This window comes from Tasmannia lanceolata, unplaced genomic scaffold (assembly GCF_043159265.1).
Source record: "Tasmannia lanceolata isolate RefF3 unplaced genomic scaffold, GAP_Taslan_0.1 ptg000006l, whole genome shotgun sequence".
NCBI lineage: Eukaryota > Viridiplantae > Streptophyta > Magnoliopsida > Canellales > Winteraceae > Tasmannia > Tasmannia lanceolata.
Window position 1 is genome coordinate 47,723,144 of NW_027518683.1, and position 144,179 is coordinate 47,867,322.

General features: G+C 39.5%; 4 protein-coding genes, 1 long non-coding RNA gene and 1 pseudogene across 9 annotated transcripts in view; 3 read left to right on the forward strand and 3 right to left on the reverse strand.

Annotated features, from left to right (window-relative positions):
• Nucleotides 1-8,851: 8,851 nt before the first annotated feature.
• LOC143878658 (protein SLE3-like) lies at nucleotides 8,852-9,689 on the reverse strand. Its single transcript, XM_077380916.1, has 2 exons — nucleotides 9,467-9,689; nucleotides 8,852-9,357 (listed from the first exon to the last, which is right to left on the reverse strand). Exons 1-2 carry the CDS (start codon nucleotides 9,582-9,584, stop codon nucleotides 9,194-9,196), a joined length of 282 nt encoding a protein of 93 aa, XP_077237031.1. The 5' UTR covers nucleotides 9,585-9,689; the 3' UTR covers nucleotides 8,852-9,193.
• A 10,157-nt stretch (nucleotides 9,690-19,846) lies between these two features.
• On the reverse strand, nucleotides 19,847-61,380 carry LOC143878659 (uncharacterized). The gene is made up of 3 exons (XR_013251072.1): nucleotides 61,035-61,380; nucleotides 20,493-20,595; nucleotides 19,847-20,236 (listed from the first exon to the last, which is right to left on the reverse strand). It is a non-coding gene; the product is annotated as an uncharacterized LOC143878659 (long non-coding RNA).
• On the forward strand, nucleotides 39,362-60,678 carry LOC143878097 (uncharacterized). The gene is made up of 3 exons (XM_077380422.1): nucleotides 39,362-39,971; nucleotides 44,109-49,484; nucleotides 60,569-60,678. Exons 2-3 carry the CDS (start codon nucleotides 44,279-44,281, stop codon nucleotides 60,676-60,678), a joined length of 5,316 nt encoding a protein of 1,771 aa, XP_077236537.1. The 5' UTR covers nucleotides 39,362-39,971; nucleotides 44,109-44,278.
• An 11,412-nt stretch (nucleotides 61,381-72,792) lies between the features above and the next one.
• LOC143880416 (Tetratricopeptide repeat (TPR)-like superfamily protein) lies at nucleotides 72,793-89,584 on the forward strand. Its single transcript, XM_077383406.1, has 6 exons — nucleotides 72,793-74,646; nucleotides 77,571-77,755; nucleotides 77,859-78,029; nucleotides 86,018-86,218; nucleotides 88,258-88,509; nucleotides 88,921-89,584. The coding sequence occupies exons 1-6, from the start codon at nucleotides 73,149-73,151 to the stop codon at nucleotides 89,359-89,361; spliced, it is 2,748 nt and encodes a 915-aa protein (XP_077239521.1). The 5' UTR covers nucleotides 72,793-73,148; the 3' UTR covers nucleotides 89,362-89,584.
• A 20,172-nt stretch (nucleotides 89,585-109,756) lies between these two features.
• LOC143880417 (protein transport protein Sec61 subunit alpha-like) lies at nucleotides 109,757-124,443 on the forward strand. 4 transcript variants are annotated; one of them, XM_077383407.1, is made up of 4 exons: nucleotides 109,757-110,096; nucleotides 111,498-111,698; nucleotides 119,745-119,975; nucleotides 120,059-124,443. In XM_077383407.1, the coding sequence occupies exons 1-4, from the start codon at nucleotides 110,029-110,031 to the stop codon at nucleotides 120,210-120,212; spliced, it is 654 nt and encodes a 217-aa protein (XP_077239522.1). In that variant the 5' UTR covers nucleotides 109,757-110,028; the 3' UTR covers nucleotides 120,213-124,443. The 4 variants fall into 4 exon arrangements, with proteins under 4 accessions (XP_077239522.1, XP_077239524.1, XP_077239523.1 ...); XM_077383409.1 differs by having other exon boundaries at nucleotides 120,079-124,443; XM_077383408.1 differs by lacking the exons at nucleotides 119,745-119,975; nucleotides 120,059-124,443 and adding exons at nucleotides 114,813-115,043; nucleotides 115,127-115,454.
• Nucleotides 124,444-131,851: 7,408 nt separating this feature from the next.
• Nucleotides 131,852-144,179, reverse strand: part of LOC143880418 (uncharacterized) — a 20,903-nt pseudogene continuing 8,575 nt past the window's right edge. Inside the window, exons 5-9 of the transcript XR_013251685.1 lie at nucleotides 140,646-140,901; nucleotides 140,075-140,588; nucleotides 139,690-139,805; nucleotides 138,540-138,625; nucleotides 131,852-133,139 (exon numbers count right to left, since the gene is read on the reverse strand). The product of XR_013251685.1 is annotated as an uncharacterized LOC143880418 (transcript). The remainder of the gene's footprint in view (nucleotides 133,140-138,539; nucleotides 138,626-139,689; nucleotides 139,806-140,074; nucleotides 140,589-140,645; nucleotides 140,902-144,179) is intronic.

A 144,179-nucleotide genomic window follows, 5' to 3' on the forward strand; every position in this document is an offset into this window, starting at 1 on the left:
TGATGGAAGTGATACCCAATAGGGAGTCCGATGGAAACAATCGGAAGTCCGAGTCGGATTCCCGATTGGGTACCACTTCCATCACAAACTACTGGACTCCTATCGGTAGTCCGAAGGGTCATTCGGACTCCTGAACGAAGTGGTTCCAGTATGAAAAGAGTGGTTCCAATATCAAAAGAGCAGTTCCATTATGAAAAGAGTGGTTCCATTATCAAAAGAGTAGTTCTAGTATGAAAAGAGTGGCTTTTGCATTATGAAAAGTGGTTCCGATATCAAAAGAGTGGTTTCTAAGTCAGAAATAGTGGTTCTGTTTCCAAGACAGTGGTTCCAAGATTAAAAAAGGTGCTGCCAAAATCGAAATTGTGGTTCCAAAAGAAGAATTATAGTGGTTCCATGATCTAAAATACTGATACCATCACAGAAATATTTATCACTGTCCAACTCATGTACACCACCGGCCAAATATGGAAAGAGTGGTTCCAATATTATCCAAAGCAAAATGGAGGACAATGGACATACCAGAGCATATGTTTATTATCCAAAGCAAAATAAAGAGAACCAATGGAGTTTTTTTTCCTAATGGCAATGGCAATGGGTATGGAGTTTTACTGTTTGGAAGGCTTGGGGAAGAAGAAGATAAAAAGTGAAAAGGGTAGGTGAAATGGCATTGGGAACCGTGGTAAAAAGTGGAGGGAAAAGTAAGAAGGGTATTCTTGTCCTAAAACATATCTGACCGTACCTGACAGCCCCTCTCTCATGATTTTCAAAAGTCTGCCCTTGATTCATAATTTCAACAAAACTTTGCATTTTTTTTATAATCCTAAAAAAATATAGGAGCTTTACTTGTGGATGGGATCAATGTTAAAATCATGAGGTCTATCACTCTGAGCCATCGTTCTTGCGTCAGCCAACTTGTGTTACATTTTTTAGGGAAATGTATATTCACCCATTTTACCTTCCATGGGCTACACCCTGTAGGGTAAAAGGGTACATAAACTCACTAGAGAGGGCTGGTTCAAGGAAGAAAAGTGTGTGAATATACCATTGCTTTTTTTATTTATTTGATGTTGATAGCTGCGATTGGATTGTTAGAATTAGGGGTGTAAGTTTGGCCTGTGAGCCCTAACCCGCCCTGACCCTGAGCAGGGTTTGGGCTGGATTTTCCAACCCTGAGGGTGGGTTAGGGTTCATTTTTTAGGCCCTGACTCAGCGCCGGGTCAGGTTCAGGGTTGAGACCTCGGGTCAGCCCGACCCAGCTCGACCCGGCCCAACCCTAAGTTTTCTATTATAGAATTGAACCATCTGTGCTTATTTCTTTTGTTAAAGTTTTCTATTATCTTGGATTGATGTTTCTTTAGATTGTTATTATATTTCAGTGTACATGTGACACATGTGCTTAATGATTGGGACGGTTTATTTCATGATGCATCACATGAGCCTGACCCAATGGGTAATGTTGAATAGAGATCTCAATAGCAAGATTGAGGGATGCTAAAATCACTGCCATTGAGACATGCTAAAATCAAAGGCCTAAACACATCTTTAGGCATTTCTTTTTCATAATGCTCGATCAAAGGTCTAGAATCATCTGATGAGAGTAATAGGCCATATTGTGATGGCCAACTATATTCATGGCCTCGATCACGCAACTCGTGAGGGTGCGTCCATGTCACAAGAAAATATGGCGGTGAGGAATATGGCTCAAGACCGATGATTCAGGGATATGGCTCAATCTTCTACTTTCTTCCTTCTCTTTAAATCTCATCTCAGCTCACAATCTCAAATCTGAACTCGTTTTCTTCAAGAACGGCAGCGGTAGCGGCTCTAAATCAAGGCAACAGTGCCTAATCCTTTTTCTGTATCTTTTCCAGAGATTATACCAATCATTCATTTCCCTTCCATAAGTTTTATTCAGGTATTTTTCTGCACTTTATTGTAGATTTAAATTTTTTCTTTGCTCTGGCTGAAACCTTTTTCCGGGCTTCATCACTTCCACAGATTTTCTGTTCTCCCATTTTCTATTCACGAGTCTGCCTTTTGCATGCTAACATATATTTTAGATAAGGGAAATGATTTGAGCACAACTATGTTTTGATACATGCGCTCATGTATCTTGTCTTTTAGCATTTGATTGTCACATAAGTGCTTTTTAGGGACTGCAAAAACCGTTTTACAGCTCTTTACATATAAAAGACAAGAAACATGAGCCTCTTGTATCAAAACATGTTTGTGTTGAAATCATTTCCCTTTAGATAATCTTTTTGCATAATAGAGGCAGTGATATCATTTTCATTGAATTTTTCAATGATATTTGAAAATTAAAAGATGCATGTAATGCACATATAAGGTAACTGCCCATACTTATCTGGCTTTCCTTCCTTCCTTCCATATGTTGCTTCTATTTTCTCAATATGCATCAGCAAGAAATTTGCTTCCTAATATTAATGAAACAATCTATTTGGTCACTTCTCTTAATAGATTTTGTTTTTGGCATGAGCAATACGTTCTTCTATTTTCTCAATATGCATGATCTGTTTGAATGTATAAATACCCCACCTGCATCCACAATAACTTATAGCATGTACCAGCTCATGATAATTTAGATGGTCTTTCACTTATACAATGATAATGGGCTGGCAAACCTGAAACGTTGCTCCATTGTGAATGATTTCATGAGCTACAGGGTCATTGATGAATAAATGTAACCTCATAAGAATGTCTTCCATGCTGTATGAGTCATTGATTTCTTTGATCTCTACAACTCCCCCAAGTCTCCTAGCATCCCTCTGACCAGTAATTAAGCAAAAATTCTATCACTACACACTCCTTGATTGGAGGAGATTAAAAAAGTATTTGAGAGCCATCTACTATAAATCTGTTGTGAAATAAAATGACAAAATAGTTGAAGTTAAGTAACAAAAAGTTTATGATCATTATAGTATACATCCAAAGGATGGTTCTAAAAAGGATTACCCTGCGAAAAGACACAAAATTTATGGCGTTGTGTCTTACGGATTCAAAGAAATCCAACTTATCACAGGCAAGTAGGGAGTTTTCTTATATAATGGGTCTTTCAACACTATACACCAAGATTCTTTGATTTTAGAAAAAAACATGATTTAACTAAATTCAGTGCCCCTGTACCATTAAAAAGAAACTCCTCTAGTCGACTTGAAAACTGTTATGTCAGCCCAACTTGGCCCTAGATATGTGTAAGCCAAAAATCTAGACTCGTTCCAAGTCCAAAACTTGTTTCTGCTTGCACTTGAACTGGGAGCTACTAATGTTCCAGAGCAATACAAGACAGTATTTTCATATATTTATATTTTTTTGGAAGTATTAAACTGAAAAATATTCTCTACCATCAATAAATAGACAGAAGTACATGTTAAAAGCTAAGCATATCATAGTTACTCTTTCAAATAGATATTATTTTCTCTCAGTCCTTCACATCATTTTTCGTTTTGGATTTCGCTAGACAAGGCAATGTTTTCAACTAGAAACCTGTCACAACTTCTTCTAAAATTCTGTCATCGCTTGATGATATTAGTATAAAGGAAACTCAGGGATGCACAAATTACTAATGGTTTATGTAGAGAATAGTGAAGATTACGACTGCATTAGTTGTATTAAGAACTTCCAAGGATTATAGTTTTGGTCAGAGATAGGAATATAGAGAATTCAAGAAACTTCTAGAGGTGACGGGTTTTGGATGGAACCCATTGACTAAGACAGTGACTGCAGAGGAGTCGGTATGGGGCACATACATTCAGGTAACAATGTAATTCTAAATTTTTTGAATCATTAAATAATTAAATTTATGATATTAAAGGTAAACTAATTAAATGATAGATAGTTTCAGGAAAACCCAAAATGCTGCAAAATTTAAAAAGCAAAGATGCCCTCGTTGGGAAGAATTACAGCTCACATATGGTGATACCACTACTACCTGAGGGTTAGCCATCGGAAATGCTGAAGAAACACCAGAATCTGAGGACGACACTGATGTTTTTCGCAGAAGTCATGCTGATAATGATGAAGAAAATATTCCTGAAACCCAAAATGATGAATTCAATGCACCGATAATCCAAACTGACGATTGAGAGGAGAACCGTATGCGTAGACGTGATCGGACACCCTCCGCTCTTTGTAGGAGGAGGAGGAGTATAGAGTTTACTAAAGTTTGTAAGGCCGTCACAGAAGCCTCAAAAGCTAAGATAGTCTTCTACTCCACTGAAAGTTCATCCGTAGTGCCGAATTCAGAGGCAAATCCTCATTCTCTTGTCAAATGCATGGATATTTTAAATGCAATGGAATTAAGTGAAGAACACTGTGTGAAGGGGTCAAAGTTGCTACAAGATCCAGGGTGGATGATTGTTGTCATGACAACAACATCTGAGAGGAGGATGGCATTGTTGCACCTAGCGTGATGTTTTTTTAATGGATTAGTGTTATTGGGTTTCTTGCTTATGTTGAGATTGACTTAAGTAGTTGTTTTGTTTGCGTTATTCGATGGGCTTTATATCATTTATTAGATTCTAGTTTATGATTTGAAGTGTGGTAGTTTGTGGTTGAACACCCTTTTTCTTTAATTAATTATATCACTGTGGATTTGGATGATATCATACCTTTTTTAGCTGTTAATATTTTATGGGTGACTTTATTTCTTATATGTTGCACAGTTCAAATCGATAAAACATATCTTGCAAAAATGGATGACGATGAAGAAGATAAAATTTGTTTTCTCGCTATTATTGATCAATACATTCACTCTTACATTGGTAGACTGCCATATAGAGACGGAAAATTAACTAGTTCGGAGTGGGTAAGGGAGGTCCTCGGTGGTTATCCAGATAAGTGTTATGATATGTGGCGAATGAAGAAGCACGTATTTCGTAACTTATGTAACATTTTAGTGAGTAAGGGGTTTCTTAGTGATTCACGATATATGATAATAGATAAGCAAGTGGCCATATTTATGACGATTATGGGTCATCGCCATAGTAATCATATTGTAGCTGTAAGGTTCCAACATTCAGGCTCAACAGTAGCTCATCACTTTAAGAGGGTTTTAAATGCAATTTTAAAGTTAGGAAAAGAAATAATTGTACCTCCTAATTTGATACAATCCCAGAGGAAATTTGCTGAAACCCCAAATATTATCCATAGTTTAAGGTATTCAATTTTTCCTTTCTATTCAATTAACAATTAGGTTTAATTAAAAATGTTAGATTGTACCTTCTTATTTGTTATTTCTTCTTTATAATTACAAGGATTGCATCGGCGCTATTGACGTCACACACGTTACTACTCACGTACCTGCTAAGAAACAAATTCCATACCGAGGAAGGAAACAAAGTCCAATCCAAAACGTAATGTGTGCATGCTCATTTGATATAAAGTTCACCTTTGTTTATGTTGGGTGGGAAGGCACTGCCAATGATAGCAGGATATTTCTAGAGGCAATAACAAACGAAAGATTGAAGTTCCCACATCCCCCTGAAGGTATAATTCCTCAATCATTGATTATGATTAAATGTTTACATGTATATTATAATAATCTTACTTATATTTTTGATTTACCATCATATTAGATAAGTACTATGTCGTCGACTCAAGTTATACAAATATGATTGATTTTTTTACTCCATATCATGGTGAGACTTACCACTTTCAAGAGTACATGTGAACAAATCAAAATTCCACATCTGCAATAGAGTTGTCCATTTATCAACATTCATCTCTACATAATGTTATTGAGCAAGAATTTGGTGCACTAAAGTCTTGATTCCCAATCCTCAAGTCCATGCCTCCCTTCAAGCTTTCAACGCAACGACTTATAGTGCTCGCAACATGTATGCTTCACAACTTCATATGAAGTGAAAAGTAGATGGATAAAGAATTCACAACGTTCAGCAATGAAGATGTGATTATTGAGGGTGAAAACAGTGCCAGACGTCATGCATTTCCTTCAACTAGTACAAGTGAATCGCAAAGGTCAACACAAATGTCATTTACTTGGGGACTCTATTGCAAATAGAATGGCTAGAGCGCTACCATAGATTTAGGGAGCATTTTGTTATTTCTTACATCTCATTTGTTAATCGAATGCATGAAATCTTTGGATTTGAAATATTGGACACATTGGGGTTTATATGAGTTATGTTTTCAATTAATTCCTAAATTAAGACTATTTTATTCGTTTCATCAAAGTGTCTCTAAGGGATACCTTAGTTAAGGCATCTAAGGGATCGCTCAAAAAACACAGCGGGTCCACATTGTTTGGGTGATCCAAAGCATTCACTTGATGGGCACTGACATAGATAGGGTGTACCCAAAATATCAGCTCCATAGGATCATCCTAGCCCTTCGATTTGTGGAGGTTACAAATGGACTGGCAACATTTCATTATATCACTCATAAATTATTACCTAGAAATCAAATTTTTTTGTTCACAAGAGAACATGATTCTAATAAAAAAAAAATAGAAAAATTAATTCTTAGAAATGAATTAACAAACGTGATTCTCATCCTGGAATGACTCCAAATAATTAGAATTGATTCTGGTTTCCAGAATGAACCATCTAAGACTTCGATATATATAATCAACCCCTTGTTCTAAACTTGGATTCATCAATGCCAATCCCTTCCTCCGCCGCACGCTCGCCACCCAACTGGTCCAGACTGCTCATCCCTCCCTTTCGTCCCATCTCTTGATTCGTATGCAATAATTTTCGGTTACGTATTTATATGGTTACGAATAGTTGCTTGGGTATTAAGTTAAATTTTATGTTTCTTTTATTATAAATATATGTTATGTAAGCATTGTAAGGTACTTTGATTATTGAATGAAATTTGCGTTTAGGCTTGAGTTTTTTTGAGAACTTTTGTTTGCTTGGATTAGCACCTGCAGGAGTATTTTCTAATTTCGCTCTGAGAAACTCGACTTTGACGGGATCGAAGTAAATCGCATCCCCTTCGACAGGATCGAAGTTCTTTTGAGAACTTTTGGTTGCTTGGATTAGCATCTGCAGGAGTATTTTCTAGTTTCGCTCTGAGAAACTCGACTTCGACGGGATCGAAGTAAATCACATCCCTTTCGACAGTGATTGAAGTATTCTATTCCCTACAATGGTGTTCAAAGGGCCCATTTTTTATTTATTTTATCAATCTTGCATCCGCTGCTACGCAACGAAGAGCGTCCAGATTTTTGAACTTGCATCAAACTCGCTACTTCCAAGGAGCGTTCCAACTGCTTGTACATGTCTTCCTATCCGCCTTTCTATTAATGTGCAAGTCATTTTGTTTCTTTATGAAATTGAATGCTCCTTCTATAGATGAAAAATAAATAAAAAATTGAATGCTCCACTAACCACCCAACTGTACTTTTACTCAACTCCCTTCTGCTGTCATTTTTGTTATAAAATTCACATTCATTTGAATAGCAGATTGTTTATGATTGTCAAATAGTTATTGCTATGGCAATTGGTAAATTACATACCATAGTTATTGCTATGGCCATTTGTAAGCTACATAACTCTTTTGCTAAGTGTTACCACATTTGAATTCTCAATTTCTCTTGTTTTTCAGATATTGAACTCCTCTATTTCTGATCAGGGTCTTGCTGGGCAAGGAAGGCGGTTGAAGTCCTTATACCCAATGGAGGATATTGCAGTAATGGGTGTCTTATGTCTGGTAAGTGTGTTACTGAACGTTGGAAAGTTTGATTGCAGTGACATATGAAGTTCAAGGTGTCCCATGTCTTGGAAGTTGGAAGTGTGTTACTGAACGTTGGAAAGTTTAATTGAAGTGTCAGATGAAGTTCAAGGAAGCAACGGAAGCTCTAGTTTTATGTTGGAAGAAAAGATCTCAATGATCAATGTCTGCTATATATTTTATATTTCTCAAATTCCCTTCTATACAGAAGGTGCATATTTCAAATGCAGTCACTTATTATTCAGAGAATTTTTGTTGTTTATGGTGCAAGTCCTTATAGTCTTAAGTATTTTTCAAAAAGTATTTGTACGACTTACACCATAGAATGATCCCAACCGTCCATTTGAAGGGCTACAACATAATTACGTTGTGCCCCAGAAATCATTTCCATAGGATAGTCCGAACCCTCTGTGATCTATATATAGGTATACATAATATGGATTTTCTTCATAGATCGTTGGTTACAACCTATTTCTGTTGAGGCCCATCAAATGGACCATTTGGATCATCCTATGGAGTAGGCCGTAGAAAGGCATAGTCATCATTAGTTTGCCTTGCAGTGCTTTCCCAGCATCTTGTGAGATGTCAAATTTAAGGAGGCCTTAAGGGGCAGAACGCCATTTAATTGTAATAGATTATTTTCATAATAGGTGATTACTATAATCTGTTGCTATAATTCCAATCGGGTGAAAAGATAATCCCAACCGAACAGGGCCTTAAGATTATGGGAACCGATTGTGAATGCCCAATCGATTATTGGACCCATAATTGTAGAATTTCTGAGATTTCACTAAACTTGGGTTTATATAAAATCAAACCCAACCACTCAATGTAGCCCAATCAAATCAAATCTGAGGAGATTTGATCTTAATCTGATTTTGTTCTCTAATAATAATTACCCATAATTTTAGGTCCAATAATTGGTTTGGCACTCACAAGCGGTTGGCATAATATTAGGAAAACAAGGCTTAAATTCCATTCAGTATCCTACACTTCCATAATCCATTCACTAATCTGAAACTTCATCGATAAGCACAATAAGACCTACATTTCAATAAGCACAATAAGACCCACATTTCCTTAAGATCTATTCACTAATCCTACTAAAATTCATTGAGAAGTAGATAAACCCACATACACAAAGTCCCACTTCATAAAATTGATAAAGGGAGATCTGCATCAACTTCCATTTTCAGTGCAGTGAAAGAAACCACTACATATATATACATCCCAAATGTAGAGAGGCAGATCAGCATGAGTAAGGCGTCAACCATGCTAAGGATTGATTAATACCAACCTTTTCCACAACACCCCTAAGCTCCCCTTTCAAACCTACATAGACACAAACAAGTAAACCCAAACTCTTGCCCACTAATCCTACATTAGCACACCCACAAACAGAGCCCTCTCCACATCCTACCATCTAAAGATTTCAGAGCTTTACATTACACCACCATCTAAGACTGGATATATATAATCAACCCCTTGTTCTAAACTTGGATTCATCAATGTCAATCCCTTCCTCCGCCGCACGCTCGCCACCCGACTGGTCCAGACTGCTCATCCCTCCCTTTCGTCCCATCTCTTGATACCCTTCAGTCCCAATCTGCTCCTTCCTTGTCTGTCCTCCACGGCTCCTCCCTTCACATTCACAGACCAAAAACCTCTAATTTTATAACAAACCAAACGCTACTACAATTTTGAAAGTTAGAACAGGAGGAAAAATATGAAATGAGAAGACAAAACAAACCTTCAGCAAGATGTTCTTGTGCTTCAAGGCTCTTGCCTCCAGTTCCTCCGGGGACTACAGTCTCTCCTTGCTTTGCCCTCTGATCAAGCTCGGCCCTTTGTTTCTGTTCTGAAGACATTGTATTCAAAGTTCAAACAAACAAACACGCTCTTATAAACAGAGTTGCAATGGCTATTCTTTTATCTATTATAAGCTTCTCATTCTCTTTTTGTTTTTCTCAAGATTGGCAAGAGAGCATCTTTTATAGACTGGGGGTGGTGATGGACAACGAAGGGTCGTGCAGACACGAAGCGATCCACGTGGCGAGTGTTGAGAAGGGAGAGATAGAATGGAGACACGAAGGAGGTTATGAGAGTTTATATAAATTAGAGATTTTTCCCAAATGAGAGTTTATATAAATTAGAGATTTTTCCCAATTAGTCCTTGCTTTACAAAATTATTGCTAAACCATCCTCAAGGAAATAATATTTGCCAATTAGCCCATGCTTTTAGAAAATAATTTCCACCTAACCCCAAAAAAAACTTCAGTTACTTTTCTCTTTTAAAAGTTTTAAAAACAAAATTATCCACAACCTGTCCCTCGCCGAGGTCCACACTCCCACAACTCTCTCTCTCTCTCTCTCTCTCTCTCTCTCTCTCTCAAAGTGAAGCATTGGTGGGGCCAACAACCGAATTATTTGGGGAAAGTGATATATTCAACCCCTTTTGTTCATCGGCCACCTCATCTAATGTATTTATGACTATTCCTTTAACATTAAAAGGGTTGGGCCCAAGAAAGAAAAGAGCAAATATATCATTTCCCTCGTTTAGATTTTTGAACAAGGTAGGCCCATTGCATATGCATTCAATCAATTATGGGATGGGACAACTATTGCATGCACTCCAATTTAGATGATGGAATAAACTCTGATAGCATGATCGATCAAACATGAGAATAATTTGTCCTTGTTGTTCATTCATGCGATTGGAGTCAAAATAGAGTTGAGTAGATATAAGAATGCCATTAATCTTCCTACTTTCAACCTCAAGGAAGAGTAACTCTAATTTATTTCTCCAGCTTCTCTATCCCGGTTAGCTGGCTGAGTTCCGCATACTACAACTTAATTGGCTAAGTACTAGCTCAGACTTAAAGGTATGTGGTAGGGCATAAATACGGCGGGACAGTTAGATCTCACCACGTGTCACCCATGCGGCAGAGGAATCTAATCATGACTAGGAAAAACATTAATACGCGGTAAGACCACGTGATCTTGCCACGTGTCACCTCCCCGCCTCCAAAAACTTCATCATCACGATTATGGGCAAGATTACACAACAAAGCCATGCACGAAGTCAAACTAGGGGGCAACCCAATCCAACAAAAGAATGTTCATTCTGAAATGATAAAAAGGTCCACGTGGCGCCCCATGAAGATGATCTGCATGCAAGATCAAAGTATAAATACGCCATTAAGTCCTGAAGAAAAGGGGATCCATCGTAAGGAAAGGAACGACTCTAAAAAATGAGGCACCATTACAGGAAGCTCTAGTCCGTTATTAAGACCTCTCGACCCAAAGCGAAGGAGGAAAAAAGGTGATGGACGCCCTATTCCCCCCTACCCACTGCCTCCCACTCGCCCACCCAGATATCAGAGAGAACCCGCGCGTTGGTCATGGTAAACCTGATAATACCTCAGTCATTTCTTGTTGTTCATTATATTGTTGGTCCAGAATCTGACTTGGGTGTCGAAGTGGTTGTCCGGGACCCACCTCGGACCTCCCTGACCCCTCTGTTTGTGGTTGCAGACTCCAGCGGAGGCTCTCTACCCACCGCGCAATCGCACAGGATTGTGCCATCATATTGGCGCCATTCGTGGGACTCGTTTGAGTTTGAAAGCTTTACGACGATGAGAAACCACACCCAACAGCGAGAAATAGGAGTAATGACCAGGAGCCAAGCCCAACATGCACAAACCCATGTCTCTAATTCTCGGGAATAGAACTCGCAGGCCTTGGGCCAGCATCGGCCCGCCTCCAGCATACCACAGATGGTCCCTACCATGGAAATGTTCAACGCGCTTCCCCAGGAGCTCTTCCAATGGTTGCCTCCACCACCAAAGCCTCCAGTTTCGGAAATACCCATGGTAACACATGGCCGGACTGAAGCCTACGAGGAGGACAGCAGGGAATCGCCCGAGGAATGTCATCATCGGCGGAGGCGCGCACCGGTCCGAGCCGTCTCCCTTTCTAAAACTAGCCCTTTGCCTCTCCCAGCCGGGGAATGTCAACCAGATGTCGGAAAACAAGCTGCCCAAAGCCACGCCCTCCCTACCCGGACGAGTTGACTCCAAGAGTTACGCGGAGGAGGTGGCTACCTCGATGCAACTGCTAAGGGCTAGACCAACTGGCTGATCTGCAGAGACAGATCCGAGAAGTTAAGCGAGAAATGAAAAAACCTTATGCCCACGACATCCTGGACGAGTGGGAAAGAGAGACGGCATCCTCATTTACCGCGGAGGTCCTAAAAACCCCAGTGGAAACGGGGATAGATCTCTCCCGATTCGGTTGTTACGATGGGACCACAAACCCTCTAGAGTTCCTCCAAACTTTTAGGAGGGTAATCGCGCTCCGAGGCACGTTGGATGGATTTATGTGCAGAGCCTTTGCCTCCTTGTTGAGAAAAACCGCTAACGATTGGTACCTATGTCTGGAGCCGGACTCCATTGCTTCCTTCCACGAATTTGGAAGGGAATTTACGGCTAGGTTTGCCAACAATCGCCTCTGCCACGATCCGGCGGACGCCCTCTTGGCCCTCCGACAAGGAAGGAAAGAGACCCTGAGAGACTTTATGCTGAAATTTATTGCCGAGTTGGCTCGACTTTCCAACATCGACGTCCAGATAGCGGTTGCAGCTCTGAAGCACACTACCACCGACCAAAATCTCAAACTACACCTCACCCTCAAGCCACTGCAGGACCTATAGGAACTCGAATCCAAAACTAACAAGTTCATACGAGCGGAAGAAGCATGCGTACGGGAACAGAGCCGGGCCGGCCCGAGGAAAAAAAGAAAGAAGATGGTAGGGGGCGGAAAACTGCGGGCCGAAGAAAGACCGGCAAACCGGAACCCCATTCCCGTCTTTGAGAGGTTAGGAAACGCTCCCCTGAAGGTCCCCCTCTCCCATGTCCTGTTTGACATCAGAGATCAGGGTCTCTTAACCCCTCCTAAGAAAATGAGCACTGACCCGAAGAAGCGCTCCACCAGAAGGTTTTGCGATTTCCACAGGGACCACGGCCACGAAACTGACCATTGCTTCCATCTCAGACTCCAGTTAGAAAAACTGGCACAGGAAGGTCATTTAGATCAGTACCTTAAGAGCCCCTCGCAAATAGAGTGCTCCCAGCCCCAGAACAAAGCGCACCGCTCTCCCCCTGCCGATAGGTCAAGAGGTCGGCACCGGTCCCGCAGCGTACATCACTCCCAAGGCCGCCGCCACTGCTCACAGCACCACTGGTCCCCAAAAAGAGAAGAACCTCCTCGCCAGGCACCGGCCCCCGAGCAGCCACCCACTATTGCTGGAAGAATCAACATCATCGCGGGAGGGCCTGCAGCAGAGGGCCAACAACAACCGGTCGACGAGCGCACGCAGAGCGAGTATTCTCCCTGGAAATGCCTTCTAAAAAGGCCCGGACGGATCCTCTCCAAGAAGGCCAAGTCATCTCTTTCTCCATCGAGGACTACAACGGACTACAAGTTCCGCACGACGACGCGCTAGTTATCAGATTGATCATCGCCAACTTCGATGTAGGGAAGATCTTGGTAGACACAGGGAGCTCCGTCAATGTGTTGCACCTTGAAACCTTCAAAGAAATAAAATTGGGCGAGGGAAGGCTGGGGCCTATGGAGTACTCCATATAAGGGTTTTCTAGGGCGTCCGTACAGGTCAATGGCAAAATCGACTTACATGTCACCTTTGGGACATATCCCCTCCAAAAAACTATTATGACCACCTTTTTGGTCGTGGACATACCTTTCACTTACAGCGCCATCATAGGGCGGCCAACCCTGAGGACCTGGGAGCAGTAGTTTCTACCCCTCAACTCAAAATGAAGTTCCCCACTCTAACCGGGATAGGAGAAGTACACGGGCTGCAGATGATAGCAAGCTAGTGCTACGCAGCAAGCTTGAAAGGAAGCAACGCCCCAGCTGAAAATTTCACGATCGGAAGCGAAGACCCCCGAGAGCGAGCCCGCACGGTTAGAGGGGAGCAAATTGAAGAGCTAGACTCTGTCCCTATATCCGAGGACCAGCCAGAGAGAGAGGTCCGGATTGGCTCCCTACTAAGGGGCACCTTACGGGACCAAATGATTAGTTTCCGTAGAACCAACAAAGATGTATTCGTGTGGTCTGCTTCGGACATGCCCGCCATACCCGCAGAGATTGCGGTTCACCGGTTAAATGTAAATCCGACCCTCAAGCCCATCCAACAAAATAAGAGAAACTTCGCGGCAGAACGACGAACTCACATTAAAGCTGAAGTGGAAAAACTGCTACAAGCCGGATTTGTCAGAGAAATCCAGTATCCTGAGTGGCTGTCCAAAGTAGTCATGGTCAAGAAAGCCAATGGAGGTTGGCGGGCCTGCATAGACTTTACTGATTTGAACTGAGCCTGCCCGAAAGACCCCTATCCCCTACCACGCATAGACCAACTCATCGATGCCACTTCCGGACACAAACTCCTCACTTCCTAGACGCCTTCTCCGACTACAACCAGATAAAGATGCACGAGCCAGATATTCCAAAAACATCGTTCATCACTGACCCGGGCGTCTACTGTTATACTGTCATGCCCTTCGGGTTGAAAAATGCGGGGCCACGTACCAACGGCTCATGAATAAGCTCTTCCAGAAGTAGATAGGCAGAAAAGTGGAAGTATACGTGGATGACATATTGGTGAAAAGCCTGGAAGCCTGTAAGCACATCTCCGACCTCAAAGAAACCTTCGACACTCTGCGGTGAGCACGGATAAAACTCAACCCGGCAAAGTGTGCCTTTGGGGTGACCTCAGGGAAATTCTTAGGATTCATGGTTAGTCAAAGAGGTATCGAGGCCAACCCCTAAAAAATCCAACCCATCCTATACATGGAACCCCTGGCAACGGCAGTAGAGGTGCAGCGGTTCGCGGGACGGGTCGCCTCCCTCAGCCGCTTCATGTCCAGATTGGTCGAAAAATGCCAGCCATTCTTCAAGCAGCTAAAGAACGTACGGGAGTTCGAATGGACCCTGACCTGCCAAGAAGCTTTCGACTCCTTAAAACAATACCTCCAAACACCACCAGTGCTGACCAAGCCCGAGCCCGGGGAAGAGCTCTTCTTATATTTGGCTGTCAGTCCTACGGCGGTAAGTGCGATACTGGTTCAACAAAGAGACAAGCGGGAACATCCGGTGTACTATGTGAGCATATCCTCCATGGTGTGGAGGTCCGGTACCTAGACATAGAGAAGTTCACCATCGTCGTCGTCACCACAGCCCAGAAGCTCCGCCCCTACTTCCAAGCCCACCCTATAATACTCTTGACAGACCATCCATTGAGAAAAATCCTACAAAAGCCAGAGACCTCGGGAAGAATGGTAAGCTGGGCCGTCGAGTTGGGGGAATTTGACATACAATTTCGACCAAGGCCGGCCATCAAATCCCAGGTCCTCGCCGATTTTATAGAGGAATTTACCGCTCCCGCCACGGAACCAACAATGGTGGATGGAACCAGGGCCCCCGCCAAGCAATCGGTCGATAGAGACAAGTGCGATGGGCCCAGACCACCTGAGGATGACAATGAGATCATTGGATTCTGCACGTGAACGGTTTGGCGAGCAAAGGAAAGGAGGATGCGGAGCGGGAGTGGTCCTCCAGGGCCCGGATGAATTCGTAGCAGAATACGCCCTATGACTAGACTCCAAAGCCTCTAATAACGAGGCTGAATATGAGGCCTCATTGGCAGGGTTGAGCCTAGCCGCAGAACTGGGCGCAAAGAAATTAAAAGTCTACAGCACACCTTCATTTCCGAGGAAAGATAAACAAATGGAGGTGGAGATTGTTGAGTTGGTGATACAAAATCACCGGTTCTATTTCATTCTTGGAGTGGGTCCCACTTGGCCAATAACACCAATAACATCCGCCAATCAACGGCCGGCGAACACACGGAATTACCTAAGATCTTGCACTACAAGTACAAGATGGAGAAAATCATGCCAACAAACCACAACCACCAAAGGGAGCAAATTAACTCAAATAAATTATTGAACATGGTTTTTGCGTACCAAAGAAAAAATGGAGTAATAATGATAGAAGATTATCTTCTCTTAATTCTACGGCAATGATTGCCTTATGTTGTTCTTTGTCCCCAAATGATTTTGAAAAGATTTCTTCATGTGAAAATGCTAAAAGATATTAGGGCTAAACTTGAAAACTTGTACAATGAAAATGTTTGCTTAATGGCGCTCGCCGAGAAAATCGAGCAAACCAAAGAAAGCATATTTGATGATTTGGATGATTTGGAACCTTTGTCATATGATGAGTTGGTGATATTTTGTGAAAAGCTCCAAGAAAACCTAGATATGCAAATGTTGAAAAATAAAACTCTAGGAAAATCACTCTCCAATATGACAATGGAGATTGAAAATTTTAAAAAGGAATTTGATTCTATGTTGTCCAACAATGAAAATTTTATTCAAATAATTGATGTTTTTAAAAAGGAAAATGTAGAATTGATTAAAAAATTTACATCTTTGGAAGAAGAAAATGAAAAAGTAAGAATTGATTGAACTCATTAAATTAAAACTTTGAAAGAAGAAATGAATAAGATAAAATCTAAAAATGAAAAATTGGTTTTAGAAAATAAAAATCGACATGAAGTAAATCATAAATGTTGTCATCAATCTTCTTGTAATGATAGTGGTCCCTCTACATGTCCAATTACTTGTAACTTTTGTGGTAGAAGAGGACATTACAAATTTAAATGTAAATATAAATTTGTGAATAATGATAAGTTTGTGTGGATGAGAAAGGAGTCAATAAATAACACAAATCTTAATGGACCTAAGATGGTTTGGGTACCAAAAGCCCCAACTTGATTCTCTCTTATGCACATATTAGATTTAGGGGAATGTGCTTCAATGGATTTTTCTTTAAATAAGTAAAATGAGACACACGGTGCTTAAGTGTGCTTAATTTTTTGGTGATTATAAGTTTGTATTTTAGTTAGTTGTATCTTTGAAAGTAAGATCAAAATGAAGTAAAATACATCGTGCTTAATTGCTAAATTGGAATAAAATTGCCCCAAAGTGACAAATTCTTAACATATTAAAATCATTTCAACAATCAAATTCTTTGAAATCATCTTCTTAAAATATCCAAGGAACTTGAATGCTCAAAGTATAATAATAGTGAATACTTGATGAAAATTGTATAAATTGTAGAAGCAAGATAAAAAAAATCATTAGAGGCCTGTCTAAGCAAAGTCAAAGAAAATAAAATCATAGACATTATGCATGCACTTGAAAGTCTTCAAACCCATAAATGCAATTTGAACTCAAAATGAATAAAAATGGGTTAAAAAGAAGTAAGATCAAAGAGACTTGGATTCAAAAGCTTTAACTTGACTAAATTATATGCTTAAGATAAATAGTTGATATCATGAAAAATTCATTAACCAAGTCATAAGATAAATTGCCCAAGGCTTCACCCTCTAATGACATTTTATAAAAATTTTGGCTTGTTAAAAATTCCCTCTAAAGCTTAAATCCTACATTAGAGAAGGGGAGATGGTATTGAAGCTAGGTTCAATGCATAAAATATATATGATTTATCATAATTATCCATTGAACTAGTTATATTAAGCGTGTCTATAAGCTTTATATGATTATTCATATTTTACATGTTACTTATAGAAACCACAAACGTGGAAATCACTTGTTTGATGAATATTAAGATGATTTTGATATATACAAATAAGTGAGAATGAATTCATTGAAATAAGGGATGATTTGAACTCTTTAATCTCATAAACCCTTCAAAAATAAATTTTGAATTAATGATCGATGTGGTGTGCATTGATACATAGAAGTTATGTTGTGCTTAAATGATCATATTCTTTTGAAATACAAAATCCATATGCTTTAATGGTAAAATAATTTGAAAATATATTGTAGGAACAATGTGTTATCTTTGATTGATTTTCATGTATCTATGAATGTGTGCTTAAATAAGTCATATTCTTTTGGAAAAACAAAGACTTAGTGCTTAAACTAGCTAATATGTCTTAATATTTATAAGACTTAGATATGATGTGCTTAATTGAAGATCAATACTAGAAACATTGTTCTAAGTGCACATGCTCACACTAGAAACTTAAATATGCACTTGGTTTTGATAATTACTTATCCATAATAATTAAAAAAAAACCATTGAAAAATATGAAATGGGATTTGAATGCACTACATATTATGAAACAATAAAGTAAAAATTGGAAGAAAAATCGAAATTCATAAAAATTCCTAAAATATTGAAAATTGTGCCATAATAAAGAAGTTAAAAGTCATGTTTAAGCTCATCAAGTGAAAATCTAATTTTAGACATCTCTTATGGTCTAGGTAAGTACATATCTATGCACGTAGTTGCCCTAGTAACCCATTCACTACACAATTTTATTATGTACTTATTGGTCATTTTACATTCAATATGAAATCAAATATTGGTTAAAAGAAAATGTATTCCAAAAGCTTCAACTTAAATACCATTATATGACTAAGATGAACTTCCAAAATTTACAGTTGATATTATACAAAATTCATCTAAGTAGTCATAAAATGTTAAAATGGAATGCTTTAGTCGAAGGCTTTATCTTTTTAATGAATATATCCTAAAAATCCTTTGCTTATTCCCTAAAATCATATAGGCTTACATTAACACTAGTTGCAGACCCGTGCAACTACATTAACACTAGTTGCAGACCCGTGCGTTGCACAGGAATGGGAAACAAAGAAAAAGCAATACTGAATAAGAACCCAAGATAGTCTTTATTTCTCTTTCTAAAGATCTAAACACATGCTTCGAAAATTAGCACAAAAAGAAAACAATTATTCAATCCAAATGGGTTTGGGAAGAAGATTGTCCTGGGCATATCGTGACCTCTTCTCCTGTTCTCTGAAAGCAGTTTGACTTGAGTATACACCAGATGTTGGCATATGTTTTAAGACTTTGCAGTAACTTTATTTTGAACATTAATCAAATCTTGCGCTTTGGGTTGAAGTTTTAAAATCAAACAAAAAAGCCCATAGTAAAAATGACGACGATCTTGATTATGAAATTTGATTTCAAAAGGAGTACCTAACAAAAAAGCCATGGAATTGCCTGGGTGTGAATATGCTTTCATATGCTGCTTAAAAAACTATGGGCCCGTTTGGATGTCGAGAAGATTTTGATTTGGATTTCTCACATTTGTAGCCCTTTTTGCGTTGCGAATTGGATCCAGATCAAATCCTTGGATTTCCAAATCAGCGAATGACAGTGAAAAAAATGAGATTTCCAAATATGCTGTGGAAATAAGTAATTGGAAATCCACAGATCTGGCAGTTTCGTTCGCCTTCTTTGCTCGTAGACGTCTCCCATTTAGTAGGAAGGACCTCCTTCCCTCTGTCTCCCTCAACATGAGCTGGCAGATCTACTAATTTTGTATTTAAAACTCAATTCCAAATCGAAATACAAAATATAAGGTATCCAAGTGAGCCCTATGTGAATATGCAAATCGTCGATGAAAATAAAGATTACGCAAAAATATTCTGATGAGGAAGTAGGACAATAATTAATATAAGAAAAAGAAATTATGAAATTACAACAAAGATGAAAATGAACATTTAGTTATTAGGATCTACTGTGTGTGAGACCATCATATAGATGCTTCAACTGGAGATCTGTTCCCGTATGGACATGAAAACTTCACTTGGATATGCACGTATGTGCATGTTCCCATGTGGCTTTAAATATGAAAAGGCCAAAAAATCTAGGAAATGAAGCCCCAATATTTAGACATTCATTAAATCTGCAAAGTAGGAACAACCCACATGCATATTATCGTATTTGTTTTAGCCTACCCCCTTTTTTGAGGTAGGTATAAATTTATATCATGGATTTAAATAAATTATCAGAGAATGGTAGGAAGGAAAAAGTTAACTGCAAGAGAACAATAAAAAATGCAACAACAATCCAAAATCCAATAGTTTGCACAGGACATGAATAAAATCCAAGGTTCAAAGCCATAAAACCGTAGATCATGGATTGCCGAGAAAAGAAGAATCATAAAGAAATGTATAGAACAAAATGAAAAGAGAGAGATAAGAATTGGTGTGCTCAGAGATGTTACAAACTCTCTAATAATATAATTTGTAATAAGCTTTACAGCCTCTGGAACTAATCTTGAATGAATAAACAAAGAGCCTATTGAGTGTTTATCAGCTTATCTAGAACACTCAAAAGATAAAGAGAAATTATAGAAACAGATCGAATCATACCAATCTAGCCTACTTTTGTAATTATTCTAGATTACCTATCTAACCAACTTGCTTAATCTACCACCAAGATGACCTAACGGGGAGATCTCACATATTCTAATAAGTACACCAAAAAGTTCAATGTGACCCATATAATTGAATGATCCGAACCGTTGACTTGTCTGGCCCCAACTTAAATAAGTAATTCCCCAAAAATCATCATCATCGGTTGATCCCAACCCTCCGATCTGCAATGACAGGGGATGGAAAACAAAGAAAAACAAATGAAAAATTAAAGGAAAAATAGGACAAATTTAAAAAATGGGTTATAGAGGGAAAAATTATATTCCCCTTGTTGTCTCTAGAAATTACCAACCTCCCTCTCTTCTATAAAAGAGAGAACACCACCACTTTTCTCTTGAACACAGCCTATTCATTTCCAATCCACTAAATGTATAAGTGAGCCTATTCATTTGCAATGCAGTAATTTACAGTGAAGCTCACCCATTAGTTGAATGCCGCATGTGATGAAAGCGAATTGAGAATCCCTCCACGTGATCCCGGATCTCATCGTAGACGCAAATATCCAAGAGTGAGACTGCAAGGACTGATACGATGCAAGAGGAGCGAACAGATGAAAGAGAATAATGCATTAGAAGTAGAGGAGAGGAAACAACCAGGAAAAAAATATTAATCATGTAAATTCCAGCTAAAGAACCTTGAAACTTGACAGAAGATGAATAAAACATGGCTTTTATTTCTTACCAGAATTCACACGAAATTGCAGAACTCGACATTTTCTCATTTTTTAATTTCTCAATATCCGAAACCTTTTCCTTCTCAAGGTCCTTCCACAAAAGAAAAGAAGAACACACACACACACACACACACACACACACACACATATAAACCAATAATACAGATTATAAACGCTTAGGAACCCAACCCAAAACAAATCTGAAGAAAATTTTGTTAGTAATAGCCAAACTCGTGAATAAAAAACACCTTCTACCTTATCATTATGATGGTGGGAGGAGATCAAGAAATTCAAGCATAAAGATGACACCCAAATCATCAGGTTTATGATATCTCAGATTAGAGTGCTTCAGCCGTAGATGGAGGTTTGGGCGGTAGAAGACGTGGTTGGTGGGGCTAGCAGAGAAGCCCTAAATCGGTGTGAAGCAAGACAGAGGAGGAAGAATATATTTAGAAGGTATTTCAAACACGAAGTTTTTGAAACGAATAGTCTCAATGCGTTAATTGCGTTAAATATCCATTAATAAATATAAAATGCGTTTGAAATACTCTGCGTTTTGGAAACGGATTGCATCAATTACTATTTTGTAGGGATTTTTCAATTGATATTATTTATCATATTTGGAGAGAAAGGAGGTTTCCTAAACTATAGGGAGGGAAATAGTAATCGTTTTACAAAGATGGCTTTGAAAATTTTTGGAATCTCCATCCACACTATTTTTAGGAGGTTTAAGGGACCTTCCAACTTTTCCTTGAAATCAATTTTATTGCAGAAATAATGGAAAGAGCCGTTTTGTGAACCAATAGGATATGAAATTCTAAGTGGATATTATGATGGATATATATTTAGTATCCATTACTATTTTGTAGGGAGTTTTCAGTTGATATTATTTATCATATTTGGAGGGAAAGAAGGAGGTTCCAACATTATAGGGGAAAATAGTAATCGTTTTAGAAAGATAGGTTTGAATTGCAGAATTGCGTTATAGAGAACGGGTGACACGTGGCACAACCACGTTGTGCAACATTCTTTTTACAATCCGGATATGTTGAAGACAATCCGTTTCTAGACCCCCATACTTTAATGGTTCAAATTACAGGTATTGAAAAACCCGGATGAGCTTCTTTTTACAATCTTTAGATTATGAAATGTGGGAATTAATTGAAGATGGTTACATTGCTCCCACAGAGGAAAGAAGTGAGTGGTCGGCCTCTCAAAAGAAGAGAGCCGCATTGAATGCTAAAGGAGTGCACAATTTTTTGTGCTCTATCTCCCGACGAATTCAATCGGGTTTCTACTTGTAAAACGGCTAAGGATATATGGACCATCCTTGAAACCACTCATGAGGGGACTCCACAAGTCAAAAAGTCTAAAGTTAGTCTTCTTGGTAGTGACCTTGAAGCATTTAAAATGAGTGTAAATGAATCCATTTCCGAAATGTATTCTCGTTTTACTATTATTGTTAATGAGCTTGAAGGTTTAGGTAAAACATATACAAATTTGGAATTGGTGATGAGGCTTCTCCGGTGTCTTCCACTTAGTTGGGACTCCAAGGTCACGACGATCGAAGAATCGAAAGATCTTGACAATGTGAAGTTAGATGAGTTAGTTGGATCCCTCATTACACATGAAATAAAGATGAAGAGAAGGGGAACCAACAAGCCGAGGCTTCAAAGCTCAAGGAGAAAGACAAAGGAAAATCCATTGCCTTTACCGCCAAATCATCATCTTCTTCCTCAAGTTCCGATAGCGATGAATTGGAAGCTTTCAAGAAGTTTAAGAAAATGTGGAGGAAGAAGAAGGGAAGAAAAGATAAGAAGAAAAATGAAGAAAAGAAGAGTAAAGAAAAGAAGAAGGAGGAGGACCCAATAAGATGTTTTGAATATGGCAAACCTGGACACATAAAGTCGGAATGCCCTCTCCTCAAGAACAAAAAGAAGAAATATGGGAAGAAGAAGTTTAGAGCACATGTGACAAATTGGGACGGGCTTAGTGACAATAGTAGTTATTCATCAAGTAAGAGCTCCAAGGAAGAAAAATCAAACTTTTGTATCTCGGCCCATATTGATTTGACCGTATTTCCCATGGCCATCACCAAAGAGAATAAAAATGAGGTATGTTTCCATCCATCTTCTATTTCAAGTTCTAGTGATAATGAAATGTCTTATAATGAAGTTTGAGAAACCTTGGAGTGGCAAAAGTCTAAAAATAAAGTTTTAAAGAAAAATCTTTCTCAAAGTAAAAAAGAACTTGAAGTTTTAAATCAAGACTTTTCTTCTAGATTTGAAGCCCAAGCCAAAATGGAAAATGACTTAAAGCTTGAAAATGAGATCCTTAAGGGTCGCTTGAGTGTACTTGAGACTCATGTTTTGAGCTTTCAAAATATGGCAAGTTCATCCAAGTCTTTTGAAGATGAAAATTTTGAATTTTTAAAACAAATAAATCATCTTCAAAATGAAAATAAGAGGTTAAGGATGTGTCTATATGGTTTTATGAATGGAGACAAAATTATAGACATAATCCTAAAAAATGCTAGTTCAAGACCTCTTCACGTCTATCATAATCGAACTAGTCTTGTTAATCCCTTAGTTTGATGTCATTATTGTGGCCTTCATGGGCATTATCAATTTCAATGTGCATCTACACTAAGTAGGGATAGCCGTGGGACCAAGAAAGCTTGGACTCCCAAAGCCCCAACTTGATTTCATTTTGAAATTGGTCTAGTTTAGGGGCTTGTGCTAAATCTTGAATATCCTTCATAGTTTGTGATTTAGAGCCCAAGGTTCAAATGTATTCTTGGTTATTTGATTACCTGAGCATGTTTTGTTTTATATATATAAAAAAATCCCTCTTGTTTTGAGTGTTTGTCTTTAATAGGGGGAGTTATTTTCATAAAAAAGGAGAGCTTTAACTTGGTTTATTTTTTATATTTGAACAATCCCTCATCTATTGCATTTGTCAATCAAATAGGGGGAGTTGTATGTTTGCAAAATTTCCTTAATTTAGGGGGAGTTTATATGTTGCATATCTTTTCTCTTGTTATACTCTCTTGCACCATTTTTTGTTGATGCCATAGGGGGCGAGAATTGTTATGCTTATTGGAAAATCTCTTGTGAATGTCAGCATCAAAAAGGGGGAGAATGTAAGCCCAATGGTTCCCACCTTGGCATTACCTTCTTGTTTTGATGATTCCATACACAAGTGATTTTATATCACTAATTTGTGTTTTGGTTGTCTAAGTTGTAGATCTCATTAGTGTGCAATCAAGGAAGCTTGGATCAAGGCATTGAAGCTAAATTGGATTGATTTTGGTGTTCCCCAAAGCTAGGATGATCCAAGAAGCTTGGTGGACTTGAAGATATAGTGAAGATCAAGTCTTTTTGGGTTATACTGCTCACCTTTGTTTTAGAGATGTCAAAGGCACTCAACAATGTTTTAAAATGAACTTGAAAATGTATTTGAAAACTTAGGATTAAAGCCCAAAGACCATGGCCCAAGACCGTGATCTTTTATAAGTAAAAATAGAATTTTATACAGGGCTGATCGACCGCGGAAGCCGTGCTGGAAATCCAGCACTTGGCTTTCAATAGCGGGCCGGTCGATCGGGGAGTCCCGGGCAACCGCTGATATGTTTCTGTTTCGACAGAAACAATCTAGCATGGTTGGGGCGGACGACCACCGATGGCCGGTCGACTGCGATAGTGTTTTGAGCCGAATTTTAAATCAAACGAGGAGACCTTGCCGGGCGACCACCACTGGATCGGTCGACCGCGACGGTTTGAAATTTAAAATTAAAAAGGTTTGTCCGATAAGGGCGGATGATGGTCGTGGCTCGGTCGACCCCGCCGGTCTGGCAAAAGAGCCGTTGGGGACTGCGAGACTTGACTTTTTCAACCCAGATTATTACAGTTTTACCCCCAAACAGTCATTTTTTAAATGGGCTATATATACACTATCCAAACCTTTCTTAAACATCTTTTTGCAACATCTTGAACATCTATAAGTTCAAATCAAAGTTGTTTTTGTGCCTCTCTCATCTCTAAGCAAGGAAGTGGATTTAGGCTTATATTTGTACATCTTCATCCATCTTTTGTAACCCTCTTGAAGGGATTTTTGCTTTATTTCTTCAAAGAATATCTTTGTAACTTGGCGAGTGCGAAGGAATGTGTAACCATCCCAAGAGCGAGTGTTGGAGACACGGAGCTTTCTTCGGTTCTTGGCGAGTCTTGCGAGGCGAAGCTGAACCAAGTTTGTAATTGGGTTGATTCCCCTCCTTTAAGGGAATCCGTAGTGAATTCACCAAGAAGTCTTGGTGAAGTGGAGCAGGTCATTGAGTCACCGAACCACTATAAATCTCGGGTGCACACTTTCTATCTCTCTCTATCTCTTTATGCATTGGTGGTTTGTTTTCATTTGTGCTTAAAGTTTTAATTAGCCGTTGTTTTTAGCTTCCACACTTATTTTAGGCAAAAGTTTTTAAAACCTAATTCACCCCCCCTCTTGGGTTGCCATCACCCCTAGGATTTCAATAGCTTTCTTCCGTCTAATAGAGGATTTGCCAAAACGTGATAAAGAAGGCTTTTTAAAATTGTGGGATAGAGGAGGGCTGACACGTGGCACCACCACAGCTTAGAGGATTCCACTTTACTTATATCTATAGATAGATGGGGAAGTTGAAAAACAAATCTAGGTTCAATGTATGAAATTCACTTACTATATCTTAATATACCATTGAACTAGTTAAATCATGCTTGCCTATAAACTTTAATGTGATAGCTCATATAAGACATGCAAATTTTGATTGCTCTACACATGCAAATCAAATACCTTAATAAATGTTGAGGGTTTAAAAAAATTGAAATCTCAATTGTTAAACTATAAGCATTGTGTAAAAAGGGAAAACTTGAATTGTAATTGACTCTAAATCCCTTTAGAACTAAATCTTGAAAATCCATACTTACATTAAAAGCATAAACTCAAAATGGACAAATAGATGGACTAAAAGAAATGAATTCCAATGCCTTAACTGGATATTAATTCATAAGATGAAATTGAGTAGCCCAAGGTTAATGTAATAAAGAAGATTCTTCAAAATCCTTCGCTTATTGAAAGATCCCTTGAAACTAAGTTCAATGCATGAAACTCACATGACTTATTCTCATCAATCATTGAACTAGTTAGATCTGATATGTCCTTAACTTTGGTATGACATACAAACCTTAATGATCTTTAAGATGGAATTATATGTCATTAAGGCAATGGATGAAAAGAAAGTGCATTGGCTCATAAAGTTATATTTATCTTTGTATGAGCAATGTCACAAAATTGATAAAAACAAAAGGGGTATAAAATAAGAAAGTGAAATCATATGTAATAAACCCTATAAATGGCACTTGAACTGATAAGATAAATATCATCTAGCATTTAGGCATATGTGTGGACCCCGATCCGAGAGAGAGGTGGGGATGAGCCCCCAACGTCCTCTGGATCATTCACGTGTGAATGATAGCTCTACCAAGGAACTCTAAAAACAGATGCCACCCTCATAGTATAGCACGAGTGGCGATAAATGAGATACATCTTGATCCAAGGATAAATTCTCAAACCAAGACATACCTAAAACAAACTCAGAGTCGCCATCCAATAGGCTATGGAACCCCAAAAATAAATATGCTCTGTATACCATGGATAACCAGAAATATATATGGGCTCGTGCCTGATTACGAATGGAGAAGGTCCGAAGAGCACCCCCAATTCGTCCAAGTGCAAGCACTTGGTCTCTTATGCCATTTATTATTAACCTTGAAGAGTTTTGGGCAAAAATCATGTAGATTAGGAACAAATATCCCCGAGTGGACGTCTACCTAAACTGCATGACCCGGGGATAAAATAATAAGTATGCACAAAATAAATGGAAGAAGTGTCGCCTAATCATAGCTAGGTTATGAGTGACATGCCTAACTGGTGTCTAAGTCTGGTGAACAAACACATGCATGCTACAGTTAAAAGTATAAGGTCTGCATAGGAAAGTAAAAAAACACAACAGAATATACAACACAACTCGACATCACATACAATACAACAAGACAAATCCCTAAACTCTAAACGTAGTCCTCGACTCTTGGATGGTCGGATGTTCATCCAAGCCGCCTATGTATCCCCGCCTCCACGAGAATCAGAGTCACGTAGTTCTTCGCGCATATTCTAAACTATGATGCCTAAGACATCTAAACTTCTATCCTAGACTCGACCTAAAAGACCATACTAGTTTTTAAAGCTTCTTGTGCGATAATTTAAATTCCAGTGGATTGTGGATTTTAGGACACCCTATATGCCCTGATTAAATGTAGGTTAGCCCTAAGCTAATGCAGGTGGTTCATATAACCTATGTGTAACTAGGCAGTGTGTCCTAAGGAAAAAAATAATGGAATCACTAACGCATCCTAGACCTAGTCATCAGTCGGCGATGTGAATCGCCAACTGACCGGACGGAGGCGTAACAAATTCCTAACTCTAACACAAACACAAACAAAACACACAACACATCAAAGACAAACTCCTAACCTTAAAACTCTCTATCTAGGACAAACTCCTAACTCTAGAGGAAGATCTTTTCAAAAAAATAATATTTTGGAAGATTTTTGGTATTTTTAAAAGGGTTAAATGATTTATTTACAAAGTTTGGCTGGACTTGGGATGAAAATCCCAAGCTACATTACGTACCTTGTGGAAGAGGATCAAGCCAACGTAGTTCGAAAACAAACTTTCCTAACTACTACTAAAAAACTTTTTGACTTTTCTGATTTTCAAATGTTTTTGAGGTTTTAAAATGTTTTGAGTTTCAAATTTTTAATGTTTGTGAATTTCAAATTTCTGATGTTTTGAATTTTAAATGTTTTAACCTTTTTAGCCAAAAGGAACAAAATAAGAAAACACACTCTGTAATCCAAATCGCGGCTGAGTACAAACACCATAAGGTAAAACTCCCAAGGCTAAAAAAAGTTAAAAATTAAAAAGGTAAACTCGTGTCTCAACTATGAAAGCTAAATCCCAAATAGCAGGATCTAACAAGACTGAGCTAGTCTCTAAATGATATGACAAAGGATAAAATCCTAGACAAACACTACTAAAAGGGATACTAATAAGACCAAACACATCTAACAACTCTATAAAGGAGCAAAACACAAGTAACAACACTATGACTAACAACCTCTAAAAGGGTAATAAGTCCAAGCACAACTTCTAAATGAAGAGGAAAACTAAAAATACATGAGACAAAGCATGTCTCCTAAAGGGATACAACCTAGAAGGATGTTCTATAAATTAGGCCAGGCGTGCCTCCTATGAGACTACAATGGTTGCCTAAAGTGCAGACTCTAAATGACAAGGCATGTCTCCAAAGGAGAATCGCCTTATGAGACAATGCATGTCTCCTAATTGGGCTCTAGATGACTCTTTCATTGCCCTTGTCTTTAAAATGACAAGAAAATCTAATGAAAGGAAAAGAAAAATACAACTATGGTATTATTATCACTGAGCAAATCCCTTAAGGGATAGACTTCAAGTGAGTTTACACTACAATAAATGACATCGGAAATCTTTGTACTATCATAAAAAGCAAATGCCAACGTTCCATGTATGATCTCCAAAACAGAATGAATATCTTTTTCATAAAGAAAATCAAAAGTGAATACAATACAGGGCTGACACGAGCTACTTACATATGTGCTACCTTACAATATTATTATACAATGAATCCACAGTATGATAATAAACATCAAATACGTTGTGACATCTATGAGGTAAGTGATATCCTTTATCATGCATTCATTTCTACTTGTACATGACATACAAAGTACTGAATCAATACTACATATTTACCTCGTAAAATTTTCACCCAGATAACTCTAAACTTACAATGATCATTTAAAGCATCAAGGAAATACCATGTCTTTGCCAATTAATGAATATATGAGCAGTTTTCAGAAAAATGTTACTACCAACATATGACTGAATTACCATCATTTTAACTACTCAAGATATTTGGATGTCACTTTTCATATGAAAATTTTACATGTTTATCATAATTTTAGGCTAATTGTTCAATAATTTTCCTTTAAACTGAGTGAGGCCCTATACAAAATTACAGTCAACATTACATTCAGTTTTTACGAAAGTTTATACATAAGGTTCATACAGTTTACTAAGAAAATGAGACTCTTATAACTTCAAAGGAAAGTCTCAAACCATCAAATCATGCATTCGTGTTTTTTGAATAAATTGACTTATATAGACAAGTGACGATCAAGGACCCCATAATAGTTCAAAACTGTACTGCTTCTCTTTTCATTTTAGTGTAAGCCTTTGCACATATGAAATTCAATGAAACAAGTAAACTCTTCCACCTTCATAATTTCTTATTTGGTATAAGCTTAAAGAATTTAGCTCAAACAAAACCTAAAAAATAATTCCATCTCTACTCCTTTTAATTGTTCTTCCTTTTAAAAAAATATGATTATCTAGTTTAACAATTTGTACTCAAGGTCATCACCCTTGCTACTTTAAGCTTTCTGGAACAGCAAGATCAAAATTGGAATCCCAGAAATGTGCAATAATGGAACTTAAACTCCCTATTATATTACTAAAAGATTCGCATGCCCATCTAATTTAAACAGATAACCTTGGAAAGGAAAATAATTTCAAACAACAATCATTTATTCTGTTTTATGAGTCCTAAAAAAAATGAAACTAAGCATAAGACCAAGAATTGCACATAAACTTTCATAAAAAAGAGTGAACTCAGGCAAATCATGTGAGTGAATGAACTATATCTATATTGCTATTTCTTAAAGACCAATTGAGTTTTGCCAGAAAAATCGTAAATACGAACTGTTTCAACTATAAATTCTGATAACTCCCTTTTTTATGACATTAAAAAACTTCCTAAATTTCCAGAAAACTCTCAAATCCATAACATGTCATCATCTATGACTGCAAAGTCAGGCATACAGCAAGGCATGGTTATGCTTATACAAATGCATCTCTGAACAAAGAACATTTCAAAAATTACCACTCCTGAGTTATTTCACATTCAAGGAACCATAAAACTTACTTCCAATAAAAGGACATCTTAGATCAAAACAGTTGTACTTTACAGGTTCTATATTTATATCCACGAGGGTACAAAACGATTTAAGCTATTAATGAATTGACACTAGCTCCCAAGTATATAAATCATTATCAAAATATTGGGTCAGTCAAACAACCCCACAAGCATAACTTCATACAAGTGACAAAATGTGAGATTAAAGAACTTAGAACCATGTTAAAATCTGGAGTTCAGGCCAACAATAGGACAATATCCATGATAAAGGTACACGCTTTTTTTCTATTTTTGAAAGTAGTGACAAAGAAAAACAGAACTTTTTCTTAAAACAAATGTTTCTAATTTTTAAAATTGCACATCAAAGGATAAATAGAGCTTATGTATTCATGAGTCAAATGAGTCAGACAAATTATAACTTCTTGAGTCACCTAAAATACATGTACATAAAATATACTCATGAACAATTGTATTTTCAGTAACTAAGATCATCCAAGAACCGCAATTAACTTTGACAAATGCAACTTAATACCACGCATCCAGACATGATTATTCGGTAAAAACCTCAATAGATTACAATGTGACAAAAAAAATGTCTTCTTTTTGCCTAAAATGTACTCTTGTCATAAAACAAAAATCAAATTCATACAAGAAAGAAATGATATAGGCATGAAAGAAATTAATTATGAAGAAAATAAACTAGTGCAATAAAAATAACAAAATCATATCTGTTTTCTACCCAAAACTAATCATGACTAGTCACAAAATTATACTTATATCTACTCAAAACACCAAACCTCATTAAATAAGAAAGAAACAAGAGACAAAAAAATAGCCATTTCAACCTTAAATGTGAGAAATAAAGTGAAAATGATTGTTTAGAAAATAAAATTTCAGAGCCAGAAACTAGGAAATAACAAAGAAAAATTACTAAAAATGAAATTCCTAAGCAATCGAATGACACAAATTACAAGGAATCTACATCTGATTTCATATGAGACCTGGCCATGCATTATCAAAATTCCTACCAATGAAGAACAATTTCATATCACAACAAAATTATCCAAAATTCTAGCTATATACTATCGAATAACTTTCAGAGAAAATTAACACAAATTTTAACAGGATAATATGAATTGATTTAAGAGCGGAAAAATTACCTTTTCTTTCCTGTTCAGTTGATGGAAAATGTACAAATCTTGCTTGAAAATAGCCAAATCTTAAAAAAAATGAACGAACCTCTTCTTTTCACCTTTTCTACTCAGCTAATGTGAAATATATCATTGAGTCTTCAAATTTCATGGGATTTAACAACAGAGAAAGGACTGGATCTTGACATTATCATAGGAGAAATAGATTTTAAGTCAAGAACTGAATCAAAGAAGACAAATTTAGGGTTTACAGGTTTTGGTATGAGGTTTGATAAAGGCATAGAAAGAAGAGAATCGTGGTAGAGCATGATCCGAGTGGAGAAGAAAAATCGGTCGAAGTTTTGGCCGGGATCTCGCTGCTGATTTGGCCGAAAATGAAAAGGAATTGATTGGAGAAGATAGAGGTAGCGATTAGGATTTGAAGAAAAAGAGCTAGGGTTTCGAAAATTGGGGATTTGGTTTCTTAGCAAGGGTTTCTTCTCTTTCTCTTCTCTCTCATTAAAGAAATGAAAAACTTAGATTAGCAAAAAAGAGAGTTTAAGTTGGTATTTATAGGTAATTTGGGAATCGATATTGGCACTCCATTTTTGATGAGGCGCGCGGTTTGCATGAAAAATTTGATAAGCGCACGAACAATCGTGTCCTATTTGATCCCGGGTCAGCCTCTTCCAGGATAATTCACCCTTACACTACGCACAATGTCTCGGTTCGTTCGCTAGGCAAATAAGTTCGGATTTCAACAAAATTTTGGAGAAACCTTGGTGGGACCCTAACCTAGCTTATGGTGAAATTTGGGACCCTAACTCACTGATTTGATAGGGTTATTCACAAACATGGCGAACTAGGGTCCGGTCAAAATGGGGTGTCTACAATATGTTGAATGAGGTGGTTGATATGCACTATAATGGTCATGAGAGTTTATAACTCTCACTTATCAGGTTTTCTCACAATCAAGATGTGGATGTAAATATTTGGACAATGTACCTCATTGGTCATGATCTCTTGTGTCCATTATTATATTAGCTATCCATGACAAGCTATGGATTAGCCTTGCTCATATATATTTAAAATGATATACTCCATTGCATGAGCTATAGATGTTTCTCAGACATGGTGCTCTATATGGTCATCATTTTTATGTATGAACTATATATATATATATATGCCAATTAGGCTCAAATTATATATATATATATATATATATATATATATATATATATATTGTTATATAATTATCATCCCTGCCTGATATATAATTATCACCCCTGCCTGATTAGTATCTGCATGTGTAAGATGTCAAACATAAATATAAAAGCTATTCAATGGGTGTTCATGCCCTCTTTGAGGGAACGGTGCCATAACGATAATTAAAACACTTAATAGGTGGCCTTAGGTCAACATCTCAAACATGAACATGCATATATGTGATCTCCCTAGGTAGTTATGTATATTATATACTTCAGGGAGTAAAACTTGAAATGTTAAAAATATTATCACATTCAGGGGGAGCATGAGCTAAAAATGCATATCTATTGTGCTAAAGATGTTTATCATGAAGAGCCGCAATCAGTTGAATCTAATGTGCTATCTTACTAGTTGGGAAATCACTTTAAAAAACCATTTGAACTCACTAGTTGTAAAATTCAATGTCAAAGGGGGAGCTTCAAAGTTAAATCCATTTATCTATTATGTCTTATCATATGAGGTTATAATATATTTATATTTTATTCTTGATAAGTACCTATCATATGAGCATGAACTGAGAATCATTCTACAATGACATTTATAGGATTATTTTAAACTTGAAAATCTTTAATCCTATGGTTATGGGCTTATCACATGTTTATAAGGGCATATCAACACATCCATGATAAGTTTTGTCTCTAGAAACTTAACTACCCTATCATTCTAGATTTATATTTAGAGGAATGAATCAATATTGTTATCTTGACTCCTATGAATGCTTGTGATGAGTAACTCAACTTGTTTATCATATATTCATTATAAGTCTTTTAGTTAGGCCATGAAAACATCGAAAGTTCCTATGTATGACAAATTCATGGGGAAGAATTTAGTATAAAAATCATCTATTCTTGCTTATCATGAAATTTTTGAAATGGTATTCACTTCTTTCTCCATGATAAGATTCTATAAAGAATTCAAAAAAAAGTTGGGGGCTCATCATGCTACACTCTGACTTATCATTATTTCCACGATGAGAAGTATAAATTTTGTGCTATATATTTTATATCTAATGGTTCATATAGTAATCATTTAATATCATTTTAAATTTTGTGCTATAACTTGCAACATCCACCTTTTTGCTAATGCCAAAAGGGAGAGAATTTGTGAAATTGATTAGGTGTCCATATTGCATATGCATTTTATGTTACATATTGCTATTTTAGATCTATGCATATGTTGAGGGGGAGTGGTAAAACTGTATCTTGAGTATGTATGCCTCTATAGAGGTTACTCCTGCCTTCTAATCAATTTGATTTGTCATCATAAAAAAAGGGGAGATTGATAGCCCAAGGGCTCCCATGGGTTCACCCAATCACCATGTTTTGATGATCAACAAACACAAATTGATTAGTTCTTTTATGGACTAATGTGTTGCCTGGAGTGTTGTGCTATAGACAAGCCATTCACAAGTCAATCGATACAAGCATACAACCAACATGGCCAAAACCTTGAGGATGAACCATTCAACTATCAAAGGAGTAGGAACAAACTCGAATTATCATTCCTTGAAGGTACAATCAAAGTGGAGCTCAGATTCAGGCATCCCAAGCAAGTGAACAGTCAAAGGAACATCATTGAATGCCAAAGCTTAAGGATCAACATGCACAAAGGTCAAACAAGCTTGAACACATTGGCAGCATCATCCTTGGAAGATGTCAAAGCAAGAAGCTCAAGTTTGAAGATCCCAAAGCAAGCATTGCACATAAAATGAAGATCAAATGAAGACTATGAGAAAAGCCATTCAAGAGAATGCTTCGAATGGTAGAATGTATATCCCTCTCTATTAGGACTTATTCTTGATCAAGGCACACTTAAAAATACACCAAAATATTTTCAAAAGTGACCCAAAACCAAGTGGTCCCAAAGCCCAAGTGCTAAGTTAAGTTTCAAAATGGAAAGAATTGAAATTAACACTTGAAAAATGGATCCAGCACATAAATTCTATAATTACTGGTTCAAAATATTTTCAAATATTTTTGAAAATAATTTTAACAGAAATATCTTATTGTTTCCATTCAAATCGAGTATAAGAACGTCGAAATCTGATAAGAAACGAATAAGATATGAATTTTACAAGTTGGGAGTTGAAATCAGGAAATCTAAGTACGGAATTCCGAGGGATCCTACGGAATTCCGTAATTTCGTGCATGGAATTTCGTGGAACCCCACGAAGTTCCGTGAAGTGCGCTGGAACTTAAAAAATATAGCCGTTGGAGCTCTAAAAGTTGCATAGAATTACGGCTAGTTGTGATTTTTGGTTATATATATATATATATATATATATATATATATATATATATATATGGGTTTAAACTTGCAATTTAACTCAAGAAAAAAGGTTTTCCAACATATCTAAGGCCTATACAAATACTTACAAACCTTCTTTGCCTTGAACATCTCTCTCCACCTCATTTGTGCCTTGATCTTGATTAAACCCTTTTGAGAGTGGATAGCTTTACTTGTAATCTTCTTTGAGGGAATTTTTGTATGACCTTCAACTTGTAATCAAGCCTACATAGAAGCTATATATTCTTCTTATTTTTTCAAGATTCTAAAGAGGGTATTTGATTCGGCCCGCTAAGAAAGGTGAATCAAGCTTGTAAGATGGTTTTATGCTTCGGCCCTTGAGAAGGAGAAGCTTGCTTGTAAGAGAGTCTTACGCTTCGGCCAAAAAAAGGTGAAGCTTGTTGATTATAATTGGCTCATTGGTCCAGCCATTTGAAGGAGGATCGAGATAGTGGATACCCTTGAATACAACATCAAGAAGAGTGGACGTAGGCCTTGGATGTGAAGGCCAAACCACTTTAAATCTTGTGTGCAATCTTCTTCTCCCTCTTGATGCACTCTCTCTAGCCCTACTCTTTTACTTGTGTTTTATTTCTATTGAGATTATTCTTTCTTGATTGACCTGAATACCTTTTATTTGTGTTTATTGAAGATATCTCTTGGATTTGGCCAATCAATTAACTAGTGCTAATTTGGGTACTCAAATTATATTGATTAAGTTAATAAACTTAAAACTAGTGTTGAATGCTTATTAAGTACTAAGTGTTGCTAATTAATCTTCCATTATTTAAGCTATTAGAAATCTAAATAGCAAAAGTTTTTTTAAAATGTAAAATTTTATAAGACAACCAATTCACCCCTCTCTTGGTTTAACTGGGATTTCAAGAAGAATACACGATAAACAAGAGGAAGAAAACCCCTTTTTGCTTCACCACAAAAAGGCCTTCTAAGAGTTCCCTGTAACAACCCGGATTTTTAGAAATACATAACTCGGGGCATAGGAGAATATTAAATACTAAATTACATCATTTTTCTCAAAGACTTTCATTATTCCCAAGATCTCAAATACAACAACCATGTTTATAGGGTTTACAGAAATTAGGTCTAACTTATTACATCTTAATTCAAGACATAATTAAGACATATTTGACCTTTGGAACAATTCTGGATTCAACTCTAGCGTTCCTCATCTTTCATCTTTACTTCACCTGGAGGTTGGAACAATAAAACAAGAAAAAAGAGTGAGCTCAAATAGCCCAGTAGGGTATAAGCATGGAAAGAAAGAATAAGCACAACATACTTTCCAAACGTATAGAGAAAACTTACAGAACATGATATCAAGAAATATATATATATATATATATATAGACTTCATTAAGCATAGATGCTTTCATTCATAGCCATATCTCAGCCCATTCATAGCCGTACCTCGGCTCATAATCCTGTAGATTTATACTCTCTAAAGTCATCATTACCCACGTGCACATGGAGGACTATAACACGTCCACCCGTCACCATATCATAACTCAGTCCATATTCAGAATTAAGGTATTACAGGATAAACCCTAAACATAAACATATCTCACGGAAACAAGTTTCGAGGATACAAATAGAATTATAGCTTTATCAGTAAAATCATTTATCTGAAAGGAATGGGGTCTGAAAGAAAGGATCCTCCTTAGATTCTCATCAGTTGTGGATCTCAGAATGATAGAAACTCTTATGACAATTGCGAATAAGAGAATCAAAGAATAGAAAATACTTACATCCAATATAGCAAAAGAGAATCAAAGGGAAGAAAACCCTTACATCAAGTTTAGCAAAAAGAGAATCAAAAGATAGGGAACCTTACATTAAATATAGCAAAGAGGGAATCAGAAGATAGGGAACGGTGAACTGATGCAAAATATAATGATAAATTATTATTCAATGGAGGTTTAATTTATAAAATTGACTTAGCCAGGTGGATTAATAAGGCCTCATGATGCAAGCCTTAAAAATATTTGAACGGTGAACTGCTAGTATAGTAGCCGTGAAATAAACTTAAAGGTGAACTGCTAAGCATAGTAGCTATGAAATAAACTTTAATTAAGGAAAGGCGAACTGCTGAGCATAGTAGCCAAGAAGTAAACTAAATCAAAGAATGGTGAACTGCTAAGCATAGTAACCATAAAATAAATTGGACAGAAAGGACACTGTCATGAAGCATAAATTAGACAGAAAGGACACTATCTAGACAACATGGACACTGTTCTGAGATTATAATATATTAAAATTAGAATATATTAAATTTTTACAGGATATTTGCAGTTCAATCCACTCCAAGGTGTAAGCTCGAAAAACCTGTGATCGAAAAATTTTCAGGTGGGGGTTTTCCTTTCCTTTGATTCTCTTTTTGCTATGAGGGTTCCCTATCTTCTGATTCCCTCTTTGCTATATTTGATGTAAGGGTTCCCTATCTTTTGATTCTCTTTTGGCTAAACTTGATGTAAGGGTTTTCTTCCCTTTGATTCTCTTTTGCTATAATGTAATAACCGGTAAATATATATATATATACAAAATAAATAAATAAATAAAAATGGCCTCATAGGTGGGTAATCATCGGCCATTACTCATTTTCCCCCGAGTTAATCGGGCATGAGGACATCTGGCATAATGGGGCTTACGTGATTCGAACCCGACGCTGTGCGTGGATTGAATGGCTTCCTACCACTATGGACCCCGATCCGAGAGAGGCGGGGGACGAGCCCCCGAAAGTCTCTCTAGATCATCCATGTGAATGAAGAGCTCTCCAAGGAACTCTCGAAAGAAGTGCCTCTCACAGCATGAGTGGCGATGTAAAGTGAGATACCTCTCGATTCGGGGACTAGCCCGAATTCAAGACGTACCTTAAACAAAGAAGAGTTGACATCCAAGGAAGTAGGCCCTGGATCCCATATTATGCTCTGTTGAAATGGATAACCAGAGATATAAAAGAAGGTTCGTGCCTGGTTACGAATTTGGAAGGTCCGAAGAGCACCTCATCCGCCCAAGTGCAAACACCTGGTCTCTTATGCCATTTATTTATTGATTTTGAAGAGTTTTGGGCAAAAGTCATGTGAAATGAGAACATATATCTCCGAGAAGACGTCTACCTAATCATGCATGTCTCGGAGATGAATAATAAGCACACATAAAATAAATGAGAGAAGAATCACCTAAGAATAGCTAGGTTATGAGTGTCATACCTAATTGGTGTCTAAGTTCTGGTGTGCACACACATGCATGCTACAGCTAAAGGTATAAGGTCTGCACAAGAAAGTAAGAAAACACAACAAAACACACATCGCAACTTGACTCCACACACAACTCGACACGACGGACCCTAAGACTCTAATGCAATACTTGACTCGGATCAGGATAGCCATCCATCCCGGTTGCTCTACGTATCCCGACCTCGGGAAGAATCAGAGTCGACGTAGTTCGGTGGCCTATTCTAAACTACGATGCCTAACTATCTAAGACTGCTATCCTAGACTCGATCAACTAGACACAACTAATTTTTAAAGCTTTTTGTACGATTGTTAAAATTCAAGTGAATTGTAATTTTTAGGACTCCTTATATGCCCTAACTAATGCAAGTTGGTTAGCCTTAAGCCAATGAAGGTGGTTCTTATATCCTATGTGTAACTAGGCTGTGTGTCCTAAGGAAGACCATGGGTTAACTAAGTGTTTCCTAGTCTAGCCATCGGCTCGATTAAGTGTCTAACCGACCAGGACTTGAGGCCTCCTAACTCTAGGGACACTCACACGACAAGACACACAAAGCATCAACATAACCAGGACAAACTCCTAACTCTAAGACACCCCAAACTTATAGGATGGGCTCCTGACTCTAGTGGAAGATCTTTTTGAAAAGGTTTTGAAGAATTTTTGTATTTTTGGAAGGTTTGAAATGTTTATTTTTTTAAGGTTTGGCTGGACCTGGGATAAAGATCCCAAGCTGCACTACATACCTCACGGAAGAGGATCAAGCCAACGTAGTTCGGAAACAGACTCTCCTAACTACACTCCTAATGACTCAAGAATTTTTAAGGTTTTTGGTTTTTCAGATATTTTTTGAGTTTTTGACTCAAGAGGACAGAATCCTATCATCATAAGGGTATGACAGACTCCTGATATCCCACAAAGGTTGGACAACATCCTATACTTTGCGGGGAGGACTGGATGGAATCACATCTCTGTAAGGGTTGGACAACATCCTATACCTTGCAAGAGTGGATAAAAATCACATGACTTGATGAGAGGATGAACAGAATCCTAAACCCTATGATGATAGGATTGACTCCCGAACTTAAGGACCGACTCCTATGCTAAAGACTAACTCTCTAAACAAGGACTGACTCAAAACCAAAAGCTCTATAAAAGGGGAGAAAGATGCTAGTGAGACTAGGCTAGTCTCTTAAAAGAAAAATGACAACTAATGCTTATGAGACATGGCTTGTCTCCTATAGAAGAGAGGACTGTAGACACCCCATTTTGACCGGACCCAAGTTCGCTATGCTTGGGCGTGTAGACACCCCATTTTGCTCTGCCTTAAGAAATTAGGGTTTTTCCATCAGTTTTCCAATGTCCTTCCTTCCCGCGTCCGTTTGTTACATTTCTAAATATTTTTGGTCGTTTCCGTCATTTTTCGTATTTTTCCGTTGAGTATTGAGAAGGGTTATTCATGAGAATCCGAGCAAAAGAGAATGTGGGACCCGCTGGTGTGGGACCCGTTTGTGTGGGACCCGCTAGTGTGGGACCCGTTTGTGTGGGACCCGCTGGTGTGGGACCCGTTTGTGTGGGACCCGCTGATGTGGGACCCGCTTGTGTGGGACCCGCTGATGTGGGACCCGCTTGTGCGGAACCCACAAAGTGGGACTCACCATTAGCATGACTTAACTTTCTCTACCATTTCCACTAACTTCATTTTTCCCTTTAAAATAACATCATTATCTCCATTACCATTATATATTCCATTATTCCCACCACCATTCCCACCATTACCATTATATATTCCATTATCCCCACCACCATTCCCACCATTACCATTATATATTCCATTATCCCCACCACCATTCCCACCATTACCATTATATATTCCATTATTCCCACCACCATTCCCACCATTACCATTATATATTCCATTATTCTCCACCACACCCACCATTCTCATTATTTATTTCCACCTCTCCACTAAGTTTTTCACTATATAAAGAGAGGTGATGAGAAGGAAAAGGGAGAGAAAAAAAAAAAAGGAGAGAAGGAAGAGGGAAAAAAAAAAAGAAGAGAGGGAGAGAAAATAAGAGAGAAAGAGAGAGAGGAAAATATAAAAACAAAGAAGGAAGCGGAGCGGATCGCACGTCGGCCGGATTTTTGGATTTCTTCGGCTCTTGGATTCGGCGAGGAACTCATCACAGGTAGGTACACTGTTTTCGGAATTTTTTAGAATTATTTGGTATATTTTCGGATTTTTGCATGATTTTTAACAAAGAAAACTAAAAGATATACTAAACAGATTCCACAAATAATGAAATTTCGTGGGAAAATAATATGATAATGATACATTCTACCATGAATTTGTGAGAATTGTTGGATTTTGTTTGGTATATTATTTTATACATTCTTTGAAAATTATCAGATTTTGGGAGAATTGTTACTGATGTCAAATCACAGATACAATTCTCCAAATTTTTACAGTAGTCTTAAATTCTATACTTCTTGCTTCTGTAAAATTTTCAAGTGATTTTGATCTTGTTTCATATGAGCTGTAGTGTTAATTCATAATCTGGTTTGAAATTTAAAAAATCCGAAACTGATAGTAAATAGTTTTCTAAATTCATGGAAATCTTACAGCATGCTATTTTCACTTATATCTTACTAATGTAGAAATTTCATGGAATTTAGATTTCTATTTCTAGTAGTTTCTGTGTTATTTTTGCAATCTGGTCTTATTGTTGTTAAATCAAAATTAAATATGAGCTTAATGTACAAATCCACAAAATTCATCCCGTAAGCTGCATGGATACCCATCTTACTGCTGTAGAAATTTTGATTCATTTCGAATTCGTTTGCTACAGTTTCACTTGTAAAAACACTCATATGTTTAAAATTGATAAAATCCATTGAAAATCCGAAATTAATTGAAAATCATCTGAAAATTTCTAAAGAACCTTAAATCTCTGTCACATGTTAACTCATTAATCCATTGAAACAGAAATCTTAGGGTCTTTAGATTTCCCTCGAAAAATGGCCAGTGCATCCATAATCGTATCCCAATTGCAACCAATCTTTGACAATTTAGATATTTAAGCTATAACATGTTATTGGCTCCGAGGTTACTGTCCACGGAAATCCTGAGATCTGCCAGGCAATAAGATGCTATAACCTAAGTATTAAATTGCGCAAGGAAAGAGCGCACGATTCCCTCCCTTGGATGCCATTCTGGGCCGAAATTGGTGTACCCATAGGAGGCATGCTTTGCCTCATATAAAAGTCTTTGACTCATTTGTTTGTGTGATGTTGTTGTCAGTGGGTCTTTGACTTGTGTTTCCATCTCTTTTAGGGAGTCTTTGACTCGTCTATCCTTTAGTTGTTATCAGTGGAGTCTTTGACTCGTTTTTACACCGCTATTAGAGAGTCATTGACTCATTTGCTCATTTGTACCCTTCTTTAATATTTTTAGTTAGGAGTTTCTCCTTTAGAGTTGTTGATTACTTCGCTTTAATTAGAGGCTAACTCAGTCTTATTAGAGCTTTGCTTGCTTGGGATCTTGGATCGTTTTCTCTCTTCTTGGGACGCTATCTTTCTTGTTATGGTTCGTCTCTTTGAGACGTTAGTTGTTTGTTCGGGGTTTCCCCTTTTGGATTTAGGGCTTTGCCCTAGTTTGTGGTTGTTCTTGCGTGTTCCCTTTAAGATTGAAAACATCTAAAGGTCCTGAGCATTGGAAAAGCTTTAAAATCCAAAAACATTAGAAATTTAAAACTCAAAAACATTTGAAAACTTTAAAAATATCAAAAACATTTGAAAATATAAAAAAACCTTAAAAAATCTGAAGTGTGAGTGTTTCTTTTAGAAGCGTAGTTTGAGAGTTCGTTTTCGAACTACGTTGGCTTGATCCTCTTCCGAGGTACGTAGTGCAGCTTGGGATTTATATCCCAAGTCCAGCCAAACCTTTTTTGTAAATAATATCAAAAACTTTCTTCAAAAACCTTTAAAATCTTATTTTCAAAAGATCTTCCTCTAGAGTTAGGAGTTTCTCCTAGATAGAGAGTTTTAGAGTTAGGATTTTTCTTTTGATAGGTTGTTTGATTGTTTGTTTGTTGTGTGCTTGTTTTTAGAGTTAGGGGTCTGTCCTAGAGTTATAGGAGCGCCTCCGTCCGGTCAGTCGGCGATCCATATCGCCGAGTGATGACTAGAGTAGGATACGCTAGTCCACCCTTGGTTTTCCTTAGGAAATACAGCCTAGTCACACATAGGTTGTAAGAACCACCTGCATTAGCTTAGGGCTAATCTGCATTTAGTTAGGGCATATAGGGTGTCATAAAATCCACAATTCACTGAAATTTAAATAATCGTACAAGAAACTTTAATAACCGGTTCGGTCTTTTAGATCGAGTCTAGGATAGAAGTCTAGGTGTCTTAGGCATCCTAGCATAGAATAGGCGCGAAGAACTACGTTGCCTTGATTCTCGTGGAGGCGGGGATACGTAGGCTTCTTTGGATGAATACCAGGCCATCTGAGGACTCGGGCTAATCACTTTTAAAACTGTTGAAACAATCAAATCACTTAGGATTTTCCATGAAATTAGAATTTTAGGAGAACTTTCACTTAGATTGAATCCAAACCAATTAAGAAATCAAGATACACATCTAGGATTCACATTGAAATTAGATCATAGGATGCATGTCACATAGATAGCACATTAACAGAGAGTTGAATGAGCCATTAAAAATGAATTTAAAAGAGTTAACTTTTGGAATTGAAGACCGATTATCGGGCAGGAATGGTGCATGTGGTGGATAAATCCCCATACCTTCCATTCTTGTAACCAGGTAGCGAGTCTAGATTTCTGGTTAATTATAGGTCCTAGATCCCACATCTAGGTGGCGACTCTGTCAGTCTCTTTTGTGTGGAATTCGGATTGCCTTAGTGATCCCAAGTTCACATAAAAGATGAATTAAAATTAATAATAAAAGGCACACGCCAATCGCGTGGGTACGAGAGACCAAGAGATAGTGCGTGGCGGCTCTCGCGCCACCACGCCCCTCTCGCGGGATCGGGTCCCACAGACTGGCGACTCTGCTGGGGAAACCCCTAACTTCATTACAATTCCAAAGGATAACTCATTTGAATCTATTTCAACTGGCTCATGAAAACTCTATCTCTTTTATGCTTGTTAGATTAGTTTGTATGCTTTATTTTCTCATCACATTTACTCAAACTTAATCTAACAAAACCTGAAGGCATCATAGATTGCGCGAACTTATTGCACACACTTACATCACTTTCATCTAAACCCCTGCATCTCACATGCACACACGTCCTATTTTAGGAACCCGGAGTGTTATCTAGCATGGTTGACTGGGATTTCATCACCTGGTGCCTCTGTGCTAGAGAAGCATTCCACCCTTAGCCTAGTACCTTTATGGTACGTAAACGGATCTCTTGTTCACGTACTGATACGCCGGACACTGGTACAGTATATCGAACATGGATTCGCGCTAAGGGAACTCTTGGCCTTACCCCTAGATTAACCCACACATGCATGTAGTATACGAACACATGTGCATCACGTGTGTGAGCCTAGTTTAGGATATCTTACCCAATTGTGTGTGTGAGCCTAGTTTAGGATATCCTACCCATTTGTGTCTAGATTAGGCCGTAGTCCATCTTTCAATGGCTACGATCGGTCCTAGGTACACAAACAAAGTCATGAGTCGAGATCCTCTCTCCACTCCGCTAGATTAGGGTTAGGGTTGATGCCTTCAGGTAACACTGATAAAATGTGCGAAAATTAAAAAACTTTTCCTTTGGGGTTAGGATGTAAATCCCATTCATTTCCAAAGATCTCATAGGATTAGTCATTCATGATCCATCTGTTGAAAGCAATCTTATGCTATCTCATCTCATCTTGATCTCATCTTGTTGTTGATATCCATCATTCAGATTTTAGATCTGGTCCTTGACCCGACTTTTGTCATTCTTATGGCCATGGTCTATTATCTGAGCCATTGATTTTTCATTGATCAATGTTTACCTATCATATATCTTTTACCTCTGGATCATATCGAAATCATTGATGAAAAAGTTTGATCTCACCTGTATTCTTTGAGTGCATGATCGTTGCTGAGATCGAAACTTATTTTGATTAGGGATGTTTATCGTTCCTGACTCTTTCATTCCCAAAAGAAGAACGGTTATACCCTTAAGGAATAGATTGAGGATTCTTTCCAAATTAACATACCCGTTGATGTATTTCAAGATTACTCTTTTCTCTATTTGTTCAGAATCTTTATCTCATGATTATTGATCTAGTATGTTAACTTCCAATCAGGATTCTGAAAGATAGCAACCATCGCTTCAAAAAAGGGCACCCAAGCTAAACCTACCTGGTCTAGACCTACCTCAATATCTAGACTTGTTCGTCACTTTGATCCCACTGTGTCACCAACAGCACCTTTACCATCTTCACCAGAGTTGTCAGGTTCTTTTGAAGTCAACCAAATGGCTAATGATCCAGTGGACCCCATGATAACTATACAGGAAATGTTGAGAAATATGTGTCGAGATATAGCAGGGTTGAAAGATGAGGTGACTCATCTAAAAGACCAGAGTACTCAAAAGGTCTCTACTTCTAAAGATCCCGCCATTCAGCCTCCTCCGGCCACATCTCCTAACCTCACCAGACCAGTCATCTCTCCCGTAGAGATCGATCTAAAAGATGAGCAATATGCTGGGGAATACTTTGTCCCTCCGGTTAACAAGGAGAATGAGTTGTTCGATAAGTATGAGAAGATGGCTCGTGACATTGAGAGCATGAAGGTTCAAGCGTCCAAGGGATTCGATATTTCTGAATTTCTGATGTCCCCTAATGCCATATTCCCGCCTAAGTTCAAGGCACCAGACTATGACAAATATGATGGAACTGGGTGTCCGAGAAACCACGTCAGATGGTTCATCACTCTTTCCCAGCAGCATGGCTTAAGTCGAGAGCAGATGGCTCATTTGTTTCCTATGTCTCTTATAGGGGTAGCCAAAAGATGGTTTTTGAGGTTGAAACCAGAAGAGATTAGGACATTAGAAGAAATCTCTAACCGATTCGTAGAACAATTCTCCATGGAGGAAGGGATCGAGGTCACTAAAAGAGATCTGAAGCTGTTGAAGCAGAATCCTCAGGAGACATTCACATCTTTCATTAGGCGCTGGAGGCGCAAGTCTGCCCAACTGAGCCATAGAATGTCAGAGGAAGACCAGATAAAGTTGGTCCTCAAGAGCTTGTCCCCGCAGTACTTTCACTTCATGGCGCCGCAGCACTATCAGAATTTCGATCATTTGATTAAGACCGGCACCCAGATCGAGGATGCTATTGCTAAGGGCCTCCGAGCCAAAACGCTATCTGATGTCCGAGAGGGGAAGAGGCCTATGATCCAACCGAAGGAAGTACAAGCAGTCAGTTATACCAGACCAGTGACCAAGCCTGTTGATGAAGTTGTTAGACCAATGGTGACGAAGCAGTTCAGGCAGTTTGACCCATTACCATTTCCACTGCCCATGATACTTAAGAAGTTGATCAGAGACAAGAAGATCAGACTTCCGGATGTCAAACCTGTACCTAATCCGCTGCCCGGAAACTGGAGAAGGGATCAATACTGTGAATATCACAGGGGCCCGGGACACATGACTGAGAACTGTTTGGCCTTGAAGCACGCGATTCAGAACATGATCGATAAAGATGAGCTTGCAGTTGAAAGGCCGAATATCACTCAGAATCCTCTCCCCAACCACCGTGCTGTTGCTCCTCCCACTACAAACGCTATCTTTGTAGATGAGCCCATCCTTGATCCCTCTGCTCTCATTTGCGCTATTACATCTGATAAAACATATGTTTTGAACTTTGACGATGAAGAGCTCAGAGAATTCAGAGAAAAAGAACCTTATGTGCTGTCGTTTGACGATGCTGAACTCGCTGAGTCATCTTCAGCCCAGTCATATGCGCTTCAGAATGTTGGTCTGGAAGAAGCAAAGGAAGCCACCTATGTTCTAAGGATGGAGGACTTTGAAGAGGATGTCAGTAATGCACCTTATGTTTTCAGAACGGACGAAGACGAACTGCTATTGCTGGATGATCAGTGTAACGAGATGCGTCACATGACCCGAGGTGGGCGAGTGTTCAAACCACCAGAATTGAGTGTAGAAAACCCGGCAGGGGTTGCAAGAAACTCAGAAAATCAGAGGCAGAATAAAGTGAGCGCAGACGAAGAAGATGAGAGCCTGTTAAAGCAGCTGAAGAAGACTCAGGCTAATATCTCGGTATGGGGTTTACTAATGGCCTCATCGAAGCACAGAAAGCTAGTCCTTCAAGAGCTTAATGCAGCACAAGTTTCTGTTAATACCTCACCTGACGAGCTTGTCAGTCTCGTAGCCATGGCCAGAGCTGCGAAAACATTGTCATTCGCTGATGACGATTTACCTCCTGAGGGCCGAGACCATACTAAGCCTCTTAAAATCACAGTCTTCTGTAACAAGAAGAAGGTGCCAGAGGTGTTGGTTGACAACGGCTCTGCACTGAATGTTTGCCCATTAAGCACCGCAGCAACCCTGGGGTTCAGTCCTGAGAATTTTATTCCATCCGAGCAGGGTATTCTAGCATATGATGGCACTCGCCGAGATGTAATCGGGACTTTGGTCACTGAGATACAGATTGGCGGAGAAGACTTTGAGGTAGAATTTCAAGTCTTAGATATTAAGGCTTCATTCTTACTGTTGCTTGGCCGTCCTTGGATGCACAAGGTCGGGGTTGTTCCGTCTACTCTCCACCAAAAACTGAAGTTCATTCGCAGGAACAGAGTGATAACAGTAAAGGGGGATCCTGATCTCGAGATAGGGCAGATCACTCCGGACATAACTGGGGAAAGATCCAAAGATGTCAATTTGACGGGGTTTTCACTAGAGGTAACTACGATCACTTTCAAAGAGGCTTTGAATGAGGAAATTTGTTTCCTGACCAGTACAAATTCGAATGTCATCAGAATGATTCGCCGACAGGGCTATATGCCAGGCGCCGGGTTAGGCAAATATCATCAAGGTTTGACCGAGTTTCCTGTGTTCAAAACATTCAATGGTTTGTTCGGACTGGGTTACAAGCCTACAAAGAAGGAAATTGTAGAGATGAAGCAGTTGATGCTGAAATGGGCAGAAAACCGTCGTCGGGGCTTGGGGCTACCAATGGCACCCATTGATTTGAAAATGAACGGTCGATTCCGAAAAGAAGGCGCAGCCTTTCCTTTCTGTGGCTTTGCAGAGTTTTGGTTGGATGAGAGCACAGGTCAGATGCTTCCGGGGTTTGAGATTTTCTTCGATCTTGAGCTAGAAGATGAGCCAGTGGGTATGCAGATTGTAGAGACAGAGTCTGAGGCTGATTGGACAGAGCACATAGAGCCGAGTCTTCTGAATTCACTTTTCCAAGAAGGGTCACAGACTGTGGCCGTGATTGGCAGGAGCCCGCTGATACTTGACCCAACTCGTCTTATCACCCCGGCTGAGGAACCTCTGACTAACTGGACTTCTCAAGTCCTACCCCAGGTTATTTTCCAGTACAAACGAATCCCTTCAGAAGAGTCAGTCGTCCATAAATACGTGTCAGTCTCCGGGTTTGATTCAGAGTCTATATCTTCTAATGAGTCTTTTGATGCAGGTACCATAGAGGACCATTCACCTGAGATCGGCGACGTTTCTTCCTTTTCAAGCGAGATTGAGTTGGAGTCTGTTCATAATAAAGCATCTGTTGCTGTTTCCTTTTATAGTTCTGAGTCAGTTGACGCAGGTGTCAACATTTCCATCGAGTCTGTAAAAATGAGTCCAAAGTTCATTGTACCCCCCGATGAGGGTAATTCGTCTGTTGATGTATATGATTCAAATTTCAATGAAATGAAGGATTCTTCTTTTGAGTACATTCCTGTCTCTATTTCATCTGCTGAATCTGCTATAAAATCTGATAATCTTAATAATAACAATCAAGACTCCCCCTCTGATGAGGATGCCGACAAAACTCCCCCTGAAATCAGACATATGATCCAACAGGAGGAGAGTCGCCGAGCAAAACCACTTGATGAGGAAGTTGAAACTGTGAATATTGGTGATGAAACCTCAATTAAGGAAATAAAGATTGGCAAAACTTTATCCCCTGAAGAACGCGAGGAATTGATCACCCTGCTTAAAGAGTTCAAAGAAGTTTTTGCTTGGTCTTACGATGATATGCCAGGATTAAGTGAGGAAATCGTCCAGCACAGATTACCCTTAATCCTTGGTGCTAAGCCAAAGAAGCAAAAACTCCGAAAGCTCAAAACAGAATGGGAGTTGAAAGTCTATGAAGAAGTGAAGAAATTGTTAGAAGTAAAATTCATCCAGGTGGTGGAATATCCTGAATGGCTCGCTAACATAGTACCGGTGCCCAAAAAGGACGGGAAAGTCAGAATGTGTGTTGATTTTAGAGATTTAAACAAAGCAAGTCCTAAAGATGACTTTCCTCTTCCAAGCATTGATCTCCTGGTGGATAACACTGCTGGGCATGCTCTTTTATCCTTTATGGATGGATTCTCAGGGTACAATCAGATTAAAATGGCACCTGAAGACATGTTGAAGACAGCGTTCATCACTCAGTGGGGTACATATTGCTACAGAGTGATGCCGTTTGGCTTGAAAAATGCTGGTGCTACATATCAGAGAGCCGCCACGACTCTTCTTCATGATATGATTCACAAAGAGGTTGAAGTTTACGTTGATGACATGATCGTAAAGGGGAAGACTCGGCCTGAGCACACTGTTGCCCTGAGAAAGTTTTTTGAGCGGATCAGGAAGTATCAGCTTCGTCTGAACCCGAGTAAATGTGTATTTGGCGTTACGTCAGGGAAACTCTTGGGGTTTATGGTCAGCGAAAGAGGGATCGAAGTGGACCCGCAGAAGATCAAGGCGATTCAAGAAATGCAGCCGCCGAAGACAGAAAGGCAGATCAGAGGTTTCCTTGGCAAAGTTCAGTATCTGAGACGGTTCATAGCACATCTGACGATGACATGTGAACCCATTTTCAAGCTTCTGAAGAAGAATTCCTCGAAGAAGTGGAATGAAGAGTGTCAGGAGGCTTTTGAAAAGGTTAAGCAATGCCTATCCTTGCCCCCTGTTCTTTCACCAGTTATTCCAGGCCAGCCGTTGCTGTTGTACTTATCTATCACGGATACAGCGATGGGTTGCATGCTTGCTCAGCAGGATCTTGAGTCTAAGAAAGAAAGACCCATTTACTACATCAGCAAGAAGATGCTAGAGTATGAATTAAAATACACTGTTTTGGAGAAGACTTGTCTCGCATTAGTTTGGGCAACCCAGAGGCTTAGACATTATTTGCTTTCAAACAAGGTTCTTCTGCTTTCACGAATGGACCCTCTAAAGTACTTGTTTGAGAAACCTGCCCTTACAGGAAGGACTGCAAGGTGGTTATTGTTATTGTCTGAGTTCGACATCAGTTATGTCACTCAGAAATCAGTTAAGGGGCGGGTTATAGCTGAACAATTGGCCGATGCTCCAGTTGAGGAGAATGCTGTTCTAAGAGCCGAATTCCCTGATGAAGAAATTATGGATATCGAAGAAGAAGAGGTTCTCAGTACCAAGTGGTTAATGTACTTTGATGGAGCCGTAAATAGTCGTGGGCAAGGAGTAGGTGCAGTCTTGGTCTCTCCGAAGAAAGAATACATTCCTATCTCCATCAAGTTGCAGTTCGAGTGCACCAACAACATGGCAGAGTACGAAGCCTGTATTGCCGGACTTGAAGCAGCCTTAGCATTGCAGATTCAAGATATTGATGTGTTCGGGGATTCCATCCTGATCATTTACCAGATTAATGGGCAATGGAAAACTCGAGAAGATAGATTGATCCCTTATAATATGTATTTGGAATCTCTAGTCCAAAAATTCAAGAGCGTCACATTTACTCACTTATCAAGGACCAGAAATCATTTTGCTGATGCTTTGGCCACTTTGGCCTCGATGTTAGATATCTCCGCTACAATGGAAGTTCAACCGTTAGCCATCAGACTGCAATGGGCCCCTGCGCACGTAAATGCTATAGAGATTTCAGCTAGATGTCCAGATGGGAAGCCTTGGTACACAGATATCAGAAACCTCATTTCAGGCAAGGGTCATCCTCCGGAAGCTTCAAGCAAGGAAAGGAAAACTCTCCAGAAGTTATCTGCGAATTTCATCATTTGCGGTGAAGAGCTATATAGAAGGTCATTTGATGGCATACAACTCCTTTGTGTTGATGAAGATAAAGCTGCAGAACTTATTGAGCAGACTCATGAGGGTGTTTGTGGACCTCATATGAACGGGAAGATGCTATCTAGAAAGATCCTTAGACTTGGATTCTATTGGCCTACAATGGAAACAGACTGCTTCGCATTTGTAAGAAAATGCCATAAGTGTCAAGTCTATGCGAATCTTATTCATGTTCCTCCTTCGGAGTTGCACTCCCTGACTTCGCCGTGGCCGTTTTCGGTATGGGGAATAGACATCATTGGGAAGATTTATCCGAGATCCTCGAGCGGACATGAGTACATTCTGGTGGCTATTGATTATTTCACAAAGTGGATAGAGGCTGCATCTTATGCTTCCATCACTTCGAACACAGTTGCGAAGTTCATCCGTACCAATATAATTTGCAGATACGGAGTACCTCACGAGTTGATTTCAGATAATGGATCACATTTCAAGAAAGAAGTGTTACACCTGTGTGAAGAGTTCAGGATAAGGCATCACAAGTCGTCTCCTTACAGGCCGCAGACGAATGGGGCCGTTGAAGCAGCAAATAAGAACATCAAAGTCATTATCAGTAAGATGACTGAGACATATAAGGACTGGTCGAACAAACTTCCTTATGCCTTATGGGCTTATAGAACATCGATCAGGTCTTCAACAGGCGTGACTCCGTATTCTTTGGTGTACGGAATGGAGGCTGTTCTCCCTGTTGAGTTAAGAATCCCCTCTTTGAGAGTGATGGTGGAGGCCGATCTGCCAGAGTCAGAATGGGCGAAGGCCAGACACAATGAGCTACAGATGATAGATGAGAAGAGGCTGAGAGCCTTATATCATATCCAAGGATATCAGAGACGGATTGAGAGAGCTTTCAATAAGAAGGTTCGTGTCCGAGATTTGAAGCCTGGAGATCTTGTATTGAAGTCCTACAGGGCACCGGTATTTGACCCAAGAGGAAAGTTCAGGCCAAACTGGTCTGGTCCTTACATTGTTGATGAAGTCCTGCCTGGAAAAGCCGTAAGACTGCTCAATGAAAATGGAGAAAAATTAAATGAACCTACAAACCTGGATCAATTAAAAAAATATTATGCTTAAGTACACCAGGAGGCCATCCTTGGACGATTTGAGCTTCAAGCCAATACCCAAATGTTTTAAACTATTTGCAAACCCGTTGGGCCTAGAAAAAAATGAATAATGAAACCCCTTTCCGCTAAAAGAACCTGTGAGCCAAAAGCAAAATCAAAATTTCTTTGTTAAACTTAAACCAGGGGCATCTTTTATGACTTTCGTCATAAAAGATTTTAAACCCGAACTACGCGTGACCTGATTCCCAATTTCTTTAAGGATACGTAGGCAGTCTGGAGGATCCAGATTCGGTCCAGATACATGCAAACATACCAAAGTCTAACCGGTTTGAACCTAAGCCCACCCGAAAGTCCTTCTGGTGTACTCAGGCCCAGGTTTGTAGAGAAACAGAAAGAAAGAAAAATGATGGAGTCTTAGACCCGCTAGACTGAAAACCCGCAAGGGCGGTCTAGGCAAAAGTTAGGGTCATTCACCCGCTAAGCTGAAAACCCGAAAGGGCGGCTTAGGCAAAAATCAGGGTGCTGAGCCTGCTGGATGGAAAATCTGCAAGGGCAGACAGTCCAGGCAAAAATTAAGGCATATGGTCCGCCGAATCGAAAACCTGAAAGGGCGATTTGGTCATGGCAGTGACTTCATGGAGAGAGGACAAGGCTTTAAAAAGCCAGCTAAACTTTCGATTTTCTCTGGCACCTTCTCAAAGTCTAAGTAAGCACCATCAAGACTTCTTTTGGTACTCTTTGAGCCAGAGAAGTTGAAATCGAGCAATCTGAAGGGAGGATAACCATGGCAGAAATCCTGAAAAGAGGGTTGAAACACCTTTAAACACGGTATTCAAAAGACTCTAAGAGAGTGGCTTTTACCATTTTTTTTGTTTAAAAAAAAAAAAAAAAAAAAAAAAAAAAAAAAAAAAACCCTATCAGACTAAGAAGCAGATTTCAGTCTATCTTGGTATTTGAGTCAGGTGTCCGTCAATGTCCTCGTTCGTTGTTTGTCAAAGTCTTTCCTTTGTCAAGTCGAGTTCAATTCTTCAGAGTCCTGTTCCTCCCCAAGCCGGGGTGGCAAAAAAAAAAAAAAAAAAAAAAAGAGAGAGGAGGGAAAGCAGAACTCTCAGAGAAGCAGAGAATTTATGGCCCCTGTGAACAAGTGCAAAGCAGAGCAATTCAGAGGTTGATAGGCTTTCAGCCCAATTCCAGCATTAGCAGATGGTAGTGATGAAGCAGGATTTTGAGCAGAACCATGTTCTTGTATTTTTAAGAGCCTTATAAGCCCAAGTGTTCATCAGAAAAGTTTGTAACCCCAAGTGTACATTAATGAAAGCCTTTGGCCCATTTTTCTTGTGTTGCTCTCCAAATGAATTTTGTTATGGAAGTAATCATACTAGGGGCATCTTTTATGACTCACGTCATAAAAGATGTCAAATACACATTGATATTTGAAATGGACATTCTCCTCAAATAGAGACTAGAGAGTTTGAACACGCTCTTTTTGTTCAAGCTCTCCTGTCGAGTATTTGGCTCTTGTTGCTTTGGTAAAGCTTCAATCTCTAAAAATAAAAAATAAAATAAAAATAATAAAAAAAATAATAATAATAAGAATGACTCTTTGAGTGTGACATTTGGGACTTTTTAAGTGTCCGCAGTGTGTCCCTACCTAACAAGTTGGGAGTCAGGCATACCTGCGAGGGGGTTTGTATGGATCCGTGTTGCATGACGGGCATACAAATCTGGATTTATATGGAATCGTGTTACACCACGGGCATATAAATCTGGGGTCTTATGAGATAATTTAGCAATTCCTTTGTTGATGTGAGACTCTTTGAGTAGTTAAGACCCTTCGAGTGTTACAGACTCTTCGGGTAGTTGAGACTCTTTGAGTATAAATGTTTTGTGTTGATTTGAGACTCTTTGAGTAGTTGAGACCCTTCGAGTGTTACAGACTCTTCGGGTAGTTGAGACTCTTTGAGTATTAAATGTTTTGTGTTGATTTGAGACTCTTTGAGTAGTTGAGACCCTTCGAGTGTTACAGACTCTTCGGGTAATTGAGACTCTTTGAGTATAAATGTTTGGTGTTGATTTGAGACTCTTTGAGTAGTTGAGACCCTTCGAGTGTTACAGACTCTTCGGGTAATTGAGACTCTTTGAGTATAAATGTTTGGTGTTGATTTGAGACTCTTTGAGTAGTTGAGACCCTTCGAGTGTTACAGATTCTTCGGGTAGTTGAGACTCTTTGAGTATAAATGTTTTGTGTTGATTTGAGACTCTTTGAGTAGTTGAGACCCTTCGAGTGTTGCAGACTCTTCGGGTAATTGAGGCTCTTTGAGTATAAATGTGTTTTGTGTTGATTTGAGACTCTTTGAGTAGTTGAGACCCTTCGAGTGTTGCAGACTCTTCGGGTAGTTGAGGCTCTTTGAGTATAAATGTGTTTTGTGTTGATTTGAGACTCTTTGAGTAGTTGAGACCCTTCGAGTGTTGCAGACTCTTCGAGTAGTTGAGACTCTTTGAGTATAAATGTTTTGTGTTGATTTGAGACTCTTTGAGTAGTTGAGACCCTTCGAGTGTTACAGACTCTTCGGGTAGTTGAGACTCTTTGAGTATAAATGTTTCGCGTTAATTTGAGACTCTTTGAGTAGTTAAGGCCCTTTGAGTATTACAGACTCTTCGGGTAGTTGAGGCTCTTTGAGTATAAAGATTTCTGTGTGTTTGAAGCTCTCTGAGTGATTGATTTGAGACTCTATGAGTGTTACATACTCTTTGAGTAATTTGATTTGATATTCTTTGAAGGGTTGATTTACGTCTGCATCGATAGTGGTCTGCTTTCTTTGAGGTAATTTCATTGGGTTCGTTTTCTTAAAAGCTTTGTTATAAAAGAGTATGTTTGTGTTTGCTTTAATAGAGTCTTTGCGTATTGATTTAAATAGTTGAGTTGTGAGTATTAGAGAGAAGCCATCTCACTGAGATGTCGTGATTGCCGAGTTATGGGTCGGTGAGAGGTTATCTCCCATTTGCTTGTTGTTTATGAGTCTCTTAATGTTACTTTGTTGTGTGCCCTTGTGAATACCATCCTTAGAACCCGAAAACCCAAAAAATTGCTTTGCTTTCGGGTCAGCCAAAATGTGTCGTCTGTTCAGCTTTGCCATTCGCGTGTTACACAGGCTTTGCCAAAGAGGGGCATCTGTAGACACCCCATTTTGACCGGACCCAAGTTCGCTATGCTTGGGCGTGTAGACACCCCATTTTGCTCTGCCTTAAGAAATTAGGGTTTTTCCATCAGTTTTCCAATGTCCTTCCTTCCCGCGTCCGTTTGTTACATTTCTAAATATTTTTGGTCGTTTCCGTCATTTTTCGTATTTTTCCGTTGAGTATTGAGAAGGGTTATTCATGAGAATCCGAGCAAAAGAGAATGTGGGACCCGCTGGTGTGGGACCCGTTTGTGTGGGACCCGCTAGTGTGGGACCCGTTTGTGTGGGACCCGCTGGTGTGGGACCCGTTTGTGTGGGACCCGCTGATGTGGGACCCGCTTGTGTGGGACCCGCTGATGTGGGACCCGCTTGTGCGGAACCCACAAAGTGGGACTCACCATTAGCATGACTTAACTTTCTCTACCATTTCCACTAACTTCATTTTTCCCTTTAAAATAACATCATTATCTCCATTACCATTATATATTCCATTATTCCCACCACCATTCCCACCATTACCATTATATATTCCATTATCCCCACCACCATTCCCACCATTACCATTATATATTCCATTATCCCCACCACCATTCCCACCATTACCATTATATATTCCATTATTCCCACCACCATTCCCACCATTACCATTATATATTCCATTATTCTCCACCACACCCACCATTCTCATTATTTATTTCCACCTCTCCACTAAGTTTTTCACTATATAAAGAGAGGTGATGAGAAGGAAAAGGGAGAGAAAAAAAAAAAAGGAGAGAAGGAAGAGGGAAAAAAAAAAAGAAGAGAGGGAGAGAAAATAAGAGAGAAAGAGAGAGAGGAAAATATAAAAACAAAGAAGGAAGCGGAGCGGATCGCACGTCGGCCGGATTTTTGGATTTCTTCGGCTCTTGGATTCGGCGAGGAACTCATCACAGGTAGGTACACTGTTTTCGGAATTTTTTAGAATTATTTGGTATATTTTCGGATTTTTGCATGATTTTTAACAAAGAAAACTAAAAGATATACTAAACAGATTCCACAAATAATGAAATTTCGTGGGAAAATAATATGATAATGATACATTCTACCATGAATTTGTGAGAATTGTTGGATTTTGTTTGGTATATTATTTTATACATTCTTTGAAAATTATCAGATTTTGGGAGAATTGTTACTGATGTCAAATCACAGATACAATTCTCCAAATTTTTACAGTAGTCTTAAATTCTATACTTCTTGCTTCTGTAAAATTTTCAAGTGATTTTGATCTTGTTTCATATGAGCTGTAGTGTTAATTCATAATCTGGTTTGAAATTTAAAAAATCCGAAACTGATAGTAAATAGTTTTCTAAATTCATGGAAATCTTACAGCATGCTATTTTCACTTATATCTTACTAATGTAGAAATTTCATGGAATTTAGATTTCTATTTCTAGTAGTTTCTGTGTTATTTTTGCAATCTGGTCTTATTGTTGTTAAATCAAAATTAAATATGAGCTTAATGTACAAATCCACAAAATTCATCCCGTAAGCTGCATGGATACCCATCTTACTGCTGTAGAAATTTTGATTCATTTCGAATTCGTTTGCTACAGTTTCACTTGTAAAAACACTCATATGTTTAAAATTGATAAAATCCATTGAAAATCCGAAATTAATTGAAAATCATCTGAAAATTTCTAAAGAACCTTAAATCTCTGTCACATGTTAACTCATTAATCCATTGAAACAGAAATCTTAGGGTCTTTAGATTTCCCTCGAAAAATGGCCAGTGCATCCATAATCGTATCCCAATTGCAACCAATCTTTGACAATTTAGATATTTAAGCTATAACATGTTATTGGCTCCGAGGTTACTGTCCACGGAAATCCTGAGATCTGCCAGGCAATAAGATGCTATAACCTAAGTATTAAATTGCGCAAGGAAAGAGCGCACGATTCCCTCCCTTGGATGCCATTCTGGGCCGAAATTGGTGTACCCATAGGAGGCATGCTTTGCCTCATATAAAAGTCTTTGACTCATTTGTTTGTGTGATGTTGTTGTCAGTGGGTCTTTGACTTGTGTTTCCATCTCTTTTAGGGAGTCTTTGACTCGTCTATCCTTTAGTTGTTATCAGTGGAGTCTTTGACTCGTTTTTACACCGCTATTAGAGAGTCATTGACTCATTTGCTCATTTGTACCCTTCTTTAATATTTTTAGTTAGGAGTTTCTCCTTTAGAGTTGTTGATTACTTCGCTTTAATTAGAGGCTAACTCAGTCTTATTAGAGCTTTGCTTGCTTGGGATCTTGGATCGTTTTCTCTCTTCTTGGGACGCTATCTTTCTTGTTATGGTTCGTCTCTTTGAGACGTTAGTTGTTTGTTCGGGGTTTCCCCTTTTGGATTTAGGGCTTTGCCCTAGTTTGTGGTTGTTCTTGCGTGTTCCCTTTAAGATTGAAAACATCTAAAGGTCCTGAGCATTGGAAAAGCTTTAAAATCCAAAAACATTAGAAATTTAAAACTCAAAAACATTTGAAAACTTTAAAAATATCAAAAACATTTGAAAATATAAAAAAACCTTAAAAAATCTGAAGTGTGAGTGTTTCTTTTAGAAGCGTAGTTTGAGAGTTCGTTTTCGAACTACGTTGGCTTGATCCTCTTCCGAGGTACGTAGTGCAGCTTGGGATTTATATCCCAAGTCCAGCCAAACCTTTTTTGTAAATAATATCAAAAACTTTCTTCAAAAACCTTTAAAATCTTATTTTCAAAAGATCTTCCTCTAGAGTTAGGAGTTTCTCCTAGATAGAGAGTTTTAGAGTTAGGATTTTTCTTTTGATAGGTTGTTTGATTGTTTGTTTGTTGTGTGCTTGTTTTTAGAGTTAGGGGTCTGTCCTAGAGTTATAGGAGCGCCTCCGTCCGGTCAGTCGGCGATCCATATCGCCGAGTGATGACTAGAGTAGGATACGCTAGTCCACCCTTGGTTTTCCTTAGGAAATACAGCCTAGTCACACATAGGTTGTAAGAACCACCTGCATTAGCTTAGGGCTAATCTGCATTTAGTTAGGGCATATAGGGTGTCATAAAATCCACAATTCACTGAAATTTAAATAATCGTACAAGAAACTTTAATAACCGGTTCGGTCTTTTAGATCGAGTCTAGGATAGAAGTCTAGGTGTCTTAGGCATCCTAGCATAGAATAGGCGCGAAGAACTACGTTGCCTTGATTCTCGTGGAGGCGGGGATACGTAGGCTTCTTTGGATGAATACCAGGCCATCTGAGGACTCGGGCTAATCACTTTTAAAACTGTTGAAACAATCAAATCACTTAGGATTTTCCATGAAATTAGAATTTTAGGAGAACTTTCACTTAGATTGAATCCAAACCAATTAAGAAATCAAGATACACATCTAGGATTCACATTGAAATTAGATCATAGGATGCATGTCACATAGATAGCACATTAACAGAGAGTTGAATGAGCCATTAAAAATGAATTTAAAAGAGTTAACTTTTGGAATTGAAGACCGATTATCGGGCAGGAATGGTGCATGTGGTGGATAAATCCCCATACCTTCCATTCTTGTAACCAGGTAGCGAGTCTAGATTTCTGGTTAATTATAGGTCCTAGATCCCACATCTAGGTGGCGACTCTGTCAGTCTCTTTTGTGTGGAATTCGGATTGCCTTAGTGATCCCAAGTTCACATAAAAGATGAATTAAAATTAATAATAAAAGGCACACGCCAATCGCGTGGGTACGAGAGACCAAGAGATAGTGCGTGGCGGCTCTCGCGCCACCACGCCCCTCTCGCGGGATCGGGTCCCACAAGGACAAATAAGGGTGTCACCGAGACTAGGCAAGTCTCCTAAACTCTGAGAGGGGCTCCAAGTATCCTTATCGCTGCCCCTGCAATGATATATCAAGATATGTATTTAAACGGCTAAGCTAGCCTCCGACTAATGAGGGGGTAATGCTCTAGCATGAGACTGAGCTAGTCTCCTAGGGGTGCGACTTTGTGAGACTTGGATAGTCTCCTATGGGTTGACTTACCAATGAGACAAAGCATGTCTCCAAAGGGGTTTGATTTTTCTACTGAGACATGGCTTGTCTCCCTAAAGGGGTTCTAGATAACTCTCTGCTAAGACATAGCTTGTCTCCTTAAAGGGTGGGCTCAAGATGACTCTTTCATTGCCCTTGCAATGAGAGGACAAATTCTAAGGGTTTCTAAAGACTGGGCAAGTCTAAAAATAAAAGAGGGGAATGTCACTTGGACTGAGCGAGTCCCCTAATTATGGGCTTGGGATGACTCCTTCATCGCCCCTGCGATGATTAGGGACAAAGGTTCAATGGTATCTAAAAAGATAAGAAGGCCTATACACAAAGAGAAAGAAGAGATAGGATATTACCATATCAAGGTAAGTACCTATAAGGATATAAACTACTATATAGATATAATAAGTGCTTATCATCTGTGTTCAACTAGTGATAGCTCAATCATTCAAGTATTCATACTAATACAAATATTCATCTTCTGGAAACCAAATATAACAGATTTTATACTGTTATTTATTTTATAAACATTGTAAAATTGATCCAATAAGCCAATCATATAAGTTTTCATTGACCAATAATTCGGATTATGTCAATTCCTGAAAAATATTATCATGCTGCTAATTTCCCCTAAATAAAAAACACAAAACTAACCGCATACTATAGTACAAACAGAGCAATACAACATCCAATTGCATCAACCTCAAATTCTCGCTTTCATAAAAAAAAAAATTCTTCACAACAGTAATGAATGGGGCTATAAGTGTAACATGAAATCAACTACATGACTGGTATGACTATTCACTTCGTTGGTTTTAGGACAAGCTAAAGAAATCAATTTATGGACAAGGATCTTTCAGCTCCAAATCTCATATTTAGAGGTAAATAATTCAACTCCAAATGAAAGAAAAGAACCTACATTTTTAATAAGTTCCAATTTTCCTATTATTCTTTCACCTCACTTACTTTTAACCATGATTTCTATAAAATATTACTTTAAACTTCATATAGAATGGAACACATAAGCAAACTACACAAATTTAACCCTTTTAAAACCTCCATGGAATCTTAAAACATAACAAATTTTATCTAGTTTTGACCAAAAGAACAGAATTGAGCAAGAATTTATAAGATGATGCCACTATAGATATCATCATGTTCATCCAACAAAAGGGAGGGCTGCTATGGACTTTATTCTATTCCAAACAACAAAATGAGGGCTGCCAATATAAAAAATGCATGGGGGCTGTTAATATCAAATGTGTGTGAGGGGTATCATTATCAAGATGAAAGGGCTGCCAATATCAAAAATGCATGGGGGCTGTTAATATCAAATGTGTGTGAGGGGTATCATTATCAAGATGAAAGGGCTGCCAAATCATGAGTGTGAGGGGTAAACACTACAAGGGCAAGAGCTGTTGTTATCAAAAGGAAGTAACCCAACGGATTTGGGGAACTATCACATACTCGTGACTAGCATAATTTCATGACTATGTTAAGATATATATATAGGGGTTAGTCATCTATACATACAAAATTTACCTAACAAGCAAATCCTACCAAATTCCTTCAACAACAAAAATGAACAGATAAGTAATACTATAGTCAAAATGTGACTGGGCTAAACAAACAATAGTGTGAGCATTATTAGGTTCTAACATTTCATCTTTTAATGTTCAGTAAATTGGAAAAAGAAATTGACGCATTTATGGACAAATAAGGAGAAGGACCAAGTCGGGATCGGGCATTTATTAAAGCATGGCTACATGTATAATGACCCATCACTACAATGTGAGACAAGTGTCCAATCTATATGCCCTCCTTTGCAAGAACTAATAGTACCATTAAACACATAAACTAGAATTCACTCCCATATCTTTTCCTCTCTTATTTAAAAGAAATGAACCTTGAAAACAAAGTCAAAGCAAGGTAAAAAATAAACGAGTTCCTAGGCTCTTTTCTATGTCTCGGTGGAGGTGCACACACATACAAAACAATGGAAAACTGAAGGGGATCTGTCAGTCACCTTATAGGAAAACTCATACTCAAAGCATAAAAACAAAATATGAAGATCTCGATAACAGCACAATACATATGTAAACATTAGCCCTTGATCTTTCTCTGTATGATAAACATAAGTAACAAAACCATGCCTGAATAGAAGTATATTTCCACTTTACTAAAATTAATATCTTAACACACAGGGAAATCTCTCAGGGAGAACAATTATCGAGACATGATCGAAGAACTGACACTCTTAACTATATGTCCTGAGAATAAAATCAACATCCAAATTCCAAGGAACTTACTTTAAGACCTGATTCAGAAGCAACTGCTAAAAAAAATCAATTGCATATCAATCAAATCTCATTGCCCTACGTACTTCGTCCACCTTGGATCTAAATTCTACAGCATATTTTACTACAATTTTCTAACAAAAACATCTATTCTACAGAAGCATCACAGAGATTGAGAAAAGACAAAAAAATACTAAAAAAAACGAACAAGATTGAATTAAATTCCTTTCCTCAAGATTTTTATTTAAAGAGATCAAACACCGATGACACAAGAAAACTAGATAATAAATAAAATTCACCAAAATCAATCACATTCATAAGCATACTATAAAAATAAAATCGCTTTTTTTTAGAAAGAATTTAACTCACTTACCTGGAAGAATGTATTTAGCTTTTTTTTCTTCTCCTTCTATATGAGGCCTTTGATGAACAGTGGATGATACTCTTCTCAATCGGTGAGGCTACCGGAGATGATGATCAGAAGGGGAAAAGGAAAGAAAGTTAGGGTTTCTTACTTTGAATCTAGGGTTTGTAAAGTGATAACACAGAGGAATCAGCAAATTCAAAGGAGAATAAGAAGAAGAACAATAGAAATCTCATGATCGGAACTTGACCGGAGCTAGGCCGGAGATCGACCGGAGAGAAAGAGATGGGAATTAGGGTTTGGGGAATTTTGGGGAAAAAATGAAAAATCTCTCTCGCTCTCTTTCTCTCTCTAAATGGGGAAGAATGAAAAATCATCTCAAAAATGAGCTTTGATTTGGTATTTATAGATATTTTTGATAGTTGATATTGGCACTCCAAATTGATGGGCGCGCGGATTTGCGCGAAAAATTGATGGGCGCGCCACGGATTCACGTCTTTTCTGCCCCAGGCTGCGACCTCTCCAGGATACATTCACCCCCCCCCCCCTTCAGGATAAATTCACCCTCTTCTGTTTTACACCACGATGCTTTCTGAGGTTCGTTCGCATGCAAATGAGCTCGGATTCTGACGAAATTTTGCAGGGACCTAGATGAGACCCTAAGCTAGCCTAGGGTGGAGTTTGGGGTCCTACCTCACTGATTTGATGGGGTTTTGCACAAACTTGGAAGGTTTATGGCACGGTGCAACCGCTTTCATTAACTCATTGACTATGCGGGTGAACTCCACAACCACTATCATTAATGAGTAGTTGCGCTTTACCGACGAAAATAATAATTAAATAATATTAATCATTCGCTTACTATTCAAGCAGCCTTTACTATTCATTTATTTATACCTTTACTATTTATATATTTTCATAAATGCATTTACGATAGTAGTTGAAAAAGTTGACGAAAGTTACGAAAGTTGTTGTTCCCTATTCAGTGTCACTATCCATTTACTATTCAAACACTATTCATGTCACTATTCACTTCAGCTTCCCCTATAAATAGAGGAAGAGAAGAAGAAAAAAAACAGAAAGGAAGAAAGAGAGAGAGAATGAGAAAAGAGAAAGAAAAAGACTTGGGAAAGCTACTTTTTCCTGTTCATCACCACCAAAGTAAGTCTTTAATATGCTACCAATAGTCACTATTCAAAATTACTATACATTGACACTATTTACATCACTATTCATATTTACTATTCACAGTAGGACCCACCAAGTACTATTCACCAGCGGGCCCCACTACAAGCGGGTCCTACAACCAGTGAGACCCACAAATAGCAAGACCCACCACCAGCGGGACCCATCACTAGTGGAAACCACTCCCAGAAGGACACACCGCAACCACTTTCATTAACTCACTGACTAAGCGGTGTACACACCCCCATTTTGCTCCGCTTTAATCAACAAAGAAGTTAGTGTTTCGCTATCCGTTTTTCAGTGTTTCCCATTCCCGTGTCCGCCTCTTATGTTTTCTCAATCTTTCCGATCATTTCTGCAATGTTCTGCATTTTTCTTTTCGCTAAGTGTTGAGAAGGGTGATTCAGAAGAATCCAAACCAGAGGAGAATTTGGACCCATTCGGTGGGCCCGCATTGAACATCTGTTTAGATTTGGATTAACAGGGGGCCCGCCTATTGTTTTAATGAAAAATGAGTTTTGAGCCTGCTTCGATCTAATTCATAAAGATATCCATCAAATTGAGCTATCCAGATAACCCCTGAGAACTATGCAAGGAACACAGCGAATTTATATTAAGGTTTATTAAATGAGTGGCTCGGATTGTCCCATGAAAATAGTTTGTGGGCCCAACCCATTCTCATTGCGGCCTATCCAATTAAGCGATTCAGGATCATCCAATGGAGGGGATTTAGGGAAGTGTGATTGATTTTAGTGGGACCCACTTGGGGTGTATATTGAGTCAAATAGGAATGGAGCTTTCCTTTGCTCAAATTCTGATTCTCAAATTATAAGTTACTTTAAAATGGGAATTGCTGGCAGCCGTTTTGGAATTATTTTCAAATATGGAAGAAGGATTCTCATCCAACCATTGGATAGAGAATCAAGGGTCATTAAAATATTTGTTTTGACCCGATTGCAGAAGGATTCTAAAGAGAGATATTCATGAAGCATTATCAGGGTAAGTCGGTTATGGTTTTTTAGCAAGCTCAAGTCACACATTCTCTTAAAGAAAGCAAGGTTGTGATATTTATTCTAAAAAATTGGTGGTTCATCATCGGTTTTGGAAAGCAAGCTGTGAGTTTCTAAAAGAAAAAAAAGAAAGATAGGAATTACAGGGTAGAAAGAGATGGAATAGGAGGATTAAAAAGAAAAAAGAGAGGAGAGAGTGGCTCGGTTTTTGGCCGCTCAACAGCAGCTCTATAAAAAGGAAAATGGTGACTCTGTTTTGGAGCAAAAAACGATAAAAGTTCTGTATTCTTCAAAAACAAAAGAGAATAGTGGTGGTCTTCATCTTCCTCATGTTTCTCAAAGAGTAAGAGGTACCCCCATAATCCCCAGCCTCCATCTATATTTCAAAACAAAAGAAAAAAAGGAAGAGCGAGGAAAATAGAGGATTGAATTCTTTGTTTCCCTCTCTTTGTTTTTCGTATAACCGAACCATCTCTTACAGGCCCTATCAGCCCTCTCATCTCCTTCATCTCTCACCCCTCAGGCACAGCCGAACCATCTTCATTTTTTTTTACAAAAAAACAGAGTGTCTCACGGCCTCTCTCTCCCTCTCGGTGATCTCTTATCTACCTCTCACTCAGCCATCTACCTCTGCTCTCTCTCACTCCCATACTCCCCACAGCCCATATCCTTCTCCCCTATATATCTTCTCCCCAACAGCCTCCCCTAGATCTTCTCCCCAACAGCAGGAAAGGAAGGATAAATAAATAAAAAAACAAAGGAAAAAACAGAGTATCGGTTTTTGACCGATACCTCTGTTTTCCCACGCATACTCTCCCTCTGTATTCCTTCATCCATCCTCTATCTCTCCTTTCTATACTCCCCTCTGTCTCTATCATTCTCTCAGTTTCTCTCTGTTTTTATCATTCCCATTCTCTCACTCTCTCAGTTTCTCGCTCTCTCACTCTCTCAGTTTCTCACTCTCTCTCTCTCTCTCTCTCTCACTCTCTCTCTCTCTCTCACTCTCACTCTCTCAGTTTCTCTCTCTCTCACTCTCTCAGTCTCTCTCTCTCTCTCTCTCTCTCTCAACTGTGAGAAAACAAAGAAAAAGAAACAAAATGAAAGAAGAAAGAGAAAGAAAGGAGGTCGGATCGGGCGTCGGCGGGATTTTCAAATTTTTCAGCTCTTGGATTCGGCGAGGATCTCCACCACAGGTAGGTGCACTATTCTCAGATTTTTCCAGGATTATTTGGCATTTTTATATATTTTTTACATGATTTTTAGCATTCAATTATATTTAATTCCATATTATATGTGTGTGCTAAAAATCATGATCTGCATGAGTGTTTCGATTCTGATTCGTCTCGAAATTTAATGCACTGATCTGTCTAAATAGAGTAAAATAACCATCGGATCGAATCGGACATTGGATCAAAGGATTTCAAAAATTTGAGTGAAGAATGGAATTTCATTTAAAATAATGGCTGAAAAATTACAAAATTCGAAAAAATAGCTATCTCAGGATGATTTATTTGTGGAATTTTAAAATTTTCTTGTGTTCATCACATCCGAACAAGGTTAAAGGACATTTTCCGGAGTCATAATTTTCTCAAAAATCATGTTTTAAAAATAGAAAACTCTTCAAAAATATCTTTTTGACGAAGAAAAATAAAATATATACTAAATAGATTTCAAAATTAATGAAATTTCGTGGAAAACTAATATGATGCTCATACATTCCACCATGAATTTTTAAAGATTTTTGGATTTTATTTGGTATATTATTTGATGCATTCTTTGAAAACTATCAGATTTTGTGAGATTTTTTACTGACATCAGTTCACGATTAAAATTCACAAACTTTTTACAGTAGTATTATATTTTATATTTCTTGCTTCTGTAAAATTTTCAATTGATTTGGATCTTGTTTCCTGACGGATGTAGTGCAAGTTCATAATCTAGTCTGAACATTGAAAAATCCGAAATTGATAGTAAATAGTATTTAAAATTCATGAAAATCTCACAGCATAATATGTTTATTCATATCTTACTACTGTAGAAATTTTAATAAATTTAGATTTCTATTTCTAGTAGTTTCTGTGTTATTTTTATAATCTGGTCTTACTATTGTTAAATCAAAATTAAATAGGAGCTTAATGTAAAAATCTTTAAAATTCTTCCAGTAAGCTACATACATCCCCATCTTGTTTCTGTAGAAATTTTAATTCATTTCGAAGTCGTTTGCAATAATTTCACTTGTAAAATCACTCATGCGGTTTAAAATTGATAAATTCCATTGAAAAATTGAAATTAATTAAAAATCATCATAAAGTTTCTAAAGAACCTTGAATTTTTGTCACATGTTCACTCCTTAATTCATTGAAACAGAAATCTTAGGATCTTTAGATTTTTCTGGTAAAATGGCCAGTGTATCCATAATCGTATCACAATTGCAATCGATTTTTGACAATTTGAATATTTAAGCTATAGCATGTTATTGGCTCCGAGGTTACTGTCCACGGAAATCCTGAGATATGCCAGGCAATAAGGTGCTATAACCTAAGTATTAAATTGCACAAGGAAAAAGCGCATGATTCCCTTCCTTGGTTGCTATTCTAGGCCGAAATTTGTGAACCGTAGAACCTTTGGTATTCCTTAAATGTTCAGAAACCGAAAATCCTTGAAATCTGAAATTAATTAACTTCAGGAGCTTAAATCGATTTATCTCGTGTCTTTCGGAACCGTTGGATTATGGTTTCCGTCATAAGAACCATTAGAGCCCAATTTAGGAACACTTGTGTCAGGTCGTGTCCTAGGTTTTAGGGAGTCCTAGAGTTAGGAGTCCAGCCTCATCACGGACGCTTGCTATAGATAGCAACCGTGCCATAGGTCTAGTTACACTAGTCACCCAAACTTTCCCTAGGACAAGCCTAGTTACCTAGGATGTAGGTTAACCTGCATTAGTCTAAGGGACAACTTGCATTTAGATAGGATCATATAGCATCTTAGATGAAATCCTAGGATAATAAAATCCTCAACTTGAATTAAATAACTTCTCTTAAAACTTTTGAAACAGTCAATCCAGTCTAGGTTGGTGTCTTAGTTGAGTTAGGCATAAGTAGCTTAGCTTAGGTGCACCGAACTACGTCGACTCTGATCCCAGTGAGGCTTGGGTACGTAGGCAGCTTGGATGTCTGATGGTATACCAACCGCGAGTCGGCTCCACAACAAATGTGGGGTTTTGTATATTTATTTTATTATGAATTCTTAATTAAAATACGTAAGATTTTCTTGAAATTAGAATTTTAGGAGAACTTTCACTTAGATTGAACTCAAACAAATTAAGAAATTAAGATACCCAGTTAGGATCTACATTGAAATTAGATCACATGATGCATGTCACATAGTTCGCACATTAACAAAGAGTTGAATGAGCCATTTAAAATAAATTTAAAAGAGTTAACTTTTGGAATTGAAGACCGATTATCGGGCAGGAATGGTGCATGTGGTGGATAAATCCCCATACCTTCCATTCTTGTAACCAGGTAACGAGTCTAGATTTCTGGTTAATTACGGGTCCTAGATCTCATATCTAGGTGGCGACTCTGTCAGTCTCTTTTGTGTGGAATTCGGATTGCCTTAGTGATCCCGAGTTCACATAAAAGATGAATTAAAATCAATAGTAAAAATGCACACGCCAATCGCGTGGGTACGAGAGACCAAGAGAGGGCATGACGGCTCGCGCCTTACCCCTCTCGCGGGATCGGGTCCCACAAGCGGGTGAACTCCACAACCACTATCATTAGTAAGTAGTTGCGCTTTACCGACGAAAATAATAATTAAATAATATTAATCATTCGGTTACTATTCAAGCAGCCTGTACTATTCATTTATTTATACCTTTACTATTTATATATTTTCGTAAATGCATTTAAGACGGTAGTTGAAAAAGTTGACGAAAGTTACAAAAGTTGTTGTTCCCTATTCAGTGTCACTATCCATTCACTATTCAAAGGTCACTATTCAAACACTATTCATGTCACTGTTCACTTCAGCTTTCCCTGTAAATAGAGGAAGAGAAGAAGAAGAAAAACATAAAGGAAGAGAGAGAGAGAGAGAGAGAGAGAGAGTGAAGGAGAAAAGAGAAAGAAAAAGGCTTCGGAAAGCTACTTTTCCATGTTCATCACCACCAAAGTAAGTCTTTAATATGCATCATAATAGATCGTTTTAAAGTTATTTGTCATGGGTATTACTAATATGGGTCGGTTCTACCACCTATGTTAGATTTTGTTTCCAAAATTTTGGGATGAAGCATGCATAAGAGGCGATAACTCGCTATAGATTATGCAAGTCTTATCATTATATTTTAGAAACTCCCGTGAGAAGTTTTTATTCACAATGGAGGTTTAATTTTTAAATTTGACTTAGCCAGGTGGATTAATAATGCCTCACGATGCAAGCCTTAAAAATATTTGAACGGTGAACTGCTAGCATAGTAGCCGTGAAATAAACTTGAAGGTGAACTACTAAGCATAGTAGCCGTGAAATAAACCTGTGATCGAAAAATTTTCAGGTAGGGGTTTTCCTTTCCTTTGATTCTCTTTTTGCTATAAGGGATTCCTATCTTCTGGTTCCCTCTTTGCTCTATTTGATGTAAGGGTTCCCTATCTTTTGATTCTCTTTTTGCTAAACTTGATGTAAGGGTTTTCTTCCCTTTGATTCTTTTTTGCTATATTGGATGTAAGTATTTTCTATTCTTTGATTCTCTTTATTCGCAATTGCCATAAGAGTTTCTATCATTCTGAGATCCACAACTGATGAGAATCTAAGGGGGATCTTTTCTTTCAGACCCTATTCCTTTCAGATAAATAATTTAACTGATAAAGCTATAATTCTATTTGTATCATCGAAACTTATTTTCGTGAGATATGTTTATATTTAGGGTTTATCTTGCATGGCTACTATGCTTAACAGTTCACCTTTAAGTTTATTTCACGGCTACTATGCTAGCAGTTCACCGTTCAAATATTTTTAAGGTTTGCATCGTGAGGCATTATTAATCCACCTAGCTAAGTCAATTTTATAAATTAAACCTCAATTGTGAATAAAAACTTCTCACGGAAGTTTCTAAAATATAATGATAAAACTTGCATAATCTATAGCGAGTTATCGCCTCTTATGCATGCTTCATCCCAATATTTTGGAAACAAAATCTAACATAGGTGGTAGAACCGACCCATATTAGTAATACCCATGACAAATAACTTTAAGACGATCTATTATGATGCATATTAAAGACTTACTTTGGTGGTGATGAACAGGGAAAAGTAGCTTTCCCAAGTCTTTTTCTTTCTATTTTCTCCTTCTCTCTCTCTCTCTCTCTCTTTCTTCCTTTCTGTTTTTCTTCTTCTTCTCTTCCTCTATTTATAGGAAAAGCTGAAGTGAATAGTGACATAAATAGTGTTTGAATAGTGACCTTTAAATAGTGACTGAATAGTGAATGGATAGTGACACTGAATAGAGAACAACAACTTTTGTAACTTTCGTCAACTTTTTCCAAAGAATAGAAAATACTTACATCCAATATAGCAAAAGAGAATCAAAGGAAAGAAAACTCTTACATCAAGTTTAAAAAAAAGAGAATCAAAAGATAGGGAACCCTTACATTCCCACTATCAACGATCGAATCCTTCTGTCTTTCTCATCATATAGTTCCACCTTAAATGTTTGGCTAGTCATTTTCTCTAACCTTGCTTCTCTCACGCAATTTCACAAACACCTTGCGTGCAAAACTCGAATGCTCTGATACCAATTGCTGGGAGCTAAGAACCCACCACCAATAACATCCGCCAATCAACCGCCGGTGAACACACGGAATTACCCAAGATCTTGCACTACAAGATGGAGAAAATCATGCCAACAAACCACAACTACCAAAGGAGCAAAGCACAAGCATTGTATTGGAGGTTTTTCTAACTATTTCTCAAAGGAGGGTTTTTCCATGTACTCGGTGTAGAGGCTTGGAGGTTATTTTGTGGCTATATAGAAGGTTGGGGAGAAGAGTTTTATCGGTGGCTTTTACCGGTGGAGGTAACATTCTACTATTTTGTTCTAAATAGTAGATTGAGTGTTGCCTTGTCCGTGGAGCAGTCCATTGTGGTAAATCACGTATATTCTTGTCTTCTTGTTGTTGCTTGTGATTCACTCCCTTTGGTGGTTGTTGTTTGTTGGTATGATTTTCTTCATCTTGTAGTGCAAGATCTTGGGTAATTCCGTGTGTTTGCCGGCAGTTGATTAGCAGATGTTATTGGTGGTGGGTTCTTAGCCCCCAACAGAAATATCATTTTAGAAAGAGAGAGAGAGAGAGAGAGAGAGAGAGAGAGAGAGAGAGAGATGATATTTTAGCTCCTTTTCTAGCATTTTTACCGTCCTTTGCCTGTAAATGTTTGTTGTTTGGTTTTTCAGGAAAATGAACATTTTTTCAGTTCCTTTTCCAGCATTTTTACCCCCTGCCTGTAAATGTTTGTTGTTTGGTTTTTTAGGAAAAGACACATTTTTTAGAAGAAGGCAAGCAAAAGATGGGAGATATGCTGGAAAGGGAGTGGAAATATAATTTTCATATCAAATCAACAAATTTTTTTTAGGAAAAGACAAGCAAATGGGGTTAAAATGCTGGAAAAGGAGGGGAAATGTCATTTCCCAAAAATCTAGCTAAAGTGCAATGTGTGTCACGAACAATAACAACTTTTGGAGGGGGTTAGTCGTAGCGGATTTTCGTGATCTTTAGAGCATTTGTCGAATCCACCGTTAGTGGGGCGTATCGTTTTTCGGGGTTTCTCAAATGCGCCCCTAGTCAATTTTCCGGAAAGTCACGAACTTTTCTCACCTGCGCGAACTTAAAGTCTCGGCCTATAAAGAAAAGGGACGCACCCATGTTCACCCACAACAGGTGAAACTTCAAATCCTCGACGAAATTGCTCAACCCTAATCTCGACTCTGAAAAAAGGGTTCCAAAACGAACTTCATCTCTTGCAACTCGTGGTCATACCTCCTCCATCGAAAGGTATGCTCTCTCTCCCTCTCTCCCCCTAGCTGCTGCCATTTTCGCAAGAGTAGTTGGAGAGAGAAACGATATAGGGTTTTGGAGAGAACCGAAAAAAGAGAACAAACTTTTGAAACCCTAGTAGCTTTAGGTTGAAAAAAAATTAAATTTAGGGGTCTGTGGGTTTGATTGGCATGTGTATGCTTATGTGATATTGTGGGAGCCGGTTTTTTCCCGCGTGTGCGAGGCAGGGAATCACTGCGTCGGGTTTTCTGGGAGTGTTTGTTGATCTGTGTTTCTTATGAACTCGGGATCATGGTCCGGATTTCATAAGTAAGAGAAACTCAGAGTCGCCACCTAGGTTAGGGCCTAGGACCCGTGTCTGCTCTTCTGATGAAACATGGATGGATACTCGAGTTTTATTGGAGAAGCAGTAACCAAAGGGGTTCTTTTGCTCTGGGCCTAGAACCCATAATTTTGCTCTGTTTGTTGAGGCATGGTCCTTACAGATATCTGGGTAAGGGTTATGGTTACATTCGGGAAAGGTTTTAGGCAGCCCTCATGCCCGGGTAAACCCGGTCTCTTGACTTGATTTGGCATTTTTGAAGAATTTAATCAGAAAACTTCTCTTTTTATCCTTTAATTGGATTGGGCTTAATTTCAAAATGTAAATTAAATGGATTTACAAAGAATAGAAAAGAAGCGGTTCGGGTCGTTATCCGGATTGAAGTCGTATGCTGTAACATGAGTCCCGAAAGATCTCGCAGCTGATCACAATCAGGATAACTAAATCAAACAGAAAAGACAATACATAAGGGAAAGAAAACTCTGGGTTTATGATTCCTTCCGTTTGCCAACACCGTGGAGCACCAGGGCTCTCATCTCTGTCTCATTTATCCGTGATAGGATTGGAGACAGAGTGGTGGGATAAAGAGAGGGAACATAGCCTTATTTACAAAGGAAGGCAAGGTGTTTCACAAATTATGAAATTGCCCTTGAATTTCGCAATTTGTTGTCGTTTTGTGGGCTATTTTTGGACTTTTTTTTCAAGATTTTTTGGAACTTTGAAAGACCATATGTTGTTCATTTGGACTCCAAATTGTGCGCGGTCAAATCCGTTGGGTTCCTTGTATCAAGAAGAATTTAATGAGTCTAATTTTGCTAGTGTTTGGGGTACGACGTGTTTTTTGGTAGAAGCGTATGTTTTTTACTCAAAGTTAACTTCCGGTTTGAAATGCCGTGTAAAAATGGGCTTTTCGACTGTGCCGTAAAAGGAGGGTGCCGTGTAAAGACGGGCTGCTTGTCGTAACCATGGGATAAATCCATTTTCGAAAAATCCTTCCAGTTTCGTAAGCCTAGAGAGAGAGACCTTAGAGAAAGAAAATAGGGCTTTGGGCCTCATAGTTTCATTTGAAAAGAAAAGCCAAGAAATTAAGTTGATTGAGCTAAAGATGATAGCAAATGCATGTTCCACTATCCCCCATCTGTCTGATTTCCTTTCTTCCCTATTGAGCACCTGAGTGGCTATCTGTAGCTGGCTATGGTTTGGGCTGGGGTAGAATAAGATTTGCATGGAAAAAAAAGATTTGTAGTTAGAGAGGAAAAGATACTTGTATAGAGGAGGAGAGTGAAAGGGGGAAAAAGAGCTGGAGTCGTATTATGATAGGAAAATCAGGGGCAACTTTGCGGAATGAAATTGTGTAGAGAGAGAAAGAGAGAAATTAGGGATTGGCAGAGATTTTTCCTTTTATTGAAATAGTTTTGTGTGATAAGGATACCACGTCGGATTGAAGGGAGGATGGGGGACTGTCCAATTGGGCCCTAACCATAGAGTATCTATTGATTAGGGAGGCAGATCATCCAACAAAAGGTTTTTGGGAAATGTATGATCAGCCCCACCTAAAACTTCTACAATGCCCTGTTTCAACTGCATTCCTCATTTATATTTCTTAAAATAAAATTACAAGTGCCATTGTCATATTTGTGTCTAATATATAGTAGCCTAATTAATTTCTAATTAGACTCTAGATTTGCAATGCATCTCTCTAAACCTTGCGCAACATCTTCATTGGAAAATAGCAATAATCCTAATTTGGGTATAGTTTTTTTTTTTTTTCCCCTGTTATGAGGCCCATCCCTTGCCATTTCCTGATTTACCAACGGATTTTTTTTTTTAATTACTATGAAATGAAATTGTTGTGTTTTTGTTAAAAAAAAAGTATATCATCACTTCCTTAATGGGTAAATTTTCCAAATACAAGTGGGGCCACTTGTTCGTGGATTCAAACGATTTATCTGTAGGCCATGGGCCATGCATAAAAATTGACTAGCATCAGACGATTCTAACCCTCAGATCATCATTGCTGTGGGCCCATGCTGAACAAAACCGTTTTCATTAAAAGGGAAATAGTTTTCATCAAGCTTATCAAGGGTCCAGATCATTAGATTAGGGTGGGACCACAGGGTGGGACCAGTGCTCCCAGTGGGACCAGTGCTCCCACCCAACAAAAAATTTGATATTGCGTCCAATTCCGTTTCTATCACATAGAACGATCACCGTTCCAAAACCTATATTACCTTTGGAGACTTTCCTCCTCCTTTCCTATCTCGACACCTTCTTTGGAGAAACCCTAGCGTGACGCTTCTTCCTCGTTCGCCATTGCTGAAGTAGGTAAGGTCTCTCTCTCTCTCTCTGTTGTTTTGAGGTTTTCTCCTCTCACTCTCTCTTTCTCTTGTTTCGAGCTTTCTGAATCTCAGTTAGGGTTTCTCTCTCTCTCTCTCTCTCTCTCTCTCTCTCTCTCTCTCTCTCTCTTCTTCTTCTTCTTCTTCCTCGAAGATTGTCACCCAAATCCTCCAAATTCAAGGTAGGGTTTGTGAGGTACCTTCGAAAACCTAGAAAATCCATTCATGTCGTTGTCTTCCATCTCTGCTGATCTATATCCGAGCGAGGACGATTACCAATACGAAGAGGAAATACTCCGAAACCCATTCAGCTTGAAACTATGGTGGCGTTATCTGATTGCACGAAGCAACTCTCCCTTCAAGAAGCGCGTAATTATCTACGAGCGCTCTGTCAAAGCCCTCCCCGGAAGCTACAAGCTCTGGCACGCCTACCTCCGCGAGCGCCTCGAAATTGCCCGAAATTTCCCCATCAATAGCCCTAATTACGAGAAGCTCAACAACACCTTCGAACGTGCCCTAGTCACAATGCACAAAATGCCCCGAATCTGGGTCATGTACCTTCAATCCCTCACCGATCAGAAGCTCCTCACCCGCACCCGCCACACCTTCGATCGTGCCCTACGTGCACTCCCTGTCACGCAGCACCAACGGATTTGGGAACCCTATTTAATCTTTGTTAGCCAAAAGGGCGTCCCTGTGGAGACCTCGCTCCGAGTTTACCGCCGTTACCTCAAATTCGATCCCGCCCACATTGAGGACTTCATCGATTTCCTCCTTGATTCCCAGCTTTGGCAGGAGGCCGCCGAGCGATTGGCTTCAGTGCTCAATGATAATCAATTTTATTCCATTAAGGGCAAGACTAAGCACCAGCTCTGGCTCGAGCTCTGTGATTTGCTCACCCGGTATGCGAATGAGGTGTCGGGGCTCAAGGTGGATGCCATAATTCGCGGTGGGATTAGGAAGTTCACCGATGAGGTAGGGCGTCTGTGGACGTCTCTTGCTGACTATTATGTCCGGAGGGGTCTTTACGAGAAGGCAAGGGATGTGTTTGAGGAGGGGCTCACTACAGTGGTCACTGTTAGAGATTTTAGTGTCATCTTTGATTGTTATGCACTGTTTGAAGAGAGTGCCCTCGCCGCAAAGATGGAGACAATGGGTATGAGTGATGATGAGCAAGGTGATGAGGGTCCTGCCGAGGAGCTTGAGGATGGGAGATTGGATTTCAGTCTCTCTGTGGACAAGTTTGCCAAGAAGATTCTTCGTGGGTTTTGGCTGAATGATGATAATGACATTGATTTGAGGTTGGCTAGGCTGGATCATCTCATGGAGAGAAGGCCCGAGCTTGCAAATAGCGTTCTTCTCCGGCAGAATCCCCATAATGTTGAACAGTGGCACAGGAGAGTGAAACTTTTTGAAGGTAATCCCAAGCGGCAAATAAAGACTTTCGCTGAGGCTGTGAGGACTGTGGATCCCATGAAAGCAGTTGGTAGGCCTCATACATTGTGGGTTGCTTTTGCTCAGTTGTATGAAAACCACGATGATGTTGTGAATGCGAGAGTGATTTTTGACAAGGCCGTGCAAGTCAATTACAAAGCCGTGGATAATCTGGCTACTGTACACTGTGAGTGGGCTGAGATGGAGCTGCGACACAAAAACTTTAAAGGGGCCTTGGAACTATTGAGACGAGCCACGGCTGAGCCTTCTGTTGAGGTCAAACGAAGAGGTACGTAATTATTTTGCTTGTTTTAGTGGTTGTTCCTTACTATTTTGCTGCTTCACATAGTTGTTATTATATAAATATGCATCTGTGTATGTCAGTTTTGTTTCTTCACATAGTTTTTTTTTTTTTTGAATGGTTATTCACATTTTTTTTGAAATGGTGAATGGTTATTCACATTGTTCTTCACATAGTTGTTCTTATATAAATTTGCATCTGTGTATGTCAACTAATGCATTTACTAGGGGATTTCAATAGAACCTTTGGTCAGGGCAGATAACTTTTCTGTCTGAGTTTTATTTGTTTTTTTCCTAACTAGGTTAGGGTTCACTTATGCAGTTTCTCCCGAATTTCAACCACACTTTTTGTGAAAGAAAATACTTATTCTGTCAACTTTCTTTTATTAGATAAGGGGTCGATTTCGTCCCCTCCTTTTTCCCATCTTTTAAATTCGCTATCCTCTTCTTTAACCCTTATCTACTTCAATTATTTTTCACAACTAAATAGCTTTCTCACCCTCAAGAGTTTTGATGATAGTGTGATGTGACCCAAACTTGAACTTGGTTGGCAATATCTGACAAATATTCTGAAACCTTCTAATAAATTCATTTGCGATCTTTCTTTTAGTGGGACTTGAACTTAGGTTTGCAGTGCCTGACAATCCTTCTGAAACCTTCGTGGTCAACTACATTAAATGGTAATTCATCCATGCTTACCATCCTAGCAAGTTCCAGCCCTCACTTTTCTTGGTCCAATTTAAAATTTCAAACTCCTATCCTCACCATCTACTCTAGACTCACCAAAAGACATAAGTTGTTGTTTTTTCACCTTTATTATTAAAGGATGTTTGCAATTGGCATCTCTCTCCAAGTGCCGCCTAAGGATGCTAGTACCAATACTTGCTGATGAAACAATTTCCCACTATAATTGCACACTGACTGTTTGTTTTACTATAACCATCCTAAGCAATTTTCATAATATTCCCAAATTGCATATGTTGTTTTACTGTCTTTCACTTTTTAAGGTTATTGTTGGGGAAATCCAGCAGTAATAGCATTATTGATGTCAATGGTGTTACCCATGTCCAACGTCTAACCAAATAACAAAGGATTCGTAACTTAACCCCCTCCCCCCCCCGAAAAAAAAAAAAAAAAAAAAAAAAAAAAACATGCAAGATAAAGTTTAAAAAATCCAAAACATGAAAGAGATTTTTTATCATTACTATCTTATACCATCATGTACCATGTTAAATCTGAAAGCACTGACACTGGCATTGGGGGAGAAGTATATGATCCAAAGCATGAATTGTTTATTGTTAAAAAAAAAAAAAAAAAAAAAAAAAAAAAAAAAAAAAAAACTCAAAACATGAATCTGAAACTGATAAAAGTGTAAAAACACCCAAAAGAGCACAAGTGTGGATTGACCGACGGATATCAGATCATTGTCATTCCAGGCCAGTACCATTAGCCATCCCAACATCCATTATAAAGCCACCTTCATCTGCACATCCACTTTCTCTTCTTTAGCTCATTACTGATTTCCCATGCATCCATTGAAAGAAAAAGAGAAGCATGAAAGGGGAAAAGAGAGAAAATATAAAACAATCAGATTTTACTACTCATACTTTTTTTTTTCTTTGAGAAAGATGACTTGTACTTCATTATTACTAGGGGTGCAACTCAGGTCGGGATGGGTCGAGGCCAACCTGACCCGATTTCCAACCCGACCCTACTCGAAGAACCTTTTTTTCTGACCCGACCCGTGTTCAACCCGACCCAACCCAAGTTTTGAAGCTTACAAAAAAAAAAAAAAAGTCAAAAAATTGACAAAAAATGTCGGGTTTCACTCAGGTCGGGTTGCCCAAACCCTCAAACCCGAACCCGACTGCCCGAACTCAACCCGACCCTTTTTTTTCGGGTTGAACCCAACCCGAGTTGCACCCCTAATTATTACCACCCATATTCTTACCAAAAGCAACCTTCAAACTGCCAACATCCTGTCATCCATTTTTCCTTGTTTGTTCATTAACATGTGGCATATATCATTTAAGAGAAATATAAAAGGGAAAGAAGAAAAAAGAGAAAAAATAAGGCAAAAAACTCAGTCTATCACCATTCAGAAAAAAACCTTCTATCATGTTTCATTCCTATCGCAATGGCATCCATCATATTCATCAGTAAGGCCCACCCATGGGCAAACCAAATGGAAGGTTGGGGCTTGGGGGTTGGGGAGGGAGGGAGACTTATATTGTGAATGGATTAATGTAGATTTTGTTGGTTCAAGGAGAGGTGAGGAGAGAAGGATTTGGGCTTAGAAGAAGGGCTGAGTGAGATTAATGCCTTTTATGGTGGTCATATTTGAATTTCAGGACATGTTGTGAATCAACTCTTGATGGCCAAGTCTGCAGAAGTCATGACCAAGGAAATACTGAATCACCTAAAAATGAGATTTGAACCCAAAAAAAAAAAAAAAACCTGCATCTTTTGTACTTATGCTGAACCTGTGACTCATACTTTACACGAATATCCTGCTTTCCTTGTTGTTCAGCAGAAATAAAAAAGTTCATTCACAATGGCATGATGTCTCAGTTTTGTCAAATATGCACTTAGTTTGGTAAACAAATTGACGTTATAGGGTGCCAAGTTTTGAAATGGTGTCTTGTGCTGCTTTTGATGTGTTGACTCTTACAGAAAATGCCTGGGGTTAGGCCTGTAGCTCAATGGTTGAGGCTTTGTAGCTCAAACCTGAGGTCGCAGGTTCGATCCCAGCTTACCTACCATAAAAAAAGAAAAGAAATGCCTGGGGTTATTCCGTTCATACACAAATACATCAATTATGTTTGGAGTTCTGTTTATCCCCTTTTTTTTTTTTGAAATGGTGGAATTCTGTTTATCCTTTCGACTGATCTTTATTCGTTCTATTATATGCAGTTGCCGCTGATGGGAATGAGCCGGTGCAGATGAAGCTGCACAAATCGTTGAAGTTGTGGACCTTTTATGCAGATTTGGAGGAGAGCCTAGGAACTCTGGAATCCACTCGCACAGTCTATGAAAGGATTCTTGATTTGAAGATAGCTACTCCACAAATTATAATGAACTATGCGTTTCTTCTTGAGGTATATATCTTCGTGTTTATATTCTGCCACTGTTCGTTCTTTCTTGCTTCACAATTTTTCAAATGCATGTCCTACAATTTTTTTTATTTATGGAATTCAACAGGATCATAAATACTTTGAGGACTCGTTTAAGGTATATGAAAGAGGCGTCAAGATCTTCAAATATCCGCATGTGAGGGACATTTGGGTGACATACTTATCCAAATTTGTCAAAAGATATGGAAAGACAAAATTAGAAAGAGCGAGGGAGTTGTTTGAACATGCGGTTGAAAAGGTATAGTTCTTAAGGAATTTCTCATACGCTGGTAAAATATTCTTTTTCCTCCTGATAAACATAACAACATGCGTGACACTCACAGAATTATAAATTACATGTGGAATGGTAATTATATGTGACATCAATGGTTATTATACTTTCTATTCTATTGGGCATCCCAGTTTCTTGGATAGTCTAGGTTCCGAAGTTTTTTTTTGTGTCTCATTAACATTATTGAATTGCTAACACTGTAATCTAATATCTCAAGTAGTACGACAACTAAGCATATTCTTGTGAAAGATATAAATCAAGAATCTAAAATTTGTTAGCTATGAGATTGATAATAAATCTAGAATCCCTTCCAATGAAATGATTTTTCTACTACTAAACAAATAAATGATATAGAAGACGGGATGTCAGATGGACTAAATGTTGGTTCAAAACTCCAACAGAGAAACTAATGCTTTGTTGCTTTCCATTGATGGCTATGTCTGCAGAAGAAGAGAATGGTTCTAGACATTATTTAAGCCCAAAAATATGTATTCAATAGCTCTAATCTTTATCCATGCTAGCATTTGGTAATTTATGACTTTCTTTCTGGTAATTTATTGGTTATCTAGAACTTTAAAATTAATTGTTCCCAGACAACTGTGGTTCATATGAGGGTATTAAGTCTTAGGAGAAGTGATATTCAGTAGAATCATCTTGTGCACTACATCTGATGAGTCATTTTGTGTGGCTTTATAATGATTATGAGTTTATTATTTATCCAGCCTTGAGCACCCTGAAAAAATTATAAATTGGGCTCTCTCCTCCTCCCTGACACTATAAAACTGATTTTTCGTAGCTCTAGCATTGGAACTTGGGCCGGGCTGATATAGGAGGCATTATAATCAGGGCGGCTTGGTAAGCTTGGTTTTTCTGGCACACTTGGCGCAAAAGACTCAAACAAGGTGTAGGTGCTGAATGATGAATAAGAGTACTCATATCGATCTTCGTAGGCCCTTACACAATAGGGGAAGGTTCATTAACCGTTATTAGGTGGATGTAACCAGGGAAAGAGTATTTATGGAGATAAGCAGATGCAATTGAAGAATCTTTAGAACTTGTAACTGATCTCCAAGTTTCATTTCATCATGCCGTGAGGGCTGATTCAGTCCGATACCGACTTACATGAACATCCACCATCTAAAATACCGACTTACATGCATGTGCAGCCAACCCGAAAGCAGTCGGGGGCATTTGTTTTTTTGAGTGATCTAAACCGTTCATTTGTTGGGCCCTGAAGTAGATAGAGTGTGCCCAGAAAATCTTCTCTAGAGGGTAATTCAGTAGCAAGAGTTGGCTCAGACCAATAAGTTAGGTCGTTAGGAGAGATTTTCGTTCATTGATGAGGGTGATAAGTATACATAGTATATTTGTTCCAATTCTTCATATTCTCTTTTCCCATTTATTTTCTTTTTTCAGTGACCGACTTGCTTATCTCTTTCAGTTTTTAGAAGAAAGCACTTATTCTATCATTCAAAAAGAAACAAAATTTTCCTATGAGCTTAATATTTCTTTCCTTGACCTACATATTATACGTTGAAAGCCACCAAGCACTTAAAACTCTTTTACTGGGCATCAGTCACACACTGGCTTGAAAATCCATGGAGTTTGGTTTCGTCCAGAAGAACATTGTTCCATAATGTGTTTTGCTCTTCTATTTTGATCAAGTAAATATATATTATAGTTTTTTTTTAAAAGAATATATACCATTGTTTTAAAACTCCCCCACGTCATCGTGGACTCCCCTGAGTCGACTCCCTTTTCCCTTGGCTACGTTTGCCGCATGCTACATTTTGCCCTACAGAGTCAATCAAAACTCCTTTGACTTCCCCGAGTTATGACCGCGCAACCAAGTTCTCAGCTGCGTCAGCCGAGTACTCGACCGTGTAGTGCACTCGTGCCTAGTTGACTAGGATTTTCTTCGACCGCATTTTAACCTGCATCCAAGTTTGGAAACACTGATATATAAACTTTCTATTGCTTAATGAAAAAGAGAAAAGGTATAGAATTAGATGGGGAGTAGAAGTCCTTGAGTTCATGCAACCTAAGTGGCCAGAAGGTTGGGCACATTGGTCCAAACATTAACTTTGACTAAGATACACCTGCCAACCCACCTATGGTTATGGTGTACATCCATACATGCTTGCATTACGTATTGTATGCATCTTCTTGGCTGTGACCCATTAGGCCTCCATTCGCAAGAGTCGTGTACCCACCAAAACAGTGTCTGATTAGTCTTGTAGTCTACTCATAGATGTAGTGGTGAAGTTTATTAATTATGCATTTGGGTGGTCTTGGTCTAAGCCTTTTCCTTATGGCTTACAGTTTCATGCCCTTGTTATGGGAGGCCAACTAGATAAACCAGATTTGCCCCCCCCTGCTGATCCATCTCCTAGTTTAAGTCGCTTAGGTGTCCTACACAATGAGATACGTTTAGTCTAGTTGCGTACAAGGTTTTAAATTTCAGTCTCCGTTGCCACGAAAACAGAAGCGTTTCAGTTGCAGTGGAAATCCTATAAAATCACGGAAACAAATGCAGATAATGGAAATTAAAGATGTAACTTCGGGAAATGCTAGAATAAGCACAAATACACATATAGAAACCATTACGTAAGCAAGAAAGCCACCCATAATAGTTTAAAAACATCGAACACCTAGTGACATGCACTGTTGCACATGTCTGATACCTTTCTTGTATTTAATCCAACAATTGATTGAATGTTGCAGGAGAACTCAAAGGGGTTGCTCTGATACCAATTTAATGTAGGGTATCTTATAAAGGAATAATGGAATTATAGAATGAGTGTATCCATGGTCAAGGAACGGAGTAACTGGTGAAAAGCGTAGGTATTAAATTATAGTAGTAAACAAGAATGATGATACTTGGAAGTTTTGAACTCAAGAAATTGAACAAAACTCTAAGTCTTGAAGTTCTTAACCTGTGGTTTAGTCAAAACTTCAACTATTTCTTGATAGAAGGGCTTCTTAGAACATAAATCTGAAAGTATCCACACCCAATAATGATTAGGGTTCAATCCAATGTCCACGGCACAATAATGAATGAAAAACTGATGATTAAAGAACCATGTTCTCAGAAATTCAGAAATTCAGCAATAAATGAAAACTGTTATAAATCTATAACAGCGGGTTTGACGGAAAAACTAAGAATTAACAGCTGTTATATTCATCAAATATTCTGATGAATAAAAGATAGAAAAGGGCTATAGGTATAAAGTAAAGAATAGGTTTTGAAATATGTGATAAACACTGTTTGAGGATGTAATGACTGTGATTAACTCCTTTCAAAACCATTGGATCAGTGGATCAGTGGATCTATTTCCAAGGGTGGGGATCAACGATCCATCGTTGATCAACCCTCGATCTTAGTTTTTAATCACTCTTTTCCCTTTGATTTGCTTGGATCCATAGATCTTAGAATCTATGGCTATTGAAAGTTATAACTAAATTCTCTAATTGAGAGAAGAAAATAAGTCTTGTTGTAAAAATAAATTCCGTGGAAAATATCACTTAAAACGTGGAAAATTTCTTTGTATTAAAAGTGATGGGAAGAAACCCACGTTTTTCCTTGTATGGGAAAACGTGCACATGGTGTGGGTCCACCTAAAATCTTTTCAATAATCCATTGAATTTGTATACTTTGCTTTTAATTAGTAATAGCATTGCAAAACTACTAATTATATATATATATATATATATATATATATATATATATATATATATATATATAATTAGGGTATGTAACAATGATTGTATGATAAATAAGTTAGGAATGTTGGGAAGGGAAAGATTCTTTTCTTTTTGGAGATTTAATATCCACTTTGAAAGGAATCTTGTATGCCTCTTTTGGTATGGTAGATTTACTTATGTAAAATTCAAAATCTCTAAATTATAGCAGATTTCTTAAAAGACAAGATCTTGTGATTTTGGAATATGAGCAATCAAATCCCAACAATGGTGGGACGCCCAACTCATTGAGAAATCAAGGGATCCTGCAATTCAAATTTAGGAAAGCAACCAAAACTACAACAAAGAAGAGAAGAATATAAGAAACTTGGGTTATCTCCCACATCCAAATTTCTGGACGCCCAAGTGAGAGAGAGAGGAAGAAAGAAAGAAGAAGAAGAAGAAGAGCTTTACACTTGATTCTCTTTATACCCTTGATCCATCCAAGTAAGTACCTTATTTCTTTCCTTGTCTTATAGTGTTTTCTTGGTCTCAAAACGGACCAGATTTATACCCTGTCAATGTATGTTCTAGAGGTCCCAAAACGGACCAGATTTATACCCTGTCAATGTATGTTCTATAGGTCCCAAAACGGTCCAGATTTATACCCTGTTAATGTATGTTCTATAGGTCCCAAAACGGACAAGATTTATACCCTGTCATTGTATGTTCTATAGGTCCCAAAACGGTCCAGATTTATACCCAGATTTGTACCCTGTTGACATGTGTTTCCTTGGTCCCAAAACGGACCAGATTTGTGTACGGTTGATAGGTGTTTTTACGTATCAAAACTAGACAGATTTAAGATCAGTTATATACACTTTTACTATATATATTAAAATTGGACAGATTTCAAGACCGTTATATGTGTGTTTCTATGTATCAAAACTGGAAAGATTTAGAGACAAATATATGCATGTTTTCGTGTGTTAAAACTGGACAGGTTCTAAGTCATTCATATGCGTATTTTATATTCTAAAAACGGGATAGCAGTCATGTGTTTTTGTGTGCATGTTTTATGCCCTCAAACAGGGCAGCAATGATGTTTTTTTGTGTGTGAGTTTTATGCCCTCAAACAGGGCAGCAGTCGTGTTTTTGTGTGTGAGCTCATGCCCTCAAACAGGGCAGTAGTAGGCTTTTCTGTGCATAAGTTTTACGCCCCAGAACAGGGCAGCAAGAGTCTTCTCCGGGTATATCCCCTTCCTGTCCAAAGATAAGACAGCAATGGTATGTCTATGTGCATGGGTTTCACCTAAGATAGGGCCTCAACGTAGTACCTGTACGTATTTTTGAAAACTTAAACATAAGAAAAAAGAAAAGAATTGACACTGTTATGTTCTATCACTTGACTCAAGGACTATCACACTCCACTACCAATCAGCAACCGTTCATTCTTCCCCATTCGGAAGTTAAGGCAGATGATAGCTAACTTTGCTCGTATGGCTTTCAATTCATGCAACAAGAATGGTGAAGTATCTAAATTTTTATGGTTTTCTAAACTATGCTATGATAAATGAAATTTTGTCTCTTGTATTACATATTGGAAATGGAATCTGATTTCTAATAAGGAATTATAAGTTTAATTGTTTTTATCATATGAAATAACTTGGAAGTCGTATGGAAACATAAGAAATATCCAAAGAGGAAATGGGAAAGGGTGATGGGAAACCATTGAGTTATCCCTGTAAATAAAAGGTATACAACTTGGGAGAACCGCGCAACTCCTAGTTGATGTCGGAATCCTTCGAAGACCAAGAGTCCCTAGGCGGTATGATCTACCGTAATAAGTCCACGCGAAGTCGGCCGTGTCGGCAAGGATAACAAGCTAGTGGGAACTGGAGTGTCCTGGGTTTAAATGAAATTGTTATGATAAGAATGTAGCAGATTATAATTGTTCCTATTTTTATTGAACTATTCTCTTTCAGTTATTATTACATTTGTTCACCCTAATTGATTTTTCTATTCAGTTGTAGAAGATTTTGGTAAACCATTATTTTGGGAAAATTACAATTGTCTTATCTATAATATATGGATCTTGATATGTTGTTTTAAATTGAATTCTTATACTGGTTCAGTTTCTATCATCCTGCTGACCTTATTTTTCTCCCCAGGATTAGAGAATTCTAATGAGGGTGCGTTTGCTCACGAGGATGTCTAGGAGCGTAGGATGATGGGAGCAAATAATTAAGGAAGACGATACCCTTCGTCAAACCTTTGAATTTATTTTAAATTGGCTAGTTCGAGACTTTACTTAATTGAGTAAATTGGTTTTATGTTAAAGTTATTGTAAGGAGACATTTTGGAAATGGAATAAGAGCGATGGCTATTTAATTTTCATATATGGTTTAAGAAAAAAAAAATTATGGGTATTTTGGCAGGTGTTTACTTGTAGCGATCCATGGAAATTGGGTCGTTACAGAGGAAAATAGATAAAAGATGACAACCAGTTATCTCTCTGATGCATCCAAAATTGACGATGAAAGAGAGAAGGGAAGAAAGAAAGAAAATAGGGTTTAGAAGAAGGTAAAGAAAACAAAGAGAAGAAGGAAATTCAAGAATGGCAGTTGCAAAATTTTTAAAAGAAAGCAGGGCAAGAAAGAATCTAAAATGAAAAAAAAGAAACCTACATACTAGGGTTTAGGAAAAGATAAAAAAAAATGTGAAGATTTGGTTTAGAACAATACCTTTCTTGGATCAAGATCCAATACAAGAAGGATATATAAAAGATGAAGGTGATCTCGTGGCAAGAGTTCCCTTTTTTGTATTTATTTATTTATACTTCCTGAGAAGTTGAGGAAGGTGATCTCGTGGCAAGAGTTCCCTTTTTTGTATTTATTTATTTATACTTCCTGAGAAGTTGAGGAAGGTGATCTTGTGGCAAGAGTTCCCTTTTTTTCCCATTCAGACTATTGTATAAACTAGTCTTGAGTGCTTTTGGTGAGGCAGTGGATTAAATTACTATTTTCTCTTTACAAAGATTGAAGTTTATTAAATTACTATTTGACAAAATCTTCTATAATTTGAGTTTTGAGGGGTTTGTGGAGGTTTCCATCCACATAACCTCTATTTTGTTTTGTGTTTGGTTAGGGTACTTTGTTTTGTAATTGGTTTAAATGGTTCTTGCTGTAAGGGCAATCTGGGCTCATGGGGATGATGGTGCTTTCCATGAGGGACACAGGGATCTGGTGCTATACTGGCAGGTCTATGGAGTCAATTTGATGATCACCTTGGTAAACATTATGGAGCATGATTTGGGTGATCATCAAAGGCACCTTGGAACTCAGTTTGGAAGGGTTACTTTCTCAACGTGGTGAGAAAGTGTAGGGCAGAGATGAGCCATGGAGAATCCTCTCTCTTCTGTGCGATCTATAGTATTCTAGTGGTTGTTTTCAGTCTAATGATGTAGGATTGATGGCTATTTCTTGTCTCTGTTCTCTCTGTTCCTCTTTTTATAGTTTCTTTTGCTTGTTTCCTGGATTCATGAGTTGAATGAATGCACCAATATTTATGATATAAAAAGGTTTTTTTCCTTTATTTTGTCAACACTGAGCATAGTATGTTTTGCAATTCATGTAAATGCCAAAAGCTTCATGGTTGAACATTGATAAAAATCGATGAATTGTGTTTGCACATTTGATTATGTAAATGCTATTTATATTTTTTTTTTGAAAGATGACAATTTTATTGAAACTATGAAGATTACATTGGGACCAGTAGTCCCAGTGTAAGTGTCGGATACTCTAGGGATAAGTTACATCTCTTCTCTATATTATAATTTCTGCCTATTCTATTACCTTAATTATTGTTGTACTGGTCGCTATCATAAATGGACAATACAGTGTGGTAGTTCCTTTTCTCATTCCTCCCCACAGTATCCTGTATCCTACTAAAATTTTTAACTTTCCAGTTTTTCTGGATTTATTTTGTCCCAAATCGATTTATTTTTCCTTTACTGCTGATTTCTTACTTTTATATGTGGTAACAAATGTTCTCACAAGTCACAACTGTTCACCCTTGGAACAAACTGTTTTATTGTTTTTAAATATATATTATTTGTAATATACTGGGTTTTCACTTTGACTGCTGTTGCGGTTTTTCTCTCATTTAGTCAGTAAGTATCATAATGCTAACTGATGATCAGGTTTTTCTCTAATTATTTTATTTTATTTTTTTGAATGCTATTTTCTCTACTTATTAATTTCCATGTATATCAGGCACCTGCGGAAGATGTGAAGCCATTATATCTACAATATGCAAAATTGGAGGAGGATTATGGGCTTGCGAAGCGTGCGATGAAAGTCTATGCTCAAGCTGCAAAAGCTGTACCAGAAAATGAAAAATTGAACATGTATGAAATTTATATAGCTCGTGCTGCTGAAATTTTTGGCGTTCCAAGAACGAGGGAGATATATGAGGTTAGCTCCTTTGACAATTTTTTTAGAAACGGTAACAGTAACTTTTATTTAGAAAAACTAGCAAGATACAAAGAGAAAATCAGTCCAAGGACAAGGTGTCCCGACAACAGTATCGACCTTCATCTAACAGTGCATTCCAATTGTTAAATCATTCGATCAAGAAAAATTCTCCAATAGTTACATTATTCCTTTGACATTTTGTATGCAAAGAAATTCTGATCTAACGAGTTCACTACAAGAATATGGGTATGTGTTCATATATCAAGAACAATGTGGAAACTTGTGATGACATTAATTCCTATTGAACAATGATACAATGTGCAAAATGCGTGAAAAAAAAATTAAATTTATACGTGTGAAACATTTTTGTTAGCCTAAATTCTATTGCTGCTACCTTATTTTCTGTTATTTTTAATTTCAAAAAGTCGATGAAACACATTTACATAAAAAACTGAAAAAAGGGGAGACTCAATTATAAAGTACTCAAGATGCTTGATAAAATTAAAAAAGAAAAAACACGAAAAGATGAATGCAATGATAGATTTATTTTTCACTGAAATAAGGGACTTGTTTCTCAAAAAAAAAAGAAAAACGCAGAAGAATACTAAAATTAGAGAATTTAGTTAAATAATAAATAAGGGAGAATACACTCACTGTGAGAATTGGACTTGGGGATAACAGAACCCAGATGAGAATTTTTAATACCCATACAAAGAATAATTAATTTTACTGGAAAAACTGGCGGTCGTGGAATTATGAATAAATCCATATGAAATCGATGCTTACTGGGAAATCAATCATAAAAACTCAATAATTACCATTGTTTATCTTCTTACAATCATCTTCCATTTTTTTAATTTGATGTTTATCAACAATTATAGAGCTGTAAATGCGAACATATAATCCATACCATATAATCCTCCCCCCGGTTTCTTAAAACTTAATTTTGATAGAGCATATTTTGGGAACCCTGGGATGGGGGGACGAGGTGGTCTTTTTAGAGATGAAAAAGGTTTGGTAATTTGGGCTAATTCAGGTCCGTGTGGTCTTTGTGATTCTAATGAGGCATAAGTTAAAGCGGCTTTTTCCGGAATCTTGCATCTGGAAGAAGGAATTTTGGACAAAGTGATTATAGAAGGAGATTCATCAAATGTTGTGAAATGGATTTCGGGATCTGCTCCACCTCCTTGGAGATTCCTCTCCTTGATTGAAGAGATCTTAGATAGACTTTCGGGTTCTCTCGCCTCTTTTAGTCACGTAAGAAGATCTGCCAATGGTGAAGCAGATGGTCTGGCCAAATCGGGAGCTTTTAGATCTAGTGTGGAGTGGTTTGATTTTATGCCACCCTAGTTTTTTCTGTGTTTTTTCTCCTTGTATTTTTTCTCTCTTTCTCCTTGTATTCTTTTATGTGGATCTTCTCGATTCTTTTAATATACTATCATTTCAAAAAAAAATAATCCATACCAATAAATACTGATAATGCTTGTTGTTGGACTATCTTTACTTGTTGTATTGGAGCCATGAAGATCCTGCGCATCACCTGATACAATATTTATTATATTTTTAATCAAGATATGTTAACTCATTAGTGTTGGGATTTATTTTAAGCCCAGAAGTCATTCAATTTCATGACATGTTGGAAAATATATGAGAGGTTCTGGTACTGCCATCTTTCAACTTAGGCACTTCCACCCATGCCAATTTGTCCTTTATGTCTAAATTTAAAAGCATTTTAAATAGAACAAACTCACACGAATGGCAGTGCCTATATTTACAGGTGGCAACACCACCCCCATGAAGAAATTTGTGCCATATTCTTGTCATTACTGTGTAGGCACATTGGAAAATTGACAGAGATATACCAATATAGAAATGTCCACCTTCTGATCTTTGTTATTTTTTATAATTCTATGATCATGCATGCAGTGTACTATTCTAATATGCTTTTTATGTGATGTGTTCCAGATTGTTCGTTTCTCTTCTTTACTCTTTTTTTTGAATGGTTTTCTCATCTTTACTCTTGTGGTTGCATTTTGTAGCAAGCCATTGAATCTGGCCTCCCAGACAAAGATGTGAAAACCATGTGCATGAAATATGCTGAGCTGGAAAAGAGCTTGGGGGAAATTGATCGTGCTCGTGCTATATATGTATTTTCTTCACAATTTGCAGATCCCCGCTCTGACTCTGACTTTTGGAATAAATGGCATGACTTTGAGGTTCAACACGGAAACGAAGATACCTTCCGAGAAATGCTTCGCATCAAACGCAGTGTCTTAACTAGTTATAGCCAGGTTGGTCCATTTCGCTTCTATATCTTTTAATGCCAAATTACTAATTACTTTTGTAATGGCAATTGGAATGATATTAACTCCTATTTATTCATTATCTATGTTACGCCAGATGTTCTATGGATACAAACTATTCAATGTTAGGAACTACACTATAATAGAAATAGAATTCAGTTAATCTGCTATAACTGGTGAACAATGTGGATATCATTTGAAAATGAGTAGTTCAGATAGAATCTATCCGTTCATTCTCCTCTTTTTGCTCTTTCTTTTTTTTTTCTCTTTTTCTTTTGCCTCTTCCTCCTCAGAATCTGAGGTTTTGAGTTGCGGATCCTTTCCTATCCAATTCCTTTGTGAAGCTACCATAATTTGAATTATTCATACTATTTCTTTCTAATTTTTTTCCACTGGCAGATGCATTCCATCCTTCCCGAGTATTTAATGCAGAAGGACCAGAAGCTGAATCTTGAGGAAACTGTTGACACTCTGAAGCGTGCAGGGGTCCCTGAGGATGAAATGGCTGCCCTAGAAAGGCAGTTGGCTCCTGTAGCTGCTAATGATAGTGGCAGAAAAGTGGGGTTTGTGAGTGCTGGAGTGGAGTCACAGCCTGGAGTGGTCCGTACAGCCGGCGGGAAGAAGGTAACCACAAATCATGAGGATATTGAGTTGCCAGAGGACAGTGACTCAGAGGATGAAAAAGTTGAAATTGCCCAAAAAGAAGTTCCTGCTGCTGTTTTTGGTGATTTGGCACGGAAATTGGAGACTGATAATGATAAAGATTCTGATGCCGGAGACAATGAGGGAAAGAGTCCTCTAGGTGCCCTTGCAAGAATAAAGAGACAAAAGCGGCAGTAATTTCAACCTTGCGAGATCGTCACCCTTGTATAACTTGTATGAATGGTTTTTGACATGCTAGCTGCTGGGTAGGCTGTCACGGACTGAAAATCAGTTGCTGTACGCGTACCACTTCAATTTGGAGTGGTACTTATGCTTTTAGAATTTCTTACATCTGTCAGAGAATATCACTTATCATCCCTTTTGAAATTCAAATAGTTATCCTTTCTTGGGACCTTCTGCACTTTTTTTGAACGACATATTTTTGTATTATGTGAAATGCAGTTGGAAGTAGTATAACTGTGCAGTCAGATTTTGGTCACAGTAAGGAGATTGATTGCGACCCATTTTTTACCCAGATTTTGACCGAAGATTGAAGTCAAAACAGGCGCGCCCCCGCCGCGGGGCGGGGGGGGGGGGGGGGGGCGGCGCATAAAGAAGCTGATAATGGGTAGGAGGGCTGATAATTTTGTTAGTCAGGAATGGGAGGGCTGAATCATGTCGTTCTCAGGTCCGGTGGGGAAAGAAGCCGAAGTTCGGGCCCTGCTTTTTGGTCGTCGATGGGCATATGAGAATAATCAGTGACTGCTTATAGTGGAGGGCAACTCGACTAGTGCAGTTGCATAGACATCCGGGCATTCGAATGGCCCGTGGAAATTCCAAAATCTAATAGCGGAAATCCTTGATTTAGTAAGAGCTCTGGATCCCAAGATTGAGCATCGGAGGCGGTCGGCAAATGAGGTGGCAGATAAGATAATCTGGCAAAGGCGGTGTTCTTAGAAATGAAATGTTGGTTTTATCCTTTTTGTAATTCCTATACGCTTTTGGCTTACCTTGGATCTTTGATTCTCTTCTTGTAATGGGGAAGGGACAACTTGCCCCCGCCTATTTATTTCAAGATTAATAGATTGTCAATTTTCAAAAAAAATATAAAATAATCAACTCAAAAAAGTCTCTGGAGATGATATCATGCATTTTTTTTTTTTAAAAAAAAAACCTCTAAAACTTCCATGGATGCATTTGAAAAAATAAAAAAAATCCATGGTTGTGGGGTCAAATTATTAAGCCATCAAATTACGTTTAGACCACCTCTTTGATCCACAACTTTTGAACATTGCCACAAGGACCTTCAAACTTCAAAGGCTAGGATGATATTACCATTAGCGTCTGAAAGAGTACTCCAAAAACTGGCCTTCCTGACTTCAATGGAATTAACGATACCATTTTGCTGCTTCCATCAATGTTACTCTTTATCCATCCCAAAGAAGGGGGGGTCCAAGAATCAAGAGATCGAGAAGGGAAAGGGAGAAACCATCACTAACAACGATCCAATCACAATGAATGTCCATAAAATATTTAGTTTTATATGCAGAGTCTTTGACCTCAACAATAATTGCATTATTTAGATATGCTCTTCTATTTATGCAAAATTAACAGATACTAGTGTGGTTATTAAGGCTACTTGATCAAAGATACACTGATTATGTTCTACGTTTGATCCCGCCCCCTCTTCTTTCTCTGGGTGCTTCTTTTTTGTTCTCTATCTACTCAAAGCAGGTCTGGAAATATATACAAGGGATGATGACTTTGCTGTAGATTAACCTTGCCGTAGGTCTTGAATCTTGTCTTCGGCTTGAGCAATTTATGCTGTTATATGGTCTGTCCCTCTACATATCGGAGGGTTAGGAACATCCTAACCGCTCATTTTCAATTGTACTGGACTTCATTCCCACTGCATGTAAAATCTCCACATGTTAAATTGGTTGTTGAGAGCATTTTGGGAACATGAGGTTCCTATGCCATGATTGCTGGTTGTTGTTGAAAATTTATGCTGAAGCAGTGAGATTTTGATCTTCTGACTGATATGTTTTTGGACGTGGGCCCATCCACCAGATGGATGGTCTTAATTCTCCTACTGAAAAAAGGTCTAGGTGTTTGGTTATTTCATAGAATCATCCAAGGTCTGACCCGTTGCCCATGGCGCAAAATTCCTACTTTAGACAGAATTCGATCCCACCTCTCTCGGTTCAGAGCTTGGTCATTAACTCACACTTGGCGCGAACCAAATCAACCAGCACATCTGAGTTGGTTGTTCTCACATGCAAAAGCCAGCCGAGAAATGGCTTTCCACGAAATTGGCTAGTTCATCCCCCCATAATTTAAATGGAACTTTTCTGTCATAAATAGAAATCTCACTCTTCTAATCCTCCAACTCCACCCACATAATTTAGGTAATATTTCCTTCGAAAAACGATTTCAGATGGAAAATGATATATTCGCTCCCTTTCTTCCACGGGTCACCTAAGGGCAGGATGACTTAGCGGCAAGGCCTTCCATGCCTTATCCTGGTTTCCTTTGGCTTCTGTTTGGTATGGATTTCTCTTTCCATGTTGTCCCAACTCTTAGACTTTATTCATAAATATAGTAGAGGGTGGATGGGGAAGAAATGGAGGGCGGGTATATCATATCCCTTTCACAATCACAGCTAAAAGAAGGCGTTCTCTTCTCTTTGGAATGGGAATGGGCACGAGGAAGCTTATTGGAGACCCAGGTAAGGGTGTCAATTTTGGCTCAGGCTCGGAAGCTCGCTCGAGCTCGGCTTGAAAAAAGCTCGGCTCGAATCTTAACGAGCCGAGCCGAGCCGGCTTGCCAGGCTCGTTAAGCTTAACGAGCCGAGCCCGATATAGGCCAGGCTCGGCTCGGCTCGTTAAGAATTTAATATATTTAAATATATATATATTATATATTAATATATACACTAAAAGGGTTATCCAGGGAGTGAAAGGGGGAGGCAAAATATGTCACTTCATTTTTGGAACCCATTTGTTACTTGGACCACTCCCATAGTGTAAAAAAAGTAGTCAAATTACACTAGATAGGGCTGTCCAGGGACGATGAGGGGTGTGAACTTAATATAACCTGAGCTCAGTAAGGCTCGCGAGCCTGACCGAGCCGAGCCTGGTTCGAGCCCGAGCCGAGCCCGAGCCGAGCCCGAGCTGAGCCTGGCCAAGCTCAGCTCGGCTCGGCTCGTTTACACCCCTAGACCCAGGCATGCCCCCTTGTCTATTTGTATTAACTACTTGTATAATGAGGAATGATACACTGAAGGGAGCCCTTGCAGAAATAGGATGAAAGGGTGCCCCCATTGGTTAAACCTTAGCAAAGTGCATTTATAATATCAGAAATACATGGTGGCCCACATTGTTTGGGTGATGAAAACCATTCATTTGATGGGCCCTGATATAGATAGGGTATGCCAATTTCAGTCATTTTGTTCCGATTTCGTTTGAAACTTTTCATTCTGATTTCGGCCGATTTCGGTCATTTCGTTCTGATTCTGTTGAAATTTCTGGAATGGACTGAAATCCGGAACGAAACGATATTTTCGTCATTTCGTTTCAGATTTCAGATTTCGGCCGAAAACGAAACGTTTCGTCCATTTCGACAAAACGAAATTTATAGCTAAGGTTTCTGGTCGATCAACCAAAAATACACGGGGGCCCACATTGTTTGGGTGATGCAAACCATTCATTTGATGGGCCCTGACATAGATTTGTTGAGAAGCGAAATGGACGGCTATGAAATCTTTCCTTTTTGCACCTCCATAAATCTGTCCTATGGATATATTTTTTGCACACACCCTGTCTATGTCAAGGCCCATCAAATGAACGTTTGGATCACCTACATGATGTGGGCCCCAATTGTATTTCTGGTCGACGGACCAATTAAGTTATCTGGTTCCTTATAATATATATATGAGGGATGCTAAACTCACAGGAGCCCTTGTGGAAACCATTGAGAAGGGTGGAATTATTGGATCCACGTCATATGTTTCTCCCGTTTTCAGCGCCCCTATAAATTGACTCATATAACTTACTTGGATCCAATATAATGCTAACCTTCTCTACCGTTTCCAGAAGGGCTTCTGTGAGTTTAGCATTATTCAATATTATATAATAGTCAAAGAACTTTAATTGCACTTTTTTTTTTTTTTTTTAAAAGGTGACAATTGCATTCAAATCAAAACAGTACAGAAGGACAAGGCGTCCCGCAGAGGGCAAATGCCAATACAATAGCTTGAAGGCAAAAGCCCATAAGGAGAAAAAAGAAAAAATTACACAATAGGAATGTCAACAAGAATAGAATCACGGTCCACCCCAAGCTTGGCCAACTCATCAGCAAGAAAATTAGCCGTTCGCCGTCTATGGGTCAGCACAGGATGGGTTGTGTGCACTAAGTCCCTTGCCTCATCAATTTTAGACGCAAGCTACCAAGGCCCACAGCTCTTCCCCCTAGCCCAATCCACAGTATTGGACGAGTCGCCTTCGACAATGAGAGGTCCAAAACCATGATCAACATACTACCGTAGCCCATAAAGAAGAGCTGACACCTCGGCCTCATTCGCATCACAAATGCCCATTGGTCCAGAGAAGGTCATACGAATAACCCCATTGTGGTCTCAAATTACACCTCTTATGCCTGCCTTTCCCGGATTGCCCTTGGAGCTCCCATCAAAATTAAATTTAAACCACCCCTCCGGTGGTGGTTTCCAAATAGGAGATGGCCGGGTAACGGCCCTCTTTTCCTTAATCACAGCAAGCCAATTCCGGAGGAGCATTCCGGCAGAGTACGGAATACTACCTTTGGTAGAACACCATTTAATGAGAGTAAGTTTAATATCAAGAATGACGTTGTACCAGCTCCTCTCCTTTTCTCTAAAAATCCGATGATTACACTCGTTCCATATGTGCCATACAATCACGTATGGGATAGCTTGCCATATAGATTCGCCAAGACAACCAAAATAAGCTCCACACCAATCAATAATAGTGTTGTAGATAGATCTCTGTAGCACCCATGAAAACCCAAAAAATTTAATCATGCCCATCCAAATATGATGGGAGAACTGGCAGTGAAGGAAAAGATGATCCAGGTTCTCATCCTCTATTTTTGCAATGGATACACCAGCTTGCCATATGGAAGCCTCATGACTTTAATCTGTCACATGTGTTTATTCCTTTATGTAGTAGTGACCACACGAAGGCAATAACACGAGGTGGTGTGATGCATTTCCAGATTTTCGCAATTGGGGAGGGAGGGTCACAATCATCACTGAGCTTCGTGAAGAAAGATTTAACCGAAAAATGACCCTGAGAGTCAGGGTCCAGATCCATCGATCATCAAGCGATGAGGATAAATACATTGCAGATAGTTTTGCCAAGAGGTCGAAGACGAATATCCCATACAATGTTTCTACCATCCGAGGCTCTAACAACATTTTCAAATATTGTGGAGGATGGATTCACAGCCAATCTAAATAAATCTGGATACGCCTCCGCCAGAGTGCAATCACCGGTCCATACATCCATCCAGAAGTGAACCGAATTGCCAATACCAGGTTTGAAACATACCAAAGGCAAAAAAGCATCCCTAGAGGATGAAATGGATTTCCATACTCCGGAGCCACCACGATTGGAGACGCCATTACAAATCCATTCGCCCCATCCGCTACGATACTTTCCACCAATAACATTGTGCCACAAGGCATCTTTCTCCGTGCCAAACCTCCAGAGCCATTTGCCAAGCAGCACCTTATTGCGAAGTCGTAATCTACCAATCCCCAGTCCGCCATTCCTTTTGGAGCAACATACATTTTTCCAATCAGTCAAATGTTTGAGCCTCTTCCCATTGTCCCTAGCCTCCCAAAGGAAGTCTCTCAGCATTTTTTCAATTCTCATGGCTACAGAGGCAGGAATCTTGAAGACGGACATGTAATACACAGGCATGTTTCCTAAAGCAGCTTTGAGAAGGGTCATGCACCTTCCAAATGAAAAGTAACGCTTCTTCCATGATGCTAGCTTCTGTTCAACTCTCTCAATTACCGGATCTCATTGCGCGGCTTTTGGGATTCCAAATCCCAGCGATAGACAAAGATATTTGATGGGTAATGTAGCAGCCGGGCAAGCAAGAATATTAGCGTATCTTTCCAGAGTTCCAGGGAGCAAGCTAACACCAGTAACCACTCTTTGTGAAATTGATTTTAAGACTGGAGAACAATTCGAAACAATCGGAAGATACGCTTCACATTACGCACGTGATCGACATTATCTTCTAAGAATAGCATGGTGTCATCGGCGAACTGGAGAAGTGATATGGTGGTTGCAGATGGAGAACACGGTGCAATACCACGAATGTAACCACGGGATTCGACTTTGATTAAAAGGGAGTGGAGGGCTTCCGCCACTATAATGAATAGATAAGGTGCCAGGGGGTCCCCTTGACGCAGGCCACGAGTACACCCAAAATATCCTTCAGGTGATCCATTAATCAGAAAAGAGAACATTACAGATTTTATGCATGCCGCTATCCAGGTCCGCCATTTGGATCCAAACCCCATATCACATCCGGAGGGATAATTGTCATATGGAAGGAAAGCTTATTTAACATGGACGAGTGCTGAATTAATGACCATTCGATCTCGATTCTTTACACTTCGAGGGATTCCTCCTACAAATGGATGCTGACGGGGTGTAAAAACAGCAGCCTATTAGCTGTCGACACGTGGCTAGAGGAGGGCCCCCTGCAGATCAGCCTATTAGCTGTCGACACGTGTCTTGAGGGGGGCCCACCGCAGACCCCGCGTCAGCAGGGGTAGTTTGGTAATTGCCACAGAGTAGGTGAACTTGGACCTATAGCTGGTCGACACCTGTCTTGGAGCATTAACTCCCCAACTACCCAAATTTTTCTCTATAAAAGGGCTTCCAAAGCTCATAAACAGGGTAATAACTTCTTACCCACCACTCTAAAAATTAGCTCTGCACTCCTGCTCATACTGACTTGAGTGTCGAAGGGCCTGTCCGGAGTAACACTCCGGGTTGGTCTTCTGACCTCGTTTGCTCTTTACGCAGGGCTCAGCTACTCAGCTCCCTCACCTCGGCTCCTCGAGTCCTCCAGCTCAGCTCTTACGTCACTGCCATATCTGTTACCGATTTTAGGCCTAACAGATTGGCGCCATCCGTGGGACCCCGAGCTAAAGGCTGTTCCAATCACTTTACAAAAATGACAGAGCGCAGGAGTGCGCGGGTGCCAACCGCGCGGACTACCCGAGCCGTGCTGCCCCGCAAGACTCGGAGTGAGCGAATCGCCTCGCTGGTGGTGGCAGCTTCTGCTACGGCCGAACAGATTCAACATCGTTCGGAACACCTCAACCCCATGCCCACTTCGGAGCAAGTTCAAGCTCTCTTTCAGCAAATGACAACTCTCGTTGGTCAGTACCAGCAGCTACTCCAGGCGCCTCCCCAACCTCCTCCCGAAGCTCCACGACCTGTCCAAGAAATGCCAGATATCCACAGGGGAGAGTCATCGCACCACGGTGAGGACTGAACTCATCACTCCACCAGACAAGTCCGTCATCCCACAGCCAGGCATGCACAGACAGAGCCTCACCGCCGTCGGAGGTCGCGGTCTCGCTCTGCCCAAAGGCGCCAAACTCACAAAGGGCGCGCACCACAAGCCGAATTCAGGTCCCATCGTAGGAGTCCGGAAAGCCACTCCGGCTCCGCGACCAGCCAATCGGTGGAGTGAAATAAATCACCAGACCGCAGAGCTGACCCGATGCTGCAGAGAATAGAGGAGATGAATCACAGGATAGAAGAGCTGGCTAAGGACCGAAGCCGGCCCGTTTCTAGGGCGTTCTCAAGCAGAACGCCATTCACCGATGACGTCATGGGTGCCCCAGCACCCAGAGGATTTAAAATGCCAACTGTCCCGCAGTATGATGGGACCACTGACCCAGTGGACCACCTGGAGACGTTCAGGACGATGACGCTCTTCCACGGTGCGTCGCACGGCTTCTTCTACCGAGCATTCCCAACGACCCTGACCGGTGCGGCAAGGGACTGGTACTCAAGGATCCGGCCGAACTCCATCAGCAACTTCGACGACTTCGGGGAAGATCTAGTCCGCCACTTCATGAGCAGCCGCAGGCCAAGAAAAACCACAGCATCCCTGATGGCCCTGCGGCAGGAGGATAATGAACCTCTCAAAGCCTTCGTCAGCCGCTTCAACAGGGAGGCACTCCAAGTGCCAAATCTAGACCCCTCAGCCGCTACAAACGCACTTCTCACACGTGCTAGATCTAATGATTTCCGCCGAGCAGTGGCCCGCCGGAATCCGCACTCCCTAGCAAATCTAATGGCTGGGGCGGAGGAATATATATCGGTAGAAGAGACCCTGGCTGCCCTGGACTCAAATCGGAGGAGAACCTCTGAAGACAAGAACCCTGCTAAACAGCGTAGGGATGACAAGGTTGTTAGAAGAGATAAGTCCCCCCAAAGAAGGGAGGAGAACTTCACCCCTCTCAACACCTCCCGAAGACATATACTGGCCGCTATCAGCGGAGAAGAGTTCATAAAGTGGTCAACCCCAATGATCTCTAAGGGAAACAGGAGAGACAAGTCGAAGTACTGCCGGTTCCACAGGGACCACGGCCACGACACGAACGACTGCTGGCAGCTGAAGGAGGAGATCGAGCAGTTGATCAGCAGGGGCTATTTGAAAAAATATGTCTGAAGTGACACCCACAGAAGGGAGCCCAAGGAGAAAGGTCCCCAGGGCCGGAGCCCTCGGCGGTCTCAACCGCCCCCCGCCCGGGGTCAATCTCCTCCGCCGCCCAGTCCACAGCTAGAGGCACACCGCTCCCAACCAAGGGGAGTCATTGGCACAATTATGGGTGGTCCGACAGCTGGAGGCACCTCGTCTGCTTCTCGAAAAGCATATGCACGCCGAGTCAATGTCGTGCACACATGCAGTAAGAAGACGAAGACGGAGAATGAGATCTCCTTCTCGGATGCGGACCTCGACAACCTGATATTACCGCACGACGACGCCTTGGTTCTAACCATGCTCATCGCAAACTGGGAGTTGAGGAAAATCCTGGTAGACAATGGGAGCTCAGCCGACATTTTGTACTACCACGCCTACGAAAGAATGATGATAGGTGACGACCGCTTAAGGCCAGCGAACTCAGATCTTTTCGGTTTCTCTGGAGAGGTCATCAAGGTTGAGGGACAAATCGAACTTCCTGTCCTCGTCGGAGAGTCACCCTGCCAAGCTTTCGCCATGGTCAACTTCCTAGTAGTGAGGGCCACTTCGGTCTATAACGCTATTTTAGGACGGCCTGGCCAGAACCTGATCCGCGCTGTCGCGTCTGCTTATCACCAGAAGATGAAGTTTATTACGCCAAACGGCGTTGGAGAAGTAAGGGGGGACCAGCCGCAATCTAGGGAGTGTTATGCAATGGCACTCAAGGGCAAAAATGCGACGGAGTCATTGCCGATTGAGCTACTCGACCTGAGGGATGAAGCTCAGGGAACTCAGCCCGCTACCCTTCGCAATATGGGGAATGGACATCTTGGGCCCCTTTCCGCCGGCCCCCGGAAGGCGCACCTTCGTAGTAGTGGCCATCGATTATTTTACCAAATGGGTGGAGGCTGAACCTCTAGCCCAGATCACAGAGCAGAACGTGCAGAATTTCTTTTGGAAGTCAGTGGTTTGCAGATTCGGGATCCCTCGCGCCTTGATAACAGACAACGGTAAACAGTTCGACTGTCGGAATTTTCGGAAGTTTTGCTCCGACTTGAAGATTGAGCAGAGGTTCACCTCAGTAGCGCACCCACAGACCAATGGGCAGACAGAAGTGACAAACCAAATCCTACTACAAGGGATAAAGAAAAGGCTGGACGAAAAAGCTGGCCGATGGGCAGATGAGCTTTATCACGTCCTATGGGCATATCGTACCACCTCGCGTACACCAACGGGTGAATCACCATTCAACCTGTCCTTTGGAATAGAGGCAGTGATACCGGTCGATGTAGGTACCCCTTCTCCCAGAGTCAACAACTTCAATGAACAGCTCAATGGTGACGGACTCCGCGCAAATCTCGACTTGTTGGAGGAGGCCAGAGAAGAATCCCGAATAAGAGTCGCCGCCTACAAGCAGAAAGTGTCCCGCTATCATGACTCCAAAGTACGCCCCAGAGAATTCCGAGTAGGGGATCTGGTCTTAAGGAAAGCTGCTATCTCCCAACCCAAGAAGGTCGGAAAACTCTCCCCAACCTGGGAGGGCCCTTACCGAGTAAAAGAGGTGGTGCGTCCGAAAAGTTATAAACTGGAAACACTCGAGGAACAGCTATTACCCCATGCCTGGAACTCAAAGAACCTTCGCAAATACCATCAGTAGCGGGCTACCCGGCGCAAAAATGACTTTGTAAATATATATTGAATGTGAATGAAAGAAGCTCGTTTGCAAATCTCTTCGTACTCATCAAATTGGAAACCCGGTTCACTAAAACTAGGGTACTCGACGCTCGGTTCGCCACGGCTCGTCTCCGCAAAGACCGGGAGCCCACTCCTGGTCTGGAACCAGCCCGGATGCAAAAACCAAAGCTCCTTGGAAACCCAGTTCACTAAAACTAGGGTACTCGACGCTTGGTTCGCCACGGCTCGTCTCCGCAAAGACCGGAAGCCCACTCCTGGTCCGGAACCAGCCCGGATGCAAAAACCAAAGCTCCTTGTAAACCCAGTTCACTAAAACTAGGGTACTCGACGCTTGGTTCGCCACGGCTCGTCTCCGCAAAGACCGGGAGCCCACTTCTGGTCCGGAACCAGCCCGGACGCAAAAACCAAAGCTCCTGAGAAACCTAGCCCACTAGGATCAACCCAAGCCCAGGACGCCCGTCTGGAGCAAAATCAACACAATATACGGTCAAACAGTATAAACCAGAGACAGACAAATGAAAAAGGGGTGGACAATAAGAGTTTACTTTCCATTCACGAGTTAAGGCCTCTAAGGACCATTACAAAGATAATGCCTCAAAAGGCTGTTACAAAAGTTGGGCCTCCAAGGGGCCATTACAAAAAGAAATCAAGAAATCGCCAAAAGGAGAGAAGAGGAGATCAAGGAGCCTCCTTGCTACCCTCCGTCGCTAAATCTGTCCCTGGAGCAGAGGGTGCGGCCATGGTGGCCGGCTCATCACCACCAATCGTCGGCAGGTCGGGGAGAACCATTCCCGTCAGGTCAACGCCCGGATTTGATTCCTTAACCTGCTCAAGGCGGTCATAGAACTCAATTTTGTACGCCTCACTAGATAGGACGACGAGTTCGTCCTCCTTCCTTTGAACGGCCACTTATTGCCTCTCTCGGGCTCTCTCCCTCTGGACGTTGAGGGCTTCCACCGCTTTCTCCTTCTGCGCAGTTAGCTGAGCGGCGAAATCTTCTTTAAGCCACTTGTTTTCCTCAGCCGACTTTTCAATCGTCCTCTGAAGCTCTTTTGCCTCTTGGATCAGCTTGCCGTTCTCCTCCTCGGACTTCGTTATCGCCTCCGGAAACTTCTGACTCTTCTGATTGAGGTCATTATAGTACAACAAAATCTGCAGGCAGATCGACCAGCGTTAGCACAAAAAAGTGAGGGATATAGCAAAAATAAATAAACACTTGAAAGCCATTCCACCTGGTAAGCTGACGAAAAAATGGCCTCTTCAGCCGCGGCAGGAGGTTCGTTGAGAACCTGGTGCTTATCACTACTAAGGAGGACTTTACTAAGGAGCTCCTTAGCCACCCGGGTCTCACCCAGGCCGGTGTCGTTCTTCTGGACGGCCCAATTGGGCTGAAAAACATTGTCTCCAGTCCTCACCGCGGGAGGACGGGCTCCAGCTGATGCCCCTCCAGACTTGGAAGATTCCACGCCACGGCTATGGGTGCCCACCAACTTAACCATTGTCTTGGCCTTAGCAGACGGTGCCGGGGCCTGGGATGGCGCCGGACTCGCCATCTCTACGGTCTTCCTTTTCTGGCCCTATTGGGTCTTCCCAAATGCCCCCTTCCTCATTTTGTCTATCAAAGACTGTTGCTGCATCTCTGAAAATCGACACACAAGTGAAACCAGTCAAAAGCAAGGAAAAAGAGGAAAGATAAGTTTTAAACAAGAATAGCCACGTACGTGCCCGGGTCGCAGTACTAAGGCCCAACCCGACCAGAACCTCTTTCCCTTGGAAGTCCGAACAATCGGTAGGTCCCTCGAGGTCCAGCACCTCCCGAAGCAAAGCAAGCGTCCTCGCATCTTCACCCTCGAGAAACGGCTTGCGACTCATCGCGACTGTATCCGGGGTGCCCCATTTCAAAGGAACCGGCCAGGGCTCGCTGGACTCCCTGTCCTCGACATAAAAGAACCTGTTTCTCCACAAGTGTATCGAGGAAGGAATGCCAGTGATCATTTTCACCTCCGGGCGCTGGCTAATGTAAATCCAACCCCCGCCCTTGTGCCTCTTCAATTGCGCACACACGCGGAACAACGGCACTGACAAGTTCCTCTGAAGCCGGCCCTGAACGAGGTATACGAACCCTGTCAGTAGCCTCCATGAGTTCGGCGCTACCTGAGCCGGAGCCAGCCCGTAGTATTGAAGCACCGAGGCGAAGAATGGGTGCATAGGAAATCTGAGTCCGGCCCTCAACGACTCATCGTATATGCAAACGTCAGAGCTTTCGTTACAAGCCCTATCTCCCTCTGTCGCCTCCCTCAGCCCAAACCTGGATGGAATACAGTATCTATCCCTAATCACCACCATCATGGACTCATCCAGGTGATTCTCCTCGTTGAGAGCATGTATGTTGTATTTGGGATTGGCATCCATCCGGGCCCTCGCCACGACCTCAACGGCCCGGCCAGGGATAAACGTTGTGGACGCCTCGCCGGCGTCACTACCAACACTCCCCTCCAGTGGGACGTAACTATCTGTCGGAAGCGGAATGGCGTTTAAATCCAAAATCACTTCGTCCTCCACTTCCTCATTACTACATATGATATCCACACTGACATCGGGACTTGCCATTTTCGGGGCGGGTGACCAGGTAGGCATGTCCTGGGTCCTAATCGACGATCTAGACCCTGAACTACTAGAGGACGACTCCCCCGAACCGGACTCAGAACTAGAGCTACTAGACATGAAAGCAGGAAAAGAAACGAATGAGACGCGCTCAAGAAAATTACCGATCCGAACTGAAACCTCCGGGTATCGAACTGAAAGCTCCCGAATCCACCGCCGTTCACAACCACAAAACTACCCGAGCCGAACTGGCCTTCGCCGAACTGGCAGAGAAAAGAAGAGGAGGAGAAGTAAAAAGTGAAATATGAAAGGTAAAAACCTCCTCTTTATAGGTTTTTCTGAGGCGGGGGCATTAAATGAAGGGCACACATTTCGAGGACGCTTGAATGGTGCCGCGTGTCTTTCATTAATGATGGGCACAAACTTCAGGGTAAGGGCATAAGTGAAAATACGCGCGTACTTGTGTGGAGGGTAGCCCTCAAAATAATTTGAGTCCGGGGACAAGAAGCAGTCTGGCCCAAGCCGGACTGGATATGACGCGTCTCGCTAAACGACAAAAAGCAGTTCGGTCCAAGCCGGACTGGATATGAGGCGTCTCGCTAAACGACAAAAAGCAGTCCGGCCCAAGCAGGACTGAATATGACGCGTCTCGCTAAACGACAGAAAGCAGTCCTGCCCAAGCCGGACCGGATATGACGCGTCTCGCTACGCGACAAAAGCAGTCCGACCAGAGCCGGACTGCTCCAAATTCCGAACTGATAATTTCCGAACTGCTCCAAATTCCGGACTGCTATCAACTCCGGACTGCTCCAAATTCTGGACTGCTCCAAATCCCGGACTGCTATCAACTCCGGACTGCTCCAAATTCCGGACTGATAATTTCCGGACTGCTCCAAATTCTGGACTGCTATCAACTCCGGACTGCTCCAAATCCCGGACTGCTATCAACTCCGGACTGCTCCATATTCCGGACTGTTATCAACTCCGGACTGCTCCAAACTTCCGGACTGCTCCGATTTCCGGACTGCCCCAGATTCGGGACTGCTCCAAATTCTGGACTTCACAGGTCGGGCCTCGACCACTGCCAATCAGAGATGTACTCTACCACATTTCCCCAAGTCACCGTAATAACTTGGAGAACTGGGGGGCAACTCGGGGTGTAAAAACAGCAGCCTATTAGCTGTCGACACGTGGCTAGAGGAGGGCCCCCTGCAGATCAGCCTATTAGCTGTCGACATGTGTCTTGAGGGGGGGCCCACCGCAGACCCCGCGTCAGCAGGGGTAGTTTGGTAATTGCCACAGAGTAGGTGAACTTGGACCTATAGCTGGTCGACACCTGTCTTGGAGCATTAATTCCCCAACTACCCCAATTTTTCTCTATAAAAGGGCTTCCAAAGCTCATAAACAGGGTAATAACTTCTTACCCACCACTCTAAAAACTAGCTCTGCACTCCTGCTCATACTGACTTGAGTGTCGAAGGGCCTGTCCGGAGTAACACTCCGGGTTGGTCTTCTGACCTCGTTTGCTCTTTACACAGGGCTCAACTACTCAGCTCCCTTACCTCGGCTCCTCGAGTCCTCCAGCTCAGCTCTTACGTCACTGCCATATCTGTTACCGATTTTAGGCCTAACAGCTGCTAACTGTTGTTTACGGTCCTGCTAGGGCTAGTGAAAGGCGAGGTTTATGGAACGAATTATCAAATATCCGGCAACACTGGTCGTCTGGGCCATGGATTATCGGGGGGGATTTCAACACTATCCGATATCCGCATGAGAAGAATCGGCCGGGTCATATCACTACTAGCATGCGATGTTTTTCTGATTTCATTCTTGATTGTGACCCAAAAATCATTTCCATAGGTTGATCCTAACCCTCCGATCTATACAGTGTTATGATCAACCCTCTAACATTCAGATCGAAGGTTTAGGATCAATCTATGGAGTGGCCCATCTAATGGACGGTTTGGATCATCCTATGGTGCGGGCGATACCGTACCTTTAATAAAGTGAGGAGTGCCCTCATCAAAATAAAGTAGTGCTGATAACATTTCCCTATATATATTTATATTTATATACTATATAGCAGAAGAGAAAATGAGAGAATTTAATTAATTTCTTCCAAAATTCTAATAGAATTACACATCACTTTTTTTTGCTTTTGTTAACAAAGGCCCCAATTAAAGCCCCATATTTTCAATCCTACCCCCTTCACAATACCTATTTTATCCTTCTTTATGAATTTTTTAATTATACATTTTGTCTACAAAGTCAACATGGTGGTGTTTTTTCTTTACAAAATTACGAATTTGGTGCATATGTTGCATAATACTACAGATTTTTGTTAACATATTACATAATACTAAGGATTCAGGACACCTTTCAAAATATTGATGAATTCTGGGCACCTTAAGAGGAACAACATATTATGGAAACCTCTATAGATTGGAGGGCTAGGACCAGCCTATGGAAATGATTTTACGGGCACAACCTATTTCTGTTGTATTCCATCACATGCACGATTTGGATCAACCAATGATGTGGTCCGTACAGTTCTTTGTCAGCTCGTGCATCGCACGGGTTTTTTTACTAGTATATATATATATATACTACTATATAGCTAGAGAAAAGAGGAATTTCTTTTCTTTTCTTTTTATCTGAGATTTACACGTCAGCATTACTCTTTTACCATTAACCCCTTTGCTGATATCTAACATCTATCTCTATGAGAAATTATTTGATGGTAAAATTGTAATCTACATACGAAAAGTATCGACCCAGCGTACCTGTCTATGACAATTACAGAAAAAAAACTACTAAGAAGAGGTAAAGACATGACAATGACGAAAGAACTACTTTATATTACTCATGCAGGACACTTGCAAAATATTGACGGATTCCGGGCACCTGAAGAGGAACAAAAAATAAGAGCTTGAATCCCGCTTGTGAATAATCCAAGAAACATGACAGGTATAGGAACCATGGAAACCTCTATTGATTGGAGGGCTAGGATCAACCTACATCGATTGGAGGGCTAGGATCAACCTATGGAAATGATTTTACGGGCACAACCGATTGATGTTGTGTTCCATCACATGGACGGTTTGGATCAATTTATAACCCTCTATAGATCGGAAGGTTCGGATCAACCTATGAAAATTATTTTTGGGGCACAACCTATGTAGGCAGTGGCCCATCTAATGGACGGTTTGGATCATCCTATGGTACGGGCCATACCGTACATTTTAATAAAGTGAGGAGTGCGATCATCAAAATACGGTGAGTAGTGCCATTATAAAATATGGTAGTGAGGACATTAGCACTATATATAATTTGAAACCATCGTTGTTACTTGGATGTTCCCACGCAGGTCGGGTTCAACCCGAATTTGGGTTGGGTCGGGTTAAGCTTTTTGGCAAATCGGGTTGGGTTGGGTTGGGAAAAATCAACCCGAATTGGAAATCGGGTCGGGCCGGATCGGGCTGTCGGGCAACCTGACCCGACCCGAAACCCGAATTTGGGTTCCATCTGAAGAAGTTCTGTATATGTGTTTTTCTTTTTCAATGTTGAAATAGTCTCCATGGTCCACAATGGACGGTTTGGACAATCCTATGGTGCGGGCCATACCGTACTTTAATAAAGTGAGGAGTGTGATCATCAAAAGATAGTAGTGCGGATAACATTTTCCTTTGTTAATTGTTAGTCCCTGTTTAGTTTAGATTTTGAGAACCGATTGTGAGTTAAAAACTGATTATTGGTGACTCACTATTGGTTCTCAAAATCCAAGACAACCCGGCTTGAGTTGAGGTGGTCAACAATTGGTACCATATCAAATCGGGTCAACCCGACCCAACCCAACCCGTTGGGTTGGGTTGAACCCAGTCGGGTTGGAAATCGGGTTGGGTTGGAAAATATGGGTTTCTCGGGTTGGGTCGGGTTGAGACCCAAGTTGCACCCCTAACGATGACGAAAAAACTACTTTCCTTATTCACTATGTGCGGGTCAAATTACGGAAAGTATGATATTACGAATGCAAGACACCTGTAAAAATATTGACGAATTCTGGGCACATTAAGAGGAACAACAATTATGGAAACCTCTATAGATTGGAGGGCTACGATCAGCCTTTGGAAATTATTTTACGGGCACAACCTATTTATGTTGTGTTCCATCACATGGACGGTTTAGATCAACCTATGATGTGGTCTGTACAATTCTTTGTCGGCCCGTGCATCGCACGGGGTTTTTTGCTATCTAATACAATAAGCTGGGATGAAAAGAGGAGAGTTTTTTCGATTTTTTGAAAATCACATGAGAATTACACGTCACATTTTTTGACTTTTTTGAACAAATGCACCCATTCAACTCATATAATTTCAATCCTACCCCCCCCCTTTATGCTTTTAACAAAGGCACCCATTAGATCTTATAATTTCAATCCTACCCCCTACTTTATGCTTTTAACAAAGGCACCCATTAAAGCAGTATAATTTCGATCTCACCCCCCTCCTTTATGATTTTTTAATTAAAAAACTATAGGGTGATCTTGACCATCCGATTTAAGATAAGAGGAATTATGGCAACATCTATCGATTGGAGGGCTAGGATCGGCCTATGGAAATGATTTTTGGGGCACAACCTATTTATGTTGTGTTCAATCACATGGACGGTTTGGATCAACCTATGACGTGGTCCGTACAGTTCTTTGTCGGCCCGTGCATCGCACGGGTTTTTTACTAGTTATACTATATAGCAAAAGAGAAAATGAGAGAATTATTTGAATTTCTCCCAAAATTCTAAGAGAATTACACATCACTTTTTTTTACTTTTTTTAACAAATGCACCCATTCAACCCACATATTTTCAATCATACCCCCTCCTATATGCTTTTTAACAAAGGCACCATTAAAGCCACATAATTTCAATCCTACCCCCTCCTTTATGCTTTTGTAATAAAAAAAAATGAACAAAGTCAACATAGTGACGATTTTTCTTTGCAAAAATACGGATTGGGTGCATATGTTACATAATACTATGGATCTTTGTGAATATATTACATAATATTACGACTTCCGGACACCTTTACAAATATTGACGAATTGCGGGCACCTTCAGAGGAACAACAATTATGGAAACCTCTATAGATTGGAGGGCTAGGATTAGCCTATGGAAATGATTTTACAGGCACAACCTATTTATGTTGTGTTCTATCACATGGACGGTTTGGATCAACCTATTTTGCAAAATTACGGATTGGGTGCATATGTTACTGTAAACACCACATTTTGACCTGACCCTTTTCCCTAAAATTGAATAAAGCCCCGGAGTCGAATAAAATTCCGAGACCAAATATCAAAATTTTCGAAAAATCGAGGCATGAATGCCAAAGAACCTGAAAAATCCGAAAATTGTCCATTCACAGAACATTTTGAAGTCTCCGCAGAGTCCTAGGGATCCCCAGAACCCTGTTAGAAACCTCGATTTCGATGTCCCATCCTTTTCTCTTATTTTTCTAAAAGTTACAAAATATCACAAAATAACCCTGAGTTTTTTGTGTCGGTACCCTATTTGAGTCCCCGAGTTCTGAGGCTTAATTAATTGTACAACCCTGCCTTGATATTTTCATTGACTCATCTTATCTTTTAGTGTTTGAAAGGCTACCTAAGGATTATTCCAATTCCCGAGCGTGTCCGTGTAAAATTTCAGGTAAAATGGGCAAAAATTGACTAAAAGAGAAAGAGAAGCGCCATTATCAAAACATTGTAGTGCTAACATCAATGGCCTTTCCATTAATAAAAGACAAGATGAGCAAAATAAATGGTCTATGTAAATATCAAATCATCGGAGTGCCAATATCATTTCTTCTAAGGAGAGGCAATAATACATTCACTCATTTCCCTTACTTGGACTACCAATGGTGCATTAATTACACACAAGGGGGCTGTCCAAGAAAGAAGGGGTGAAATATATTATTCCTTTTCTTATTCACCATTAGTGTTGCCCGGGCACCCCTCTTGTAGTGCAAAAGAGTACTCATGATTACACTAGAGAGGGGCTGTCCGTAGGGAAAAAAGGGGTATGAATTTATAACCTTGGCTACATAAGCCACCGATTAGGGCATCAGGGCTCTTCTCATTTTTTTCAAAAGGGGGACTATTGATTTTTTATTTTTTTTGGAACACACATTAAGAGCGAGGGTGAGAAGGGAACTTGGCAGCCACCTCTCCTCCATCTCTCCCCAGTCACCTCTCCAACCACCACTTCCATCCAGGCCCCCTTCAATTCATGATTTCTGTTGCTTCAAACCCCCATTCTCGTTTGGAAAATCTGAGGGAAATAGGTGAAGAATCATAGAGGGAGAAATTGAGTGGCTCAGCCACCCACATCCGTCTCCCATCTTCGGCCATTCCACCCTCGCCACCGACATTGCTACCTTCTTCTACCTCCAACCTCCATTCTCCCAAACGCCCATAGCAGCCACACTCCTTCCATTTCTTTCATCTCTTTCACTTCCATTTCCATCAATTCAAACCCAAATCCATCTCAGCCACAATCAACACCACCACTCCATTATCAGACCCTACCCCACCTCCTCCAATTTGCAGCCCTCTAACACATTTCTATAACCCATTTGATCCTAATTCACCCTTCTATTTCGCCGAATTTTTCCCCATTGTTGCAGACCCGATCACAGCGAGCCTCGGCACATTCAACGGCGAAAGGGGAGGGGAGTCCATGGATTCAACACTATAGGATTGCTTGGAAAAGAAGAAGAAGGCGGAAGAGGTAATATTTTTTTTATTGTTCTTTTCTATCTCTATTCTCTGATTTGGTCTTTTAATTTGGTGATCTTAGTGAATTTTAGTCTGATGCTTGTATCTGTTGCTTGGGTTTTAAAATGATCTTTTTCCTTGCTTTCATCTCTCTGTGTGGATATTTGGACACCCATGAATGGTAGGAGACATGCTGAGAATAGTGTGATATCAAGATAGACTAATGCCCATATCAATGCCTTTTGTTTTCTTTTGGGTTGACATTATCAAGTGTTAGTGGTTGCACAATCGGTTAGCCCCTGTTATCTATGTTGGTTTCTTATATTTGGAAGCCCCCGTTGGCTCGAGCAGGCCCAATTACTTTAATTGATTTATGAGGGTTTTGATAATGGTGATATTGAGGATTTAAAGTGTCTGTAAGCTAAATCTTGGAGGAAATGAAGTGATTTTTGTGTGACTAGTCATCAATGGCCTATCCCATATCAGGTGTCATCTTCCCTACTAAACCAACTTTTCAAGTTGATTTAATGGCGCATATTGATATTGAAACTGCTAGTATTTGCCCAAAATTGTTCAGTCCTCCTCCTTCTAATTCCTTATGCTGCTGAACTCGTGATTCTAAATTTCAGTTACACCCCATGATTCTTGAAGTACTCGGTCAAATCAGGCAAACTTGGCAATGGGCATTGATTCTGCTGAACTGTCATTATCTTACCCTCGGTTTTCATGAGAATAAACTAGTCTACCTTTGTCAAGGAAAAGTGCCAGGAGGATTCAGATTTCTGCATCTTGTTAGACCATTTCTGCCCATCTTTGGGGAATTGCCGAGAAGTCACCTCAAGGTTGACATTGGGGTGAAGCTTATCTGGACCGTTATCTCTGTTTACATATTTATTGTCTTCAGCCAGCTCCCCTTTATGGTATACACTCCACAACGGGTGCCGATCCATTTTATTGGGTGCGTTCTATTCTCACATCGAACCGTGGGACTATATTGGAGCTGGGAATCACCCCTATTGTGATCTATAGACTGGCGATGCAACTCTTAGCAGGGTCTAATATCATTAAAGTTGACAACAACGTTCGTGACGACCATGCCCTCTTGTAAGTATTTGTGCACTAGATTGAATTTTGTAATAACTTGTGCCTTTTTATCCATTTACTGTTGAACTTAGATAAGTTCGTCGCTCTAATGTTGTGAGTTGTTATGCGTAGTTGGGTATTGTGTCTGTTTGGAACATCATGAAATCACACTTTTCATTTTGAATATTTCTTAAGGTTGCGGGATTAACCTGGTGATCTGCAGCAGTTGTTGGTTGTATATATATATGAGGAAAACGTTGGTTCCTGTATGTGGGACCCAAACATTTAAACGAATGGTTATAACGCCTCCCATTGGTTCCTGTATGTGGGACCCAAACATTTAAACGAATGGGAGGCGTTATAACCACTTAAGCGCACCAAAAAAATGGTGCGCTCAATACCTCTCTCTCTCTCTCTCTCTATATATATATATATATATATATATATATATATATATATATATATATATATATATATATATATATATATATAGAGAGAGAGAGAGAGAGAGAGAGAGAGAGAGAGAGAGAGAGAGAGAGAGGAAAGTGTTTCTGCTAACGTTAGCAGCTAGCTTAGCTGCTAATGTTAGCATAAAACAAGGGTGGGGCCACATTGTTGGGGTGATCCTAGGCATTCATTTGAAAGGCCCCATCATGGATGGGGTGTATACCAAAAATCAGCTTCATTGGATGTCCATTTGTGGGGGTGAAAATGGACATATACTGTTTGTCCACTAATCTGCTCATTTTTTCACCCCACAAATGGACACCCTAAGATGATCCAATGGAGATGATTTTTGGTGGACACCCTATCCTTGAAAGGGTCTTCCAATGAATGCTTTGGATCCCCCCAATAATGTGGGCCCGACCATGTTTAAGCTAACGTTAGCGGCTAAGCTTAGCCGCTAACGTTAGCAGAAACACTTTCCTCATATATATATATATATAATGTTTGTGAGCTAGAGGTCATATAAGCTTATATGAGCTAGGCCTCACTAACATAGGGGGCCCACATTGTTTGGATGATCCAAAGCATTCATTTGATAGGCTTTTATAGGGTGTGCGCAAAAAATCAGCTTTATAGGATCATACTAACCCGTCCATTTGTGGAGGTTAAAATGGACGGGTATAAACCTCTATAAATCAGCCCATTTTTTACCCCCACAAATTGAAGGGTTAGGATGATCCTATGAAGCTGATTTTTGGGCACACCCTATCTATATGAGGGCCTATCAAATGAAGGCTTTGGATCATCCAAACAATGTGGGCCCCTTATGTTAGTGTGGTCTTGCTTATATGAGCTCTAGCTCACAAATATTTTCCTCATAGGCACACATATATATATGATGAAAGTGTTGCTGAGCTCGAGCTATTTCGTTATATGCGGTAGAGTTTCTAACTCACTTCCTATTGGTTGTTGTAGGTGGGACCCCTCAAGCGTAAGAAAGACATCGTCGAAGGCTTTCAGAGAGAGGAAAAATCGTACCAAAAGAGAACAACTCTCTTCTCCGCATCGTACCTCTCCTTCCTTCGACGAAACTACGGTTTCAAACAACACCGAGGTTCCAAGGCAGATTTCTCCCCGCCCTACATCAAGCATATTTTTCCTTCCACTACAAGAAAGGTTAGATCCTCTTTCTTCTTCGTGGTCTCTTTTTTTTTGGATTTCTCATGGGAGTTGGTTTTTGAAGCTTTTGGATCTCTTCTTTTCCACCTTTTGCAACTTTCTTGAAAAACCCTAATAAAAAAATAGGGTTTTTCTTCAAAAGGGTTTCTATTTCTCTTTGTTAGGGCTTTGATAGGGGTTTCTCTTTTTTCTTCTAGTTTTTCCCCTACGATATGTTTTTAAGATCTTTGCTTTATCAATTTCTAATATCTGTTGAAGTAGCTACCATTTCAAAAAAATACAATGATTTGGCCGACACTTCGAATTTATTGCCGACTCACGTGTCCTGCCATGTCCGACACGACCACCCGTGTCCACACGTGTCGACACTCCTTTGGACACTTTTACTTGTATTGCTGGAAGTGTTAGACTTAATGTGGCTGTGTGGACATGTTTTTTTACCGTGTCAAGTGTGACATTCTGTTTTCTTATTGAATATTGTGTTTACCTCATTTAGACAACTCATATCGACGTCAAAACTGGACACAATAATCCATATCCACAAATCATGATTACAATATTTCTATTTTAGCCGTGTCCCCGTTTCTAAAGTTTGGGGGCTTACTGTGTCCGACACTCCGTGTCTGTCTCGACACGCGACACTCGTGTTCGTGTCCACAAATCATAGAAAAAAATATCTGTTGAAGTAGCTGACTGGAGGAGCTCTAAATGGAATTGCATATTTATGATTTGATGCCTCTGATATACTCATTGCATTGCCTTTTTATCTATTCAGTTCTGCAAATTGAATATGAAACTTTATTTTTTGTTTGTAGAAGTATTGCTTACAATTTCAATTCTATTCTAGTGGTTCTTTACTATTTTCTTCTTTTACTCCCATTGTTTCTCCGTCTGCTTTACATGTGTAGGTTAATTGAGAAAATATGTGGAACTTGATTACCATGTATCTGCTTTACAAAAAAAAGAGAGAGAGAGCAAAAATAGTATTAATTAAAAATATTACCTTCACAAGAACTAGGGTTGAAGATCAGACACAAGCTTGTGTGTGGCGAAGAACACGACAAAACCCTAGCTTGTCCACTTATAAAACCTCACTTGGTTTTCTTCAAAATCGAAAAATCTAATCAAGAAATTGAAACCCATTAGCTTCTTTGTGTGGCGAAGAAAGGAATCTCGATCCAGAAGAAACCCTAACCAAAAAAAAAAAATGAGAAGAAGAAGAAAGATCTCCCTTCCCAGAGAACAAAGAAAAAATACGCCTTTTCCGAAGAAAATGAAGGATCGAACCAACAGGGATTCACCTGTTTCCGAAGAAAATGAACATAGCTTGTCCTTCTGTGGTGAAGAGGATAAGAACCCGAGATGAAACCCTTTTCTGTTTCCCTGCAAGCTCGAAGAGAGAGCACCTTCTGTTACTCTCGCGCAATGAATGAGGTTTTCTAGGGTTTCTCCCTCGCATGGAAGGAGATATTCGAGGATTTGGGTGAAGTCTGGGGATTATATAACCCTATTCAAATTTTTTTGCGTTAAGTTCTTTCCACGAGGGACCCACGACAACAGCCAATAGGAGGCTTCTTAAAACTCTAGCGCATATAAGGGAGTAGTGGTTGAGCCCAAAAACCATTTGCCTATATATATATAAATATATATATATATATATATATATAAATATATATATATATATATATAAATATATATATATATATATATATATATATATAGAGAGAGAGTGAGAGAGAGAGAGAGAGAGAGAGAGAGAGGTGTTCCTGCGCAGCTGCTCAGATAGCTTATCTGAGCAGCTGCTTCAAAAACTCATGTGGCCCCACATTTTTGGGGTGATCCAAAGCATTCATTTGGAAGGCCCTTCCATGGATAGGGTGTGTACCAAAAATGAGCCCTTTAGGATCATCCTAACCCTGCCATCAGTGGAGGGAAAAAATGGTCAGAAACAGTGTCTGTCCATTTTCCCCTCCACCTTTGATTGGGTTAGGATGATCCTATAGGGCTGATTTTTGGTACACACCCTATCCATGGAAGTGCCTTTCAAATGAATGCTTTGGATCACCCTAAAAATGTGGGCCACATGAGTTTTTGAAGCAACTGCGCAGCTGCGCAGGAACACTATTTTATCTGAGCAGCTGCGCAGGAACACTATTCTCATATATATATCAAATGCATGCTTTGGATCATCCAAACAATGTGGGTCTACTGTATTTTAAGCCGACGGAGTAAATTATCTACTCGATTGTGTAGATACACTTTTCAAATACTATGTGTGGGGGTGTTTTTTTCGCGCGGGGGGGGGGTTGCATTATGTACAAATCAGAGGATGTTGGTTTATCAGCCGATTTGGAGCAATGATGGTTATCTAGTACGACAAGAAAGGTTGAGGAAAATCAGGGGAATAAATATAAATGTAGCCATTATAACTTTGACCAACACAAATTTCTATAGAGCTGATGATTGTATTGTTAGAAGGTTACTATATTTAGGTAAGGGCATTTTGTGACAGTTAAATACTAATTACTGGTTCCTTAAATGGATCGGTTATTCATTTGACCCGTACATATTTTCTATACACCTGCTGATCATATTATTAAAAGGTTACCTATTTTCTGCATGGATCTCATCACCATGCCTACGAATTGTGATTAGATGTGGCCCCCATGTGTTCTAGTTTACTTCCTTGGTTAAACATTGGCTGGTAATCCAGAATTTAAATGGATACTACTGAGGTATCCTTTATTTTTTTAATTTATTTTCAGTGCAATTCACGTCTTGCTGGCGTTCTAAAAGCATACTTACAATTAACATGTTGTGGCCTTTTTATTTTTGCTGGTCAATCGTATAATGCTGAAGGTACATTGTTTTAACCAAAAGCCTTTAGCATTTTGGATGCAAAGAAAGTGTATTTGACTTTGTTGCTATTTTTTAGAAGAGTTTTAGTTTTGTTGTTTGGAGTCTCTCTCCATGCATGTAAGGCAATGCCACGTGCGAAATGTGTGCCTGTGCATGTACTATGATTGTTTGGATGGTCAACAGAAATCCACATTTCCCTATTTTGGATTATTCAATAATATAATGTGGATGATATTTCTCTATTTTTTCCAGAATTGTTTCACGGGTGTTACTGGGTATCCTGATTGCTATATGCGAAGCAGTTGCATATGTCCTATGTGGGATGTACGGTAGTGTCAGTGAACTTGGAGCCGGCAATGCTATTCTCATAATTCTCCAACTTTGCTTTGCTGGTCTTATTGTCATATGCTTAGATGAACTCCTCCAAAAAGGATATGGTCTTACTGATTCTGGCATTTTCCTGTTTATTCTTACCAATATCTGGTAAGTTGGAACTTTTTCTATTTTCCCTCTAGATATTTGATTACACCGGTCAAGTACGCCAAATGTTTGCTTGTGCTTCGCAGTGAATATATCAATTGGAAAGCTTTGAGCACCGCAACTATCAACACTGAGCGAGGGGCTGAATATGAAGGTGTCGTCCTTGCCTTCTTCGATTGGCTGATACCTCATATATAAGTTCCCTGCCGTTCAGCAGGCTTTTTACTTGCAAAACCTTCTAGACTTGACAAATTTGCGTCCGTGTGAGCTAGAAGGATTTCTGTGCCCTTTGGGAGGCTTTCTAATGGTGTTAGTTGCGGCAAGACTGTTTGCTATCTAGATAAATATGTTTCAAAAATTTTAATCTTGTAAACGGATTTCCTTTTTATCAGTGGATGCTATTATTGTTGTCTTTGTTGGGGCTTATGTTGTAGTCATTGGCAGCTTCCAAATCAACTATGAGTCTCTTTTGCTTATAAGGGAACCTAAGTTTCTGGATGTAGTAGAAATAAGGGAACCTAAGTTTCTGGATATAGTAGAACAAGAAATGTTAAGAAAAATCATGTGAATAAATAGAAATGAAGGAGTTAGCTAGTTTGACTAAATTTACATTGTGCAGAAATCTAATGTTGTTGGTTTATCGGCTGATTTGGAGCAATTTTAAGCTTGTAAATGGATTTCCTTTTTATCAGTGGATGCTATTATTATTGTCTTTGTTGGGGCTTTTGTAGTCATTGGCAGCTTCCAAATGAACTATCAGTCTCTTTTGCTTATATGGGAACCTAAGTTTCTGGATATAGTAGAACAAGAAATGTTAAGAAAAATCATGTGAATAAATATAAATGAAGCAGTTAGCTAGTTTGACTAAATTTGCATTATGCAGAAATCTATTGTTGTTGGTTTATCTGCTGATTTGGAGCAATGATGGTTATCTAGTACAACAAGAAAATGTTAAGGAAAATTATGGGAATAATATAAATGTAGCTGTTATTACTTTGACCAACAAGGCAACAACACATTTCTTTGCAGCTGATGATTATATTCATCCAAAAAAACCCTAACCAAACAGGAAACAAAACCCACAAAACCCTCCCTATGAAAACCCTAACCAACCCTTCCTATGAAAACCCTAACCAAACAGGAAACAGAACCCACAAAACCCTCCCTAAAGAAAGATAGAGTAGAAAACCTCCAATTCTTCTCTTCTTCCTTCTCCCTCGACCTTTTGATTTTTGGGGTGCCGACTCGGGTTGAGTTGTGGAACAAGCTCAGGTTGTGGAACAAGCTCGGGTTCTGGAACAGTCTGGTAATACGTCAGCTCGAGAAAGTCAACGATCAACACAGAAGATTACGGTGATGATGCACACATCAACCAATACCATCATAGTATCCTCATTTCCCAATTTTCTTCCATGTGAATCGCAATAGTCATCCCAACACAAATAATCGTCTCACAGAAGAGATAGAGAATTTGGTCGGGTTGTCTGGATGGGGATGGATTTAAGGAATTAAGGCGTACAAAATACCACGTCAAAGCACATAGAATTCATCAAAACGTTTCCAACAAATTTAAAAATTACGATAAACCTTCGGATGATTCTAGGGTGCCTGCGCGAGAAGCACAGTGAAGATTAGGTTTGCAACATCAAAGAACTGCATTTTGAGAGGAAGAGAAGAAAACAAGGGCCTCATAAGATTATGGAGTTTATAATATTATAACATATAAATTCAATTTTTTCGATGATATTTTCACTCTCCTGCATTACGCGTTCGTCCTCTTGTAAGTAGCCTAGTGCTGCAGCCGAGCCGAGGGGTGTTCGGGCTTGGCTCCCTTAGTTTGAGCATCGACTCGTGTTCGTGACGAGCTTAATACTATGGGCTCGAGCTCGGCTTGCCAAAATTCAATCAAGATCGAGCTCGGCTCGACTTGGCTCGTTTAGTAAACGAACGAGCCCGAGCCGAGCTTTTAATGAGCCGAGTCGGGCCAGGATCAAGCTTGGTTGGGCTCGGGTTTGGCTCGTTTAGAAAGCACATTCCAAGAACATGATATCAAACAAATACCATTAAGTAATATATATAAAATATATTAGGATGATTCAATAGAGCTGATTTTTTTTGGACACCCTATCTATGATAAGGCCTATCAAATGAATGCTTTGGATTATCTAAATATTGTGGGTCCACTGTGTTTTTGGTAGGCGGACTAGAGAAGGTTCTCTAGTCGACCGAGCCGAGCTCGAGCTTGATTGAATTTTGGCAAGCCGAGCTCAAGCCCATAGTATTAAGCTCGTCACGAACACGAGCCGATGCTTAAACTAAGGGAGCCAAGCTCGAACACCCCTCTGCTCGGCTCAGCTGCCGGCCTAGGCTACTTACAACGGGGCAAATGCATAATGCAGGAGCGTAAAAATATCATCGAAAAAATTGAATTTATATTTTATAATATTATAAACTCCCTAATTTTAGGAGGCCCTTGTCTTCTTCTCTTCCTCTCACAATGCAGTTCTTTGATGTTGTAAACCTAATGCTTCTCGCACAGGGCACCCCAGAATCATCCGACGGTTTATCGTAATTTTTAAATTTGTTGGAACCGTTCTGATGGTCCTATGTGCTCTTACGTGTTATTTTGTACGCCGTTTTTCCTTAAACCCTCCCCATCCAGACAACCCTACCAAATTCTCTATCTCTTATGTGAGATGATTATTTGTGTTGAGATGACTATTGCGATTCAAATGGAGAAAAATTGGGAGAATAAGGATACTATGATGGTATTGGTTGAGGTGTGCATCATCGCTGTAATCTTCTATGTTGATCGTTGGCTTTCTCAAGCTGACATATTACGAGACTGTTCCAGAACCCGAGCCTGTTTCACAACTCGAGCTAGCTCAGGCTCCGGCACCCAAACAATCAAAAGGTCGAGGGAGAGGGAAGAAGACGAAGCATTGAAGGTTTTCTACATCTTTCTTTAGGGAGAGTTTTGTGGGTTTTGCTTCCTGTTTGGTTAGGGTTTTCATTGGGAGGGCTGGTTTTATATCCAAAAAAAGTGGTCCCACATGGTTTTTTTAGGCTCGAGCGCTGAAGCAGTTTTCCTATATATATATATAATATATATATATACACACACACACACACACACTAGTAAGACACGTCGTGATGCATGACATGAGAGAATAAAGTAAATGTTTTATAAAAGTATTTATATTCTAGCGGCATAAGATAGTAAAGTAAATGATTCTTAACAAATGAGTTAAAAGGATGGAATTATAGATTTTCTAAAGTATTTATGAAGAAGTGAAACCCTAGAAGGAAAAAATATGTAAGTAAGGGGAAAAGCTACTGAGAAAAATAGAAATTGTTTTTAAAAGAACAAAAAAATGCTACAAATTTAAAGGGAAAGGGAAAATTAATAGTTAAAAAAATGAAACAATGGAACTCTTTTTTAAAAAAAACTTGAAGGGAAAAATATGCAAGGGAAGGGGAAAAGACTTTCAGGTTGAAAAAAGTAAAAAAAAAAAAAAAAAGAACTGTAAATCAAAATGTATATGTACACTTGTGTAGAAAAGAGAAAATGAGGTGCAAAACAATGCATACATATGACTATTAAAATAAACTATGCTTACATATGGGTGACAGTAATACTAATATTGTAATGAGCCATGCGTATATGTGTGTGTGTGTGTGTGTGTGTGTGTGTATATATACTTATCAAATGAATGCTTTGGATCATCCAAACAATGTGGGCCCACCGTATTTTAAGCCGACGGAGTAGATAAGTTATCTAGTCGATTGTGTAGATACACTTTTCAAATACTATGTGTGGGGGTGCGGGGGTGTGCGTGTCTGCTTGGGTGCTTGGGTGGTTCTGGGTGGCTAGGCTTGCTAAATTAGCATTATGTACAAATCAGAGGCTGTTGGTTTATCAGCCGATTTGGGGCAATGATGGTTATCTAGTACGACAAGAAAGGTAGAGGAAAATCAGGGGAATAAATATAAATGTAGCCGTTATAACTTTGACCAACACAAATTTCTATAGAGCTGATGATTGTATTATTAGAAGGTTACTATATTTAGGTAAGGGCATTTTGTGACAGTTAAATACTAATTACTGGTTCCTTAAATGGATCGGTTATTAATTTGACCCGTACATATTTTCTATACACCTGCTGATCATATTCTTAAAAGGTTACCTATTTTCTGCATGGATCTCTTCACCATGCGTACGAATTGTGATTATATGTGGGCCCCATGTGTTCTGGACCTCTGGTTTACTTCCTTGGTTAACCATTGGCTGGTAATCCAGAATTTAAAAGGATACTACTGAGGTATCCTTTTTTTTAAATTTATTTTCAGTTCAATTCACGTCTTGGTGGCTAGCTGGCGTTCTAAAAGCATACTTACAATTAACATGTTGTGGCTTTTTTATTTTTGCTGGTCAATCGTATAATGCTGAAGGTACATATGTTTTAACCAAAAGCCTTAGCATTTTGGATGCAAAGAAAGTGTATTTGACTTTGTTGCTATTTTTTAGAAGAGTTTTAGTTTTGTTTTTTGGAGTCTCTCTCCATGCATTTCAGGCAATGACACGTGCGAAATGTGTGCCTGTGCATGTACTATGATTGTTTGGATGGTCAACAGAAATCCACATTTCCCTATTTTGGATTATTCAATAATATAATGTGGTTGATATTTCTCTATTTTTTCCAGAATTGCTGCACGGATGTTACTGGGTATCCTGATTGCTATATGCGAAGCAGTTGCATATGTCCTATGTGGGATGTACGGTAGTGTCAGTGAACTTGGAGCTGGCAATGCTATTCTCATAATTCTCCAACTTTGCTTTGCTGGTCATATTGTCATATGCTTAGATGAACTCCTTCAAAAAGGATATGGTCTTACTGATTCTGGCATTTTCCTGTTTATTCTTACCAATATCTGGTAAGTTGGAACTTTTTCTATTTTCCCTCTAGATATTTGATTACAACGGTCAAGTACGCCAAATGTTTGCTTATGCTTCGCATTGAATATATCAATTGGAAAGCTTTGAGCACCGCAACTATCAACACTGAGCGAGGGGCTGAATATGAAGGTGTCGTCCTTGCATTCTTCTATCGTCTGATACCTCAGATAAGTTCCCTGCCCTTCAGCAGGCTTTTTACTGGCAAAACATTCTAAACTTGACAAATTTGTGTCCGTGTGAGGTAGAAGGATTTCTGTGCCCTTTGGGAGGCTTTCTAATGGTGTTAGTTGCGGCAAGACTGTTTGCTATCTAGATAAATATGTTTCAAAATTTTTAAGCTTGTAAACGGATTTCCTTTTTATCAGTGGATGCTATTATTGTTGTCTTTGTTGGGGCTTATGTTGTAGTCATTGGCAGCTTCCAAATCAACTATTAGTCTCTTTTGTTTATAAGGGAACCTAAGTTTCTAGATATAGTAGAACAAGAAATGTTAAGAAAAATCATGTGAATAAATATAAATGAAGCAGTTAGCTAGTTTGACTAAATTTGCATTATGCAGAAATCTAATGTTGTTGGTTTATCGGCTGATTTGGAGCAATTTTAAGCTTGTAAATGGATTTCCTTTTTATCAGTGGATGCTATTATTGTTGTCTTTGTTGGGGCTTATGTTGTAGTCATTGGCAGCTTCCAAATGAACTATCAGTCTCTTTTGCTTATATGAGAACCTAAGTTTTTGGATATAGTAGAACAAGAAATGTTAAGAAAAATCATGTGAATAAATATAAATGAAGCAATTAGCTAGTTTGACTAAATTTGCATTATGCAGAAATCTAATGTTGGTTTATCGGCTGATTTGGAGCAATGATGGTTATCTAGTACAAGAAGAAAATGCTTAGGAAAATTAAGGGAATAATATAAATGTAGCTGTTATTACTTTGATCAACAACACATTTCTTTACAGCTGATGATTATATTCATCCAGAAAAACCCTAACCAAGGAGGAAACAAAACCCTTGCTATGAAAACCCTAACCAACCCTCCCTTTGAAAACCCTAACCAAACAGGAAACAGAACCCACAAAACCCTCCCTAAAGAAAGATAGAGTAGAAAACCTTCAATGCTTCTTCTTCTTCCCTCTCCCTCGACCTTTTGATTTTTGGGGTGCCGGAGCCTGAGCTGGCTCGAGTTGTGGAACAGGCTCGGGTTCTGGAACAGTCTCGTAGTATGTCAGCTCGAGAAAGCCAACGATCAGCACAAAAGATTACGGCGATGATGCACACCCAAGCAATACCATCATAGAATCCTTGTTCTCCCAATTTTCCTCCATTTGAATCGCAATAGTCATTCCAACACAAATAATCGTCCTACAGAAGAGATAGAGAATTTGGTCGGGTTGTCTGGATGGGGAGGGATTTAAGGAATTAAGGCGTACAAAATACCACGTCAGAGTACATAGGATCATCAAAACGGTTCCAACGAATTTACAGATTACGATAAATCTTCGGATGATTCTAAGGTGACCTGCGCGAGAAGCATATTGAAGATTAGGTTTGCGACATCAAAGAATTGTGTATTGAGAAGAAGAGAAGAAGACAGTGGCCTCTTAAGATTAGAGAGTTTGTAATATTATAACATATAAATTCAATTTTTTTGATGATATTTTCACTCTCCTGCATTACGCGTTCGTCCCCTTGTTAGTAGCCGAGCTGAGGGGTGTTCGGGCTTGGCTCCCTTAGTTTGAGCATCAGCTCATGTTCGTGACAAGCTTAATACTATGGGCTCGAGCTCGGCTCGCCAAAATTCAATCAAGATCGATCTCGGCTTGTTTAGTAAACGAACGAGCCTGAGTTGAGCTTTTAATGAGCCGAGCCGAGCTAGGCTTAAGCTTGGTTGGGCTCGGGTTTGGCTCGTTTAGTAAGCACATTCCAAGAACATGATATCAAACAAATACCATTAAGTTATATATATATATATATATATATATATATATATATATATATATATATATAGAGGAATATGTTCGTGCGCTTGAGCGTTGGAACCAAATGGTGCGCTTGAGTGCACCATTCACATGGGTCCCACAATTTCTGTGAGGATCCAAACCATTCATTTGCAAGGCCCTATCATAGATAGGGTGTGTACCAAAAATCAGCTCCATTGAATCATCCTAACTCCTCCAAAAGTGGAGGGCAAAAATGGGTAGATTTGTGGTCTGTCCATTTTGACCTCCACAAATGGATGGGTTGGGATGATCCTATGGAGCTGATTTTTTGTACACACCCTACCTATGTAAGGCCCTTTCTAGTGACTGCTTTGGATCATCCTAACAATGTGGGCCTCATTGGTTCGAGAGCTCAAGCTCACCATAAGGTTCCAACGCTCAAGCTCACAATCCTTTTCCTCATATATATATATATATATATATATATATTAGGATGATCCAATGGAGCTGATTTTTTTTGGACACCCTATCTATGATAGGGCCTATCAAATGAATGCTTTGGATCATCTAAATAATGTGGGTCCACTGTGTTTTTGGTAGGCGGACTAGAGAAGCGTCTCTAGTCGACCGAGCCGAGCTCGAGCTTGATTGAATTTTGGCGAGCCGAGCTCGAGCCCATAGTATTAAGGTCGTCACGAACGATCCGATGCTCAAACTAAGGGAGCCAAGCCCGAACACTCCTCGGCTCGGCTGCATGCCTAGGCTACATTTAAGGGGGCGAATGCATAATGCAGGAGAGTAAAAATATCATCGAAAAAACTGAATTTATATTTTATAATATTATAAACTCCCTAATTTTAGGAGGCCCTTGTCTTTCTCTCACAATGCACTTCTTTGATGTCGCAAACCTAATCTTCACTGTGCTTCTCGCACAAGGTACCCCAGAATCATCCGAAGGTTTATCGTAATTTTTAAATTCGTTGGAACTATTCTGATAGTCCTATGTGCTCTGACGTGGTATTTTGTACGCCGTATTTCCTTAAACCCTCCCTATCCAGACAACCCGACCAAATTCTCTATCTTTTCTGTGGGATGATTATTTGTGTTGGGATGACTATTGCGATTCAAATGGAGGAAAATTGGGAGAATAAGGATACTATGATGTATTTGCGGTGTGCATCATCGCCGTAATCTTCTGTGTTGATCGTTGGCTTTCTCGAGCTGACATATTACGAGACTGTTCCAGAACCCGAGCCTGTTCCACAACTCGAGTCGGCTCAGGCTCTGGCACCCCAATAATCAAAAGCTCGAGGGAAAGGGAAGAAGAAAAAGCATTGAAGGTTTTCTGCATCTTTCTTTAGGGAGAGTTTTGTGGGTTCTGTTTCCTGTTTGGTTAGGGTTTTCATAGGGAGGGTTGGTTGAAAAGTGTATCTAGACAATCGAGTAGGGTTTTCATAGGGAGAGTTGTGCGTGTGTGCTTGGGTGGTTCTGGGTAGTTAGGCTGGCTAAATTAGCATTATGTACAAATCAGAGGCTGTTGGTTTATCAGTCGATTTGGAGCAATGATGGTTATCTAGTACGACAAGAGAGGTTGAGGAAAATCAGGGGAATAAATATAAATGTAGCCATTGTAACTTTGACCAACACAAATTTCTATAGAGCTGATGATTGTTTTATTAGAAGGTTACTATATTTAGGTAAGGCCATTTTGTGACAGTTAAATACTAGTTACTGGTTCCTTAAATGGATCGGTTATTAATTTGACCGTACATATTTTCTATAGACCTGCTGATCATATTGTTAAAAGGTTACCTATTTTCTGCATGGATCTCATCACCATGCCTACGAATTGTGATTAGATGTGGGCCCCATGTGTTCTGGTTTACTTCCTTGGTTAACCATTGGCTGGTAATCCAGAATTTAAAAGGATACTACTGAGGTATCCTTCTTCTTTTTTTTTAATTTATTTTCAGTGCAGTTCACGTCATGCTGGCTAGCTGGCGTTCTAAAAGAATCCTTACAATTAACATGTACATGTTGTGGCCTTGTTATTTTTTGCTGGTCGGTCATATAATGCTGAAGGTACATATGTTTTAACCAAAAGCCTTTAGCATTTTGGATGCAAAGAAAGTGTATTTGACTGTGTTGCTATTTTTGAGAAGAGTTTTAGTTTTGTTGTTTGGAGTCTCTCTCCATGCATGTAAGGCAATGACACATGTGAAATGTGTGCCTGTGCATGTACTATGTTTGTTTGGATGGTCAGAGAAATCCACATTTCCCTATTTTGGATTATTCAATAATATAATGTGGTTGATATTTCTCTATTTTTGCCAGAATTGGTGCACGGATGTTACTGGGTATCCTGATTGCTATATGCGAGGCAGTTGCATATGTCCTATGTGGGATGTACGGTAGTGTCAGTGAACTTGGAGCCGGCAATGCTATTCTCATAATTCTCCAACTTTACTTTGCTGGTCTTATTGTCATATGCTTAGATGAACTCCTCCAAAAAGGATATGGTCATGCTGATTCTGGCATTTCCCTGTTTATCGTTACCAATATCGGGTAAGTTAGAACTTTTTCTATTTTCCCTCTAGATATTTGATTACACCGGTCAAGTACGCCAAATGTTTGCTTGTGCTTCGCAGTGAATATATCAATTGGAAAGCTTTGAGCGATGCAACTATCAAAGGGGTTGAATATGAAGGTGTCGTCCATGCCTTCTACAATCGGCTGATACCTCAGATACGTTCCCTGCCCTTCAACCGGCTTGTTACTAGCAAAACCTTCTAAGCTTGACAAATTTGCATCCGTGTGAGGTAGAAGGATTTCTGTGCCCTTTGGGAGGCTTTCTAATGGTGTTAGTTGCTGCAAGACTGTTTGCTATCTAGATAAATATGTTTCAAAAATTTTAAGCTTGTAAATGGATTTCCTTTTTATCAGTGGATGCTATTATTGTAGTCTTTGTTGGGGCTTATGTTGTAGTCAATGGCAGCTTCCAAATCAACTATCAGTCTCTTTTGCTTATAAGGGAACCTAAGTTTCTGGATAATATTAGAACAAGAAATGTTAATCATGTGAATAAATATAAACGAAGCAGTTAGCTAGTTTGACTAAATTTGCATTATGCACAAATCTAATGTCGTTGGTTTATCAGCTGATTTGGAGCAATGATGGGTACCCTTCATGTTCTTTGCTACTGATAATTATATTCCTAAAAGGTTTACCTATTTTCTGCACGAATCTCACCACTATGCCTATCAAGATAGGGAGTTTTTCCATGGGAGGACCGGTACATATTTCTTTACAACTGATAATTATATACCTAAATGATTACTTATTCTATGCTTGAATCTCATCACCATGCCTATTAAGATGGGAGTTTTTATATGGTGCCTGGTCAAGAACTGTGAAAGCGGTACCACCCTTGATATTTGATCCAACAGCAGCACCCTTTTTAAGAGGCTGCTGTTGGATCAAATATCAAGGGTGGAATGATTAACTTACCACCTTCACAGGACTTCACGGTCGACCACCATATAATCTCTCTCAGGATAGAATTGTGATTAGATGTGGGCCCCATGTATTCTGGTTTACTTCCTTGGTTAACTATTGGCACGATGCAAAGTACACGATATTTACTTTAAAAAAAAAAAAAAAAAAAAAAAAACCTTCGATTTAGTGAGAAAATGGTTATAAAGAATCCATCCTCTTTGTTTTGTTCATTACTCAAATGAATCGAATATGAATTACTCGTAGAATCCGTTCCGTTCGGATATTGATCGGTCTTGGTTGGATGCAAAGTACATGTAATGACCATTTGGTTGGTCAATAGAAATCATTATTTTCCTATTTTGGATTATTCCATAATATATTATGGTTGACATTTCTCTATTTTCCTGAGAAATGGTGCACAGAAATGACTCGATATCTTGATTGCTATCCGAAATTCCACCGAAACTGAAATCACACATACCCGAACGATGTTTATTTGGACCGAAATATTTCGGTCAAAATTTCGCTTACCCCGAAATTTCTCTGAAATTTGAGGGGATTTCACCCAAAAATCTCGATTTTTTTTTAATTATTTATTATCTTCCCGAAATTCTCTACGTGATAAAATATTTTATTATTCGATTTAATCCGAAATTTCGGTTTCAGTCCTACGGAAACGCATTCCGAAACCGATATTTGAAGCCATGTTCACCATCTTTTAAGCATAAGGGGCAATGGTCAACAAGCATCATACCGCGCTTCCGAAGGAAATTAATCGTTTGAATCCGATCACGACATACCGCCCATCCGAATATACCAACTCTAGGCGGGCAATGAAATTTCCATACCACGGCTGAAATTGAGGATACACTGCAAGGCAACAACCTGAAATAAAAAGATTTGACAGAAAAAAAACTAGAAGATTCCGCAATCCATACTCTTTTATCCAAATTGTTACTCTTAATGTAGCAACCATCTAAAAGCTTAAGAAATTGGGCAATCGACTCTAGCTCCTGACCAGAGAAGTTCCTTCTAAACTTAGGGGACCAAACTAAACTACCCCCATCTCGACCAAAGCATTCAGAAACAAAACTCTCTTTCTCAACAGCTACACTATATAAATTCGGGAAGAAAGTCATAAGAGGCTCATCAGCACACCACACATTCCTCCAAAATTTAATATGATCCCTCGAATACACTCTAACCCTCAAATGAAAAGCAAATGACATTTTCAAAATGTCACGCCAAACGGTCAAACCTTGTTTCTTGAATTGGTTATCAGATTCCCACTTCCCCGGCTTGCACCCATATTTACTCCCAATTACCCTAACCAGCAACTGAGAATTTTCCTCTCCAAACCTCCATAATCATTTTCCTAACAAGGCATGATTAAATTATTTCACTCTTCTAATACCCAAACCACAATTCTTAACATGTAGGAACCCACTCTTCCAACTAACCAAAGAAATACCCTTTTTCCTTTCATTGCCTCATAAAAATTTGCGTTGGATTTGTTCAATACGCGATACAACACTGACCGGGCATTTGAACAGAGACAAAAAATATATGGGAATATTGGCCAACACAAGCCTTCCTCCTCTAGAAACAAGATTCATTTTCCACGTTTCCAACCTCCTTTCAATTCTCTCTACAACCGGATCCCACAAAGATTTGTTTGGTCATCCAACCCCCAATAGGAGACCCAGGTATGAGGAAGGCAATTGATCAAGCTGACAATCTAGAGTCTTAGCCAATTCTAGCGCCTCATCCTACGGAATGTTTAGGGTATATAATTTGGATTTATGGAAATTGGATCTCTGCCCAGTAATCAACTCATAACATCTAAGGGAAGATTTTAAATTCATCGCTTGGATCATCTTCGGTTCACAAAACAGAAGAGTATCATCAGCAAATTGAAGAAGAGACACTTCTACCTGCTGGCCTCCAATCTTAAAACCATTGAATAATCCTAACTTGCTCCCTTTATTCATCAATCTACTAAGACTCTCCGCCACGATGACAAAAAGAAATGGGGATAAGGGATCGCCATGCCTAAGTCCTTGAGATGACTTAAAGAATCCTTTAGGGGGACCCATTAATCAGAATGGAAAACCAAGCCGAAGAGACATAGCCCCTCATTCATTCTCTCCATTTACTTCCAAACCCCATTCTTCCAAGCAGGTAATCTAAGCAATCCATTCCACCCTATCATAAGCCTTCTCCATATCCTATTTGCACATAATACCTCCCAAGCCATTTCTAAGATAAAAGTCAATGGCCTCATTCGCAACTCATGAGCAGTCAAGAATCTGCCTATTAGCCACAAAAGCACTTTGGCAATCTGAGATAATGAATGGAAGCACCATCTTTAACCGATCCGCTAGCACCTTTGCCAAAACTTTGTATAAGCATCCCACCAAGCTTATTGGGCGAAACTCCAAAATTTTAGAGGCACCAAAAACCTTAGGGATAAGGGCAATGAAAGTAGCTCCAGTGCCTTTATCCAATACCAACCCATTATAGAACTCATAAAAAAATTTCAGGATATCCCCTTTTACATACGACCAACAAGATTGAAAGAAAGCTAAACAAAAACCATCAGGACCAGGGGCCTTATCCTTACTAATAGAGAAAACTCTTTTTTCAACCTCCTCCTCCTCAAAGGGTCTCTCTAATGCAACCCTCTGAGCCATACTCAGCCCACTAAACTCCAAATCTTCTGGAAGTGGTCTGATGATACCCTCAGACAAGTACAGAGAAGTATAAAAATCCAGGATCACTCTAGTAACCTCATCCTTCACCGACACTTTGATTCCATTGTCAACCAAAGACTCGATCCTGTTTTTTCATCTTCTGGCACTCGCCATGGCATGAAAATATACCGTATTTTTGTCCCCCTCCTTTAACCATCTCACTCTCAACTTCTGCCTCCACGTTATCTCCTCATGAAGCAACAGTCCTTTATGCTCTTCTTTAACCCTACCCAATTCCTCCCTCCATATTACAGACCATAATCCAGATTCTTCCAACACATTTAAATCACCAATTCTAGTTTCCAGCCAAACTTTTATACTCGAATCAGCTTGCCTTCTTTCAGCTACCCATTCCTTTAACTTTTTCTTTACATGCCTAAACTTTTGCCCAATAACCACATCCGCTGGACCCTCACACTTATGTGCTACCCACAGATCACCCAATCTTTCCTCCATGTAGGGGATTTGAAGCCACACAATCTCACCTAAAAGGAGGAGGTCCCCAGGACTCCAATCTAGGATCCAAGAGAAGAGGACAACGATCAGATACCGAGTGAACGAGAACCTTTTGGAGAACCTCAGGAGCCAAATTCATCCAACCAGGACAAATAAGAATCGATCAATCCTACTAAAACTTTCAGCTCTGCTCCAAGTAAACCTAGCTCCAGACAATGGAAGGTCAATAAGATTATGCTTTGAAATGGAATTTGCAAAAGCAACCATGTTTTGATTTGCTCTTCGACATCCTAACCTTTCACAAACAAACCTAATTTCATTAAAATCACCCCCTATACACCATGGATAGGACTACCTATCCCTAACTCCGTTTAGCTCTTCCCAAAACAATCTCTTATCCGCCCAAAGAGAAGGACCATATACCCCAGAAAACAAACACACAGCCGCACCAACCTACGAAGGACAATAGATAATGAAAACCTACCTCCATTCCTCGGACCTAACCCAACTAGACTCGTCCCAAGCTATGAAAATGCCCCCCGAAGCACCAATAGCTTCAACCAAAGAGAAAGCCCAATTCGAACTAACACCAAGACTTTTTACCATAGTCGTATCAATAACCTCCAATTTTGTTTCTTGTATACAGATAAGATCCGGTTTTGACTTTTTAACTAACCCTTTAACATGAGCCCTCTTTGCCAGAGATCCCAATCCATTAACATTCCAAGATAGTATCTGCATAAGGAAACAAATTTAACTGATTTCCTCACACTCATTTTTCTTCAAGAAGGACAAATGCTTGACTCTTCCCCAACTGCTACCCCACCATAATTCACCTCGGATTTCAGTCTAGCCAACTCCCTCAATTTTTTCTTTGATGATTCATCAAAATAAGTCACCAAATTACCAGACACCATAGCATCCCTAATCTCTGAAGCTCTAATCATGTCTCTAAACTCGGGCGTAGGACCAAGGTAAATCAAGCCAAGCTTGTGACTAACATTAACCGTATGATTCATCGACTCCTCTAAAGCTTCCAACCTAGAACTCCCCCCCTCCAAACTCATGGTCCCCGACTCCAATAAAGGATCCGCAGGATCGGAGAAGCCAGAATCAATAACATCCAAAGACCCTCGCCTTAGATCATATGCTACATCATGGACCGGCGATGTATGGACATAAGAGTATGTACCAGGACCATTGGTCCTTTTACAGCCAAGTGAACTAATAGCAGCTTTATTGCACGAGGCCGATTCACATGCGTCGCGCCTATTCGGCAACTGTCCGATGCATTGTGCGGATGAGATTAAATGAGAAGGAAACCCGTTAAAGAGGTAAACCGGTCACCCCTTCCCCTGAAAATGACGAAATGTGCAATGTTTTTTAGTGCAGAAAATGCAATATCAAATCTGCAGGCCTGCAGGGCACTGGTTTTCATTTCCCCTCCTCCATGTCCTTCTCTTCAGTTATTTCGTCCGTTTTAGAGTAACTATCAGAAAAGAAGAGGAAACTGCAAAACCCGTTTTCCTAAAAAGAAGAGGAAAATGGAAAACCCCCTTTTTCATGGTTTTGTTGAGATGCAGAAACCCATCCACATTGAAACAAGAAGAAGATGGAACTTTAAAATTATGGTTTAATGCTTTGGTTGAGATACAGTTGTCTCCTTCAATTTCCACCTCTGCACTCTACAAATAAAACCCATAAGATGATCTTCTTCTTTTTCACTACGAAACACTTGAGGGAAATCAGAGTTTGCAAATTGGAATTGATTCATTAATCAGAACCCCTCCCTCATCTCCTTCTCATTTCATAAAGGCTGCCAGTTTTCTAAGTCATGATCTTTCAACTGTCAAAATAGAGAAACTATTCACAACACATTGTATCCGTTAGTCAATGGCAGCTCTGCAACAATACGAACTTGAGAACAACAACATGCAATTTGGGCAAGATAATGCTGTGATCCACAATCTCGTAACCCAAGTCCATCAATATCGTGAACAAGAAAACAAATGAAGCAGACGTTCTTCTACAATTGTGATCCGTCCAAGAAAGCAAGAAAATTTTCCATTCATTGGAATCTGAAGACATCTCCTTCTTAATAACTTCATGAGATCCATTGCTCCCCCATTCATTACCCCTAACATAATTAGAAGAGTTCATACCTTCTAAGGGCTTGACGCAACTCACGCAAGGGCTGCTAACCCCCAACTCCCGATGCAGTAAATGGCGAAAATCCATTAATGAATATTCCCCCACTTCAAAAGATGATAAATTGTGGTTCAAACCCCCTGTGGACATTCTGGTATTCCTTATACTTCTAAGGTTTCTGCATTGATTTGCCTGTGAGGTGGATCCCTGCCCTTCAGTTAGCTTTCTAATGGTGTCAGTTGCTGCAATTCTGGTTGCCATCCATAGTTTCAGTTTGCTTCTGGTTGAGTTTTTTTTATATTTGAAAGTTGACAAAAATATATATTGGGGACCAGTGGGGCCTGCATTTACATAGCATATCTGTTCAAGAGTATACTCCTGAACCATAAGGAGGAATAAAATTAAGAACTACATACAAATTCATCAAAATATAATAATGCTAACTAATCAAAATCCTTCGAGTTACACTGCGAACACCATCTAAGAAAAAGGCTACAAGCTTTCCATCAATCCAACAGTCCGTTCTTCTTAACTCCAGAGTCTGGTTGAGTTATATACTCTAGTTGAGTTATATGAAGCACTGTTTAAAAACTCCCTGAGTTGATTATTCACCTGCACGGGACCCGGATTCGGTCCTATAAAAATCAATCTAAAACCCCTCTAATTTGTCCAACTTGATGAAAGACAGGCTCGGCTCCTCTATTGGATTTTTACTGAATAATTCTATCATTTGCAACACCATTGGACCTCTTCTACTCTCAGAGTCAATAGAAAGGTACTTTGTTGTCATGTTTTGTCATATTGGTTACTAGTAATGCATCGGGGACAGTAGATTTAGAACTTTTTGAATGGAAAACAGTAGGCCTGTGTTAAGAAGAAACGATTTGAAAATGCAAGTTCTGCCTAAAAACATGGAAAAAAGTTTTAATCCTTCAAGTCATAATGAAATTTAACAATTAATCGTTCAAGTCATAAACTAAATCCCTTAATGAATAAGTATTTCTTCAAAGCTATAGAAAAAAAAAAAAACAACCTCATGATCGACGGAATAAAAAAGGAAAAATTAAAGGAAGAGGGCTGAAATCATGCCGTGTGCCCTAATTTTTCGCGGTATAACTAAAAACCCCAACATATGCTTTTCTCTGTAAAAAAACAAGGTCATCATAAGATGGTTTTATTGCTACGGTAAACTGAAACTGTAGTATATAAAGAGAAAGATTGTTATAATTCTCCAATGGTTTATGCCCACCTTTTTTTTCACAAAATCCAGTTTTGCTAGCAGTGCTCTTCGTATAGGAAAACACTATTAAAACAGGATCCAGTGTTGAAAATAAAAACGGGGTTGATATGACCGTTGATTTCTCCCTTTTGAAATTGTATGTATTGCTTTATGGGGATTTGAAACCCCCTTCTTTTGTCTTCTAGTGGAAGCGGCTCCTGTGATTTTTATTTGCCTTCCTTGTCGGTAGCAACTCGATGTGGATTTGGGTCGTTACACATTCCATGTGCTCACAGTCTAAAAATAGCATCCAACATCATTCCCCTAGACCCCCCGAAGTTGCAAACTGACGAAGGAATTCTAGAATTTTCATTTATGTTTTAAAATGAAATCCTTCGAAGGCGATCAGTTAGACTTTGCTAGCCGCAGAAAGAACTGCATTTACCCACATCTACTCACTCTCACCCCTCTAAAAGCTCCAACTTCAGCCACCCACTTCTTTGTTTCATCCACCAACCAGCAACGATGTATTTTCGCCACCGAAAACCTTTGGAGGAATAGAAGGCGCTCCTTCACTGCAATGTCTTCCACCTTGAATTTAGAAACCCCATCCAACAATGTTCTGCAAGCTTTGCCCTCCATTGCCCAAAACTCAAAATTGTTCCCTCCACCTTGTAGTTTAAACCTACAGACTGCGACCACTTCTTATGGAGAGGTTTTTAAATATACACAAGTGATGTGGGCCAGGGAAGAGATATAGAAGTGGAAAGAGGAGAAAGAGAAAAAGAAGAGAACAGGAGAAGAAGATAGATGAGGCGGAGAAGAAGAAGAAGAGGAATAAAGAAATTCAGGATGGAATTTTGGAAAAGACGCAACAACCATATCTCCCTAGAAAGAGAATATCGTGAATGTTTCAACTTCAGAAGTAAAATGTATATAAAACCCCAAAAAGACACCTAAAAAGAATATATGATAAATTTAAAAAGGCAACGACAACCGACCAGTCACCCAGACCTAACAGTGAATCAAGGTTCTGAATCTTCGAGAATAATGAAGTACCCTACCTTCAGTCTCATGGCTGGAACTATCTTTAAGGGTGTAATTTTGGAAAAGATTCATCAATAAACACCTGAAACAAAGCCAGATATGTGGGATCATTTCGAAGTAATAAAAGCTAATTAAAATGGTGAATATGCCAAAATAAACTGGCCAAATGGAAGGAAACAAATCATGATGTTAAAAAGACAATAAAAAGATAATATGAAAAATGTTGTTTAAGAACTTCCCCAATTCAATCAGTGACTCACCAAAGGAGCTCGGTTTGTCCCTACTGAGTCAATAAAAAAATCATTCTTGACTCGCTCGTGTCTATAAAACCTCGTCGTGTCAATCTTTGACCCATCCAAATCAACTTGGTTCTACCTAGTGCGAGTTCTTGTAAGAGTAAGATTTTCTAAACACAGATGAAAACAGAAAAGAAACTGTGCACTAATGCTCAAGAAACTCGCCATGGCAAACACCGATTTAGGCCTTAAGGAGATCCTGGATTGCCTAAAAGGATAGCAACAAGGATCGAAAGACAAAAATTACCTCCAGCCATTATTTTGTAAAGACAATTGATTCACGAAAAAAGGAGAATATAATTCTTGTTTATTGCTCTCCTTACTCAAGAATTTGATCACAAACTTAGTTATGAATTCTGTTTCGTTCTCAGTTTTGTTTTGGCCAGTAGAACAAAATGCTTTGGCATTTTGATTGTTTTGGTATTTCGTCTCGGAAAAGACGCTACGACGACCGGAAATTTGTTTTTAGTAGTCAATTTTAAAAAAAAAAATTTGAAATTTCTAAAAATTGGAACAACAGGGTCATCTTCTGCAACCCAATCCATCATAAGATCAAGATTGTAAAGATTCAACATTTACTTAAAGGAAAATGTTTGTATCTACAAAAGTTGACCAATGCCCGACTCGAAGAAAAAAATTGCCAAATTATGAGATTTTTTTTTACAGGATTTTTGAATTTAAGAATGTTTGGACATAATAGAATTTATGAATTTTTAAAAGTAGAAAAAAAAAAAAAACCCAATTGTTTGGAAGTTAAGATTTTGACCCAGCCTGAAATGACCGAAAAATGTCAAATTTTGTACTAAAACTAGAAGTTCACATTTTATCCTTTTAAAATTGGGTCATGAAACTATTTTAATAAATCAAAATTAGAGGTGGAGTGAGGGCGAATTCTCATATTTACATGTAAATCTTAAGTAAATGGACAATAAAATGAGGCAAAAAGAAGAGGCAGGAAGTAAAGGGGAACTAAGAAGAGGCAGAAAGTAAAGGAACGAAAAAAAAAAATCATTGTTTCGTCCAACCAGGGCATTTCGCCATGTTTCGGACGAATCACTGTTGTTTCAGCCAAAGCGAACTGAAATCCAAAACAAAATGAAACATATGGTGTTTCAGGGTCAGAATACAAAATTTGTGACGACCTTAATCATGATTTGCTCAATCATTTCACCATGGATTTCGTATCCAAAGTGATTTTCTAGAATAAGAATATTATAAATAAGCTATTTGCTACATGTAAATTTTGATTTTGGTCTAGGTTTTGGTTTCGGTCAGCATGAAAACAAAAAAGTTTCAATTTTGGTGGACTTCTTACAAAATCATGGAACATATGGAAGCATATGAAAATGAAGGACATATAGGATGAAATTTTAAGTGCAAAAATAAAAACAAATAACTACCCATAATGGTTTAAGAACCATAACATGAGCAAAAAATAACTACCCATAATGGTTTAAGAACCATAACATAAGCAAAAAATAACTACCCATAATGGTTTAACAACATTGAACACCTAGTGACATGCGCGACAACACATTTTTTGATAATTCAATACATACCGTTCTCAAAGGTGAGATTGAAGGAGGTTTTCTTTTTCTTTTTTTTAAAGGTAAGATGGACGAAGGTTATTTGTTGAAGGAGTAAAAAGAGGGAGGGCATATCAAAAACAACTTGGGTAGAAACAGTGAGGAAAGACTTGACAGCTAGGAACATAATAGAGAACATGACCTTGGATAGGATAGAATGGAAGAAAATGATCCACGTAGAAGAACCCAACTAGAGCCAGGATTAGAGCAGGGTAGATTTCTTTCACCTTCTTCACGAAATTTTTCTAAAGGATTCATTTAACCGACCCCAACTAGCTTGGGACAAAGGCTTTGTTGAGTTGTTGAAGGAGGTTAAAGTCCCAATTATGTGATTTTGAAACGTTTTAGAGGCTAAGCATTTTTTCACAGGTATAGAAGATGGGAAAGCAACAAAAAGATAATCACCAAATATTCGTTGAGTCAAGTGTGACTTGCAATGAATCAATGAGTCTGACAAAAAGAAGCCTCATACATCCTTTCCTTTTACCATAAAACAAGAGAATTTATTTAGAACATGTCAATGTGAAAACAACAATATATAAAACATGAAAGAGATGTCCATACAAAAGAATGTCAAGTACACAGCTCGAACATAGGTATTCCATAGATAAGCAATCATCCATGACTTGGCCTCCAAATGGACAAAAGATCAAGATGTCCTAAAAAGACAGAGAATGAGCACTGAAGTCTAAGATCTTGCAAAAATATTCACACTAAACAGCAAGGAAGAGGATATTGTTACCAGGCAAACGAACTATGCTTTTTTTTTCCAATGATGATGAATTGGATTAAACGAGAGCAAAAAAGGAGACTGAGATGGTCAATACAAGGCAGATAAAGAAAGGAAAGAGAAGAAATACAAAAATGAGCCCTCAAGGGGGAAGAAATTCAAAAATCTGAAGACCTTCCCTGGTCACCCAATTTCTAGCCAGCATATCTGCATCGTTGTTTGCTGATCTCCTCGCTTGCTGGAAAGAGATGTGGAAGGCCCCCACTCTCCCTTGCATCTCGTCGAACCACTAGGCAAATCTCCACGGGGACTCCCCTTCAACCATCTAATGACATTAATTAAGGGAATCCCCCTCTGCCACAAGCTCGTCTATGATGTTTCCTGAGATTCTTAAGCCATGGAGGGCTGATCATAAGTCCGCCTCATTGGAATCTGTGATCACAATAGGCCCTAAGAAAGCTCACCTTGTTGCTCTGTGCTCATCTCTAAGAACCCTGCCAACACCTGTTGGCCCAGAGTTACCCTTGCTCGAACCATCAAAGTTAAGTTTCAACTTGCCCGGCCAGGCAGTTCCCACTAAGGGAAGGGAAAGTATGAATGGTCGTTGTTGCAACGTACCTCCCTCCCTCTGTGATACGAACCTAAAGCGAGGAATGGTCTTAACCAAAGAAATAGTTAGGGCTATTACCTTTGTGTAGAGATATTGCACCATCTTTAATTCCCCCTAAAATACTCTTACATTCCTCTCTTTCCATAGGAAATAGAATGTCACTAACAAGGTCGAATTCAATAGAATTTTTCCTTTTTTCCGCTAGGTACATGGAACCAACAATCCAATAGACCCATGAGCTTTGATGGGAAAACCCATGCCAAGCCGAATCTACCGATCACTCTACCCCATACATCTCTAGCCAACCTACAGTGCAAGAACATATGATCCACGGTCTCTTCGTCCTCCATGCGTAAGACACAATGATCAAAAATTAACATTTGCCGGTTGCACAGGTGGTTCCGTGAGGATCTTATCAAGGAAAGAGGAAACCCAAACAGATGGACTCTAAGGGGAACCAGAAAGCTCCAGACTCGGTCTAGGGGCGAAGGTCACTATAAGAAGGCATTATTTGATGGTAGAAGGCTTTGATGCTGAAAATCCGGGGGAACACCATGTCCGAACCCTTTTGTCTCTCTCGCTCTCTCTCTCTCTCTCTCTCTCTCTCTCTCTCTAATTGATTTATATTTTCAAAAATATCACATCAGTTTCTTATTACTATAAAAACCTTGAGTAGAATCCATATGCTATAACAGAACTGAATAAATGCAAGTGTGTTGCACGTGCGACTGAAATATTTTACTATTTTAGGAATTTTTCAAATTTCTTTTTTTTCTTGAACGGTCAAAGATTCATTAAAATAGACTGAGATGGTCAAGTACAAAAACACAAACAACCCAAGTAGGGATACGAGAAAGACGAGGAAAAACAATAAAGGATATCAAGGCAGGAGGCAGTTAAACCGCTCAAGGGCCATCAATTGCACCCCGTTCCTAGCCAACCTATCCGCCACATCATTTGCCGATCTCCTAATATGGCGAAAGGTGATGGAGGAACTACCCACAATATCATTAATTTCCTCAAAAATCTCTGCAAATCTCCAGGGGAATACATGAGACCCCTTTAACCATCGAATCACGATAAGAGAGTCCCCTTCTACCACCACTCCATGTAGATCTTGTTCTAAATACTTTATACTCTGATGAACCGCTCGGGTCTCCGCCTCATTTGAATCGGCCACTCCAATAGGGCCTGAAAAAGCCCAAATCACTGACTCCTCTCATCTCTAAGACCCCCCCCCTATGCCAGCAGGTCCTGGGTTTCCTGGACTTCAAGCATCAAAATTAAGTTTCCAGCAACCGGGAGGTGGTGGTTCCCACTCCTACATGATTGTGCTTTCTCTCCGAGCTTTGGCAAACCTCTCTCCATCCATGCCACAGCACAGAAGCTGAAACAAATCTGAAGCAGGGAAGAGTTCTCATCCAAAATATTGTGAGAGCTACTACTTAATAAGTAGGTGTTGAGGCGTTGCCCTTTGCATACCCCTTGAATATTCTCGCATTTCTTTCCTTCCATAATACCGAATCACTGCAAGGAAGCATATGTTCCATAGAAGTTACCTTTTTTTCCTCCACGGAGATAGTTGCCAACACTAAAAAGATCTGCTAGATGCTCCAGGAATACCCAAGATATCCCAAATCTTTCTAGGATACAACTCCATACCTCCCTAGCGACCTTACAGTGAATGAAGATGTGGCCCACTGTTTTCCCACTTGGATGCATAAAGTGCAGTGGCCTATGATCAACGTATTCCGCTCCCTTAAGAAGTCCACCGTCAGAATTCGCTTAAGAAGCCCAGCCCACCAAAAAAATCCCACCCCGTCAGAATTCGCTTAAGAAGCCCAACCCACCAAAAAAATCCCACCCCGTGTGGGTGGGTGGGGTGGGGTGGGGTGGCGTGGCGTGGCGTGGAGTGGGGGGGTTCCCTTGAAAGGACCATACCCTAGTGATTTTTGGGGTTGCAAGGCAAGACATGAGGTGCATGTAATAGGATTTCACTGAAAATTCCCTCGAAGTATTCCAGACCAATACCCTTAAATCTGACCCATTTCTTTTAATGTAACATCCCTCTAGTAACTCGAAAAACCTGGCCACAGATTGAAGTTCCCTGTCAAAGAAATTTCTTCTGAAAATTGGCAATGAGACAAAATTTTCAAATTTCTGATTTTATTAAACAAGGGTATTTGGGGATTTTTATAAGATAATTGCATTTTGTTAACTTAACATCGGGATATTTTAGGAAATTTTCCATTTGCCTTACTGCTTTAGAGAACCTTGAAGAGAATTGCAATAGAAGTTCTCGAAGAGGGAAACTTTTGCCACGATCCAACAAACAGTAGCAATGACCTGCAACAATTTCAAGAACCAGAATAAAAATACTGCAGAAATTCTCTTTTTAGCAACTAAAATAGGCTTTTCTTAATGAAAGTTAGCTAGCAAAACGGGAATCCTGTTTCGAAAGGAAAGACGGTAGTGAGTTCTCGTGGCACATGCACAAGAAGACAGAGAAAGGGGCTCGAATCCCCACAAATGCCAAAATTCAATCTAAAATTGACCAAATCAACGGTCACTTTTAACCCTTTGTTGTTTTATAAACGGATCCAGTTTTAAAAGTGTTTTCCTTTCTTAATTCTATATCTACAAGTTAAAAACTGCTACAAACTGCAGTCTTACTAGTGTGTGTTTGAGGAAAATGTTTGTGAGCTAAAGCTCATATAAGCTTATATGAGCTAGAACTCACATAGGGGGCCCACATTGTTTGGATGATCCTAACCCTCATATGATAGGGTGTGCCCAAAACCTCAGCTTCATAGGATCATCCTAACCCTTCCAATTTGTGGAGGTTAAAAATGGGCAGATTTATGGAGGTTTATACCCGTCCATTCACAAATGGAAGGGTTAGGATGATCCTATGAAGCTGATTTTTTGGGTAAACCCTATCTATATGAGGGCTGTGGGCTTATCAAATGAATGCTTTGGATCATCCAAAAAATGTGGGTCCCCTATGTTTGTGAGGTCTAGCTCATATTATATATATCCCCAAAGCAATCGTCCAATTAAGAGTTTTAATCAGACTGCACTTCTAATAACAAAAGATAAAAGGAACATAAAAGACTTACTACTCTAGTGACACTTTTTAAAACACTACGTCCTAACATTTAAACCTTCTAACTATTAATTTTAAACAGAAATAACGACTCCAGTCCCAAACGCTAACACTGTGAATAGTGACATGAATAGTGTAGTGAACAATGATGTTTATTGTGTTGTGAACAGTGACGTGAATATCGTTGTGGGAGAGTAGTGGGTGCTTTTTTATTCTAGTTCATTTAAGTAACAATAACATAAGTGGCCCTTTTTAATTCTTGTGAAGGGATGGGTCTCATCTCTGTTTACACTGTTCTACATACAAGTGGGCCTCGTCTGCATCCAAACTAGGCTCCAATCCTGGATGACGAATAGGAGTTTTTCGACCCCCCCGCGGCGGGCGCGCACTCATGTTTTGACTTCGATCTTCGGTCAAAATCTGGGTAAAAAATGGGTTGCAATCAATCTCCTTACTGCGATCAAAATCTGACTGCAAACTTGCAAAGTTATACTACTCACAACTGCATTTGACAAATAACACAAAAATAGGTTGCTCTAAAAAAATGCAGAAGGTCCCAAGAAAGGATAACCATTTGAATTTCATTAGGGATGACAACTGATATTCTAATACAAATGTAAGAAATGCACAAGTACCTATTATATACAACATCTTTAACCATTCCAAAAAAAAAAAAAAACCAGAAGTACCCATTATTCGTTGTGCATGCTTCAAGCAGATTAGCACTCCAATTTGATGTACGCATACATCAACTGATCTTCAGACAGTGACACCAAAGGTGACGATCTCGCAAGGTTAATATTATTGCCGCTTTTGCCTCTTTATTCTTGCAAGGGCACCTAAAGGACTCTTTCCCCCCATTCCCTCCGGCAGCCGAATCTATATCAGTCCCCAACGCCCGTGCCAGATCACCAAAAAAAGCAACAGGGACATCTTTTTGGGCAATTTCGACTCTTTCATCAAACTCATCTTCTGAGTCACAGTCCTCTGGCAAGTCAATATTCTCATCATTTGTGGTCACCTTCTTCCCTCCGGTTGGACGGACCACTCCGGGCTGTGACTCCACTCCAGCTAACTGCCTTTCTAGGGCAGCCATTTCATCTGCAGGGACCCTAGCATACTTTAGTGTGTCGACAGTTTCCTCGAGATTCAGTTTCTGATCCTTCTGCAAGTGGAAAAAATAAGAAAGAAATAATATGAATACTTCAAATTATGTTCTGAAAAAGGTGACTTCACAAAAGATCCAAAAGCAAAATGGACAAACCTGGATATAACTAGTGAAGACACTGCGTTTGATGCGAAGTATTTCTCAGAAGGCATCTTCGTTTCCGTGTTGAACCTCAAAGTCATGCCATTTATTCCAAAAATCAGAATCAGAACATGGATCTGCCAATTGTGAAGAAAATACATAAATGGAACGAGCGCGATCAATCTCTCCCAAGCTCTTTTCCAGTTCAGCATATCTTATGCACATTGTTTTCACATCTTTGTCTGGGAGGCCAGATTCAATGGCTTGCTACAAAATACAACCAAGAGTAAAGATGAGAACATGAACATTCTGGAAAACAGCATAGAAGTATCAAAAATAACAAAGATCAGAACATGGAAATTTTTCTGTTGGTATATATAGGTCGATTTTCCAATGTGTCTACACAGTAATGACAAGAAAATGGCACAAATTTCTTCTAGGGGGTGTGGTGCTGCCACCTGTAAATATAGACACTGCCACTCCTGTGAGTTTGTCCTATTTGATATGCTTTTAACTTCAGACATAAAGGACAAATTGACATGAGTGGAAGTGCCTAAGTTGAAGGATGGCAATACCAGAACGTTTCATATATTTTCCAACATGTCATGAAATTGCATTACTTCTGGGCTTAAAAATAAATCCCAACACTAATGAGTTAACAAAATTTAAAATATAATGCATAGTGTAAAAAGAGGTAGGGGCAGAACGAAAACAACTTGAGTAGAAGCAGTGAGGAAAGACTATGCTAGGAACATAACAGAGAACATGACCTTGGATAGGATAAAATGGAAGAAAATGATCCACGTAGACGAACCCAACTAGAGCTAGGATTAGAGTCGGGTAGATTCCTTTCACCTTCTTCATGAAAATTTTCTAATGCTCTGTTTGGTTGACGGGTTTATTTTTTGCCCTGGGACATGTGTGGAGTTTCCGCACGAAACCCATGTTTGGTTGGTGGGTTTTATGTGGGAGCAAAATATATCCCAGGGACGAAAATTTGCTCGAATACCCAGAAAGAAAAAACCCAATCTCACGATCGAATTGAGGAGAAAAAAAAAAGGGCAGAAAAACCCTACCCACTCGTCTCTCTTTCTCGAATAATCTGTCCCCTCCATGGTTTTGGCTTCTTCTCCTCACCAAAATGAAACCCTACCCTCTGATTAACCTGTCCCTTCCACAACAGAAGCTCTTTCCCAGTCAAAACCCTAGCCCCAAAAAAGAAGAAAGCTAATGAAAGAGAAGCAGAGCAGAGAACAAAATCTACAACAAATCCTGCAAAACAGAGGTCAGATGAAGAAATTCGTGGTGGTAGTTCGTCCGTCCTAGGGTTCTATAAGAAGAAATAGTTGATGAAGGAAGGGTTATGGTGTATGGAAGGGAAAGGGAAGAGATCTGCTGCTGCATCGGAGGAGGAGAGCACAGCTTCTAGCCCATTATATTCGACAAAATCGACCCACCGAAGAGGAAAGCGAGCTCGAGCAAATCTTCAACAGGTAGAACCCTTGTTGAATCTGTCATTTTCTGGTTAGAAATCCTACTGGAAAAATATTGATGTTGGATAATAAGATGAGTATCTCCTGAAATGGTAGAACCTGATTACAGATTGAAGCATTTTCTGCTTGAATCTGTCATTTTTTCTTCTGAATGGGTAGAACCCCATCTCAATTTCTCTTCTATCTGTCATTATATGCTTCAAACTATGAGTTGAAGGAATCTGACGTCATTTTCTGCTTCAATCTGTCATAATCTGTTCTCAATCTTATTAGATTCTAATTAAGGCCAACGAATGCATGGTTAACCAATGCTTAATGATTGTTGTTATATGTCCTATTTTAAGAATGCATGAATTTGACGACGGAAGAGATAATTTCCTTCTATGGACAGGATGGTATGTATATAATTTTTTCTCCACGAACAAAATAGGATTATTTGGGTGACCAGTGTTAAAAATTAATAAAACATTTACTCTCTAATTATTGGATATATACATGACACAGTTACTAATCACTAACCCTCAATGGCTTCATTCAAGACTTAAATCAACTTTTCCCATTCGAGAAAAAATCAGTACTTAATATTGTTAACTAACCCATGTTGGTACTTAAAAATCAGTTCATGGGGTTAGTGAGAGACATTTGAGTTTTGAATATTGTAGATTCTAATTACATCCTTCTAGAGTGAATCTTCCAGTCATAATACTGACCCATACTTACATCCTTGTTTCATGAATAGATACATTCATTTGTCATTTCTTGAGTATACTTATTCATTTGCAATGAGCTTACTACCAACCGAAGACGATGGTAATGGAGATGATGGTGGAATGAATTTCGCGATATAGGGGTGCGCTTTGGTTGCAGCTGGTACCGCTGTAGCCTTGGCGGCAGTGATCGAAGAACAAGAAGCGTTCTTCGAATGTTCTCCTTATGAGAACACCTATCTCACCCCACGCACATTTCTCCCCTATGCTCTGCGAAGTGACGAGCACTGCCATGATCTCCTTTGAATGAATGTCGAATGTTTCACAAGATTTGTCCATATATTAAAGGGTACCGGGCGGCTAACTGATACGCTCCACTGCTCAGTGGAAGAGCAGTTCGCGATTTTCTTACACATCATCTCACATGACCTAAGGAACCGCTATATGAAAGCATATTTTAGAAGATCAGGGGAAACTGTTAGTCGATATTTCAGTAAGGTTCTCGACGCAATTATGAGTTTGTCAGACTTACTCATAAAACCTCCATCACCGGATACACCGGCACAGATTAGAGCGAATCGAAGATTGTATCCTTACTTCAAGGTATTGACTTTGTAGCCTTATAATTATGCCTCTCTTGTAGACTATGCCAGTAACATTTTTCCTTCCTATATGATAGAATTGCATTGGGGCAGTCGATGGGACACATATTCAGGCTAAAGTGTCATTTGATACGCGAGGCCGACTTTTATGTCGTAAGGGGTGGACTAGCCAGAATGTACTAGCTGCATGTGATTTTGACTTAAAATTCACATTCGTCGAAGCTGGTTAGGAAGGATCTGCGCCTGACTCGAGACTCTTGGGGGAAACGCTTGCTAACGAGAGGGGAATTATCTGCCACCTTGGGAAGTATTATCTTGTGGATGGCGGGTTTCCCTTGCTCAGTCATTTCATCACCCCGTTCCGTAAGACGAGGTATCATCTGAATGAATTTCGAAGCAACAGGCCACGGACCGCTGAGGAACTATTCAATCATAGGCATACTTCAGCTCGAAATGTAATTGAACGTGCATTTGGTGTGCTTAAGAAGCGTTTCGCCGTGCTCCACGGGGAACCAATGTACCCCTTCCCCAAACAGGTTGATTTAGTCATAGCCTGCTGTTGTATTCACAACTTCATTAGAGGCGTAATGCCTCGGGATGGGCTTGTTGGTGTTGTCGATCGTGAATTCGCTGCTTCTGGCGATAGTGAATTAGCCTCCACAAGTAGGCAAGGTGGAAGAGCAGAAGATGAGGAGGAATTAGATGAGGAAGAACTGCGTAGGGTGCCATGGCTAAGTAGAGCT

Excerpts from the sequence above, each read along its gene's own strand:
- LOC143880416 (XM_077383406.1), top strand. The coding sequence starts at position 73,149 with ATGTCGTTGTCTTCCATCTCTGCTGATCTATATCCGAGCGAGGACGAT. Across the intron at positions 77,756-77,858 it reads ACTATGCGTTTCTTCTTGAG|GATCATAAATACTTTGAGGA; the intron begins GTATATATCTTC and ends GGAATTCAACAG. Across the intron at positions 78,030-86,017 it reads TTGAACATGCGGTTGAAAAG|GCACCTGCGGAAGATGTGAA; the intron begins GTATAGTTCTTA and ends CATGTATATCAG.
- LOC143878097 (XM_077380422.1), top strand. The coding sequence starts at position 44,279 with ATGGCTAATGATCCAGTGGACCCCATGATAACTATACAGGAAATGTTG. Across the intron at positions 49,485-60,568 it reads TAGTCGTGGGCAAGGAGTAG|GGAAATCTCTCAGGGAGAAC; the intron begins GTGCAGTCTTGG and ends CTTAACACACAG.
- LOC143880417 (XM_077383407.1), top strand. The coding sequence starts at position 110,029 with ATGCAACTCTTAGCAGGGTCTAATATCATTAAAGTTGACAACAACGTT. Across the intron at positions 110,097-111,497 it reads CGTGACGACCATGCCCTCTT|GTGGGACCCCTCAAGCGTAA; the intron begins GTAAGTATTTGT and ends TGGTTGTTGTAG. Across the intron at positions 111,699-119,744 it reads TTCCTTCCACTACAAGAAAG|AATTGCTGCACGGATGTTAC; the intron begins GTTAGATCCTCT and ends TATTTTTTCCAG.
- LOC143878658 (XM_077380916.1), bottom strand. The coding sequence starts at position 9,584 with ATGTCTTCAGAACAGAAACAAAGGGCCGAGCTTGATCAGAGGGCAAAG. Across the intron at positions 9,358-9,466 it reads ACAAGAACATCTTGCTGAAG|GGAGGAGCCGTGGAGGACAG; the intron begins GTTTGTTTTGTC and ends GTGAATGTGAAG.